General features: G+C 43.0%; 3 protein-coding genes across 8 annotated transcripts in view; 1 reads left to right on the forward strand and 2 right to left on the reverse strand.

The window, feature by feature from the left end:
• LOC101949408 (chymotrypsin-like elastase family member 1) overlaps positions 1 to 9,312 on the reverse strand; it is a gene marked incomplete at its 5' end in the record, with an annotated part of 10,709 nt that extends 1,397 nt beyond the window's left edge. Inside the window, 5 exons of the mRNA XM_065582403.1 lie at positions 1,036 to 1,185; positions 6,860 to 7,005; positions 7,634 to 7,770; positions 8,225 to 8,356; positions 9,188 to 9,312. Of these exons, the coding sequence (XP_065438475.1) occupies positions 1,036 to 1,185; positions 6,860 to 7,005; positions 7,634 to 7,770; positions 8,225 to 8,356; positions 9,188 to 9,312 (690 nt within the window). The remainder of the gene's footprint in view (positions 1 to 1,035; positions 1,186 to 6,859; positions 7,006 to 7,633; positions 7,771 to 8,224; positions 8,357 to 9,187) is intronic.
• Positions 9,313 to 30,935: 21,623 nt separating this feature from the next.
• TTC21A (tetratricopeptide repeat domain 21A) lies at positions 30,936 to 91,660 on the reverse strand. 3 transcript variants are annotated; one of them, XM_005297144.5, is made up of 29 exons: positions 91,519 to 91,660; positions 85,359 to 85,488; positions 83,122 to 83,235; positions 79,488 to 79,654; positions 74,922 to 75,044; positions 74,185 to 74,342; positions 73,298 to 73,382; positions 72,297 to 72,395; positions 71,405 to 71,600; positions 66,730 to 66,827; positions 65,578 to 65,778; positions 65,189 to 65,318; positions 62,616 to 62,773; positions 61,723 to 61,938; positions 59,303 to 59,541; positions 55,216 to 55,288; positions 54,902 to 55,012; positions 54,587 to 54,725; positions 54,167 to 54,270; positions 48,727 to 48,915; positions 46,921 to 47,031; positions 42,355 to 42,436; positions 41,713 to 41,863; positions 38,065 to 38,226; positions 37,345 to 37,540; positions 35,010 to 35,234; positions 34,246 to 34,366; positions 31,894 to 31,961; positions 30,936 to 31,809 (listed from the first exon to the last, which is right to left on the reverse strand). In XM_005297144.5, the coding sequence occupies exons 1-29, from the start codon at positions 91,543 to 91,545 to the stop codon at positions 31,732 to 31,734; spliced, it is 3,951 nt and encodes a 1,316-aa protein (XP_005297201.3). In that variant the 5' UTR covers positions 91,546 to 91,660; the 3' UTR covers positions 30,936 to 31,731. The 3 variants fall into 3 exon arrangements, with proteins under 3 accessions (XP_005297201.3, XP_042715467.2, XP_008161229.3); XM_008163007.4 differs by lacking the exon at positions 34,246 to 34,366 and having other exon boundaries at positions 31,673 to 31,809; XM_042859533.2 differs by lacking the exons at positions 79,488 to 79,654; positions 83,122 to 83,235; positions 85,359 to 85,488.
• Positions 91,661 to 91,742: 82 nt separating this feature from the next.
• GORASP1 (golgi reassembly stacking protein 1) lies at positions 91,743 to 121,256 on the forward strand. 4 transcript variants are annotated; one of them, XM_005297145.5, is made up of 9 exons: positions 91,743 to 91,924; positions 109,297 to 109,377; positions 111,935 to 112,138; positions 115,074 to 115,160; positions 115,328 to 115,458; positions 116,350 to 116,497; positions 117,196 to 117,346; positions 117,795 to 117,950; positions 119,031 to 121,256. In XM_005297145.5, exons 1-9 carry the CDS (start codon positions 91,862 to 91,864, stop codon positions 119,291 to 119,293), a joined length of 1,284 nt encoding a protein of 427 aa, XP_005297202.1. In that variant the 5' UTR covers positions 91,743 to 91,861; the 3' UTR covers positions 119,294 to 121,256. The 4 variants fall into 4 exon arrangements, with proteins under 4 accessions (XP_005297202.1, XP_005297203.1, XP_065442802.1 ...); XM_005297146.5 differs by having other exon boundaries at positions 91,765 to 91,924; positions 117,888 to 117,950; XM_065586730.1 differs by lacking the exon at positions 91,743 to 91,924 and adding an exon at positions 103,571 to 105,412 and having other exon boundaries at positions 117,888 to 117,950.
• The last annotated feature ends 640 nt before the right edge of the window (positions 121,257 to 121,896 follow it).

Genomic DNA, 121,896 nt, shown 5'->3' on the forward strand with positions numbered 1-121,896 from the left:
ACCAAGCAGGATTTGCCAGCCTTAAGTGTTGTACAGTAACTCCCCACTTAACGTTGTAGTTATGTTCATGAAAAATGCGACTTTAAGCGAAACGATGTTAAGCGAATCCAATTTCCCCATAAGAATTAATGTAAATGGGGTGGGGGGGTTAGGTTCCAGGGAATTTTTTTTCGCCAGACAAAAGACTATATATACACACACACATATACACAGTATAAGTTTTAAACAAACAATTTAATACTGTACACAGCAATGATGATTGTGAAGCTTGGTTGAGGTGGTGAAGTCAGAGGGTGGAAGAAGGTGGAATATTTCCCAGGGAATGCCTTACTGCTAAATGATGAACTAGCACTCGGCTGAGCCCTCAAGGTTAACACATTGTTGTTAATGTAGCCTCACACTCTACAAGGCAGCAGGAATGGAGGGAGGGGAGACAGCATGGCAGAGAGAGAGATACACACATAGTGTGCGTGAGAGAGAGAGAGGTGTGCATTGCCCCTTTAATATGCCAACCCCACTCTAAGTACATTGCCTTTTTAAATAGATCTGCAGTTGAGACAGCAACTGCTGCCAGCAAGCTCCCTCCATCCTGAGCCCTGTTGTGTCCCCACCCCATGCTGTGGAAATGGGGTACAGGAGCCGGAGGCAGGAGCGGGGGGAGAGGGGCATGCTGCCATTAGCACCCCTCTTCCCCGCCCCTTGCACAGCAAGCATTGCGCAACTTTAAACGAGCATGTTCTCTAATTGATCAGCAATGTAACAACATTATCTGTGATGACTATAAGTGAGGAGTTACTGTATTTCAATCCTAGTATTTCCGGACAGTGACTGCATTCATTCTCCTTCATTACATTTTTTTGAATGTGCCAAAAATAAGGCCAACGCATTTTGGATTTTAAACTTCAAAGTTTCTTAATTCTGTTCTTAATGTAATAAATGAATGTAGTGGGTCAAACTTCTCTCTGATATTACTCCATTAATTGCATGGGAGTACATCCAAGATGAATTTAAACCATTAACTTTGGAGGAACTTACATTGTAGATCCAGTCGATGTAAGCAGATACCCGTGTGAAGACTGTAGGCTTCTGATAGGTGTTGCAGTAGGGGACAATCCCATAACTAACAATCCCATGAATTTGCCAGCGACCATCCCTGTAACACTGCAACGGGCCCCCTGAATCACCCTGCAATCAGAGCGGGGAGAAGTGACACACAGTTAGTTGCACCCAAATTTTCCTAGCAGTTTAGAAAATGGGCTGGAAAAAGTGGTGACAGCTGATTAATTCATGAACATTTCAATCCATGGGCCCAATACTGTGACATGCTGAGGACCTTTTGAGACATGCTGAGTACTCCCAATGCCTATTGAAATCAATGGGAGAAAAGAGTGCTCAGCACCTCCCAGAAGGTACGTGATACATTGCAGAAACAGGCCCATAACTATTTGTTCTCTGAATTATTCCTGGGGGGATTCTGTACCAAAAAAATTAAAATTATGTGCCAAAAAATTAAAAATTCTGCACACAAAAAATTAAAACTGACTGAGAATGGGAACAGTTAACTAACAATAAGATCATTAACAATGGTACTATGCAGACAGGCTGCTACATTTCTGCCTCAGAGAATTAGATCAATTAACCATCAACAGCAACACTAAAAAAATGTATTTTTTTTACAAAAGCTATTTTCTTTAACTTAAAAACAAACAATTTTCAGTAACATGACACTAATATTTAATTACGTGTTTTTTACAATTCTCAAGAAGTTACCGACATTTTACTAGGCAGGCAGGCTGCTACATTTCTGCCTCGGGGACAGAGCCTTCCTCCTGCATAACAAAAAGACCTACCCTGCTCCACGCCCCTCGAGCCACAGTATCAAACGAGAGGGATAGAGTCTCTCTCGCTCGTTGGCCAGCCGCGCCCCCTGACGGTGATCAACGTCTCCCCCACAGGCACACATGCCCAGCCTCCCTCCTCCTGCAGTGATCTGCGTCTCTGAGGCTGTTCCAGGCATGCTGGAAACAACACGCTGCCTGGGCTGCTGGGGAAGAGATGTGTCCCCTGCAGATTTCTTTTTGTGTTTTTCTGTGCAGGGGGCACAGAAATATGCGGACTGTATGAATTCTGCGCCCATTCTGTCAGGAGTACTGAACACACACACACACACACACAGCAAAATAACTCTTTCTGCCCGCTCCCATTCAATATAATTGATGTTTAAGGCACTTATCTACTGCCTATTGAAGTCCATCAAAAGACTCCTACTGGGTTCAATTCAAAGATGAGGCTCTAAATGAATCAGAACACTCTTCAGATATTTGGACCCTGCAGGAAGCTTCAGCCTCTACTAGCTCCCATATTCAACCAGGAATGTTCCAATTCTTCCCAAGCAGAGACAAAGTCAAAGAATCGCTGAAAGCTACAGCCCAGGATTTAAAGAGATAGCAGCACAAGAGAGGCTATAACTAAAACAACAGAAGAGAAAGACAAACAGACTATTGGCTCCTGCTGGGTCTTAAAGCCCTGGGTTTTTTCAGGTTCCTTTATAATGAATTAATACTGGAAATATAGTCAAAACCAAATGTGTTGCCCCTTGTTTTTAGGGTTTTGCACCATTTCCTTGACTTGACTGCACAGCTGCAATGGAGGTCTGGGTCCCTGGTCTAGCACTAATGCCCAGGATCTGATCAATGGGGTGTGCTGGTGGGACGGCAAACCTTGCCCCCCCCCCCCCCCCGAGAACAGCTGGGGAGAAATATGTGCAATGATGTGCAGTAATTGAGGTTCTTCGAGATGTGTGTCCCTGTGGGTGCTCCACTTCAGGTGTTGGTGTCCTGGCACTGTTGATCTGAGATTTTTTGGTAGCAATGTCCGCGCAGGTCATGTGTGCACAACTGCCGCTTTGACCAGCATGCACAGAACCCGACCCCCTCAGTTCCTTCTCTACCATAGAGTCCTTACTGCAAACTGGAGTAGAGGGGAGGAGGGTGGGTAGTGGAGCACGCCCAGGGACATACATCTCAAAGAACTTCAGTTACTGCACAAAGTGAGTAACCTTCTCTTCCTTGAGTGCTATCTCTGTGGGTGCTTGCTCCACTTTAGATGATTGTAGAGCAGTGCCCTTGTGCGGATGGAAGGGACTTCGGAGTTGCGTTCATAGTGGAGGTTAGCACTGTTAGACCTAGCATTGTGTCTGAGCTCAAACCTTGAGTAATTGCATAATGATTTGTAAATATGTGTTCAGAGGTCCTGGTGGCTGGTCTGCATATGTCTATTATTGGTACATTATTTAAGAAGGCTATTGAGGTAGATACTGATGTTGTTGAATGGGCCCTGATCCCTGATGGGGATTCTGTTTTGAGTTGTTCATAACACATCTGGATACAGTTGGAGATCCATTTCGATAGTCTCTGTGTGGATATTACAGACCCCTTGGAATGCTCCGTCATTGAAATAAAACGCCTTGGGGATTTTCGGAAAGGTGTTGTTCTGTCCAGGTAGAATGCTACTTCACGTCGGACGTCTAACCTATGTAGGGCAGTCTCTTGTGTATTCACATGAGGTTTGGGGTAAAATGTAGGCAGGTGAATCAATTGATTCAGGTGGAAAGAGGATGACATTTTTGGTATAAATTTTGGATATAGTCTCAATGTGACTTAGTCCTGGAAGAATATGGTGTACGGGGGATGAGCCATGAAAGCACCTATTTCATTTACTCATCATGCGGATGTAATTGAGATCAGGAACGCCACCTACATTGAAGTAGGGAGCAGGTGGCTAGTGGCTCAAATGGGGCTCCAGTAAGGCTTTTGAGCACCAGGTTTAATTCCCATGGTGGGGTGGGTTTGTGTATTTCTGGGTACATATTTTGTATGCCCATGAGAAAAGGTTTTGTCATCGGGTGCGCAAATATCAATACGCCATTGACCTTATGGTGAAAGGCAGTAATGGCTGCTAAGTGTACTCTAGACGAGCTTGTGGAAAGTCCTGAGTTCTTTAGTTCTAATATGTATTCCAAGATCAATGGTGGTGGTGCCTTGAACACAGATACGTGCTTGTTCTGGCACCATAAGGAGAATCTTTTCCATTTTTGGAGGTAAGTGGTACATGTGATTGGTTTTCTGCTGCTTACTGACATCTGTTTTACTTGTTCCGAGCAGGTTAACTTGTCATGGTGGAGCCATGGAGGAGCCAGGCCTTCAGGTGAAGTGTGATGGAGCATCTGCTCTACACTGGCAAAAAAGGGGTTAAAAGCAGCCCTAGGGAGACTGCAGGAGGCAGCCAATCACAGAAGGGCTTATAGGAGCAGCCAATCAGGGCCGGGCTGGCCCACATAAGAAGTGCTGCAGAACAGAACAGTGGGAGTCACTCCCTGGAGCTTGAGAAGGGAGGAGGACTGGCTGCCTTGCTGGCGGAGGGCAGCAAGCACCCTGGACCGAGCAGTGTTGTAGGCAGAGACTCAGAGGCTAAAGGCAGCTCCTGTCAGGCTGCAGGGATCTGCAGACTGAGGCCCTGATGCAAGGGCAAAGAGGGTGCTGGAACCACTGAAGGAAGTGGACTGCAGTTTGTCACGGAAGGAAGTGGACTGCGGTTTGTCACTGAAGGAAGTGGCTAGACAGTGGACTGCAGATCCCCCCAGATGGCAGGGAACATAGAGTGTGGCACAGCCAGAGGGCAGTGTCACTGAAGAGGACGTTGTGGTCCTAGGAGTGATGTGGGACCAGGAACAGAGGTGACAGCAGGCGAGACACCACCAGTAGAGATCTTGAAATTGTTTTAAATCATCAGCTGTGGTGGGAGGTGGGGGCATAATTGTGTCAACTGGTGAGGATGATGAGAAATGAAAATCAGTTGGATCCTCTGGGTCCGAGAATTCCTCGTGTTCTTCAGCCCCGTGTTCAGAGGTGCCAGACGATGCCTGAGATGTTAATATAGGTGGTTGGTGTGTGCCAGTTATGGCAGACTGGTAGGTGCACCCTGTTGCTGCTGTTGGGGGTATGTAGTCCATGGATGCCAGAATGGCCATTTTGGTTGGAAGGGCACCGTGGGCATCCAAGGTTGCCTGTACCAGGGCTGGTTCAGAAGGTTTGCAGGGAAGCCCGTGCCTGGAAGGGCATGTGTGGTGGGAGTAGCCACAGGAGAGGAATGTTGTGGTGCGTGTCCAACATCCTCCTCTCCATCTTCCTCTTCACTAGACAACTGTGGTGCTGAGAGACATGGGGAGCTGGGTTGGCTGATTACCGCGGGTGCTGATGTACCATCGGTGCCGAGGAGAGAAGACTCCGGTACCTATGAATTGTTGTGATGTGCCCGGTATCGGTACCGTTAGGGTGGTAGGAAACAGTTCCATGTGCAGGAGAGTGCTCATTGGTGACAGTGTGTGACTGGAGTGCATAATGCCAGCACTAGGTGGCAGCATTAGTGGCAGAAGTGCCGGTATACTCGGTACCAATTGCTTGATCACAGTTGATGGTACCACGGCATGGGGTTTCACTTTCCCCTTGGTGCCTGTGGTGGAGCCTGACTGCTTAGAAGCTTTCAGTTTCTTGGTACTGATGGTGCCAGAGGGACCTGTTTTGTCAGCTGTTGACATTGCCGGTGCGGTCAGTACCAGAAGAGTTTGACCTGTATCGGAGCACCTTTTCTGGGTTGACTCCGGAGTTGGGGACGTGGTACCCCATTTTTTTGCTGCCTTCTTGGCAGGTTGGTCAGGAGTCCTTTCCATGGAAGAGGGGCCCTTGTCTGAGGCTGCAGTCGGTGATTACTGGCCGGGAGGGGTGCATACCTCAGGCTCAGATGTCGGGCAAAGAGATTTCTCCATGAGGAGAAGTTTTAGCTGGAGATCTCTTGCCTTTCTGGTGTGGGCTTTCAAGTTCTGACAGTGCAAGCACTTCTGAGGTATATGTGCCTCACCAAGACAGCGGACACACTGAGAGTGCCCGTCTGAAAGGGGTATTGACAGCTTGAAGATAGTGCAGCGTTTGAACCCTGGGGAGCCAGGCATGGTCCTTAGCGAGCGTACTCTCTCTGTAAGATGGAGAGAGGTACAGCTGTCGTGCTGCTGCGATAGAGCAGAACGGAAACTTACAGTCCTATGAGGAGAATTAAAATAATTTTTTTTAAAGGAACGGGGATAAGTAGGAAGGTTAAGTATTCTAATCTATTCTAACTAAAAACTATAAACTAAGACTAATGGAAGAAAGGGTATTCCTAAGCTGTGAGGCACTGCTGAGTGCTTTGACTCGAGCCAACGGCGGTAGAGAAGGAACTGAGGGGGGGTTGGTTGCACAGCGCCAGTTAACCAACTGAAGCAGCGCGAGACGGGGACCACGCATGTGCGACCCAACCTGGTACTGCTACCATAGATCTCCGGCTACAAGCGCAGGGGCGCATCGACACCTAAAGTGGAGCACCCACAGGGACAGCACTCGAAGAAGAACTGGGGGGTTCAGGTCATGCAAACGCTAGTCAAGGTGCCAACGGTGCTGTGAGACAACTACTGCGCACGCATGGCCCTGACAGACACTGCTACTGAAAATCTCCGATCGACGGCACCAGGACGCACTAACATCTGAAGTGGAGCACCCACAGGGACAGCACTTGAAGAAGAACTTCGGAACTTTCCTCTCCTTTACCCCCTTCCCATGGGTTCTCTTGTGGGAGGGGGTAAGTAGGAACAATAATAATTAAGAGGATGGTGCTCAAGAAGAAGTAGTTGGTTTGTCGGGAAGGCCTGAACTCCTGAGATGTTGCAAGCATTTGGGGAGCGTGTTGTAAGTAATTCACAATTCCTGTAGGAACAGGGTTGTATAGGAAAGAAAGAGTTAAGGGGGAAAAGAGAAAATATAGCACTTACACTGCACCCGGACCTCACACCATCTCCACCAGCACACACCATGCTCTCCTTTGCTTGAGACCCCCACCAGTTACTCTGAGAGCAGATGGCATGGTCAACCACAGGGAGCATTGCTTCTTGAAGTCTAGCAGGAGCGCTGCCACCGACTAAAAGAGAAAGGACAATATTCTGCTCAAAGAGACACTATAATTAAAAATAAAGGCCCACCTCTGCCCCCCTTATTCACATTGAGTAGTACCGTACTATTCATGACTAGTTACATCAGGGTCAGCAGTACTACTCACTGAGTAAAGTACAACTCAATGAAACCTGGGATTGGGCCCAGGACGAGGGTAATATGTCCCCTGCTGACTCATGGGATCTTCTCCCTGTGTCTAGTCAGTCATATCTGCTGAGTTTAGTGATTAAAATAAGTTTTTACCACTTAAACCATGATAGCTGGTCATGGTCAACCCTAGGTTGCATCCCAGGATGAACCACTATCACTGACATGTTAACACGACAGTGCTTGTCCACACTGAGTGCTAAATGGTGCCAAACATCATGCTATTTAACAAATGTTTATTCTGGGAAAATGCATCATGTGATGACAAGAGCTTATCACAGCATTCACCCCCCTGCTGAGAGCCATTAGAAGACCCAGGCACCACTTACATCCTACTTAAGAGGTCAAAGATATTGCATAGCAACAGGTTTTATTTACAAAAAGAGTTGTGCTGGGTCTCTGATCTGGGTCAGTCTTTCTGGAATGAGGAGCAACTTTTTTCCACTTACCACTAGCCAGTCCCCATCCAGTAATATAACATGGATAATTATTAGGCAAAATGTCTCCTTCAGATGGAAGCATTCCTAACTCAACAAAGCCATTACCATAGGCAGGTACAGAGAGATGTAGCAGGGCAATGTCATTTCTGAAATAGGACACAGATATTAGCCCTTCGGATGCCACACGGCAAAATTCTTGAGTTAGTCATGACCAGATCCCGAACACTCTTGCTCACTTTTTACTTATCTATTTAGGCATTTATATAGCCTCCACTGCCATAGTATCTGAGACCTCACAAACATTAATAATGTACCCTTAAAATGCCCCTATGAGGTAGGGAAGTGTTATTAACCCCATTTTACAGATGGGGAATTGAAGGCACAGAGGGATTAAATGATTTGCTCAAGTCATATGGGAGGTCTACAGACCAGAAACTGAACCCATATGTCCTGAGTCCCAGTCCAGTATTTTCTACAAGGCCATCCTTAACCTCAGTGGATGATGGATAGAATATGTACATAAACATTTGCAGGATTGGCCCCTAAGTAAGGACATCAGTATTCATTCCCATGCCAAAGTCATATTCAAAAACAAATTACCCATTCCCAATATCCCTGGGATTCCAGTCTTCATGAATAAATATTTTGTCCACACCAACAGAATATTCAGTGCCATCCAATTCAAAGAGATTGTGCTCGCCCAGAGCCACTTGGTAATTTGCTTGTATTGGCCTGAAAATGAATTGAAAAATAATTACCATAAAGCATCCCCTTTGCTCCACATTGGTGCCTTTGTATGATAGCTTCTGCAGCAGTAAGATCTTTCTCCTGTTATAGTCATTTCTACAGCACCTTTCATCTGAGGACCTTCAAAGTGCTTTAACAGATATACCTGTGAGCTAGGGAAGAACTATCCGCATTTTACTATTTGGGAAACTGCAGCTCTTGTTTCTGACCTCCTTGTTCAACTGCTCATAACGTTTTCAAACCAGAATCTGGAATTGTTCCTGTTCCATCTATACTTTTATATATAAAATTATGGAATATATATATGGAATGTTAAGGATGTGTTTATTATGGATACTTTATTTAAGGATACATTTGCTAAGGGCATCTGTAGCTAAAGATATATTTCTTCTTACTATTATAAAGTATTGTTTATATGGTGTCAAAGATGTGTGAGGAGCTTTGTGGATCATATAAGCAGACATGGCATGCAGAGGGGGTAGGCAGGGTTTCCTTCCTCACTCTGCCTTTGTGCAGGTTTATGCATATTTAAATTTATTGTCAATAGTTACATGTATGCAAATTTGTACGCATTTATGTAAATTTGCAATCAGCTGTTTTTTGCTTCCAGGAAGTTGGCAGAAATAGGTAAATATGGACCAGTCTTATAATATTTACCATAGGTCACAAACTAACTGTGGTTAGTCACACTTGCTTGTGTCAGAGAATGAACATGTTGAAGGCTGTGAGTATTTGAATGGCCCGGTAGCAGTCCAGAGTGAGAAGCAGAACTGGGATTTGTAGCAAGAGTTAGAAAACTCATATTATTTTACTTACATTTGGATGCAGTGGGCAGCAGTCATGACCCAGTGGGGACTAATAAGTGTGCCACCACAGATATGAGAAAAATATTCAGGATAATATGCATCAGCTATTTGGAGGGACACCTGTATCAAATGGCAAAATATTTAACCTCAGCATTCCATTCTGGATTCTGCAGCAGTTTACAAGTGCTATTTTGACATACCCTGCAATCCACCCATGCCCTCACTGTGTCTGCTTAATTGTCTACTGCCCTTAGTCCAGTGGTAGGAAGTAAGTCTTCTCCAAGGCCTTGTCTAAACTAGGAAGAAAAGGTACTTTTTTGAATTGAGTTAGATCAATCAAGATGGCTTAACTCAATTGTTTACTTACCACCAATGTAGACCAAGTTTAACACCTTTAGGAGCTAACTTGATTGAAAGAAACACTTTACCTAGTGGAAGCAAGGCCTGATTGAGGGTTCAGATTACCAGAGCAACACAACACTTAACTCTTTAGCATCTGAACACTTGACACTAGTATGCTACAGAAAGCCACTCCTTCAGGATTAGTGTGCAGGTGAAATGTCGGGATGTGGAACATCTTTATCATTAATGTATGCAGAATCCATATGCTTCAGTATAATTAACAGGTGTGAATAAACTTTATGGGATTGGAAAAAACATTATTTAGGATGAAAGTTCAAAGAAAAATGACATATGGGAGGACAGCTTCCATGTGGGGATTGGAATGGGAATCCCTCACATCGGTTGGCAGAGAACCATCCATGACTTTAACCTCTTTGTGTGGGTACGTCTACACTACCCGCCAGATTGGTGGGTGGTGCTCAATCTATCGGGGATCGATTTGTCTAGTGTAGACACGATAAACTGATCCCCAATCGCTCTGCTGTCGACTCCTGTACTCCACCTTGGCGAGAGATGGAAGCGGAGTCGACAGAGGAGCGGCGGCAGTCGACCCCACGCCGTGAGGACACAAGGTAAGTCGACCTAAGATACGTCGACTTCAGCTACGCTATTCTCGTAGCTGAAGTTGCATATCTTAGGTCGATTCCCCCCCCCCCCCGCCAGTGTAGACCAGTGTCTCATTTTGTCCAGCAATAAAATAAGGATATCACCTAGATATAGACACCCTTAATCTAAAGATGTTGTGTCTAAATAGGCTTAGCTCTACTTAATTAGCTCCTAGGTAGCAGTGTGTCTCTGAGCTTGCTCTGAAACCTGGCTGCAAGTTAGCCCATGAAACCCCAGATTGTTGGCTAGCTCATGCCACTGGGCAGGGTAGAGTTTTCAGAGCCACTACAGAGGCCTGCACACCCCATCACAATAACCTTTAAACCAAAGATGGTCAACTGGGCTATTCACAAAGATGGATTACCAACAATTGTGGTTTTCCAGGAGGGGTTTAAAATACAAAATTTAAACATCAACAGTAACCCTTTAAATAATTTCAGTCGGATTAGATTTTATATTAACTAATATCAAACTTGCAAGCTGTTTTTGTTATACTACAGGTCAAATAACTAAGGTCCAGAGTACAAAAATATTAAAAGATATTATGTAGAACGTGTACAAAATAGCCCAATAAAGTGAATCATCAATAACTTGAGAGTGCAGTTTCCATTTAAAATTCATCAGTTTATTTAATATTAATATTAGAATGGTGTCTTGAGTGAAATCGTAAGCTGTAACATCATTTAGTAAGTGCTTATATCTTGCTTGGTATTTTCCTTGTATTTTTAAGGGAAGCTATTTGCCCGAATTTACTCTAACAATGGGGATAATTTTTCTGTACATATATTTCTCAAATGTAGAATAATCCATGCTGTATAAATGCTTAAGTCAGAACACTCTTTAACCATTTAACATTCCCAGATTGTATTTTTATTTAAAAGGAGAATGAAAATCCATTGCTTGCTGACACTTTTTGTTCCTAATTGTGTTATTTTTACTGTGGAAGTGTGTGATAAAATGGGAATTTTTGGCCTCTACAATGCATTACAAAATTTCCTGTTGTGATTTTATGGTCTGATTAAATATTATCAATGACATATCAGTGGTAGCAACCTAATCACTTAAAGTACTAGACACATTTGTACACAATGCCTATTATTTTTAGTCTGAATATACATTGCTTATCTTCTTCAAGACTGAGCCTCACGACACCAGAAGTTCTGTTTCAGCTGTATTTCTGTGATGATATTCTAAAATGGCTAGTTATGTTAGTTACTGAATTAAGATAATAGACATAAGGTAGTTTTAAACAGATTTCAGTATGCCCACACAGGGGTTGGTACTAGTTTAACTACATTGATTTAAAAACAGATTGTAGTAATGCAACTGATGCATGTAGACAAAGGTTGGGAGTCACAGCCTTCTACTGAACATAAATGTTTGTTAAAGAGGAATTAAGTTTGTTAAAATGCAGCTACATTCTGAAAAAGTGACTCTGTAAAAATGGCATCAAAAGATTCCAGGCTTATTGTCTCTCAGTGGTTTTCATATTAAATAACTTAGTTTACACAGAACAAGATTTTCTTCTAAATGCTGGACCTGTGAATTCAAGTGGGATCTTAAAGTCATGTTGGTTTCCATTGATTAATAAATTCCAAGGCTAGAAGGGATCATTGTGATTATCTAGTCTGACCTCCTGTGTAATGCAGGTCAGAGAACTTCCCGGAAAACAGTTCCTGGAGCAGATCTTTTAGGAAAACATCCAATCTTGATTTAAAAACGGTCAGTGATGGAGAATCCACCACAACCCTTGTGAATTGTTCCAATGGTTAATTACCCTCCTTGTCAAAAATTTCCACCTTATTTCCACCCTGAATTTGTCCAGCTTCAACAGATGATTGGTCCCCCCCATACTGGTGCCTCCCCATGTAACCTCCCCATGTGACTCCTCCCTGCCCCGCCCCTAGCCTGTGTTCTCCCCGTCCCCTCCCCACCCCACGTTACCAAGCTCGATTTCTGGGGACAGGAGCCGACTCTGAGCATCCCGGAGGGGCGTGGGGGCTCCAGCTTCCTTGGCCACTGTCCCCAGAAGCTGAGCCTAGGCGGGGGGCAGCCTGCTGCTGCCACAGCCAGGCGCTCTCCCAGTCAGCCGCTGCGCTGCACCAGGCAGTGTCCCAGGCACTGTGGCTGGAGGAGGCTCTGGCCCCGCCTCTTCCCTTCTAGCTCTGGCCCCACCCCTTCCTCTCCTCACGCGGGCTGGCTGCTGGAGAGGCACTTGACCGTGCTGGAGAAGGGGCACTTGACCCTTCGTGCCCCTCCCACGAGTCACCTCGAGTCCATTATTAAATATTTATTCCACATGTAGATACTTATAGACTGTAATCAAGTCACCCCTTAACTGTCTCTTTGTTAAGCTAAATATATAGAGCTCTTTGAGTCTATCACGGGAACGACTGTTTTCTAATCCTTTAATCATTCTTGTAGCTCCTCTCTGAATCCTCGCCAAATTTAGCAACATCTTTCTTGAATCGCAGTTACGTCCGCACTAGGGAAAAAAGGTGCCTTTTAACATGTGTTAGAATCCTAGTATAGACAAGACAGTAATAGTTTAATATGTGTTAGTTGATTGAGGTAAATTAGTGGAGCCTAGGGTTTAGGCTCCACCAGCTAACACCGACTACAACTTGCCTTTTCTATTCTTGGATTTTAACACGTTAGCTAACATGAGTTAAAAATACACATTTTCCCAAGTGGAGACAAAGCCTGAGAGTAATAAAAGATATTGGAACTTAGCTAACAATTCTGATGGCACATAAATCCAGAATCTTTCTTAATCCACTTTACCATATCTTTATTAATTCTCTGGTGCTCACTGGAATAAAAAAACTTAGCAAAAAAGTATTTTTGTCAGTGAAGCAAGCAAACATTATTTTGGAGATATACAAGAAGCAGACATGTCAGTAGGGAGATGCCATTTTCATCTACTCACTCTTCTAATCAGAATGATATTTTTTTTTAAAACAACAACAACAGGAAAAAAATCCCCTTCTAGGAAAATGCACCCTAGTCAAAGCAAAGCTCCATTATTTTAGTTTTATATTATGGATTTTGGAGAGACTGTTTTTCTAAATTCTTGGTACCAAACTACCACAAGCAAAGAAGCTCCCTGCTGATGTGGTCAAGGGATAGTTTGTGAATCACAGCCAGGGATGGTTCCAAGCACCAGCCCAGCAAGGAGGTGCTTGGGGCGGCCAACGGAGAGGGGCGGCCCGTCCGGATCTTCGGCGGCAATTCGGCGGTGGGTCCCTCGGTCTCTCTCGGAGCGAAGGACCCGCCGCCGAATTGCCGCCGAAGACTGAAGCGGCGGCGGTAGAGCCGCGATCACGGCATTTATTTATTTATTTTTGCTGCTTGGGGCGGCAAAAACCCTGGAGCTGGCCCTGAGCACAGCTTCTGTTTCTTATTAATGTGCTGGTCTGACAGATTTAAAGAAAGTTGACTAGCACTAGAGAAAATTCATCCATATCTGATATCCCATATTTCTGCTTTGCGGTCATATTCTCAAACCTTTTTTTTTTTTTAACTAAGCAAAAGATTTAAAATAAAAATTTTACCTGCCACTTCCAGCTGTTTCGCGCGGCCTCGTGTCCTCCAATTACTCGCTCTATTAGCATATCATTGTGAACCGGATGGCTCAGAGGGCTTCCAGAAATTGCCCCTAACCACAAAGAAATGAATGCAGTTCATCATGTGGATCCTTAACCAGGCTCAGTTTGGTTTAATGTCAGCTACAAACCTGTGCTGCACACTGCAATCAAGTAAGCAAGACTGAAAGCTCAGGTAACTTTTTCAGTTATGAAAGAAACTGGTTAAAACACAGTGGACTGTGATAGCAGGCGGTTCTGTTCTTTGTTTCTCTTTCAGGTTCATATTGATTTTAAACTGGTGATTTTAAAAAAGGAAGCTATATTACTGCATGGTACAGCGCTTTCCAGACCAGCTCCTCAAAACACAGAAACACATGCAGGAATTAACACTAGTAAATGGTTTTATTTTTGTATCCTTTTAAAGGAAATGTCTGGGCTAGCTGGTGGTAGGTTCAAGGCCTATTCCATGAACTTGGGATTACCTTCATTAAAATGCTGGAGCCCTGTCTAGCGTCTCTCTTGAACTTTGCATGATGGAAAATTTTAGGAAAACAATCCTAGTTTAAACAGCTTTAGAGGCCCGACCGCCTCATGCAATGTTAAACAATCTCTTTTTTATCAATGGCTGCTGGATATCCCATTGCACTTTCTGGAATGAGCAGGGCATGTTTTTGGTGTCCTGAATAATCCTTCCTTCAAGAAAAACAGATCCTGAATATCTGCATGTAAGCTCTTGAGCTGTTCAGCTAGCTGCATAATCATTACAATGCTGAAGCTTCCCTCGGTATTTAAAAAAAACGTTCATGAAATAACTTGCACAGCGTAAAACCAAATTCTACGTTCTTCCACACGAACTCGCCTATTATCAATGAGCTATGCTGGAGTATGAATGTGAACAAATATCATGAGATTTCTCACACAGTGGAAGTGTCTTAGTGTGATACATCCCACTTGAATTCAATTCTATCATATAAACATCCTGTACAAGAGACCTGGTTCGATTCCCAGTCTCTCTCCCCCCCACACACCTCTGAAGCATAGTGCTGAAGTAGCAACACGCTCATCCCTTAGGATGCAAGACTCCCTTTGCTTAAAGACAGATTTTCTGGTAGGTAACCAGTCTGACAGATTCTGGGGGGATCCTTGTCTAGCCCAGCTCAGTTAAAATGTGGCACCGATAGGATAATTGTAAATTATGAAGAAAAAACAAAATGCTCGAAGGTTCCAGCAGTTGTTCAGCAAATCCAACCACCCTCCCTCTCCCAGCTCAAATCCTCTAATTATAACTTACCCAAGCAACTAAGGAGGATCAAATAGTGAATCATTTTTTAAAATGCAATGACAACACTTTCCCAATGAAATACATTTTATACTGAACCATTTGATAAGCAGTTCTGTTTGAACTAGTAATTAATATCATTTATCTGCACTGTCTCATGATAAGCCACTAGGCTGACCAGAAATGGTCTATGTATAGAGGGGGGGAATGATAACCATTTAATGACACAGCACAAGGTTACATAAACACTTCCACACCTGCAAAATTCCCATGGACTTGAAAAAACAATGATATATTTAGTGGATACTCAAGTTATGAGCCCAGGGAAAAATTATGCCAGCATGGCATAATATTAAATATTAATACCTTACCTGTACATATTGCATTTAATCCCAAAATTCTTTGGAAATTAGCAGTCAAATTCTTCTCCCACCTACACCTGTGCAACATCAATTAAACCAATGGGTTTGCATTCATGTAAATGAGAGAACTTGGCTCTTCCACTGTTAATGGCACTTCACCCACTATTGAGATGCAGTCGCCAATAGGATGAATCTTAACAATTGTATAACAGCATGCATAAATACAACAGTTTAGTACAGGAAGTGAAGAACATAGGAATTGCCATCCAGGATCACACCAGAGGTCCGTACAGTCTCATAACTTATCTCTGACAGTGGCCAGCAGAAGATGTTTCAAAGGATGGGGCAAGAAACCCCATAATAGAATAACCTGCTCACAGGAAAGTTTCTTTCTAATCCCAATCAGTTAGTGGTTGTTTGGGGCCTTGAAGCATGAGGGTTTATATCCCTTAGGAATGATTTTACCCCATGGAATGTAGCTGTGGATGTTATCATAGAAGAATACAATTTCCATTAGAAACTGCAGTGGGGAGTTAAAAAGGTGGAATGAAATCACCTGGCCTGTGTTGTAAATAAAGAGGGTTCAAAAGTAAAGTCTATCCAAACAGTCTTGAATGCCAAGGTCACTCAGATTTGAATTAATAGATCTATGAACCTATTTTTTCAGTTCCATTTTAAATGTAGCTGAAATCTCTTGTGAGCAGCCATTCTCACAGGATTTTAACTCAAGTTAGCTTCTCAGAGGATTTCCACCAACCAGGATGGTAGAAATTGTGCAAGACCATTTGGCCTTATAATAAGTCTGCCATTTTGGACCAGTTTGTTAGGTTTTGGTGGCAGCACATTTGCACCATAGGCATGCGCATGGGGTGTGCCATGTGTGCCCCGGCACACCCTAATGCCCTGAGCTCCGCCTGGGAAGGCTGCTCCCCCCCCCCCAGCTGTTTGCCAGGCAGGCTCAAATCAACTGCTTCCTGCCTCCCTGCTCCGGCAGGGGCTGAGTGAGTCTCACACACACACACACACAAAAAGCCTTAGGGTTAGGTGTGGGTGGGAGTGCGGGGCTATCAGCAGCAGCACAGCCCCTGCTTGCCTAGGGCTGCCCCGCACCTCTTGGGCTGGTGGCCATGGTGTCCACGTGTATGGCTGCTCCCTGCCAGCCAGGCTCCACTCCGGCCACAGCAGGCAGCAGGTGACCCAAGGGAGCCCAGCTAGGCTAGGGCTGGGTGCAGTGGGAGAAGCTCCAGATACCAGCAGGAGCCATGCGGAGGTGGTGGAAGAGAAGCCCCAGACGGGGCTGGAGCCACTCGGCTGGAGGGAGTGGGGGTGGAGGAGAAGCCCGGACCCCGGCAGGAGCTGCACTTGGGGGAGAAGCCCGGACCCCGGCAGAAGCTGCACTGGGCGGGGGGAGAAGCACTGACCCTGGCAGGAGCCGCACTGGGGTGGGGGCGGAGGAGCCACACTGGGGCAGGGAGGAGAAGCCCTGGACCCTGGCAGAAGATGTGAGGTTGAAGTCCCCGTCTCGGGAGCCCCAGCCACCCTAGCGGCAAAAGTTGCAGGGCTGAAGCCCTGACCCCACTCTGTGTGGAGCTGGCCTGAGCCCCTCTGTCTCCCATCCCACCTGTGGAGTTGGGGCTGCGTGCTTCTGAGGGGCAATGTTTGGCTCCGCGGGGAGGCTAGGACTCTCATCTCATGGTAAGAGGTCCAGGGCCAGGGAGGTTGGATAAGGGGTGGGGGCAGTCAGGGGACAGGGAGCAGGGTGGGTTGGATAGGGGGTGGAATCCCGGGGGGGGTGGTGGTTAGGGGCAGGGGGTCTCTGGACGAGGCAGTCAGGGAGCAGGGGGGGTTGGATGGGGCATGGGAGTCCCCCTGACAGACGGTGGATAGGGGTCAGGGCAGTCAGGGGACAGGGAGCAAGGAAGGTCCTAGGGGGACAATTGGGAGGGGGGTCTTTGATGGAAGTGGTCAGGGGACAAGATGCTGGGGGGGGTTGGATGCATCAGGAGTTCTGGGGGGGCTGTCAGGAGGCAGAGGTTGGAGAGGGGTTAGGGGAGGCAGGGAGCAGAGGGGGTTGTATGGGTCAGGAGTTCTGGGGGGGGCCTGTCAGGGGGTGGGGAGCGGTTGGATAGGCGTGGCAGTCCTGGGGGTCTGTCTAAGGGCAGGGATGTGGATACGGGTCAGGGCAGTCAGGGGACAGGTAGGGGGTAGGGTCCAAGGGGGGCAGTCAGGGGACAAGGCGCAGGGAGGCTTAGATGGGGGAGGGGTTCTGGGGGGCAGTTAAGGGCAGGGGTCCCAGGAGGTGGTAGTCAGGGGACAAGGAGCAGGGGGGGTTGGGAGTTCTGAAGGGGGCAGTCGGGGGGCGGGAAGTAGGAGGGAGTGGATGGGGGCAGGATGGGGGTGGGGCTAGGGCAGGGTGGGGCTCCCTGGGTGCACACCCTAATGAAATGGGCTGCGCACGCCTACGATTTGAACCCCGGTCCTGACACAGCCGTGCATTTGAAAGCCATTCTAAACATCTCCTTGATTACACCTTGCCATATATTCTTCTAACAGTAAAGATGAATCCATCTAATTTTCTGGCATTTATAAAGGATCCATCTTGACAGTATTTGAGAGTCTAGTCAGAGTAATATAGTATAAGACATTAGTTAAATGTGAACTAGGGCCTAGCCCTTGCAGAAGTGTGTAGTGGGGGACAGAGCAAGGAACCTGCCTCCCACATTGCATGCTCATGGAAGGGGAAATGGCAGTCCCTGTACTTGGGGTGGGGGAAATGCTGGGACTCATCCGATGATGTACCCTATAGGGTACACCTAGCCTCAAAGGGAACGAGGCAAGGGCAGCCTTTATCGTACTGCACTGGCCCACAGAGAGAGAGACTCAGGCTTTGTCTGCACTGGCAACTGAACGACAAAAGTTTTGTCGTTCAGAGTTGTTAAAAAAACACATCCCCAAAAGACAAAAGTTTTGTTGACAAAAAGTGCTAGTGTGAACAGAGCTTTGTCAGCTGGAGCACTCTCCTGCCGACAAAGCTACCACCGCTCATTGGGGGTGGTTGTTTTTTGTCGGTGGGAGAGCTCTCTCTTGCCGACAAACAGCAGCTACACTGTGCGCCATTTAGCGGCACGGCTGTAGCGACACAGCCATGTTGCTAAAAGGTGCATAGTGTAGACAAAGCCTCAGACACTGAGTAGCAGCCAACACATTCCCTAGGCACACAGAAGAGCTTGGAGTGTTACCTCTTGGGCGCTGCAACTCCACACCCCTCTCTATTGAGGTCTGTCCCTTAAGAGCCAGTTCCACGAAAGCTTATGCTCAAATAAATGTGTTAGTCTCTAAGGTGCCACAAGTACTCCTGTTCTTTTTGCGGATACAGACTAACACGGCTGCTACTCTGAAATCTGCAGTAAATAGGAGTCTTTCCATTGACTTCACTGATCTCTGGATCAGGCCCTAACGGCACAATCTAGCCCATAAGGAAGTGTTAATGAAACAAATGCTGGAACATACCTATTGCCGTATAAGTAGAATCCACTGATTCGTCTTGTCCATATCCTGTCACCAGCACTGGCATACACCAGCTGCTTTAGAAGAAGCCTTTGAAGATTTCACATTACACTTCAGCAGTGGGAGCTTCTTTAAATTGTTGAAAAATATGTTTGTTTTCTCCCCCTATAGCACAGTTCATTTTTAGCTTCTCTCTCTTTCTCAGTCAGAAAGGGACCTTCTGGCCAAAATAGTCTCTTCACAAACTTCCACTTAATTCATAGGCGCTGACTTTTTTTTTTTGCCGGTAGGTGCTTTTGAAGAGGTGTGTGTGTGTGTTTGGGGGGCCAGGGTGTCACTCTGCCAGTTTTGTGGGGAGGCTATTTTCAGCATATTTATACATGTCTTTCATATTCTAGTTATTGAATGTGTCTATCATTGGTGTCTTTCCTACTTCAATAATGATTCAATTGTTATGAAGTACATAATTACTAGGGCTGTCAATTAATCACAGTTAACTCACGTGATTAATTAAAAAATTAATCCTGATTAAAAAAATAATTGTGATTAATTGTGGTTTTAATCACACTGTTAAACAATAAAAAGAAGAACAGGAGTACTTGTGGCACCTTAGAGACTAACAAATTTATTAGAGCATAAGCTTTCGTGGACTACAGCCCACTTCTTCGGATGCATATAGAATAAATTTGTTAGTCTCTAAGGTGCCACAAGTACTCCTGTTCTTCTTTTTGCGGATACAGACTAACACGGCTGCTACTCTGAAACCTGTTAAACAAGAGAATGCCAATTGAAACTTATTAAATATTTTGGATGTTTTTCTACATTTTCATATATATTGTATTGTAACTGAAATCAAAGTGTATATTATTTTTTATTACAAATATTTGCACTATAAAATTATAAACAAAAGAAATAGTATTTTTCAATTCACCTCATTCAAGTACTGTAGTGCAATCTCTTTGTTGTGAAAGTGCAACTTACAAATGTACTTACAAATGTATATATTTTTTGTTACATAACTGCACTCAAAAACAAAATAACGTGCATTATTTTATTTTTGAATGCATGTTTTTTGTACATAATTCTACATTTGTAAATTCAACTTTCATGATAAAGAGATTGCACTACAGTATTTGTATTGGATGAATTGAAAAATAGTATTTATTTATTTATTTTTTACAGTGCAAATACTTGTAATCAAACATAAAGTGAGCACTGTACACTTTGTGTTCTGTGTTGTAGTTTTGTATCATCTGCAACCTTTGCCACTTCACTGTTTACCCGTTTTTGCAGATCATTTACGAATAGGTTGAACCAGACCAGTACAAGCCCCTCAGGGGACACCACTATTTACTTCTCTCCATTCTGAAAATGGACCATTTATTCTTTTAACTGGAGTGCCAGGGAATGCTTTCAGGATCATCTAACGATTCTCAATTTAGTTTAATGACAAGCCTTTTGTTATCTTAATCCCCCTGCCTCTGTTTATAAAGAAACTCCCTGCCCCAAGGGCAGAAGTTGTTAGCAGCACAGAACTCATCATATACCACACTCAAGCTCTGGCTCCTGGGTGTTGAGCACACACTATTCCTCCCCCCTCCCCCCCCCCCATGGGTGCTTGAGCCCTGGAGCACCCACAGAGTCAGCGCCTATGAATGAATTCATCATTTTTGTTAGGCCTGGCAAGCTCACTTAGTTTCTGTTGCTAATTTGCTATTCCAAAGGCTATTGCTTGTTCCCAGGGTTGAAAAATACTGTTGTTTGTATATTTTGCTTTGGAACAGCATGCCATTTAGCTTGTTTGTCCATAATCTGTACTTTACAGTAATGCACAGGGTATCATATTCATTCATTGCAGCTGGATTGCTTTGATGTAATGTCATGTTGTAATACTAAAGGAGAAATAAATTACACCGATGATGAACTACAGCTGTGTGCAGCATTCCTCTGCTTTAGCTGTTTTAGGGTAGAGCTCTTGAAGGACTGTCTGATTTCTGTTCTGTGCTATACTTGCTGGCCTTGTGAAAAAAATGAATCTTGAGGAAGTATCTGAATAAAGAGAGGAGGTGGAGCTAATGCACTAGGAAATTTGCTCTATGCACAGGCGGTTTGTGACACATGGCTAGAAAGGGTTAAACATCCTGCAAAATAAATAACCCTCCAAAGACATGTGGAGAGATAATGTTTGTGTTTCTGTGTATTTACATATGTATGAGTAGGATGGACAATGTAATCAACAGTCCCTGGCTATGCTGTATTCTGATAATTCAGAGGTCAAAAGAACATCCTAGCATGTAAATGAATTGTAAACATGGGATATCTCAGTATTCATCTCTCTTTGAAATGTACTGGGAATGGTGGAGGAACAAGCAAATGGCCATATGTTACTTTGTATTGCTAAGTACCGGTGATGGATCTCCTTCAAAGTCAACCTAATGACCTTTTGTTCCCTGAGGCATTCCAACTTGTCAAAAGACATGAAATTATATAAAAGATCCTTTGGTCCTGATTCTGTCATCTCAGGTCTGCTTAGACTTCATCAGGGGAAGTTTGAGTCGCAACACTGAAGTCCCAGTTAAGCTGGTATGCCCTGAATATGACATTTGGACATTGGACTATGACCTATGAACTGAATTCTAAAGGAACTCTTTGCAACTACAAAGCTCACTATCTCTGGTGTAAATCTGACCTCAATAAATTGAACTCATGTCTGTATGTATATTGATCTTTTAACCATACTCTCTCCCTTTTGTTTTTTAATACATTTTAGTTTAGTTAATAAGAATTGGCTGTAGCATGTATTTGGGTAAGATCTGAAACATTCATTAACCTGGGAGGTAATGTGTCCGATCCTTTGGGATTGGTAGAACCTTTTATTTTATATGATGAAATAAGATTTACAGAAATTTTCACTTGGCTGGTTCACTTTAAGGGAACTATGTTGTTTGGACTTCTGAGTAACCAGAGAGGTAATAAAGAAGCTGCTTTATGCTGGCTTGGTAAATCTAAGTGTTGGGTCTGAACTTTTGATGAGCTTAAACTTAACCCAGACTTGATGTCTCTGTCTGAACTTTTAATCAAAGCTCTGACCTGCGAACTACTCATGACACCCCCCCCTCCCCTTAAGTAGCCATCTCCCCTTATCTCTTTTTGAATTTACATTTTAACCTGTTTTATCCTGTAGAATCTTGTTTGATTATGCATGACCATTATGATCTGTTAATCACTTTGTTTACTTCTGTGTATAAATATTGATGCTCACCCCTAATAAACTTGCCACACTTACTCTGAAGCCTTTCAAGCTAAGGATAGTGTGAGCCCGTTGATCAACGAATTGGTGTCTGGTCTCTGACAGATTGTGAGCCCCATACCAACTCCGCACGAACTCGGGTGCTGGAGAGGTGAGTGAGGACTTGCTTTTTACCTAACAATTTGGGGGCTCGTCCGGGATTTCCTTCTGGTGCGGTGCCTCTGTCCAGTGGTCAGACCACTCATATACGAATTGGCAGGCGCCACGGGAGATTTCTCCCAGCCAATTCAATATTGAGGGGTCGTGTACTGGACAGCAGGATAAACGCCAGTTGGAGGGCTCCTGTCAGACACCATGGGTCAAGGGACTAGCGTGCCTCTTGAGAATCCATTGGGGATTGTAAATAAGTTATGGAACGAAGGGAAACTCCCAGTACAGACAGGAATGTCTAGGAGGAAGTTGTACACACTGTGTGTAAGGAATTGGACTGGGTATACCGCGGTATTGGCCGACCCGGAGATGAGGTGGCCTTCGTATGGCTCTTTTGAACAGGCTGCCTTAAGAGGAGTAAGGAGCCAGATCGAAAAAGACCATCCGGGACAGTTATGTTACTGGTTTTGTTGGGACACAGCAGCAGAGCTGTGGAAATCTTTAAAAATTATGGCAGTCAGGTATTCTCCCGAGAGTGAACCCCCTCCATGTTATTTCGATGAAGGGTATAAACCACGGCGTGTTTTGACTCGTCAGTTGGTCCCCACTGCACCTGCCCCTATTCCTCCGCAGGGGGACTCTCTCCAGGGCGCAGAGGGGAATCTGCAGGACTCCAGATTGGAATCTCTGCAGAGGGATAAGGGGGAAATGGAAGGGCACACCTCGGGAGGAGTAATTACTAGGCAAAAGATCAAGCAGATGCAGCAGGTTGCATACCCCTCCCCTGGGGACGCCCAGAGGGTCCGGTCGCATCCACAGATACTTACACCAGGGATGAATACACCCCTGCACCACCAGCTCAGCCCGTTCCCCAGGCCTGGATCAACTACGGGCAACAGCAGCAGCTGCAGCAAACTCAGCCTCCTCAATGACGGTACCCCGGGGGCGAAGGCAAACAATGTGATGGTCTTATTTCCTTAATGTCTTTAGCCAGCTCCTTCCTCACTTTCTCCCCTCCCAGCAAAGAGCCTCGTCTAACCCTTTCAGTCCAAGGACTGCCTGTCTCCTTCCTCATTGATACTGGAGCTACTTTCTCTCTTTTAAATCATGCCCCCTCTCCCTGGCTATCCTCTGAGGTTAAAACTGCAACTGGGGTGGAGGGCAACCCACAGTCTCTGGGACTCACTTTGCCTCTAAATGTTATTTATGCTGATAAATGTTTTTCTCACCATTTTCTTTTTTCCCCAGCTTGTCCGATCCCTTTGATGGGCCGGGATTTACTCTGTAAGCTTGAGGCTACTTTAACCTGCACTCCTGAAGGGGTAGGATTATTGATGACAGTGTTAGGAGATTCGGCCCCAACTCAGGGTAATTGGGAAACCGCCCCCTCTCTCTCCCTGACCTCACTGACTTGCCTTTAACCCTCTGGGGAATTTCTGACACTGATGTTGGCCTGCTCCTTTCGGCAGAGCCAGTAAGGATTCAAGTGAAGCCCTCCTTAACCCCCCCGTCAGTCCCTCAATACCCCCTGTCGCTGGAAGCCCGGGAGGGCATCCGCCCCATTATCGAGGGATTCATTGCACAAAAGCTAGTCCGCCCTCAGCGCACCCCCTGTAACACCCCTATACTGCCTGTCAAAAAGCCTCCTAAAAAGGACGGAGACCCTATTTGTTGGCGCTTTGTACAGGATCTACGGGTTGTTAATCAGTATGTGGTCCCTCTTCATGCAGTAGTTCCTGATCCAGCAACTATCATCAGCCAAATCCCCTGGGATGCTGAGTGGGTCACTGTTATTGACTTAAAATCAGCCTTTTTCAGCATTCCTGTGCACCCAGACTCTCAGTATCTCTTTGGTTTCACCTGGGAGGGACAAAGTTATGTCTGGCAACGACTTCCTCAAGGCTACAGAGACAGCCCCATGATTTTCAGCCAATGCCTCCGCCACGACTTGGAAGGCTTCACCAGTCCGCAGGGATCCACGTTAGTCCTATACGTAGATGACATCCTATTAGGTAACCGCGAAGAAGCTGCCCTCCGCATCGATGGTAAGGCACTTTTATTATACCTACACACCAGAGGCCACAAGGTAGACCCTAACAAGATTCAGTGGGTCTCACAGAAGGTCCGATATCTGGGCTTCCTGTTAACCCCAGAGGGGAGACAAATGGACCCAGTGCGCATAAAGACTATCCAAAACTGCCCTCTGCCAAACACCAAGAAACAACTTTGAGGTTTCTTAGGATTAATTGGCTTCTGTCGCCCCTCGTTGCCGTCCTGTGGGGAGTTAAGCAAACCCGCTCCAACGACTCACTGCTAACCTTGCTCCTGACCCTTTGCAGTGGTCCCCGGACACAATCCAAGCCTTTCAGTTACTCAAGGACAGTGTGGCCTCCTCCATGTCTCTCCGCCCCCCCAATTACAGCAAACCCTTTCACCTTTTTGTCCACGAGAGGGGCGGAATTGCTAGTGGCGTCCTTACCCAGCTGAGCGGGCCCCACCATTTCCCGCTTGCTTTTTACTCTCAGCAGATCGACCCTGTCGCTCAGGGAACCCCATCCTGCACCCGGTCTCTGGCAGCAGCTGCCCTGCTGATCACAAAGGCAAAGAGCCTGACCCTGGGTCATTTTACCACGGTTTGGACCTCTCATGCCTTGTCAGCCCTTCTGCGTAGGGGCACAACCCAAGTCTTTTTGGCCCATCGTCAGCAACAGCTAGAGGCCGAACTCTTGGAAGACACTAACCTAATTTTTGAAAGATGTGGGCCCCTTAATCCAGCTACCTTGCTTCCTGACCTGCCAGTCCTCCAGGATCAGCACGACTGTGTGGAAGTAGTTTATAGCATCTTACAGATAAGGGACAACCTGTTTGATGTGCCACTGGACAACCCTGATTGCATCCTCTTCTCGGACGGAAGCTCCTTCTATGTTGATGGCAAGCGTTTCACCGGTTATGCAGTCACCTCTGAATGGGACATTCAAGAGGCCGCCTCACTGCCAGGCAACTGGGGAGCCCAAGCCGCCGAACTCTATGCCCTGGCCCGAGCTTGCCAGTTGGCCGCTGGTAAGACCGTTACCATTTTTACTGATAGCAAGTATGCTTTTGGAGTTGTGCATTGTCACATCCACCTCTGGAAGTTTTGAGGTTTCCAGACAGCTGCCGGTAAACCCATTCAGCACCTCCCCCTCATCCACAAGCTTTTGGATGCCCTCCAAGAACCCTCGGTCCTGGCTGTAGTTCACTGCCGGGCCCATACTAAAGATGATAGCCCCGTCACCCATGGGAATGCCCTGGCTGACGCCTCCGCTAAGTCGGCTGCCGTCTTACCCTTAGCCATGCCCACGTTGGCTATTGCAGCCTCCTCCTTTACTCCACCGCACCCCGTACCAGTACCCGCTGCTGGACTACAGTCGTGGGAGAGCCTCGGAGCCAGTCTGGTCAAAGGGACCTGGCTTATGCCGGATGGCCGAGCCTGCCTCCCTGGCTCCACATACCCCGTGGCAGTTCGCTGGCACCATGATAAGGGGGGTCACTACGGCACGCACGCCCTTGTGGACACCATCGCTCGCTTTTGGTATGCTCCAGGCATTCAACCCTACTGCCTGTCAATAGTGAAAGCATGCAGCACATGTCAGCGTAATGGACCTGCTCCGCCTCTTAACAAAATTAAGGGTGGAAGACCTCCGCCTGCTGCTCCATTCAAATTGACTTTGCAGATATGCCAAAGGCTTTTGGGAAAAAGCACCTCCTTGTTTTGGTTTGCCCTCTGACTTCCTGGGTCGAAGCTTTTCCTACTGCTAATTGTACTGCTGCCACAGTGGCGAAGATTCTCCTTAGAGACATTGTACCCCGTTTTGGCATCCCTCTCGTGCTTGACTCAGATCGCGGACCTCACTTTACTGGTCATGTCCTTGGCCGTTTAGAACAAGGACTGGGCATTTCACACTCCTTTCATACACCCTACCACCCCCAGTCTAGCGGGAAAGTTGAGCGTATGAATAGGGAGCTTAAGTTTACATTGGCTAAATACTGTCAGGAAACAGGGTTAAAGTGGCCTCAGGTACTTCCCTTGGTCCTGTTTCACCTTCGTACTCGCCCAACCCGTGTATTGGGATTATCCCCCTTTGAACTGCTCTATGGACACCCCCCTTTTCAAAGGCGGGGCGCTACCACGTGCTGATGTTTCACTATTGGAGGGGATCATATGACCGCGTGCCAGTTTCTCTCCTACAGGCTCGCCTCCGTACCCTTTGGAAAGCCTTGCAGTTTTCCCAGACCGTGCCGCTGGAAGAACAGATCCACCCGTTCCAACCAGGGGACTTCGTCTGGGCCAAAAAGTTCGTTCGTGGCGACACCCTCCAGCCGAGGTTTACTGGACCCCACCAGGTTCTTTTAACAACCCAGACTGCAGTGTTCCTGGAAGGATGCAAATCCTGGATCCACCACTCCCACGTCAAGCCAGCCGTAGTGGACCACAGTGACTGACCAGCAGCTCTTGCCACCACTGAGGACACTGCCTCCGACCAGTGGACCAGTTTACCTCTTTCAGACATCAGACTTAAATTGACTCGGCAAAAATGAGAGGACCTTTTATTCTGACAACTGTATGTTTTTTATTATGCCTTTTTAGTTTATTTTCTGCTTATGAAGATAATGCTTTTATTAGATATTCCCACGAGGTTAAAACTCGTATTTTAGGAAATAGAAGTAATTGCTGGTATGTACTCAATTTCCAGTAAATGCAGAACAGGGACTCCCCTTCACACCCATTCCTCTGACCACTGCTAATATGACTTGGATGCCACCGGCTAGAGTAAAAGATCCAGTCCAACACAATCTTACATGGGACAAAACAGGAGTGCCAATTAACAGATATCTCAGGGTAAACAGATATCTCAGGGTAACCAATCAGACAGGATCACTGTGTTTTGTTAAAGAAAAGGGGTCAACTTTTGTGGGAACAAGTAAATGCAACATGTATTTTAATGGCACCGCCTTTAGTAAAAATCTTGGCTTCAAGCCTTGCGCATCCCACTTATCCCACATGTGGATCCCTCACCCCGATCCAACTTTTCCATGGGTGGGCAGGCCTTCAGAGTCAGCTTTTAAAAAGCCCTGCTCAGATCACGAGGGTGTCCAACTAATTGCTAAGGGACATACGATTGCCTTCTACAACTGCTCAAGCAGTACCACACTGCCCTTTGAAAACACCACTACCAAATTGTGCCTCTGCAGTTCGCACAACGACCTCTCTGCGTTACCAGGGGAACAGTGGTCCAACGGGTGGTGGGTTACCTCCTACTTTGAGAAATGGAATACCCGAAACGCATTGTATGGAACATACTGGGTGTGCGGGCCCAAAGCTTATTACTTTCTCTCCCCTGATTGGGCAGGGTCATGTTATTTGGCATGGCTAACACCTCCTTCTCGCATCTCCCTCACTCCCCCTCATTTTCCCCACGTTCGTAACATCCGTGAAACCTTCAGAGATATTAATATCCGTGATGGTTTGTCGTGGCAGCGGTGGGCTGGTCTCATTAGCTTGAGGGGTGGTGTCATCCGTCTACAGGACTACTAGAATCTTTAACCAATGAAACTGCGACCCTATTTGAGAATCAGGCCGGGGAAATGTCCCAGCTGCGCCAGTTAGCTTTGCAAAACCGAATGGCTTTAGACATAATGTTAGCAACCCAGGGAGGAACTTGTGCCCTCATAAATGAAGAATGCTGTGTTTTTGTAAATGACACCTACTCTGGTACGTTGAAAAGTGTCAAACATCTAAGGGAAATAGCTAAGAACTACTCCTCTGGCCAGCCACCTTATGATTGGTGGGGAGCCTTATGGAATTGGCTGCCTGGATTTGGGTGGGTTAAAAAAACTCTTGGTGGGTATTGTTGGGGCCATAGTAATCCTTATAATACTGTGTTGCTGTATTCAGTGTGTCCCCTCCCTCATAGACTCATGTAGGTCAGTTTATTCTTTTCCTACTTCAGCCAAGGGCCTTACTCTCTTCGAGTTGGCCCAGGCTGAAATTGCCAAGCGGCCCTTGGCTCCTTAAAATGGGGTGTAGCTTTTGGTAAATAGTTATCCCAAAGCTACAAATGGAGGAATGTTGGGTCTGAACTTTTGATGAGCTTAACTTAACCCAGACTTGATGTCTCTGTCTGAACTTTTAATCAAAGCTCTGACCTGCGAACTACTCATGACACCCCCCCCCCCTCCCCTTAAGTAGCCATCTCCCCTTATCTCTTTTTGAATTTACATTTTAACCTGTTTTATCCTGTAGAATCTTGTTTGATTATGCATGACCATTATGATCTGTTAATCACTTTGTTTACTTCTGTGTATAAATATTGATGCTCACCCCTAATAAACTTGCCACACTTACTCTGAAGCCTTTCAAGCTAAGGATAGTGTGAGCCCGTTGATCAACGAATTGGTGTCTGGTCTCTGACAGATTGTGAGCCCCATACCAACTCCGCACGAACTCGGGTGCTGGAGAGGTGAGTGAGGACTTGCTTTTTACCTAACATAAGTATTGGAATATCCACCAGCTTTTTGGGTTGGCTGCCCCATTCTTTGCAGTTCACCTTAATTGAGTCACCACAGCTGGCTCCCCACTAGGACCCCGGTCACAGGGTTGCATGGAAGAAGTTATAAAGTCAATAATGGGAGAAGGAAAAAAGCCTGTAGACTGGTGTCACTGGCAGAATGAAGGGGCTGAAGGGGAATGTGAAAGATTGTTTATTTGTATTGTATTGTAGTCAAGCCTACGGGCTCCAAACAGAGACCAGAGCCCCACAGGACTAATTGCTGTAAAACCCAATCCTGGCCCCCAAGAGTTCACAATCTAGATGCAGCAAGTGGGTGAAACTCAAACTAGGATGAATGTGGCTGGAAAAGAGAAGTAAAACAAAAACATTTTGCATAGGAAGCAGTACACTTAGCTCGCCACCTGCCTAGCCATTATGAGCTATAAGATGTAGGCTAAGGAAGAGGATTTTTCATTGACGAATTAAGTTGAAGAACTAGTAGCTTTTCTAGACATCTACAGAGAGCGAAGCAATCTCAGTCTTCTCTTCCATCACACACTAAGGCTCCAATAAAACCTGGAATTGATTTTCTGGGGAATGTCTCTACTTCACTACTGCCAAATTCATGGCCAGGAATATTGAGAAGATATTTCCAGGGCGTCACAAGTTCCATGCTGTCAAATTCTACTCATCAAAATATAGACCATGACTTATGCAATACTGTAAATACTAGTCTTGGGTGAACACAATAGAGTTTGAGATTTTGTAAGTCTTGAACAATTTGTTTACAAAGATTCAGAAAACCAAAGTTGAAGTTTAATATATCTACAGTATATAAGATGAATGATTTCATGATAACTACACTGTAGTTTTGATATTTGTATGTGCCACAAAGTCCTATTCATTTACTAAACTAAATTTACAGTACAGTTACAATGTGCATGAAAAATAACTTCATTGTAGTTACTGTGTATAATTCAACACATAATTCTTAGTTGAAGTTTACCAACCTTATGAACCATTTTTTGTCAATTACATGAATTTCTTAGTAGATATAGTGTATTGGTACTTAATCTATAATTAGAGAGAAGTTCAGACCAAAACCTTGAATCCAAAAATACTCCCAGATCTTGGGAAACCTCACATCCAACTCCAATAATCACAGAAAACCTCTCAATATAAAATGAACAGAACAAAAAGTCTGAATTTGAACTTTGCAGTTCAGACTCTTCTCTATGTTGCAGTAAAAGCTTTGTTTCCTCTCCTTTATGGCCCCAGCTCAGTAAAGCATCGCTATTCAAGATAGCACTTAAAACACATACTTACCTTTAACCATGTGCTAAAATTAAACATGTGCTTAAATGTTGTCCTGATAGGGATGAACTTAAACACATGCTTAAGTGCTTTCCTAAATCAGATCCAGAATTATGTATTAGTGAGAGAAGATCCCTGCCAAAAGCTAGACTTACGTAAGTAACCTACATTTGGCATTTCATTTTTCATTCGAGTTTCTTTCTCTGCACCCTCTTCTCACAGTCTCATCTAAGTGGAATGCAAACTCACAATCACTCCAGCTTGATTTGAACTTTCAAAGTCAATATTAAAGTTGGCTCAAAATTAGGCAAGATGAGTATGTCCACCTCTAACAGAACCCCATAACTACATAAGCAAAAAGAGTTTGTTGATACATAATAATGAAGACAAACAAAACTTTAATCAGTTTCATTTACTTTATATATTGGTCTCAATCATCAATAAACAAAGGAAAAGGGACAAATTACTTTTCCTTGCCCTGCCTTCTGCTTTTGTTATTGGAGAATGAATTATTTATTTCAATATAACTGCTCTGAATTGTTTGATTATTTGAAGAAGCTGTGAATAAAAATGACATTTCTCTCTCTGTCAGCCAATGCTCCTCCTGAATTAACATAAGTTGTGGAGAAAAATTCTGTTATATCTAAATATATATATATATATATTTCAAAATGAATTCTCAGCAAGTGACTAAAAGAAAGTAAAATCAAATAAATGAATGAAGAAGCTTTAAAAATAAAGTTCAAAATAAAAACCATATAATGCCTTGGGACAGTACTAGTTCATTTATTTTTTTAAAGCATAGATTAATAGATTTTTTTTCAAAAGGATGACTTAGTCTTATTAAATATAAATGTCTAAACCATATTTGTTGATAAGACACTAAAGTGGTGTCTGATCTGAATAACCAGTCATTGGTTAAACACTATAGAGTTAATACATACAGAAATACACACTGCTTTGAAAAGAACTTTGAATATTACATTCACTAGGCAAGTGAGTCCCACAGGCATGCCATAAAGGGAACCTTCCAAACTTTCCTAAACCCTGTACTTAAAATATTTTTACAGTACTTTGATATATTGTAAATTAAATATATTGAGCCTGAGTCCCATTTACAGTAAATCCTCCTTACACCACTCTGGTAGGGTAAAGGGGACTTAAAGTGCATGTAAACATAGTTTAACTCTCACTTTAAGATTCCTTCACTCTAACAGAACGATAGAAAGGGGCCTTATTAAAAATGAGAATCAGGCCCACTCCGTTTTCTTTTAAACTGAATCCTGTAAATAATGTAAATAAGATAAAGAGGATACACTCTTCTGCTGAATTTACAATTCCCCTTTGTCAGTCCATATACACAGTTTAATGGCCAGGCCTGAGTCTTAATAGTTATTTATTTCCCCATGTTTTCAGTAGCATACTCTCTGCAAAGAGGCAAGGCTGAGTTTAGAATTAAAACATCTAAAATGCCTAATAATCTTTACTTTAAATATGTTTTTATTTCTAGTGCTCATTGACATATTTCTGATCTCAAAGCATTTCATATTATCCAGACTTTTATTTTTTAGGGTTTGAGAGCTGCTTGAGCCTTTTCCAGAATCTCTTCTCTAATTTTTGGGTAACTTGGGCATATCTTCAAAACCTAGTGAAAAAGAAAAGATGGACAGTCAATAAATTAGGCACAAACTATTTCATGATCTAATTAAAAGTTTTCGGTAGAACTTACATCATGACAAACTTCTATTGCCTCCACATATTTCTTATCTTTCAGGTAATTGAAAGCAAGTTTGAAACCTGCAGAAGGGATGGAAAAGATGTGATTTCATTGGACTTGAACACAAAACTACATGTAGTCTTAAGACTTAACATTTATTAAATAGCACTTCAGGCAAATAACTCTGATGAACTCATGTTAAAATATGATAGAACTGCATCAAAAGAATTTACTTGTAACTTGTGGTGCAAATATTTTCTACAAGGGCATTTTAATTGGATTAATTTATGTGTGATGTTAGCAAAATGAAAAGTCAGAAGTCCTTAAAAGAAAAATCCCTGATAAGTAGACAGGGTTTATGCACCCTTTGAACCTAACTCAGCTTGCAGTAAAAGACAGTTACCTTTTCCGTAACTAGTGTTCTTTGAGATGTGTTCCTCATGTCCATTCCATGTTAGGTATGTGTGCTCACCACATGCACCGGTGCTGGAAGCTTTTTCCTCAGTGGTATCCATAGGGGACCAACTCTGGAGCCGTCTGGAGTGGCACTCACATGCTGCGGTATAAGGGCACCGCCGGCTCCCCACAACTCAGCTCCTTCTTGTCGGAACTCCAACAGCGGGGAAGGGGGGAAGGTTATGGAATGGACATGAGCAACACATCTCGAAGAACACCATTAGGGAAAAGGTAACAGGCTTTTCTTCTTCGAGTGCTTGCTCACGTCCATTCTATGTTAGGTGACTCCCAAGCAATACCAATGGAGGTGGGTAGGAGTTCATAGACGTGTAGCTTGTAACACAGCTCTGCTGAACCCAGCATCATCTCTGGCTTGCTGGGTGATGGCGTAGTGCGCCGTGAACGTGTGAACCAAAGACCACATTGCGGCTCTGCAAATGTCCCGGATGGGGACATGTGCCAGGAAGGCCGCCGAGGACGCTTGCGCTCTCTTCAAGTGGGACTTCACCAGAGGCGGCAGTTGGACCTGCGCCAACTCATAACAGATCCGGATGCAGGAGGTGATCCAGTTGGCGATCCTCTGAGAAGACATCGGAAGGCCCTTCATCCTGTCTCCTGTCACGATGAAGAGCTGCATCGACCTACGAAAGGGCTTAGTGCACTCCAGGTAAAATGCCAAGGCACGTCGGATGTCCAAGGCATGCAATCACCTCTCCTCTCTGATCTTGTGTAGCTTAGGACAGAACATCAGGAGGAAGAAGTCCTGGTTGACATGGAAGGAAGACACCACCTTCAGCAGGAAGGCCGGATGGGGTCTCAACTGTACAGAAGACTATACATGACGGTTCCGAGGTCAAGGCTTTAATCTCCGACACTCGTCTAGCCGATGTCACTGCCACAAGGAAGACAACTTTCCACGAAATGTGGGAAATGGAACAAGAGCTCAAGGGTTCAAAGGACGGACCCGTGAGTCTAGAGAGAACCAGACTGAGGTCCCATTGTGGGACAGGATCCCTAACGGGAGGGAAGAGCCTTTCAAGGCCCTTCAGGAACCTGACTGACATCTCGTGCGGGAACACTGATTTACCCAGGATTGGCAGCTGAAAAGCTGAGATGGCAGCTAGATGAACTTTGATAGAAGAGAGGGCCACGCCCTGATTCTTCAGAAGGAGCAGATATTCCAAAATGGACTGCAGAGAAGAGCGCGTTGGGGAGACACTATGCTCAGACGCAGAGTGGGAGAACCTTGTCCACTTCGCCAGGTAAGTCACTCTAGTGGAGGGTTTTCTACTTTCTACTGCCGCACCTCCCTGGAGCAAGCTTGTTCCTCTGGGTTCAACCATGCAGCATCCACGCCGTGAGGTGGAGGGAGGCGAGGTTGGGGTGCAGGAGGTGACCGTGATCTTGCGAGAGAAGGTCCGGGTGGTCGGGCAGAAGCCACGGGGGGGCTACTGCCAGATCCAAGAGCAGTCCAGGATCTGGCCCAAAGTGTATAACATTCATTAGTCATATGCAGTAGGTCTGGAAACCAAGACGGATTCTTCCTTTCAGTCTTTCAGCTTATAAGAAATCTTTTCCAAATACGCTAATACCTCCATCTCTACAGAGATCTCTTCTGCACTCCTCTACATGCAACTCTTTTGTACTTGGCCCTTCTGCAAATTTTCACTTTTCTTACGCTATTATGCAATATTAAAATTAGCTGTCAATAAACTCTTAGCAGCATTCTGGATCAAATACTGCCCTTAGTTACACCTCTGCAACACCACTATCTTTAGTTTGGTTGATAGGTGTAACTGGGGGCAGAAGCATCTATTACATCATCACAATTTGTTACACTTTCAGGAATAAACGTGCTGGATGATATTCAGGTGGAACTTGAGCTAGAACAGTACTTTCTCAACTCACCGACAGCAAGGTTTGCTTGATTACTGTATTTCCAAGCTAATTCATAATTAGTTGCAGCATCCTTATAGGCCTGTTCTTTCTCCATGATAAAACCCATATATTCATAAGCTTTTGAACAAGACTAAAAAAACAAAACCACAAAATGTTACATTATTGAGAATACTTAGCAAACCCAAATGTCATAACAGCATTGATCTTTCATATCTTAGTGAATTTAAATTGTGATCAAGACTGTAAATACAGGAGCTCAAATTCTATTTTCCAATTAAATATAAATGTAAAATTCACTGTTTCCTCTGTCTGGTTTTCTTATTAAATGTATAGCTTGATGTTTTTTTCTTAAGATAATAATAAGATGTGTACTAAGACACAGAATGCGCAACATGACCAAGTTAACATTACCGTTGTGAGCTTAACTTTTGCATTTCCTGGCTTTTTGTAATTTAAAATGTGCAACCTTAACGTTGCATTAATTGTGTGTGTGTGTGTGTGTGTAGGGTCACAATAGTAAAATCAATAATGAAACTCTCACCAATTTCAATGTGATGAAGATTTTGCCGTTAACTATCATTAACTGAATTATTATTATCCACTACCTAATTTTATTGTAAATCAGGTTCTAAATTATAGCTGCTCCTTATAGCTGTTACTTTTGGGGTTATTGTAAATGGCTATTAATGAAAAACTCTATTTGTGTTCCTAACTGGTCACAATGTTTTCTGACCTTTCAAGATCTCCTTGTAAACACCTCCTTTTCCTCTCACCTTATTGTATTGTAAGCAGCGTTTCAGTTGTTCAGTTGCAAGATCATACTTTCCGCTTTTGCAGTATATGTCAGACAATAACATCCAACTTTTTTCTAATTCTTCAGCATCAGATGAAGTCCAGTTAGCTTTGGCTAACCGTTTTAGCTGGGTTCTGGCCTTGGGAGTCTGTTTCAGAATCATATAGGCTTGGGCCATTGCCAAAATAGCTGGAACGCTTTCCCTCTAAGAAATAAAAGCATAAATACTATTGTTTAAACTTTAAGCTCTTTCCATGGTCTAGAAACATTATTGGTTTTATTCTCTTACTTTAAAAGTTAACAACTTTCATTATTGAACCAAATTTCACTTGGATTATTAAAAACAACATGGTTGTCAACAGATTGTTAAATAAACTTGAGTATTTTCCTCATGCTATCTAGTCTGTCATAAACAATTAGAGATGACAATCTAATGCCCCAATCTTGCAACTGAATCCATTCAGACAGACCATTATGATCACACCGTGTAGATGGATCTACAGATGAAAGCATTACATGAGAGTTATGTATTTTATTATTATGATGATGAAGAATGAGAAGCCAATGGGACTCCAAGCACACCCAAGATCCACGTGTGGATCCTATTGTAAAACTGAGGTCCTAGATGTATTGGTATTTGGGGTGACAAGGTAATTGTTAAGAACAAACAACCTCAAATTTAACTATGACATTCTAATATGTTTATAAAGAATGTCCTCTCTCTGTCCTCATGAAAGCACCTAGGATGGGTGTGTACAATCATAAAGCACTGTATAAAACAACCCCTCTCCCCCCACTAATATAATGAAAAACAAACAGAATGGTAAACACAAAAACAGAAAGCTAGGAAGGTAAAAGGAAAATGTTCTACATATAAAGGCCAACAGTGGTCACAATAAAAACAACCTTTGAAAAAGAAGAGTTTTCAGTTTTTTCTTAAAAGTGAGCATAGAAAATACCAAGGGGGAAAACATTCCATATCCCAGGAGGCCATGGTAGCAAACACACAACTGCAAGGATGCAGTCCCTTGGAGCTGGGTGTTGTCGGAGTGTGCTAGCACAGTTGTGCAATGCAGTACAGCACAACTGGGACTATCCAATCCTCGACTAGCCAAAGCACTCTGTTAACCAAACCAGGGTCTGGGGCTCAATTCTGTCTAGTGCTGAGCATTTTACCTCCTAGTTAGCAAATCATTTATGCCTGTGCTTATCTTTAAGCGTTCATGTAGTCCTCCTGAAGTCAGTAAGAGTACGCATTTGTTTACAATTAAGCATGTCATAAATACACCTCTACCCTGATATAACGCGAACCAATAGAACATGAATTCGGATATGACGCGGTAAAGCAGTGCTCTGGGGGAGGCGGGGCTGCGCACTCCGGCGGATCAAAGCAAGTTCGATATCATGTGGTTTCACCTATAACGCGGTAAGATTTTTTGGCTCCCGAGGACAGCATTATATCGGGGTGGAGGTGTACTTCACTTGATTAGGACCAAAGTGCTCAGCAACTTGTAGGATCAAACTCCTGTTCCCCAACATTTAGTTGACTACAATGAAAATTCCCTAAATTAACCAAAACCTCAATAATCCAAACTTAATCATGCACTTCATATAATTAAAGCATTCATCAATGAAAATGAAAAAATCTTACCTATTTTCTTTTCATAATATTAAGAATAACTTGATCTGACTGATCTCCAGACTATGTTGAAAGTACAATATATATCCTACTCCCACTTATTTCCATTCTGGCAGTAGCAGCTTTGCTACTGAGTACCAGTTGTTGAAAGCCTGTACAATTGTACATCTATTAAGAGGGACTAGCTATTTTCTCACAATTTGCAACTAAAACATCTCCTTTTGAAAATTTAGTCCATTCAGTTTTCAAAACTCTGGGTAAAATCCTGCCTCTATTGAAGTCAATGGGAAAAACTCTGTTACTTCAATGAGGCTAGGATTTCAACCACTGACTTTGTAGAAAAGGTTCATCCTGAGATCAAAGTACAGTGATGCTGGCAGAATGACAACAAAAAGAAAGCTAAACAGACGTTCTACAGCTTTATCTCTATCCTGCTGATGTTGCAGCGTGCAGTTTTCTCTCTTTTACTGATCATCTAACAAGGAAATAACAAAACACACATTGAAACAGTAACACCTTATAATGCCTATTAAATTAATTTCAAAGCTGTTATCTTAAAATTAAGGAGAAAATGTGTGGCCACGCCATTGAAAATACTCCTAGTAAAAACCAAAATGTTATCTATTAGCGTTTTACAACAGAAAGGAACCTAAGATGAATTGAAGAATTTTCTTACCTCATTTTGGGCCATTTCTACAAATACACTGAGGGCTTTCTCCACATTAATTTTGTCTTTTGTGGCCATCAGACAGCAGTTCTTTAACATCTTCATCTGATTTTGTCCCTCTTGTGAGTGAGGATAAAACTCTTTAAGTAGTTTCTCAGCTGTGTGTATCCCATGTTGCTCAGAGTCTCTCTTCTCTTTTAAGTTACTGTTAAAATTATCATTAAACATCATACATGATGATTCCTAGTGTGTCAAATCCTGATAAAGCAATATCTTTTAATTCTAATAGCACCATATTTAACAGAGGAGATTTGCATTTCTTCTTCTAATACATCATAACTCACACATATTAGATTACAGACCATTGTCCCTTCCAGACCAGAGCTGAAGCACCTTAAACTGCCATTCCCCATGTATCTATTCTGTGTCTAAATACAGGCCTTCAGCCTCCAGGTCTCTCAGTCCAGTACTTTCCACAAGCATTAAATTCGCCTCCTTTCTTTTAAACCCACAAATATGGCAAACGTCTCTATTTTCTGTTAGTGAATATAGTGTAGAGGGCACAGCTGAACTGAAATGCTGTGTTTAGCCTCTCTTTACACATGTAGCGGGGAAAGAAATGACCAGAGCTTTATGTTAGTCTGAGACTTATAATGGAAAATGAATTTGATATTCCATTATGTTTCTCTATTTCAAATTGTTTCCATAAGTGTTGGGTTTCTCTTTTACCTGTCCTCTTCATTGAGGCTTTCAAACACTTCTCCTCCTATTATCTCATGATCAGGATTTAGGCAGATCTGAATCATATTGTTGATGGCTCTCTGGCCCCAGTCACTATCTTTTCGAGCTTTGTTGAAATACTTCAGTGCCTGATTGGGCTTTCCCATGTGCCTGTTTGGAGAGAATATGTAATATGCAGTTGCAGGCGTGTAGGGTGATCATCAATCTTAACAATAACATTTCCATATTTATATACATAAAGCACTAATGAAAAAGGCCTTTGTCAGCGTGGAAAAATCTTGGAATATTTGTTGTAAGTATAGAACATTTGTACATATGGATTCTATGAAAAATAGGAATAAAAAAGTGCATAATCTGCACCAGATGCTTGTTTAGTTTACTTTATATTGTACTGATCTTCTTGTGTGTATGGATTCTTTTACTGTACTGTATACTAATTCTTATTACTTATTGTTCTATGGATGATGATCCTGTTTTCCTGTATCTGTTTGTCTTTTTTTGATATATTAATGTAAAATCAAATTAACTGTACAGAAAGCCACATAAATAGAAAATGTTATATCAGGGTCTCAAACTCCTGGCCTGCGGGCCATCTGTGGCCCACGAACATCCCCAATGTGGCCCGCGGGGCTCCAGCAGTTTTGGGGCCGGCTCTCTCCCTTGGCCCCACCTGCCGCCCCGGGCGCCCCCTCCCCCAAGGCGATTTACAATGGCGTCTGCCTGCTCGCTCCATGTGTTTGCTGGCCCCTCCCTGCGGCCCCAGGGCAGGGATGTGCCTCCGTGCGCTGTCCCTGCCCCGAGCGCCCCTGCAGCCAATGGGAAGCTGCGGGGGCGGTGCCTGGGGGCAGCAGCGCGCGGAGGCCTCCCCCGCCCACCCCGCCTTGGAGCCCCAGGTAAGCGCTGCACCCTCCAACCCCCTTCCAGAACCTTCTCCCCCTCCCCCTTGCCATGCACCCCCTCACATCCCCAAACTCCCTCCCAGAGCCTGCATCCCTCCTCTCTCCCAGAGCCTGAAACCTCACCCCCTCCTCCTGCACCCCCACCCCGTGCCACAGCCCAGAGCCTGCACCCAGCACCCAAACTCCCTCCCAGAACCCAACCTCTCACCCCTTCTGCACCCAAACTCCCTCCCAGAGCCTGCACCCCAATCCCCTACCCCAGACCTTTTCCCTCACCCAAACTCCCTCCCAGAGCCTTAGGCAGGTGGGGGGGCAGAGTTTTGGGCAGGGTGGAGTTTTGGGGGGCGGGTTCTGGGCGGCATGAGCAACATTATTGGTCCGCTGGGAGGATTTGAGGACTGGAACTGGCCCTAAGGTAAATTGAGTTTGAGACCCCTGCATTATATGAATACATTATTTAAATGTGGTTGTGGTTTTGTTCTTTGCTAATATTATCAGAGTCTAGCAAAGGCCTCAATTACATAGCAACCGTACCAGACCTAACATGAAGGAAAAGGAAAGTGAAGGAAAGTGAAGTTAAAAGATACTCAAGCCCCCGTTCAAGAAAGTACTTAAGAATGTGCTTAAATGCATTCATTTTCAGGAAACCACTTAAGTATATGCTTAACTTTAAGCATATATCTCATTGACTTCAGTGGGATTTAAGCATGTATTTAAATGCTTTCCTGAATAGAGGTGCATACTTGAATTGGGGCCTCAGTGAGCATTGCTGGAATCTTGGAAAGCAGCATAGACTATGTACTAAAAATGAACAAACAAAAATACCAGAAACAAAAACCTAACAAAAGAAAACACTCCACTGAGCACACAATTCTCCCCCTAGGGAGAGAATGAACCATACGTTATAGATGTTGGTCAATTGTTTCATGATTTTTTCACGGAGGTCACAGAAGTCACAAAATTTGTGACTTCCAGTGACCTCCGTGACCTCAGACCCCAGCGGATGGGAGCTGCAGGGTCCCCCTACTGTCCACAGTGGGAGGACCCCAGAGCTCCCAGCCGCCGCAGGGTTACCCTGGCTGCCACAGGCAGTGGGGGACTCTGGAGCTCCAAGCCCTCACAGGTGGTGGGGGCCTTGAAGATCCAAGCAGGCCTCTGCAGCTGCCTAGCCATTGTGGGGTGGTGTGGGGACCCCACAGCTGAGCTCCCCATTTTGTCATCGATATTTTTAGTAAAAGTCACAGACAGGTCACAGGCTTCCGTGAATTTTTCTTTATTGCCTGTGACCTGTCCATGACTTTTCTAAAAATACCTATGACAAAATTTTAGCCTTATTTATGCACTACTGGAAGGTGGTCAGATACTACCATGATGAGTGTGCAGTATGAATCTATACAGAATAAAGAACAGAACCTCCTTTGCTGACTGCTGACTGGAATAACTCGTGGGCAGCATTTATACTTGGGAGGGAGTAGTGCACAACAGTTAGTAGGGGCCCTGGCTCATGCCCTATCCTGTTACTGCTGTCCATGATGGTCAAAAAATCTTGAGAGGTAGGTAAGTTCCACCACAATCATGTTAAGAAGCCAAGACCCAGGAACTGAAAATCCTGCACAGACGATAGCTACAGAATAAATATTTTTATTCCTTTTTTCCTTTTAGCACCGCAAAGCCATCACAGCTAAGAGTAAGTGAGTTGTGCATTGTATTCCAACTTGTGCATCATCAACAAACTCATTTGTTAAGTTCCAATCAATTACACCTGTGGAACCCCCTTCTGATAATCAGGATGCACACATATTACTAAGGGTATAATTTGAATACAGTACATTTTCACAAATGAGAACAAGGAACATTTTGGCCTATGGAACCTTTATTATTCATGAGAAGGAAAGAACCCAGCTTGATCGGTCAGATCCCAGATTAAGTCTGCAGGGCTAACAGTTAGTAGAAAAACATCTTTTGACTTGTCCTAGTTTGATACTTGAATCACTGAAACATAGTATATATGGAACCCAGCAATGCCATTTTTAGAGTCACATTTTCAAGCAGAGACAGACTTCAAGGCTTCATTAAGGTAGGCTAACTGCAGCTTTGATTTATCAATCTGTGAAACAGGTAAAATATCTACCTGAGGTGCTTTGTGGGGCTCATATGTTTGGAAAGTGCTTTGAGATCCCCAAATAAAAAGGTGTTATATAAAGCAGAAACTATTCTTCATTATTTGACCCTCATAATATGAAGTTTAATATATTACATCCAAATATCTTGGATTAAATCCTGGCCTCACTGAAGTCTACAGGACTTCTGTCATTCACTTCAAAGGGGCCAGATTTCACTCCTTGATTTTAGAGCCATGTGAAATATTTACAATCAAACTTCAACTCTCTTGTATGGAGTTTGATATATTCAAGTCAACTGAGTTTGTTCTATTCTATTCAGGTTCTTACACACCACCCATTACTTTCCTATATTCACCTGAGTTTCTTTTTTCTATTAACAACATTGCCCTCTCCCACAAAAAGCCTTGAGCCCAGTAGAAAATTGAATTTGTATTAGAACTTTAACTTCCCAGCAAACCTGAGACGCTGGTTTATTTCCAGGTCTCGCAAACCAAATTGCAAGGCTCAGTTCCCAAAATGAACCTGAAACAGGACACGTAAGCTATACAGGGGTTGCATAGCCTTACTCATCAAGGTATCTATAACATTGCTAAAGACTACTCAGTATAAATTACCAGCAGTAAAGTCCTTTGCAGTAGTTATAACCAGGCTCCAAGAGTACTCGAGTTGACTTTTTCTTAGCCATTTCAAAGAAATATGTAGCTTTATCAAGCTTACCACTTCTTCTTAGCAAATCTATTAACCTTTCCATTACCGAGAAGTTATCTAAAATGACATAATAATGTAACAACGTAAGAAAGTAAACTTTATCTTTGTATTGAAAAAACTCAGCCTATCTGAATTCATGTTAAGCTTACATTTTAATTTAAAATGTGAAAAAAGGCCATGTTTTGCTGTAGGCAGTTATCAGTAGGGTATTGCAATGCTGCCTAGAGGATTCAAAGCTGGGAAGAGACTAAGGCTTTCAAAAGGGAAAATGGCAGAGCTCCAAAGACACAAGAGAACCCAGTCCCCACCAACTTTTCCAGTTCTTTTGAAGTGCCAAGGCAAAGTCTCCATCCCAAAGCTTCAGACCCATTCATCTTGTTCCTTTCAGTCTTGTGGGACTATAGAAGCTCCTTGTAATAAATAGAATATGCTACTTGGAAGTCTTGAAGATGAAATTAAGACAACAGAGTTGTCACATATTTTCATTAATTAGTCTTTTAAAAATAGGGTAAATCTGAAAAAACTCCAGCTTATTTAATAGAAGATACCTGGTGCTTTATCCAGAACATTTTGGTAAAGATTTATAGCTTGTTCATACTTCTGTTTTCTGAACATGAGGTCTGCCATCATCTAACAGAGCAGAAAAAAACTACATTAAAAGTGAGTTGAATTCCTTGAAAAGAACCAGAAATGTAAAAGTTATTTTACCCTTCTGAGAATATTCCTGACAACCAAAAAAGGAAATGTTTAAGAAATAGCTGAGCATGAACTAGCATTAAACAATGTTCCAAATGAAAATATGAAATATGCAATAAAATAACTACACACTATTCAGATGGACACTCGAATGTAAAGACCAGATGTTGCCTCTTGTTGGATTTGGGCCCAATTCTCTCATTTGTACTTCAAGGGCCCTGTGAATTCTGTGATTCTGCAGCTGTGCAATTTGCCATAGAATTCATCCCTTACTAAAGAATTATGCTCCAAAATCAAAGCTTTCCGTTAAAAAAATATTTCTAATAATTATGGTTGCTGAAATAATTTAGAAAACAAACCTAGTGGAAACTTATATAATGCTACCTTTCTGAGTTGCAGACAAGCATGAGACATTAGTTTTGAGAGATGTGAACAGCCCCCTTAATTTAAATAGGTTGTGTTAACTCTGAAATATAAATAAGATCATTTCATTGTCAAGGCTGTTAGCTATTTTGCTGCTGGTCATGTTAGCAGAAATATGTCCTGACATGCTTATCCAATATGAAATTTCAGATCTGCTAACTGTGGTGTGTAACCTACTGCTTAAATCAGCCTCTGTACAAGATGATTGAAAGAGAGATAATGTAATGCTGATTTTTAAAAAAAGGCTCGAGAGGCGATCCTGGCAATTACAGGTCGGTGAGCCTAACTTAAGTACCAGGCAAACTGGTTGAAACTACAATAAAGAACAAAATGATCAGACACATAGTTGAACACAATATATTGGAGAAGAGTCAACGCAGCTTTTGTAAATGCAAACCATGCATCACCAATCTATTACAAGCATGTGAACAAAGGTGATACAGTTGAGATAGTCTACTTGGACATTCAGAAAGCCTTTGACAAGGTCCCTCACCGATGAAAACTAAGCAGTCATAGTTAAGAGCAAAGACCCTCTCATGGATCAGCAGCTGGTTAAAAGAAAGGGTAGGAATAAATGGTCAGTTTTCACAGTGGAGAGAGGTAAATAATAGGCGTAAAGATATGTTTGTAGAAGATAATAATTTAGAAATGCTCCGGAATTTAGAGATGTGCCCTGAAGGCGGGGGTTGGGAATATCGCATGGATGTGTGCAGCAGTTCACCAGAGATGCTCTCCAGTTTGTTTTATTAAAGTTTAATTCCTTTTTCATTGACTGGTTTGTTATTTAATGAACCCAAAGATCATTAGAGCAGGGTCTCCCAAGGATCTGTACTGGGACCTGTACTGTTCAACATATTCATAAATTATCTGGAAAAGGGGGTGAACAGTGAGGTGGCAAAATTTGCAGATGATACAAAATTACTCAAGATAGTTAAGTCCAAAACTAAATGTGAAGAGCTACAGAGGGAGCTCATTAAACTGGGTGGCTGGGCAATAAATTGGCAGATGAAATTCAATGTTGATAAGTGCAAAGTAATGCACATGGGGAAAAAATCCCTACTAAACATACAAAATGATGGGGTCTAAATTAGCTGTTACCACTCAAGAAAGACATATTGGAGTCATCATGGACAGTTCTCTGAAAACATCTGTTCAATATGCAGTGGCAGTCAAAAAAAACCCAACAACAAATAACAGAATGTTAGGAACCATTAGGAAAGGAATAGATAACACAGAAAATATAATGCCACTATATAAATCCATGGCATGCCCAAACTTGTATTCTGAATGCAGTTCTGGTTGCCCCATCTCTAAAAAGATGTATTAGAATTGGAAAAGGTACAGAGAGGGGCAACAGAAATTATTAGGGGTATGGAACAACTTCCATATGAGGAGAGATTAAAACGACTGGAACTGTTCAGTTTAGAAAAGAGACAACTAAGGGGAGATACGACAGAGGTCTATAAAATCATGAATGGTGCAGAGAAAGTGAATGGAGAAGTGTTATTTACCACTTCATATAACACAAGAACCAGGGGTCACCCAATGAAATTAATAAGTAGCAGGTTTAAAATAAATAAAAGGAAGTACTTCTTCACACAACACACATTCATCCTGTTGAACTTGTGCAATGAGATGTTGTGAAGGCCAAAAATATAACTGGATACCAAAAATAATTAGATAAATTCATTGAGAATAGGTCCATCAATGGCTATTAGGGACATAACCCCATGCTCCGGGTGTCCCTAATGACTTCCACGAGCTGGGACTGGCTGACTGGGGATGGATCACTTGAAATTGCCCTGTCCTCTTTATTCTCTCTGAAGCTCCTAGCACTAGCCATTGTCAGAAGACAGGATACCGGGCTAGATGGACCATTGGTCTGACTCAGTATGGCTGTTCTTATGTTCTTATCCCACTGCCCCAAGCTGCCTCTCCAGGAGCCCAAATGCCCAGCTGTCCCCTCCCAAGCTGCCAAAATCTCCAGCTTCATCAGAGACAGCTTCCACCATGCAGTTTGGTATTACCACAATGAAAATCTTCAGCATACTAAATGAAGTGTAATAAATGTAATGGGAGCCAATACAAAACTCCTGAATTTAACATTGAAATAAATAACACAATGGCTACTTTACTACTGTATTATTCATTGTTATACTTAATTCAAAGAAAACTTCCATTAAGGTAACTCACATGTGTATGTGTTTAGGGGATCAGTGCCTGTGTTGGGACTGAATTCTTCAAGCGAGTTATTCCTGGTACAAGTTACTGCACTGATTGATCCATCACATGGCTAAAACATACACTTCAGTAATAAGGTATACCCTGTGTGACAGACCCAGACCAGTGGGTTACAGGAGTCTGGTAGAGGGCAAATATACTGGTCACTGGATGAGTAGTTTTCTGTTCCCTGAGTGACCAGAGCAGGGGCTGCACTAGAGTAATCAGGAACCTGCTAGAACCAGTTAAGGCAGGCAGGCTAATTAGGACACCTGGAGTCAATTAAGAAGAAGCTTCTAGAATCAAGTAAGGCAGGCTAATCAGGGCACCTGGGTTTTAAAAAGGAGCTCACATCAGTTTGTGGTGTGCGTGTGAGGAGCTGAGAGTGAGAGGGTGTGCTGCTGGAGGATTGAGGAGCACAAGCATTATCAGACACCAGGAGGAAGGCCCTGTGGTGAGAATAAGGAAGGTGTTTGGAGGCGGCCATGGGGAAGTAGCCCAGGGAGTTGTAGCTGTCATGCAGCTGTTACAGGAGGCACTATAGACAGCTGCAGTCCACAGGGCCCTGGGCTGGAACCCAGAGTAGAGGGTGGGCCCAGGTTCCCCCCCAAACCTCCCAATTGACCTGGACTGTGGGTTCTCCCAGAGGGGAAGGTCTCTGGGCTGTTCCCCAACCCACATGGTGAATCTCTGAGGCAAGAAAATCCACCAATAAGCGCAGGACCCACCAAGATAGAGGAGGAACTTTGTCACACCTGCTATTCTAGATTGAATCCCACATTCAAGTGTTTTGAGCTTCAGAGAAAACCTATAAAGTTGGCAGAGTTGAAGGCTGAAAATGAATGGGATAGGGAAAGGTACAAAGAAAAAGGGTAGAAGAAGGGTGAATATTTACCTGACTGTTTGCTGCTGGCTTTGTTTTTCTTGAACTGTTATTTTGAATAATATCAAAAGGTATCTTTCAACATTACAAATTAAAAGGCATAATGAAACAAGTAATAACCATACAGACTTATCATGTAGTAAACTGCACTGTTGGAGGGGATCCAAACTCATTTTCAGGTGTCCCATTTCATCTACTGACTCAGGGCTTGTCTACCTGGTGGGGCAATGTGCTCTACAGGGGTGTGGTATCTCGGCCACACTAAAGTGCTCACATGAATCGATTGGTGTAGACCCTGCTGGTGCATAGTAACATAGTGCTGTTTGAAACAGTACTACATTAAAGCACACTAGGGAACCTTTAGTGTGCACCAGCAGGGTATACACGGACCACTTAATGTGCAACACATTAGTGCCCTTTAGAAATCACAACTGCTATAGCACATTCATCCACAATGTAAACAAGCCATCTATCTCACTTATATGCAATAAACACTGATATTTCACTTGGTGCCATGTGAAACATGGACTGAACTGCAAATCAGAGAAACTTTGCCCTGGGCTAAATTGATAGAAGTATAAGATTACCCTCAAAAAAGCAAACACTTTTCCATTACTCATAAGTAAGTATATGCTTAATGTTTTTTCTGCGCTTATGGAGATTGGGAGGTATACATTTGCCTTTCACTTTCCCCTTACCTCCCTTTCCTCTGATTCTTCATGGAAAACGTTTCTTTAGTAGGTGCAACCTATTTTGCTATCGATTGCAGTGTAGCTTCTTGGACATAAGACATATTATGCCAATACACAGAGGAATGTCTTTAGAATAGCCTAAACATTGAAAATAATTCTTTAATCTGGTCTATAGATGATTAAATATTACCCATTTATACCATTGTTGCAATTTCATTGCAATTGTCATCTTGAAGAAGCAGAGCACAATGATGTTCGCATGACACGATATCTCCTTCTGTCAAATAAAGACGAGCCAACTGCAATAGTACCTGGGAGAATAAGGACAAGTAATTAAAGAAGGGAAATATTTCAGTGATCAGTGTAATTGATATTGAGTCATATTTTTTTTTCTTTCTTGATTCAGAATTCCTATCTCAGAGGTTAGAGATGGAAAAGATTTTCAGCAAAGTGATCTCAGGGATAAATTTGTCCCATAACAACATTTATGCCATCCTCCTGACAAAGCAGAATGCTCCAAAGACCAGTATGCTCTTCAGTGCTTTTGTCTTGTCTAGTTTTAATTGTCCCAAATGATGGGTATAGCATTTTTTCTCTTAGAAATAAACAGCTCCAGTTGATGTGGGGCAAAACAGTTACAGAAAAGTCACAGTACATGCCATGTAACCTTTGGAAATGGTTGTGATTTACTCCAGGAAAACATGCATGTTCTCATTTAAATGGAAGTTGCAGATGCTTGATCTTGTGACATGCTTGAGTGCCATCAGCTCCCAGTGAAGTCATTTGAAGGGGTGACAAAGAGAAGAAGGCTAAGAGGTGACTTGATTACAGTCTATAAGAACCTAACTGGGGAACAAATATTTGATAATTGTCTTTTCAATGTAGCAGAGAAAGGTCTAACATGATCCAACAGTTGGAAGCTGAAGCTAGGCAAATTCAGACTGGAAATAAGGTACACATTTTTAACAATGAGAATAGTTAATCATTGGAATAATTTACCAAGGGTCATGGTAGATTCTCTCACTGGCAATTTTAAAACAAGATTGGATGTTTTTCCTAAGAGATCTGCTATAGGAATTATTGAGGGGAAGTTCTATGGTCTGTATTATAGAGGAGGTCAGACTAGATGACAACAGTGGTCCTTTCTGGCCCCGAAATCTATGAAACTATGAAGTTGAGAGTGTACAGCATCCCAAAGTTGTGCTCATCACTGCACGCTTCTTGCAGAAAGGGAACATTAGCATCTAACTTGGCAAAATTCACATGGACTTCAATTGAGGTTCTGCATGCACAGGGGGGAGGGATAGTTCAGTGGTTTGAGCATTGGCCTGCTAAACCCAGGGTTGTGAGTTCAATCCTTGAGGAGGCCACTTAGGGATCTGGGGCAAAATCAGTACTTGGTCCTGCTAGTGAAGGCAAGGGGCTGGACTCAATGACATTTCAAGGTCCCTTCCAGTTCTAGAAGATAGGATATCTCCATCATATTCAAGGCCATGTTGTACTGCTTAGTGGACCTGAGAATCTAACGCCCAAAATTGTAATGGGAGTTTTGCATATGTAAATCTTATAGGGCTGGGCCCTTTCTTTGTTGCGAATAGAAACGTGCTTCAGAAGATTAAGAAAATGTATAATAGGAAAAGGCTTTTTTTCTGGAGGTAGCAGTTGTCATTTAATTTCTCTTAAACAACTGTTTTTTTGTTGTTGTACATATGCTCCATGTTTTTTGGTAACTGGATGAATTTTATAAAATAAATAAATGAAAAAGTACTAATAAAAGCCTGGACTAATATTTCCTTCTTGCATGTATTTATTTTTTTCTGGTTGCTGTTCTGCTGAAATGCAAGTTTAAGAATTCACTCACAGTACTTTTTATATTCTAAATATTTAAACATATTTTCATCATACCCCTTAAATAACAAAGTGGCTAACATAACTATTTTTCCAGCTTAATGTGCACTTAAAGTATTGTTGAACAGATACTGACTTGGATTTAAGACAATACTTACTTTACTATCTGTCTGAGTATAACATAGTGCATCTTTATACCATTTAACAGCTTGTAAATATTCTTTCTCAATTAGGTATTGCTCAGCAAACTGTACACAGATCAATGATGCCAACTGCTTCTGAGAAGGGATCAATTCAGGTTGTTCCAGAGGGATACGCTTCAGTATTCTCAACTGTATGTCACAGGCCTTATGGAATAAACAAATATACGAAGAGAAATTATAACTCAAACAGTAATGGAGTCACTATTTTAAAAGTTTTTCATAATTTTGTTGGGCAGCAGGAGGTCTAAAATTTATACTTGCTAAATTACTTAAGATGTTTCAAAAAGGTTTTTGTTATATTGTAAATCCAATTTCCATTTCATTCTCTGAAGCTACTTTCTCTTTTTTTAAGGTAATTAGGTCATCTTAATATTTTGCAATATTGGAGTTTATGTTAGTTGGTTAAATTACACCTGTTTCTTATAGACTTTTCATTTTCTGGTGCATACAATTAACTACTATAGGCAATGGCTTGGTGCATCTTCTCTTTTACCATGTAACAGGTGAATATTCTTAAGGGATGAAATTCATCCATGTTTAGAAAGGCAGCACAAAATCAGTGGGATCTAAGTGGGGGATAGGCCTGTGCTGTCCCTCAGCACAGGGGTGAATTTTACCAACGGCCTATACTTATAGTACCAAATGATTCTAGCTGTAGGTTTGATGGACACATTTTTCTTCAACATAATATATCATAAGAACATCATTTAATGATAATTGAGATAATGATTCTTTATGGTGGATTCACTGAATAAGTGGAGATTCCCCATTAATTTTAGACCCACTGATCATGCCAAGGTGCTCAGGGCACTGCCTAATAATTCACAATAACTTTTTAAAATATTATAAGTACACAACAATATAATAAAACCACCTAAAGAAAACAGACAAATAGAGGGAATCGTATATAGAAATAAGGTTATGGGAAAAGATTTTCAATATGGGGCTGATAATGGGGAAAAATATTGGGCCAAATTCTCTGTGTTATACCAGCAAAGAATTTTCCCTATTATCCTATGTTGTTTAAGAGACAGAGTAGGGAAGGGGCAATGTATTCCATCCCTTATAGCCTGTGATAATAAAATTACAATTGCCTGCCTACCTAAAATGTAATGGTAGAATCCTTAAGAACTGGGAGGTATTAGAACATAAATACTAGTTAGGACAAGGCTCAAAAAAGGAGCTAATGAATATATCCAAGGCCCATAGCAAAATTCCATATTTACTGAAGTGTATAGTGAATAATTTGAGCTACACAATGAGGGCCTGGTTTTCAGAAGAACTGAGCACTACAACTCTGGGTACAGTCAATGGAAGTTGCAAATGTTCAACATCTCGGGGGGGGGCGGCGAACCTTGGAAGAAATGGTTAGTTGCTGTAACTGTGGTTCTTTGAGATGTGATGCAGACATGTATTCCACTTAGGCGACTCACAAGCAGTACCTGAAGGAGATGGGGCCCAGAGTCTACTTAAACAAGGACTGCAGAACTGCTTTACCAAAGTTCACATCTGCTCTGGATGCTGCAGTAATGACATAATGCTTGGTAAACGTATGCACAGATGACTAAGTGGTGGCTCTTCAAATGTCCAATACTGACACATCACTTAAAAATACCATCAATGTAGCCTGTGTCCTTGTAGAGTGAGCTTGTACCCTTTGAGGGGCATTGCTCATGCTATTTCATATGCAGTCTTGATGCAGGAAGTTATCCACCTGGAGACCGTCTGTGAAGAGATTGTCTGTCCCTTCATCTGGTCTGCATACAACACAGACAGAAGAGGTGAAGTACGAAATGGTTTAGTCCTGTCCAGGTAAAAGGCGAGGCAGCGCCAGTGAATGAAGACGCTCCTCCTTCAGGGTTGAATGCGACTTAGGACAGAACTCGGCTAGATACACTGCCTGGGTTGAGGTGAAATTAAGACATCACTTTAGATAAAAACTTAGGGTGTGGCTACAAGGTCATTTTGTCTTTAGAGAATTGCATATAAGGAGGCTCTGCCATCAAAGCCTGCAATGGTATGTCAAAGCCAGCAGGAAGACAGTCTTTTTACATAGAAGAGGAAAAGAAAAAAATACCAAAGACTTGAATGGAGGTCCCATCAGAGCTGCTAAAATCATATTGAGATCCCACAAAGCAACCAGTTCTCTCACTGGTGTGTGGAGACAAAGACTCCTTTCAAGAACTTTGCTACCATGGCGTTCAAAAATACCAACCTCCCCTGGATGAGCAGATGAAATGCCAAAATCTTAGCCAGGTGGACCTTCAACAAACTGAGTGCAAGACCTGAAGGTGCAACAAGTACCCCAAGATGTCCTGAATGCCAGTTAACATTGAACATAAGAAAGGCTGTACCGGGTCAGACCAAAGGTCCATCTAGCCCAGTATCCTGTCTACCGACAGTAGCCAATGCCAGGTGCCCCAGAAGGAGTGAACCTAACAGGTAATGATCAAGTGATCTCTCTCCTGCCATCCATCTCTACCCTCTGACAGACAGAGGCTAGGGACACCATTCCTTACCCGTCCTGGCTAATAGCCATTAATGGACTTAACCACCATGAATTTATCCTGCATAATGACAGGTTTCAGAGTAGCAGCCGTGTTAGTCTGTATCCGCAAAAAGAACAGGAGTACTTGTGGCACCTTAGAGACTAACAAATTTATTAGAGCATAAGCTTTCGTGGACTACAGCCCACTTCTTGCATCCGAAGAAGTGGGCTGTAGTCCACGAAAGCTTATGCTCTAATAAATTTGTTAGTCTCTAAGGTGCCACAAGTACTCCTGTTCTTTTTATTAATTTATCCAGTTCTCTTTTAAACTCTGTTATAGTCCTAGCCTTCACAACCTCCTCAGGTAAGGAGTTCCAGAAGTTGACTGTGCGCTGCATGAAGAAGAACTTCCTTTTATTTGTTTTAAACCTGCTGCCTATTAATTTCATTTGATGACCCCTAGTTCTTGTATTATTGGAATAAGTAAATAACTTTTCCTTATCCACTTTCTCCACATCACTCATGATTTTATATACCTCTATCATATCCCCCCTTAGTCTCCTCTTTTCCAAGCTGAAGAGTCCTAGCCTCTTTAATCTCTCCTCAGAGGGGACCCGTTCCAAACCCTTAATCATTTTAGTTGCCCTTTTCTGAACCTTTTCTAGTGCCAGTATATCTTTTTTGAGATAAGGAGACCACATCTGTACGCAGTATTCGAGATGAGGGCGTACCATCGATTTATATAAGGGCAATAATATATCCTCAGTCTTATTCTTTATCCCCTTTTTAATTATTCCTAACATCCTGTTTGATTCCTAACATTGTCTGGCAGGTTGAACCCTGCCAGACAATGAGCACACTGAAAACATTCCCATTTCACCAAATGGGTCAATGTGGTAGTGGGTTTCCTATTGTAAAGTAAAACTCATCGAACAGCCTCCAAAATGTTGTTCCTCCACCGCATTTAACCGTGGAGCATCCACAGAGTGAGAGAACCGAAGGCAGAATGCAAGATCTGACCATGACGCTGAGTAGGGAGATCTGGATGAAGAGGAAGAGATGTGGGAGGCCAAATTGATAATACCAGAAGGTTGGAGAATCGACATTTTTTCAGCCACTCTGGATCAATGAGGATGACCTTGGCGTGGTTCAGCTTGAGGATTACGTGCAAGATGATTGGAATCAGAGGGAAAGCATACAGGAGTGCTGATTCCCAACTCGGGTGAAAGGAGTCAGTCAGGGAGCCCAGACTGAGGCCTCCTCATTTCTGCAACTGCAGAGCTGCCCAGCTGAAGGAGGCTGCATCTCGGCTCCACTGACTCTGCAGCTGAACGCTGCCTCCTGGGTCCTAGTGGGGACCAAACAAAGGGAATGCCCTGGCATTAATTGCATTGAACTGTCCACCACTGTAAGGAGTCCAGGATCGGCACAGGGAGCTGGACCAAACTGTCCAAGGGATGATGGGTGGATGATAAACTGTCCTCAGCCACATTTGGCGAGGGTGAAGATGTAACTTGGCAAATTGGACTACCTGCATGCAAGCAGCCATGTGACCCAAAAGCCTTAGGCACACTCAAGCTGTAGTTTACTCCTGGGGGGATTCTGTGTGACTGCGCACATGACAACCGCACCAGTTCCCTCCCCCCGTTCCCTCCCCCGCAGAATTCCTGTGCTTCCCTGCAGAAAATGGTAGGGAAGCAAAGGGAAGCCATTTGGGGGGAAAGCCAAACAGTGGGCACATTTTGGGGGGGGAATTGCCCACCCAAACAGAGGTGAGGCATGGGGGGTACACAGGGTTACATGCCACTGCCCCCCCGCATTTCTTCAACTGCAGAGCTGCCCAGCTGAAGGAGGCTGCATCTCGGCTCCGCTGACTCTGCAGCCGAACGCTGCCTCCTGGGTCTCAGAAGGGGAGCACTACTGGCACTATGTGCTGGGAGCCTGCCTTTTTTCTGTGCAACCGGGAGTGCCCGTGGTGGGGCTGGGTAAGGGGGGTGGGGAAATGAGGGAAGGGGGTGAGGGGAAGAGGCAGTGGGGAAGGAACGGGGGTGGAATAGGGCAGGGGGAGGGGAATGTGGGAGTTAGAGGGGGATGGAGAAGAAAAGGGGATAGAGGAATCATGGGGGGGGGGGTGGAGCGGGAGCCTGGCATGCAGCGTCCCCTCATCAGCAGCTGGGGCTCCCCGTTAAGCAGGCCCATCGAACCCTCACCCTGACAAGCCCTACCTGCCTACACCTGGACCCCTCTGATGAGACTTCCACACCCAGACCCCCACCCTACTGATCCCCAAGCAGCTGCACTGGACTCCTACCCCATCAAGCCCCACTCCCCCAGCACCCGGACCCCCCCATTGAGCCCCCCACACCCAGACCCCCCCATTGAGCCCCATCTCCCCACACCTGGACCCCCACCCCACTGAGCCCCAACCACTTTCACTTGGATCCCCTGAAGAGTCCCACGGCCCCCACACCTGGAACCCTGCAACGAACTCCTGTGGATCAAGATTTCCCACTGAGCTGCCCGCACCCAGATTGCCCCACCCAGAAACCTCTCACCCCACACATGGATCACCCCACACTAAGCCCCTCCACACTTGGATCCTGCTGGGCTGAGCCTGCCTACCCACGCCTGGTGCAGAGAGGCAGGGCCCCAGGGTGTTTCTGGGGCAGGCTCAGCCCTTGCACTGTGTCAGGGTCAGGTGCAGCCTCATTGCCGAGTCCCTGTACTGGGGGAAGTGGGGACTTCAGGGTGATCTCCCACCTCAATGCAGCCAGTGGCCTGGCTTCAGCACCCTAAGTGGGATACACAGCTGCATCTACTCAAAGAAGAACTTAAGCTATTTCTACTGATAAATGATTAGGGAAGATCTCTAGCATTGTATATGGCTTGTATAACCTCATGAATTACCTTGTTCAAAGTTCCCATCACTTCTTCTTTTTTATTGTTTTTGTAAACCTCTGCTAGTAAAAGCAAGCTCTTGACATCCTTCATCATGGAAGGCAAGTCATTAACTGAAAGATTAAAAATGGTAATATGTTACCTCTTGAGTCTGACATTTTTCTGGCTATCAGAAACAAGAATTGATATTTGGAGTACAAAATGAAGTATTTTTGTGCCACCCACAAATGTGTAAACCAAGGCCTGGGAGCGTGCCCTCACGCAAGGCAATTTAAATATTTATTGAAAGCTTGTGTAAGTGTACTCAGTCTAGAAATATAATTAACTAGAATACTTATTTATGAAGAAATTAATGTTATATATTGTAAATGATCCACAGGCTTCGATACTACACAGAGCAAACTTAATAGAAAGGATGAATAATGCTACCAGAGTCATGCTCCATAGCTTGATTCAGAACGCTTTCTGCCTTGTTAAACTTCTTGAGTTTGAGGAGGAGTTCAGCAAGATCATGGCACAAGAAGTCCTGCTCACTCATCTTTAGAGCTGCTTCATAATAATTAACAGCCTACAAGGAAATTTTAAAATGTCAATATAATATCCCAAATACAGAATTACAGTAGGTCAAAATGAAACATTCATTTATAACTTCTGTCGTCTATTCAATTTTATAATTTCTCTTTGTTTCTTTGTTCTTATGATTTAAATGTTCAACGAATAAAAGAAATCCTTTGTTTTCAAGACCTTGCTATATTGATGAGTTTTCACATATGCTTGTCCAATTTTTCTGGCCAGTGTTGCATCTAAAGGATTCTTTCTTTGAGCTGCTTCGTATACTTCCACAGCTTTCTCTGGCTAAAAGTAAGGGACAGAAGTGAGAGTTATTTTGATGTGTAATATTAGCAGTTAGGAATATTTTTGCCAATGATTCAGCAACATTTATTGTATGTTATATAAGTGCTAGTTATTAATTTATTATTATTATTTAAATCCAGCTTTTCAGTTAAATGTATTTTTGTTTGAATTACTACAGGTTTATTAAACAAATTTATACTAACCTCTTGAATATTCATGTAGGCATCTCCCAAGAGAAGGCTAGTCTGAGGACTTGGCAATTGTTCACACAGTTCGCTATAAAAAAAAGTAACAACAACATTTAGAATCAAGAAACCATAAGAGACAAATTTTGAAATCTAATGCATGAAATGTAAGAAAATATATGAACCTCAAGAAAATAAAGTCAGTTCTGTCATTAAAAAAACAGAGCTAGAACTTAAGTCAGAGGAGCTCCAATGACTTTAACAGCCACTGTTCCAAAATGCTTGCACAATCTGAATGAAGACAAGATGCAATACACTGGTGCAGCAAACAAATTGAGAGAATTGGAATGGAAAATTGAAGATAACAGTGATAGGAACTCATGGTGACATAGAATAGTTAGAAGATATTTGCATGTTTTGAATTAAAAAAATATAATTTTTAACAAGTTTCCACAACCACAGTCTGATTCTAGCCCCTCTTCACACACACACACACACACACACACACACACACACACACAAGTAGCTAGTAGAAAAAGGCAACCTCTCCCCAGCTATATCTACAATGAGGTTTTTGTCAAATTCTCTCATCATTGGACTACCACTGGGGCAGGTCCACAGGTGTTAGCAAGGATGGGAGCATAGTATGCACCAGATGTGGGTGTTTTTGTTACTAAGTCACCTAGTCCTAAACAGAACAAATCTAGACCACACGGTAGTAAAAAAACCCACCTGTGCTCAGACTACATTAGTGCTCCCACCATTCATAGCACTGGTACTATAGTGCAGTAATGGGAGAATTTGACAAAACTTCAGAGTGGGTAAATTCAAGCAGTTTATCCCCCCTGAGATGAATCTAAGGGCTTGCCTACACTTGGAAATATACTGAAATAGCTATTCCAGAATAATTATTCCTCAGGCTGAACCACGCTACTGTGGAGGACAGTCTCTTTATTATATCTAGTTGAGAAAATTATATAAACTCAGTGCAAAAGAGCAAAGCAAGGTAGGAAAAAAGTGAAGTGGGTAAATGGAGGGGAAATCTCTGTTTTTCACTTTGCCCTAGATAGGGATTTGCTGACTTGACAATCTCTGATAGACACAAAAGTCTTTTGGGGGAGCTGAAAATATTGGTGATATTCCAAGGAGGATATGAATAAAGCATACAATAGCTGTACATAATGGCTCTTTATCAGGTATGTTGACCTTCTGGCTAGGATCAAGTGTGTTATAGGAGTTTAATATTGGATATTGTCCTTTAGAGGCAGAACAATATCATGCACTTGAAGGGGGATGGACTTGATCTAACAGTTCTTTCTCCTCTAAGTTCTATGATCTTATATTCTTTTCCCTCACCAGAGCAGACATCTACATCAAATATTAGGAGACACTGTGACTTAGCAAGGGACTGGGAGTGGGGAGGTCTGGGTTCTCATTCTCACTGTATCATAAACTTGCAGTGTAACCTTGGGTGAAATCACTTAACTTCTCTGTGCCGCGGTATAAAATAGACATAAAATTTCTATGCTTTTAAGGACTTGATCCTGTTTGCATTCAAGTAAATGGGAAAACTTCCATTACCCCTAATGATGCAGGCCCAAGCCCTAGAGAAGTTTGAGCTCCTCAAAACAAAGGAGCTATTATTACCAAACAAAAGAATTCTCCCCACTCTTTTTCGTGTAGGAAATCTTACACACCAAAGTAATTTCAGTTCTGCTTGTCTGAACATTGTTGCACACTGAAAAATAGCCAATGGACCATAAACAAAGGAAAATGATAAAAAGCAATATATCAAATATGTAATGGTGGGGGAGGTGCCTAGGAAGGTACTGCACAGGAATTTTATTAGGTTCCATCCTATTTAATATCCTGATGGGGATCTGGAAGAGGGAAAAAATGTAAATGGCACCAAACTTGGAGGTATTGTAAATACCAGTGAGAAATTATCACTTAATAATATGCATATTGCTATAGTGCCTATTAGCCAAGCAGGTTGGGACCCCATTGGGTTAGGTACTGTACAAATATAGAAAATGATATTCCATGCTCCACAGAGCTTACGATTCAAAAGACAGACATGACAGGTGGATGACACAAACAAGTAGGTTAGATTGAGGGGAGTGGAGCGAGAAAATAAAAATAAAAGGAAGAGCACAAGTTTTAGCAAGTCAAAAGTAGTAATCCCAACTATCCTCTTGTCTTGCTGCATAAGGGCTTTTCTGTACAAACAGTTATGGTGCAGTAAGCTGGGGTGTAAAACTACTCCACACCACCCTGCTGTACACTAACGGTGTGGACCTCACTGCCACACACTAAAGATTCCCTAGTGTACACTGATCTATCCCACTTTGAAACAGGAGTATATCGAAGTGCACTACTGAACTGTTAGTCCACAGCAGCAGGGTCCACATGGACAGTTTAATGAGCAGCAATCTAGAGCGAAGCAGTTTTATATCCCAGCTTGACCCGCACCAACCGTTCATATAGACAAGCCCAAAAAAATACTACCAGAATTCCAGCATATTTGGAATATGAGCAAGAAATAACAAAAAGAGTTATAACTTGGAAAATGCAAGTGCATCTGGGCAAACATATTATGTGGCCTGTTTACATGGATTACTCACATTATCAGTGAGAAACCACATGCCAACATTCAGTTCTCAATATAGAAAAAAATAATATTCTGATCATTTAGTGCATTTCTCTAATACTTTTAATGTGTATGGAAATTCATAACAATGATTATGTAAAATCTCTTTCAGTTATAGAGGTGCTGGACTGAGGATTTTGCTGTTTGTGTGACAATAGAAAGCTGTTAAATGAATGATTTATCTATCACTCGGGATATATAATCATTTAATCATAGAATCATGATGTCTACTTTTATTTTTGTAGGTTCAGATTCTGCCCCCTTTTCTCATTTTGAGTAGTATCTTACTCTGAGCCAAACTGTGACCCAGGCAATGGGGTGGCATGAGGGATTGCACGATGCTCCCTCGTGCTCCTGTTGCCATTTACCTTAGTCATCGTTATTAGCATGGGAGGTGATGCAGGCTAACCATGCAGGTGAGCCAGAGGGAGCAGAGAGAGGTCAGAGCCTTAGCTCTGCTCTCCCAACATGCCAAACACCGTGGGTGTGCTTGATGCTTCAGGGAGCGTATGCTGCATCGGGTACAGCCTCCATACAGAATGCTCTCTCTGCGAATCACAGTTTCCTGCTCAAGCTGCTCCTGGGGCAACACAGCAAAGCACTGTCCGTAACATAGGGCTAATGGCAAAGACATAATTGAGCTCTCTGCGAGCAGTCCTATTGATTGAGCGGTCTAATTTTGGAGGAAGGCCATACTCCGTGTGAGAGTGACAGAATCTGGCATTTAGTCTTCCCCACTTCAGTTCTTTTCCCCATAAAACCGATGTTATCCAATAGTCAAAAATCAGTAAGTATTTTATGTTTCTGATGACAGAAAAACTTTTTTGTCTTCTTTAGCTGAAGATGAAAGCCTCTTTCAATAAAGAAAATGCTAGTTCTGAAATAGAAATATCTGACCCTTAATGCGAATGTTGGGGGAAATATTTACTGTTGGCTAGTGATTAAGTGGCAAATTCTGCCATCCGTACTCACACTGAGTACTAACTTACTTCAAAAAATTGATTTTTGTTTTCAGTAGTACACCTGCGGAGTGAGGCAGTACTCAGGATGAAAAAAGGTGGCACAATCTGACCCCAACTGTTTAGCATAATCTTTTATGTCATAACAATGTTTATTGTGGTATTTTAAAATATTAATGTATTTCCTTAAGAGTCTCAACTGTTTCTATTTTTTTCTCTTTCCTCCAAAATACTTAGAGGTCTTGTTATCTTAACAAAAATATGAATGATTATGACAAACAACACTGAAATAAAAAAGTGACTTGTGGAAATGGACCCTGTTTTCTGGATTCACAGCTCTGTACTTTAACTCCTAGACTATGCTTCCAAAAGGTTCTGAAATTGGTTTTGCTCTATATTGTCAGCATTTTTTCTGTATATAAAGCCATCATCTTTTTAAAATAAAATATTTGAAAATGTAAACATTTTTAACAGAATTAATCTTAAACAATATTACCAATAACATCCAATGTATAGTCTCTTATCCTTCCGTATCTGAAGGTATATCTGAGCCATCTTTTCTTTAACCTCAGTATAATATGGCTGGCTTGGGGTGATATTTCTCAGCATGCTTAGCGCTATTTCCACTTCCCCTTTACTGAGAGCCAAATCTACATTAGCAACAGTGATGCGGATTTCCTCTGGAGTTCCACTAAATTCATTAATGGCATCCTGCATAATTTTAGTGGCTTCATGCTGGAATATTAAAAAATAAGTAAAATTGTAACTAAATTACTCTATTACCATCACAGGGTTAGCTGGTGCAAAATGTATTTCATTTTAAAGCAGTTGGGCTTGCCAAACCCATTTTCATTTCATATTAAACTGGAGGTTCAATTGAATCCAAAACCCTAATATTGCAAACAATGTGACCACTGCTTTTCTTTTCATGCTAACCAGTCTTGTCTCACGGTTACCTTCACAGTTCCCTTTTGTTTCCCCTGTCTGTTTGTTGTATCCATATGTTCAGTCTTATACTTAGATTGTAAGCTCCTCAGGGCATGTACTGTCTTTTGGTTGTGTGTTTGTACAGTGCTCACTACAGTGGGATTCTGGTCTATGACTGGTGTCTCTAGGCACTACTGCAATACAAATAAAGAATAGTGCGATGCTCTAAGTCTGACAGCTTGCAATGTTATATCTGGCATTGAATAAAAGTGTTTCCTTAAGCAAACAAGAGAACTATTGAAAAAGTTTAGGCTTTATTCAGCTAATCTATAACTGAGTAACTTGAAGGTTTGTGATATAGTCTATTTTTTAAATTTACTATATATAAGCAATAGTTATCTCCTTTGTAAATTATGTAAATATTTCAGACAACATGTGCTATCTACCTTTGAATAGCAGGCACCGATTTGAAAGTAGGTTATTTAGGGAAAATATTCAACCTAATTCTCTTTTGTTTGGAGACGCTTTATTTCAATTAACCAATTTGTCCCAACTCTAATGGCAAACTTTCTCATGAGCAATATATATTTGAATTGGCAAGAGAGGGAATGTTCAGCACTTCAGAACTGCATAGACTAATTCTCCATGAGGAGACAAGAATGACACTGGAAGCTGTCGATGCTATTATTACCCAAGGAAAAAAGACACCAGCAAATCATGAGACTTTCTTCATTGTCTATTCTCCTAATTTTTTTAAGTGTGTCAGAATGCGCTTCATTTTGGATTTATTGCAGTTGCCACATATCTCAGTTAAATAACTGATGACAAATTTTACTACACATAATTTAATGAGCACTACAGAGGACACTATGGACTATGCCCAAAAGAGTGCACATTTTATTCACTTGATTCCAAGAAATTCTGAGTGCCTATAGCTCACACTAAAGTGAAAGGCACATCTCAGGATCAGGCTCTAGACTAAGCTGAGGACAATGTATACACACATAATACACAAGATGACAGATATACTACTGTTTCCAGTTAGTACAGGTATTTTAAATTTGAAAGTATGAATTAAAATGTACCATGCAATTTTTGTTTCTAGTTAGAACTACAAATGGCCTTTTTTGAATGACTACTTATTGTGGGAATATTTAAATAGCCTTTTGAGGGTGAGATGGAAAGTTGACATATTCTGTATAAACACATGCTTTCAGATTAATTGCCATTAAGTAGCTCACAGGTAGTATAGAGGACAATATTATTACATACAATAATAACATAATATATAGTGGATAACTGATAACATGAATATCAACTATCCCCTCAGTGACATTTGGAATCATCATCATTGTATTGCTAAGGAACAGGGCAATTTTCATAGCCTAATGAAGTTATGAGCCTAATGAGACACTTGGACTAACTCTACAGTTCCTAAAATTTACAAAGTATAGACACATCATATAAAATATATGAGGAGCTTGCTACAATAAATGGACTGTATACCAAAAGGACTTCTTCTTTGAAGAGTATTTACAACTGTGCTGTTGGGTTCAAAATCCCTATAGTTTGAAAAATTAAGACTCTTTTACTATGTAAGAAAAGTATAGTTCCGGTGTGACTGCCCCTCAAAACTGCTTAGGGAGGCCCAATAAGACTGATTCTGTACCTTCTTCTAGATGTCTCCTTTTCCTACAAGGTCAGATACAGACTGGAAACAGAAAGGCCTCCTATGGGTCAATTTACAATCATAAAATATCATATCTGCCTAATGAATTTCACAACATCTTTCAAGAGATATTTTAGCAACTAATCTAGATTACAAACATCATTCTTGTTGTGCTCTATTAATGTATGGCCAGTTTAGTTTTCCTTACCAAATTTCATTACTCTAGATTTGCCTAATCAGAACGGCTCCTGACTTTTTAATTAAAAATGTATTTATAACATTCTCCTTACTGAAAATGTAGTTTATATTCAATTTCTTACCAGTTCCCCATTGAGTCGAAGAGCTTCTGCAAGTTCCAGATATATGGACACCCATTCACTGGTTGTTATACTGGTACCAAGGATTTTTTTACTTTCACCTTTCTTCATATAAGGTAAACTGATAATCATTTTTAAAATTTTTATGGCTTCTGGATAATCTCCTACTTTATTCAGTGCTCTGGCCTTGATGAAGTGATACAGTGGATAATCACGAACCTGACAAAAGTAGTAAGTATATGCTGTATGATCATGATAAAAATTCAGTTACTTTGCAACCAGAGCCTGATCCTGCAACAATTACTTATGCAAGTACTCAAAGTCTATTCTCAATTGCTGGTTGTCATGAAACCATTACTGTGGAATTGTCAAGTACACTGAAACCACTTTGACTTGGAACACTAAATAGATGTCCTTCTGATATAGATAAATTGCTCTCAACTCAAGAATGTTCACTCGAAAATAAAACTAAGAAAATATCTCAAGATCATAAATGTTGTAACCCTTTTTGTTAGGAAGGCATCTGTTACTACAGATAGGGAGAAGAAAAGTGACCACTCTCAGGACATTAGACCACACCCTTTACTGTAGCTCCTCCCATACATTTGATATGGTGATAAAGAGACAGCCACGAAATATCACTAGATGGGGAGTACTGACTCTTCTGAAAGCACTAACATACAAAAGTGAACAAATGGGGTATGGAGTTGTATGCCACTGCTGAAGCTGGTATCAGTATATCTGCATTTCTCATTTCTGTGTAAGTTACTTAAGGGTATTTCCTAAGAGAAAAATGTTTAGTACAACATATAAGGGATTAACTCACACAGCGTATTGTATATTGTGAACAAATACTTCCAATAAAAAGATTTTTTGTAGTAAGTACTAGCTCTTACCTGAAAATTATGACTGACCCCCAACTCCAATGAATGAGAACACTCTCTGAAATTTCCTTGGGACAGATAGATCTGGGCCATGAGAAGATGGACATCTGCTGATGTAGGATCCAAATCTAGACAACGTTGCAGAGTACCCTGTGCATTTTCCAACTCACCTAAAAAACAACTGACCATTTTCTTTTGTTTTGACCTGCTTTTCTTACGAACTGTCTGAAATGAGCAACATGAATATTCTGCAAATGTAATGTCTGATATGCGTCATGATGCTGTCAGTATCTCATATGAGAAAAGAGCCAGAGCCTTTAACCTATGAAGCATATAATTCCCCCTTAAGGATGAGAGCATAAAATAAATAAAACATGATGTACAGAGCATGTCCAAAGTGCCAGTTTGTCAAATATATTCTATAGCTTCGTGGTATTCTTCATGGTCTTACATGTAGTTCTTACTGACTTTGCAGATCTGATGAAAATTCACTTGCTCTGCTTGGGTCTCTGGCAGTTAAAGGAGCATCAACCAGAGAAGCCCAGCTGTGTGATGCAGGGAAATAGCATTCTGACTCCCGGAGTAAGAATCACCAGAATATTACTGTACTTCTCTCCCAGCAACCAGAATGGGAGAGACGATAAAGGAGAGAAGAAACAACCTTCTGTTTTTTCCTCCAGATGAGAAGATTGGAAATACAATGTTTAAGGAGTAGGAGAGAACCACAAAATAGTTCTGGTATGATGTCTTGACATTGTTATGACGTTTGCCTTATGCTTTTACATTATTATTATTTTTACTTTAAAACATTCATCAGTGTAGTGTCTTGGCATCAATTAAATCAATTTAGAAATGATAATAAATCCCTTGACAGGGGAACTCTCTAACTATTGCTAACACAAATATAAGCCCCATTCTTTGGAGGAATATACAAGTATGTTGAGTCTCAGAGACAACATATAGGTGCAAAATCTCATTTCAGCTTTACAGTGTGATTATATGGTGGTGTCACAACTTTGATTTCAACAATGAAGCTCTACAGTTCCGTTCTCCAGTACTGCTTTGGAATAACTTTAAATAAAGGGGCATTTTACCAGATAATTTAATTAAAGGATGATGTAGTTCCAGCCAGGCTAGTAATGGCTCCCACAGAGACCACCTTATTCAATGCAGACACTCAATGCCACAAATGTCTTATATAGCCATTGGCAGTCATTTACATTTTCTGCTCTTTCATTACAACCTCTGGAGACTGGATCTGTGCCCATAAGGCCAAGAGAATATTTAGTTGGAAATGCAACAGGAGTAGTATTTTCATCAGATCCTAGCATTTTTTTTCCACTTTTGAGAAATAGTAATGGCTGGTTTAATCCCAGTAATGAACATATTCCTAATGATCATATTTTCTTCTCTCTCAGTTTCATTATCATAAACCAAATAATGACAATTTCCTAAACATTTTACTACTCCTACCCTTGAAAACTGCCACTTGCATGAGCCAGTGTCAAAATCCACCTATGTTTCAAATTTTGTGGTGTAATGTAATTTTATTGGACAAACTGAGGGACACAAAGCAACAGAATACGTCAAAAGGTACTAAGAGACAAGGTGGGTGAGGTAATATCTTTTATTGAACCAACTTCTGTTGGTGGGATTGTCCCAGACCTGAAGAAGACTGCTATGTAAGTTCAAAAGCTTGTCTCTCTCGCCAACAGAAGTTGGGCCAATAAAAGTTATAGCCTCACCCATCTTTTCTCTCTAATATCCTGGGACCAACATGGCTACAACAACACTGCATACATCAAAAGGTAACAAGGAGTCTGGCGGCACCTTAAAGACTAAGAGATTTATTTGGGCATAAGCTTTCGTGGATAAAAACCTCACTTCTTCAGATGCATAGATTGAAAGTTACAGATGCAGGCATTATATACACTGACACATGGAGAGCAGGGAGTTACTTTGCAAGTGGAGAACCAGTGTTGACAGGGCCAATTCAATCAGGGTGGATGTAGTCCACTCCCAGTAATAGATGAGGAGGTGTCAATTCCAGGAGAGGAAAAGCTGCTTCTGTAATGAGCCAGCCACTCCCAGTCCCTATTCAAGCCCAGATTAATGGTGTTAAATTTGCAAATGAATTTTAGTTCTGCTGTTTCTCTTTGAAGTCTGTTTCTGAAGTTTTTTTGTTCAATGATAGTGACTTTTAAATCTGTAATAGAATGACCAGGGAGATTGAAGTGTTCACTTACTGGCTTTTGTATGTTACCATTCCTGATGTCCGATTTGTGTCCATTTATTCTTTTGCGGAGGGACTATCCGGTTTGGCCAATGTACATGGCAGAGAGGCATGTACATGCATGAAAGCTTATGCCCAAATAAATCTGTTAGTCTTTAAGGTGCCACCAGACTCCTTGTTGTTTTTGTAGATACAGACTAACACGGCTACCCCCTGATATCAAAAGGTACTAACTCAGTTTAATCCAAATTTTCAGAATGTGTTCTGGCTGTCAATGAGTCTTAAGCCTAATCATTTCTTAGCATGTACATTTTTCTTTTTCTTTGGATTTAACAAAATGGTCTAGTCTTACCTGATAAATATTTGACTTGTGCCATTAGATAAAGAGGCTCCAGCATACCAGGAGCAGCTTTAACCACTGGATTCAAAATTATAGCTGCTTGTTTAAGAAAAGGAGATACAATTTGACCAGGTGACCTAGGCTAAGAAAAATTAAGAATTAGATTGTCCTTACTACATATTTTCCAGAAGTATAGTATACAGAGTACCATTTCAAAAGGAAAACATATTGGTGTCTAGTCTCTCCTCCATTTCTACATATATCATCTCTTAAGTTCAACGAAAGTTATGGACATGTATTCTGGAGAAATTAAACATCTAGATTTCTAAATTACAATATCAAAGTTAAATATCAACAGACAATAAATGAATACTACATATTTTATCTAAAATATTTCTCACCTGTTTGGGACAGAAGACTAAATATTCCTTCACGATTTCAATCAGGAACATGGGGTTTAGTTTTTCATAGTATTCCATGCTCAGAGGAAGGCCGTGCAAAGCAGAAAAATGAAGTTCTGCAGCTTCATTCAAAAGGGCAGTTGCAACTGGTTCATTCTTGTTTTTCTTTGAAGCAATAACTGCCTGAAGATAAACTAGAACCTGTAAAAAGGAAAATTCCACATTTTACTACATTAGGACAAATGCTGTCTTTGGATAAGTGCACATAGCTCCAGTGGATTTCAGTGCAAAGACAGAGTGATCATCTGAAGATAGTTTTAGGCTACTTACATCTGTTTACATCAAATTGTGTGTTTTATTTTGGGAACTATCCCATCCCTTGTCTAAATGTTGGACCTTTAGGGCTTTGTATAGTCATTTACATCCATGCAAATAAGTATCAAATTAGTTTAAAACACTACTAAATCATAAGATAAGTATGTGCTTTAAGTGCTTTGCTAGACTGGGGCTGGAGTGCTCAGCATCTTGCATGACTGAAGCACAGATGGTGTTGCACCTTAGAAGCATTCAGAAACTACAGCTAGAGCAGAATGTGGTCCACTTGTTAAGAAGCATCCCCCACTGGGTGCATGTTACACTTGTGTTCCAGGGTTTGCACTGGCTGCTAATCAATTTCCAGATGAAGATTGATATTGATTTTGACCTATAAACTCCTAAATGGCAGGGACTATCTGCTTAAAAGACTGTCTTTCCCCATGTGATACAAAAGCAATTGCAATAATTGTGCTAGAGCTAACAACCCTGATTAAATAAAAGGAGGCTGGCAGTAGTGTTTTCTGTGAGGGTTCCTTGATTCTGGAACATTTGGTAGTCTTCAGAACATCCTTCAAGACCTAGCGGTCCCTTCCTGCTTTTCTCGAGGATGAATTGTGTGGGGAAATGGAGTTGGGAAAGTTTTTAGGCAGTCTAGTTCTGAAGATTGATTTAATATATTTTGTTAATGTTTGTGGGACAGATTCTGTCAGTCAATGAAGTTACCCTGGATTTACACCAGCATAACTGCGCAGAATTTTGAAGGTATGCAATGTGCCCGGAACATGTGTAGAAATGAAGAACAAAAATACAGTAAACAATTGTATTTCTATATCTAACCGCAGATTTTCCAATGGACTGCTGAACTTCCTTTAAGAATTCCAGCTGATGCTCTGCTTCATCCAGCTTCCCTTCCAGCACCTGGCACCAAATAATACCTGTAATGCAACAACGTTAATACAATAACATGTCATGTGTTTAGAAATACAATAAAAAGGAATTTTAACCACAACAATAAAAAAGTTACTTGCCTTACAGTAATTTGGTTCTTTGAGATGTTCTGTCCATGTGGATCCCACTCTTGGTACACAAGCACCCTGTGTGCATGAGATTGGATTCTTTGGACTAGCAATGTTCGTTGGGCTGTTCATGCACCTTGCATATCCATGAGCCCTTCATTCAAGGGCACAAAGGGCAGGGCAGCCCCAACTTCCACTCAGTTCCTTCACCAATACAGAATCCCAAGTTTAAAGGACTCTGCATTAGCAAGAAGGAGGGCGGATTATGGGATCCAGGTGGACAAAACATCTGGAAGAACTACAATTACTCTAAGGTAAGTAACCGTTTTTTCTTCTTCAGGTATTTTTCATACAGATCTCACTCTGATTGGCACGCAGAGTCCTATCTAAACAAGGACTGTAAAACTCCCTTGCCAAATTGGGCATCAGATCTAAAGGCCAACATGAGAAAATAATATCTTGTAAAGATATGTACTGAACTTCAAGTAGACGCTATACAGACTTCAAGTATAGAGATCCCTACTGGCAAGGAGGCTGCCTGAGCTCTAGAAGAATGTGCTTTGATGTGAGATGGTGAAGTTAGGATTTCCTATTAACTGAAAAAGTTAATATAGTCTGACACCTATTTTGAGAGTCTGTGTGTTGGCTTCTGGATTTGTCACCAAAAGAAACAAAGTATCTCGATCATTTGTGGTTTGTTTTTTTCTTATTCAGACAGTAAGGAGAGAGTTCTTAAAACATACAGAATGTGAAGTTTAGTTTTTGCAGAAGACAAGTGATGTCTTGGAAAGAACACTGGTAGGTGAATAAACTGATTTAATGGAAATACAAGATGCTTCAGGTAGAAATTTGGGGTGTGGAGAAAGACTAGCTATCCTTATGGAAGGTGCTATACAGTGGTCCTGCGATCAGTGCTGGGATCTGCCTCGTCCTGAGAGCAGAGGTAATGATTACCAAGAATTCCATGTCAATAGACAAATGATACAAAGAACAAGACGACAGACTCAAATGGAGGCGTCAGCAAAGACAGTCAAACTACATCTAAGTCTCAGGGAAAAACCTTCAACAGGTAGGAACAGGTGTTAACCTTTTCAAAAATGTGGTTACCATAGAATGGAGAAAAACTCTGTGGCCCTTTATGGCTGCTAAGTGAACTTTAACAGAGAGACCTGAGTGTTTCAAAGATAAATTATCAAGATGATTGGTATAGAGATCTCTACGGGGAGAAGGTTATGGCAAGCAGCCAATACTGAAAACCTCTTCCACTTGGCCACAGTAATAAGCCTTGTTGAAGGCTTTCTGCTCTGAATGAGAAAGTCATAACTGCTGTAGAGCGGTATTCATCTTCTAATATTAGCCAGCTAATGTTCAAGCTGTCAGATACAAAGATGATGCTTTCAGGTGTAGAATCACATGTTGGTTCTGTGATATGTCAATTTACATGCCATACCTGCATAAGAGGTAGATATGCGTTGTGAGCTAGACAAATTGCCCTGAGTTCTAGTATGATTATATGTAGTTGAGATTCTGCCAGGGACCACAGTCCTTGTGTCTGTAGATGAGCCAGATGTGTCCCCCTGGCCCTATTTGGAGGTGTCCATCAGAGGAGCATTTTGGGAGTTGGAGACACAGGCATCACACCTAGTAGACATTTAGTGGATCCTTCCACCAGAGTAGTGATGACAGGATATTCTCAGTAATCACTACTTGCAGATTCACGCCATCTGTTTGGCTGATAGACTAACTTTAGTAATTGTTGGAGTGGACAGACACAACATGGCAGTATCATGTATGTGCAAGAGGTTACATGACCCAGAAGTCTGAGACAGACTTTTTTAGTGATGTCCTTGGCTGAATCTTAAGATCTGATATAAGATGACTCATGGTGTCAAACCACACTTGAGGGAGACAAACCCTTGCTGACTTTGAATCAAGACGCATATCTATAAACTGGCGATGGTGATTGGTGCCAGGACACAGTCATAGAGCAGTTCTCTTTCCTACCATGGCCAGGAGGAGCAATTGACTGACCCAAGGGGATCTGTGTGATGATGTCAGTAGACTCTGTTGAGGTGCCAGGTCTCTTCGAGTCCAAGGAGACTCAGGATCCAGGACCACTGGCTAAATAGTTTTGAAGCAACAGGAGGTTCTTTTTACAAAGGGGTCTCAGAACCAGGCACACCTTTTATTTAGCATTTTAACAAAAATAATTTCAATCAGGTGTCTCCAGCCTATTAGGTGACATTTGAAAAAAATCTACAGATCAAATATTTTTCAGGGACGCATCCCTCACCAAAGCCAGAAACACACTTAACATACGCTCATTTAAGGGGATGTCTGCCACACTGGCTAGAAAGATTTTAAAATTTGGAGACATAGCTTCCACCACAGGGATGATACCTACATATAGTACCAAGATAACTTGAGGAACTAAAATTTCCCCCACCTTTGTTAAAAGAGCCAATGGCCTAACTAGGTACTAATAACTATAAGAACTAACACTAATGGTCAGAAGAATAAGAAAGATACAGCTATGGGGTAGCACAGGACACTGAGGAAGTTCCATCTCGCTGCCACAGGTCATAAGAAGGAACTGAGTGGCAGATGGGCCCTCTCCATCCTTTATGCCCTTGGGTGAGGAGCTTGAGGACATGCAGGGCACAAGTGCAGACCTAGAGGCCACTGCTGAACAAATCTGATCTTGTGTGCATGGGGCACCTATAGCACGGTCCATGTGGGCAAATACCCAAAGAAGTTATTTCTAAATTGATAAAAAAAATGTTAAATTGATCTATACTCCACATTATTATCCAAACTGAACAATCTATCACTAATCATCAAAAACACTTTAGCATGTCCTTAACTTTAGGCATTTGCTTGAATCTTAGCTTCAGTGGAATTTTTAAATGTGTTTAAAGTTAAATAAATGTTTAAGTGCTTTGCTGAACTGAGGCCTATGAAGTGCCCAATCTTGCAAGGTACTAAGTGTTATGTGCCCTCAACTGACGTTGATTTCAGTGATAAAGGAGCTATTCGTACATTGCAATATTGGGCCGTAGGCATGCCTTTTTTTTTTTTTTGAGATTTGCAGCACTTACAAGACTGCAACTCTAACAAAGATTCATAGATTCATATGAATCTTTGTTAGAGTTGCAGTCTTGTAAGTAAAGAGCATTATAAGTGGGACTTCTAGCTCCGCCCATTATTAAGGCTGTCCGACACTTCCCAATTTAAGACTTGTTTTCAGTTGCTTATAACTTTGCCAAATTTAACTACTTGGGCTGAAATTTTCCACTCTGGGTGTTTGCCTCAAGTTGAATTTTTTTCAAAATTTAAATTTCAACAATTTCTAAGATGAAAACTAGGAAAAATATGTTGTTTTCTCAATGTTAAAAAATCCTAGCAATCTTTTCTTTGAGAAGCTCTTGCTTGTGCTCTGGAACAGGGACTTGAAATCTGGCAAGGGGCAGGCCTTTGTGTCAGGGATGTGCCTTTTGCTGTTCCTGTTAAAATCTGCCCAACAGGGACAGGAAAGTGCAAGGCAAGATTTTAGACTGGCATAGTCTTGAAGAGTTTGCTTGCAAGGCAGAGTCAGGAGGCTGACACACAGCTTAGCAGCAGCAAAGCTCTTACTTGCTGAGGCCCTGGGGAACACAGTGGCTCACAGGTCTGGGTGCCTTGAGGAAGATGCCACAAGGCCAAAACCAGAAAAGCTCTCAGGTCCAGGTAAAGCTATTCAGGAGTATGGAAGGTAGTGCCCAGATGCAAGAATGCATGAGCGACAATGGCACCAACAGTTGGAACTGAAAAGGTTGCGCTTAGAAATGCAGAAGTTGCAGATACTGTACAGCTACCAGGAGAAGGAGAAACACTGTGAGAAGCATAATAAACAGAGACTTTATGAGGAGATTCAGTGGATGTGAACACAAGCTGTGATTGAAGTGATGAGTAAAGGCCTTCATAGACTATAAGTTCATAAAACTCCTGCACATTTGAAAACTATATTGCAGTCAGTAGATAGGGATGACTTGTTTTCAGATTTTTATGGTGTGGATGACATTTGTATCTATGCAAACATACAAAAGACCTTATGGGCTTGTAATATCAAATTTTCCCCTTTGGTAGAAGAATCCCCCACCTACCCTTTTAGGGCAGTTATAAATCCCTTTTGTGCCACTGAAGCAGTGCAAAAGGGACTAAGCCCAGCCCAAGGATCTGGCCCACATACTCCATATATATGAGTGTATGTAAAAATACAAATGTTAATGCAAAAAAGGAAAACCAAAAACATAGATCAAACCCAGTTGCATTCAGATATTACATCTATTAATAAAAAAAGAAGCTGAACTAGCTGGTGTGTTGAAATATTATTGGTATTTGTTTCCAATAGTATCCACAATGTGCTAACACTTTCCAAACACAAAGGAAGGCAGATTCTCTGCCCCAAAGACCTTAAAATTATCACAGTTCTCTTAAAATAACCAACCCAACCCTACCTGTTAGAGCATCTACACTGCTTTCATCCAGCTCCATTGCTCTTCTATACCACACAGAAGCATCTTTCCACTTCCCCTGAAGAATTAGTTGATATCCCAGCTCGTTAGCAAAACATGCATCTGAAGACTTTAATTTTGTATAAGAGCGTTCAATAAATCCATATATTAGCTGCAAGATTTGTTGATTCTTCCCACACTGAAAGTAACAAAATTCACATGGACTACTGAACAATGTTCAGAATATAAAGAAACAGACATTTTACAAAAAATTCCAATTCAGTCAAGATAAAACGGGGGGAAATAAGTACTTAAATATAGCAAATCTACAAAATAGTTAAAAATAAAATAGACCCACTGTCTTGGAATACCAAGCAGTAAATAGAATATTTGGAGTGAAATCATGGCTCCACTGAAGTCAACGGGGCTGAGATTTCATTTCTGAGGAATATCCAATGGGTGGCCAAACATAATATGTATCATTCATAGAGCTTGTCTCCAATATCAAGGGTGAATCCACTTCACCTATAACAAAGCCAGAATAATTGAGTTCTAGGTATGGGTAGAAATTGTCAAGGAAAAATGCTGGTTTTTCTGTTATGTGTAACTATTTCCTGTGAAATTCTCTGAGTATGTGAATGACATAGTCTAGATAACAGCTATGCCAGATAACACTATGCTAACTAATGAATCTCGGTTTTCCGCTTGAGACATTTCTTCAAATTGATGCCTGCAAACTTCTTAGCATTGTAGATTTTATGAACTCTGCAGAAAAGTCAGACGGTACCCTTAAGTTTGTAAGTTTATAATGGAAAACTAGTCACACCTGCAACTATGTAGTTGCTTCCACAGATGCATAATTACTATCAGTTTTTAAACAAACAAACATGCTTACCAATCTACTGACCACAAGGATTTTTCGAAGATGTAAGTCTGCATTATGAGGTTCTTTAGTCTCCAAAGAATGAATAAAATCTCTAAGTTGAAATGATGCCTGCAGAAAAAAATATTTAATGAACTAATGAATTTATTTCAAAATTAGAGAGAATAATTCAGATAATACTACCATTCTTTACACAAGAGTCCTTTGAATGGTACACAGGGTAAAATTCATGACCCAAACAAAGTCTGAGTAGACTGTTGGGATGGAGTATAGAATCCTTTATCAAGACAGCAGGCAAAATACAGGGCTCAGTGGCTGCTACTCAAGCCCATGGGCTTCATAATCATGAACCCATTGACCTCTCCTCTGCCTCTTCATCGGCCTACTCCAACCCCTACTCCATAGCCTACACCAGCTACGTCACATGAAAATGATGTGAACTCTCCCTGTACTTCTGTTCTACAGGAGAATTACGAATGTTCTGTTACAGACTTCCATCACTATTGTGCTGCTGGATGAATTCTATTCTAACTGCAGAAATTACTTGGCTAAGTAAATTAGCATTGTGATTTACAGCGTACATTTATAACAGTTTAGGATACTAACCATAAACTGGCTCACGTGCCTTTCCACCAACTACATTTCCTCTTATTGCTCTTAGAATCACAGAACCACTTAAGCTAAAATGCACCTCTAGAAGGCCATCTAGTCCATCCCTTGCACTTCAGAAATCTGGAAGGAATCTAAAGATAGGATTGATGCAGGTGAGCTTTGAAGACTACATTCCAGCATCAAGTGTGAATGAAAGCATAATATTGATATTGGAGAGATAGGGCTATGCTCTGATGGTGACAGAGGATGGTTTGGGAGTCATGGAGTGTTGGGATGTCTTCTAGGATTAGAACCTCTTCATACCACTTCTCTTGAAAAAGTACCATGAGGTCTTTAAGGATCACAAAAAAATCAAGGCCTCAGCTTTATACTTCAAATACTAGTAAATATAGAATACTCACTGCATTCAAGTTTCCAGTTCTTGAAAGCTCATTTACAATACTAGCTTGAAGTCCATCTATATTGGTCTCATCTTTGCTCAGGATTCTTAAACAATAATTATTATATGTAAGTCGCATACAAGTTTTACAAAGCAAAACAGAATACAGTACATACAGTTATTTTTTAATAGATTCAGCGTGTTCTCTGATGTTGAAAGATAATCTAGTCATTGAGTGAAAGCTTCATAAATGATACATTTCTACATTTCTAATTGTGGTAAAAAGGGAAAGTAGGGGTAGGAAAAACTGTGGCTCTAAAGTATCCAAGGGTACATCTACACAGCAAAGTTTCAGACAGTGAGTTTCAGAGCCCAGATCAAATTGATTTGAGCTCACAGGGCTAAAAATATCTGAGTAGACATTCGGTCTCAGGCTGGAGCCCAGGCTCTGAGATCTGTCAAGAGAGGAAGAGCTTAGAGCCCACGGCTGCATCCTGAGCGTGAATGTCTACATGGCTATTTTCAGCCCCATATCACAGGCCCTACAAGCCTAAGACAGTTGACCTGAGCTCTGAGACACTGATAGGTAGGGTTTTTTGCTATGTAGACATAATCTGAGAATTTACACTCTGATATAAGTAACAAATACTGTCCCAGGGACACACATTTCAGTTACTATGAAACTGTGCTTAATATCAGGAAAAATTATTCTGGGACCTCATGGAAGACAATTGCTTAAAATATTTTAAGTAGTTAAATGTATTTTGAGGAAATGAATCTGAAGAAGAAATATACTCTTAACTTTACAAATATATGTGTAACAACTTTATAGAGGCATGTAGTAGAATTTAGAAACAAAATTACATATCTTAGTCTGTTCTGGATTTGTTTGGTTTTTATCATCCCTACCTTAGTGCAGTTTCTAAAGTTTGCTCCCAGTCTTGCTGAGTTAAAAATAGCCTCATCTTGAGGATAAATGCAGGTATGAAACCAGAAAAATTGACTATTATTTGGTTAACTACTTCCAGAGCACCTGAATAGTTCTGTTGCATCATGAAATATCTTGCCTATGGAGGGGAAAAAAAAGAAAGAAAAACAATCTCATTGATTCAGAAAAGTGGCAGATTGTACTAATATGCTAATGGAATATCATTAAATTGGTAGCTAATTATCATCTGCTTCATTATTTGAACCAGCAAAAGATCCAGATCACTTATTTTTGTGGCAACTGGAGCCAACAAGAAGGGGGATTAAATTCAGGGCCTCCCAGCCCTCCCTACATAGTCATCACAAGACTCACCAGTTTTAGAGAACTGGACCCCAGCATCTCCCAGTCCCTTCTTACTTTCATGGTCAGGACTAGCAAGGGAGGAGCTGGAAGTTAATGGGAGTTAGGCACCAAACCTGCTTAGGCACTTTTGAAAATCTTACAAGGCTCCTATTTGCATCTTTAGGTGCCTAAATCCCTTTGAAAACAGGCTATATATTTCTGGAAAGCAACCTAGGAGTCAACAATGGTATGAGTGGGCACAGGAAAAGGAAGTTGTCCTGTGTCCTCTCTGTCAAAAATGAAGTCCAATGACAATGAGTGAAGTAAGAAGAAAAGTATAAAATAGAGTTAAAAAACCCCCAAGAATTAACTATACCTTTCCCATCATCCCAAATATATCGGTGGTGTCTTGGATCCCTTCGTCTAAGTATTTGATAGATTTCTTAATAGCATGCTGTTTGTCAGATGTACAGTACACCCATCCTTTAAGCATAAGACCCTGTAAAGGTAAAAAAAAAAATCCATATATTTTAAGTTACACAATAGGCAAATCATAATATGCAGTGAAAAGTCTTAATTTCTTGTCTCAAGTACATTTATTTTTGTTTAAATATTTAAATGCATAAAAATAATAAAAAGATGCCTTTCACAATCGCTAAGCACCTTTGAAAATTATTTAAAGCCACAAAAGATATAATATCAGAAAGCAGCGTCACCTTTAGCCACACATAGCAATAACTGATGCAGCCTAATAACAATATACCTGTCTTTAAAATTACACCTTAAGCATAAAAGCATCCTCCTCACTACAATTCAATGAGCATTATGGCCAAGTGTCCAGCCAACCAAGAGGTGCCATTTAAGCACAATGAAGCACACCCTTCATGTCTTACCTTGATTATAAAATGGATTTTCGTTATTATTGACAGAAGAGAACTGACAGACCAAGATTCAAACATTTGAGGGGACTTCAACTATCCGGATATATGTTGGGAAAATAACACAGCGGGGCACAGACTATCCAACAAATTCTTGGACTGCATTGGAGACAACTTTTTATTTCAGAAGGTTGAAAAAGCTACTAGGGGGGAAGCTGTTCTAGACTTGATTTTAACAAATAGGGAGGAACTCGTTGAGAATGTGAAAGTAGAAGGCAGCCTGGGTGAAAGTGATCATGAAATCATAGAGTTTGCAATTCTAACGAAGGGTAGAAGGGAGAACAGCAAAATAGAGACAATGGATTTCAGGAAGGCAGATTTTGGTAAGCTCAGAGAGCTGATAGGTAAGGTCCCATGGGAATCAAGACTGAGGGGAAAAACAACTGAGGAGAGTTGGCAGTTTTTCAAAGGGACACTATTAAGGGCCCAAAAGCAAGTTATTCCGCTGGTTAGGAAAGATAGAAAATGTGGCAAAAGACCACCTTGGCTTAACCACGAGATCTTGCACGATCTAAAAAATAAAAAGGAGTCATATAAAAAATGGAAACTAGGACAGATTACAAAGGATGAATATAGGCAAACAACACAGGAATGCAGGGGCAAGATTAGAAAGGCAAAGGCACAAAATGAGCTCAAACTAGCTACGGGAATAAAAGGAAACAAGAAGACTTTTTATCAATACATTAGAAGCAAGAGGAAGACCAAAGACAGGGTAGGCCCACTGCTTAGTGAAGAGGGAGAAACAGTAACAGGAAACTTGGAAATGGCAGAGATGCTTAATGACTTCTTTGTTTCGGTCTTCACCGAGAAGTCTGAAGGAATGCCTAACATAGTGAATGCTAATGGGAAGGGGGTAGGTTTAGCGGATAAAATAAAAAAAGAACAAGTTAAAAATCACTTAGAAAAGTTAGATGCCTGCAAGTCACCCGGGCCTGATGAAATGCATCCTAGAATACTCAAGGAGCTAATAGAGGAGGTATCTGAGCCTCTAGCTATTATCTTTGGAAAGTCATGGGAGACGGGAGAGATTCCAGAAGACTGGAAAAGGGCAAATATAGTGCCCATCTATAAAAAGGGAAATAAAAACAACCCAGGTAACTACAGACCAGTTAGTTTAACTTCTGTGCCAGGGAAGATAATGGAGCAAGTAATTAAGGAAATCATCTGCAAACACTTGGAAGGTGGTAAGGTGATAGGGAACAGCCAGCATGGATTTGTGAAGAACAAATCGTGTCAAACCAATCTGATAGCTTTCTTTGATAGAATAACGAGCCTTGTGGATAAGGGTGAAGCGGTGGATGTGGTATACCTAGACTTTAGTAAGGCATTTGATACGGTCTCGCATGATATTCTTATCGATAAACTAGGCAAATACAAATTAGATGGGGCTACTATAAGGTGGGTGCATAACTGGCTGGATAACCGTACTCAGAGAGTTGTTATTAATGGTTCCCAATCCTGCTGGAAAGGCGTAACGAGTGGGGTTCCGCAGGGGTCTGTTTTGGGACCGGCTCTGTTCAATATCTTCATCAACGACTTAGATATTGGCATAGAAAGTATGCTTATTAAGTTTGCGGATGATACCAAACTGGGAGGGATTGCAACTACTTTGGAGGACAGGGTCATAATTCAAAATGATCTGGACAAATTGGAGAAATGGTCTGAGTTAAACAGGATGAAGTTTAACAAAGACAAATGCAAAGTGCTCCACTTAGGAAGGAAAAATCAATTTCACACATACAGAATGGGAAAAGACTGTCTAGGAAGGAGTACGGCAGAAAGGGATCTAGGGGTTATAGTGGACCACAAGCTAAATATGAGTCAACAGTGTGATGCTGTTGCAAAAAAAGCAAACATGATTCTGGGATGCATTAACAGGTGTGTTGTGAGCAAGACACGAGAAGTCATTCTTCCGCTCTACTCTGCTCTGGTTAGGCGTCAGCTGGAGTATTGTGTCCAGTTCTGGGCGCCGCATTTTAAAAAAGATGTGGAGAAATTGGAAAGGGTCCAAAGAAGAGCAACAAGAATGATTAAAGGTCTTGAGAACATGACCTATGAAGGAAGGCTGAAAGAACTGGGTTTGTTTAGTTTGGAGAAGAGAAGACTGAGAGGGGACATGATAGCAGTTTTCAGGTATCTAAAAGGGTGTCATAAGGAGGAGGGAGAGAACTTGTTCATCTTAGCCTCTAAGGATAGAACCAGAAACAATGGGTTTAAACTGCAGCAAGGGAGGTCTAGGTTGGACATTAGGAAAAAGTTCCTAACTGTCAGGGTGGTTAAACACTGGAACAAATTGCCTAGGGAGGTTGTGGAATCTCCGTCTCTGGAGATATTTAAGAGTAGGTTAGATAAATGTCTATCAGGGATGGTCTAGACAGTATTTGGTCCTGCCATGCGGGCAGGGGACTGGACTCGATGACCTCTCGAGGTCCCTTCCAGTCCTATAATCTATGAATTTTCAAAGTCAGTATTCTGGCAAATATTTGAATTAGCCATTGCACACAATCTTTGTTAAAAGAACAGGCGTACTTGCGGCACCTTAGAGACTAACAAATTTATTAGAGCATAAGCTTTCGTGGACTACAGCCCACTTCTTCGGATGCATATAGAGTGGAATAAATATTGAGGAGGGAATATTTATTCCACTCTATATGCATCCGAAGAAGTGGGCTGTAGTCCACGAAAGCTTATGCTCTAATAAATTTGTTAGTCGCTAAGGTGCCACATTTCAGAGTAACAGCCGTGTTAGTCTGTATCCGCAAAAAGAAGAACAAGTAGTCGCTAAGGTGCCACAAGTACTCCTGTTCTTTTTGCGGATACAGACTAACACGGCTACTATTCTGAAACCAATCTTTGTTAAAAGGATCATTCTCTGTTGGCAATGTATATGGATGAAACCAGAAAAAAAAAACCCAAATTCTTGTCTTATCCATTTAATTAGGAGTCAAAAGTATCAAATTCTCAGTGTGCAACACATCAACAGATGGATAAGAATTTTCAGAAAAAAAAAAAAACTCGAGTATATTTATTGAGAAATTTGGCTAGATTTGTCATCCACCTGTTGTGTATCAGTCAAAACTTCAATATATTAATATCCACACCTTGTGGCCTGGGTTGACATGTGACAGATGTGACCAGCCTGTCTAATTTTTTGCATTTTCAATATTGCTTCTGTGGCCAGACTGCTTTCTTCTGTAATGAAATCCATGGGAGAGAATTCAAGAGAAGGAAAAATCTTGAGTCCTCCCTGGCTGAATTCCTCCAAAAAATTTTTCATCAGAGTGTGGGGTTTGCCTCTCTATAGCACAGGCTGTTGGGCCTTCCCAGAAATTGCACAGATTCCAAGGTAATCTGCATAAAGGCTGTGTAATTATGGACTGGATCTGTGCCCAGTTACATCGAGTAACTCCACTGATGTCGGTAGAGTTACCTCACATTTACAGTAGAAGCTGGCCCATCATGACATACTTGTGTGATAGTTGTCCTACTTCACAGCATCGCGATGAAATAATTTGCTTCATTCATTTCAAGTCATTAACATCACACACACTAGTGTTTTGATCATCTGTGTACTGTGAAAATTGCTTCATCAGTTTTTACAAGTACTATATTTGTATACAGTAGTAATGTTTTTGTACACAAATGTATTTGCACACAATGATTAATGCCATTCCCATGTTTCATGGTAGAAACTCAGTATGTAGTTATTTTCCTTTGCAAAAAAATATTGATTTGGATTGAGGTGGAGACATTCACTTCAAACTGTTTTAAAAACAGCATCAAACAGCTCTCATCTCAGCTTGTGTATGAAACAAGATATTTACATCTAGGTAAATCTAAATTTTCTCAGCTCTCTGTGAGCTGAGGGGTGAAAACATTATCTACTATGTTTTGCCAGTTTATTTTTTACCATCTAATTAAAACTGTGATCACATTTAATTTTAAATATTGAGAACTTCAGCCAGACAGTTGTCTTATGGGTGAAAAACCTTTATATACATTACCTCTCTAGACCCATTAGATATTTTCAGCATTCTGTCAATGTATTCATTTGCTTTATCATTTTTACCCATCAGCCACAGAAACATTCCTGCATAATATAATGCATTAATTCCTGCAGTCTTCCGGGTTTCCTTTAATTTGTTTTCCAGTTCCAAAACAGCATCACGATCTGAAAGCAAATATCCCAACCAAAAATGTTTAAAACATATATAGAACTTATGTAATGCCAAAATATGGTATTTGGTAGCCAAATGAACCAAAGGCCCCAATCCTGCAAACACTTACACACGTGGATAACTTTTCATGTGGGTAGTTCCATTGAACTCAAAGCTACTCATGCAAGTAAGGGTTTGCAGATTCAGGGCATAAAATAGCAGGCGCTTTTCCTTTTAGAACTGGTATATTTTAACTGGAGTTATTTTTTGCATACAGACAAACTGAAAAAAGTAGGACATCATTCTCTATTACTGTAGGATCTATTCTCCCCATAACATGTGTGGGATTTGAGCCCAATTCTTAGAGGTACCTAGCATCCTACACTCCCATTCACTTTAACATGAATAGAAGGTGCTCAATATCTTTCTTCATATAACCCCAATTAGTTTTATTCTTAGCTCCCTGCCTTTTTCTCCCTGGTATTATGAAATAATCTTGCACGTTGCTTGGGAGATACCAAATACAATAAAACAGATTAATGTCTCCTGGAACTGTCCAAACAATTAGTGAAGGAACCAAGCTAGCTCTCCCACAAGACGTGCAATGGAACTCATAGTGGACTGTTTTGAGCACTATATCAAGAACTGGCCTAATCTAATGACAGTTTGTGAACAAAATTGTGAAAAAATAGATGGCACTGTCACAGACAAAATTCTCAACATTGGGCTTAAGAGAAATGTTGAACACATGCTGAGTACCCTGAAGCCTATTTCTGTAGCCTTGAACAAAATGCAGGGAAATAGCTGTTTTATTGCTGATGCTGTTGAAATTTGGAAGGAACTGAGTGAGATCTTAAAAAGAGAAATATGCAATGACAGAGTTAAATTACAAGCATTAAAAAAACGAATGGGACAAGCACTATCTCCAGCTCATTTTCTTGCAAATATTCTCAATAATCGGTACCAGGGTCAAACCTTAACTGCTGAAGAAGAGGAGTTGGCTATGACATAGACATCCTGCAATCATCCCTCCATAATGCCAACTATAATAAACTTCAGAGTTAAGGGTGAACCATTCAAGAAATATATGTTTGCTGATGATGTTTTAAAGTAAGTCACACCAGTGAACTGGTGGAAGTCATTTAAGCACTTGGATTCAGAGACTGTTGAAGTGATAATCTCACTTTTAACAGCAGTAGCTTATTCTGCCGGTGTAGAAAGAATATTTTCTTCCCCTTTGGACTAATTCATTCCAAATTGAGAAATCGTTTGGGACCTGAAAAAGCAGGAAAGCTTGTTTTTCTTTTCCAGATTATGAACAAACACGAAAATGAAGGTGAAGACAACTGAGTTAGCTGCAGAAGCCAATATTTTAAGTTTCCTCATGTTGACCTGGCTGACACAGTCGATTTAATTTTTATTTTGTGTTTTTAAATATTTCATTTAACTAAACCTGATTTTAAAAAACTTGAATGTTTAACTAAATAAAAAAAAAGTCACATGCTTGTTTTGTTAAAATATTCTATGTTTGCTGTTGAAGAAAATAATCCAGAATACATAATATTGTTGTTTTAGTTAAATAAAACAATTTAAATGTCTGTTTGGTGATGTTCTCCTCCTAATGCAGCATGGCAAGAAAATCCTCCAACTATTAATGATTAACCTATTGAATTGGAGATAGTTCACCTCCCAATGACTTCATAAATATCTGCTTCACTTACCTCTGAATCATTCATTTTCTGATATAGCTGTAAAACTAATCTGAAAAGTTTTCAAAATAAATCACTTTAAACATGGATAGTGTGTACCTTCTAAAAATGAAACCTACATCTGTCTCTGAATTGTGAATAATATGTATTAAGGTTATAACAACCAACAAGAATGCACTTTTATGTAGAAATCCATGATTAAATCAAGTCTTCCTGACTAGTGATTTAAATCACGATTTAAATCAAATCCACCCTGATTATTTTTGCATATTAATAAACTGAGAATTAGTGAGGTTCTACTATAAAACTGATATAGCACATTTTATCCCCAAGGATCCCAAAGTGCTTTATTAACTACATTCATGTGGCAATTATTAGCCTTTTTCTAAGGTCAGAGGACAACTACTAGTCAGAAAATGAGTGCACAATATGCTGCACAGAAGTAAGGATGTGTGTGTGGCGAGAAGGGAGGGATTATTCTGGCCAATGAAACCAAGGCAACTACCCACTCTTGCACAAGTACTATGGGACTGGTAATGTCCACAAGAGCAGACAGAATATAGGTTTTAAGATCTCATCTAAAAGATCCATACACCGCAAACTGCAAGTAACTCACTCACCTAATTTACAAGGGTGAAGGGTATAGTCAAACCAGGCAGGATTTAATGTAGGGAACTCCTAGGTGTTTCCTGGTTCTAGGAGAGTCTAATTATTTCCAACCTAATGCTTAAACAACCAGACCACCCTGAACTCAGACCAGTCCTGAAGGCTGTTGTTTTCAATAGTAAAAAAAGATGTGTTGTTCACAATAAGAAAGCTAATTCAAGGCAAGTAACTGTTTTACCTCAATGTAACTGGTCAAGGCATACCATAGGAGGTTTGTCCAGGGTATATGTCAGCTAGCTACATTATGGTAAAACTACTGTTTGCCTTGTCTTCATGAGGATTTTATAATGAGATAGTTATTTCATAAAAGACACACCTTGTTCCTTCGTGAAATCCCCAAGTTCTCCAATACCTAGCACGTATATAACGCTTTACAAGTTCAAAGTACTGTACAAACTAACTAATTAATTCTCAAAACAGCCTGGCAGGCAGATAAATGAGTGGTTGGGGGCAGGTTGCCCTTGTCAGCAGCGGCACCAACTTTCTCTAGCGCCGGTGGGTGCCTGCGCCCCCTCTGCCCCTTTTACCGCCCCGACTTCACCCCATTCCCGCCCCTGGCCCTGCCCCCATTCCAATCCCATCCCCAAAGTCCCTGCCCTAACTCCACCCCCTCCCTGTCCCTATTGCATCCCTTCCTCAAATCCCCACTCTGGCCCCGCCTCTTCCCCCAGCGCACAGCGTTCCCCCTCCTCCCCCGCGAATCAGCTGTGTCCCGGCGCAAGGGCTGGGAGGGAGGAGAAGCAGGACGCGGCAGTGCGCTCGCGGCGGAGGTGAGTTGGAGCAGGGCGGCGGGGCGGGGCCACGGGGTGCTCAGCACCCATCAATTTTTTTCCGTGGTGCTCCGGCGCCTATGCATCAGTCAGTTTAGCAATTAATGCAGCAATATTTCTTTTTGGTGCTATTCCTTTTAACAGTCAGTTAGAATCCTTTTAAAAGACATCAGTTAGGGCACATATATTTCCATAAAAATACTTTCAGGCTACTTTCCCCCTATGGTCTTCATTTGACCTAAATATGTGAATGCAGCACAAGGCTACTGATTTGGTCAACTTTCTGATTTTTGTAAGTTTGTGATGAATGACATTTAACAGATAAGAAAAACTCACCAACATTTTCACATATTTTGTGTGCATAAATGAGTGCTAAAAGGCAGCATAATGAAACATCAGAGTGGCATTTCCTGGCATTCTCTAGCTGTAAGATAGCATCTTGTATTTGGCCTGAAAAGACAATGCAGATAGCAGATTCACTAATTTTCACGTTTTAACGATCACTCAAAGAATTCGCTGTATACCCAGCTCGGAGACTCAGGCTAACTGAGCAGTACATTTTAATTACATGTCCTTGGCACTGGAGCTACCTTGTTCATATATGTATATTTAGTTTGCATCTAGCTTTGGGATCATTGGAACATTGAGGAATAATGTACTATGGGGGTATATTATGTGATCTAGGTTCAGGTCTCTCATTACTGGCCTGATTTGCTGTTTACTCCTGAGGGAATTCTGCGCCCCTGTGCAATGCAGAGTTTGCGGAAATTGACATTGTACACGCTGAATTTCCTTTACCTCACAGAAATGGGCTGCAGTGCTGCTAACCACCACTATGGGCCACTGGACTTGGCAGAGCCCGCCCAGTTTGCCTACATAGATGACACTGCTGGGGGGAGGGAGAGGGAGTTAGAGGGTTCCTGGCAGCTGCAGTTCCCAGCATGCCCTGAGGGAAGGCGAGAGCAGCGTGCAGGAAACTCTGTGAAAGCCTGGGACTCAGCATCAGGCTGTTTCTCTGGGCGGGAAGGGGGATGGGTGTCTGGACAAGGGGTGGGGGGCCCACAGTTGGGCTCTCCGGGGGTAGAGGTTTGGGTATTTAGGCTGGGGAGACTGCGTAGCTGGGTTCTGGGGGGGATGGGGTGTGGGTATCTGGCCTGTGGGGGCCCCACGGGTGGGCTCTGGGGAGGAGTGGGTTTGGGTGTTTTGACTGGGGGGGAGGGGTTGTGGGTGTCTGGACCCCCAGCTGGGCTCTGGGGTAGGGGGGAAGGGGGCAGAGAAATAGGAACTGGGTTGTCATAGGGGTTTCTTAACTCTCTACTCCTGGGGAAATTTTCGTGTGTGTCTGTGTTGTTACAGACATACTTGCTGACAGGTATGTTGAAATAAATTACCCAAATAATTGAAACTGGAGTGATTATGTACTGTTATTTTGACAAATAAAGTTTGCAGAATTTTAAAATATTGTGCACAGAATTTTTAATTTTTTGGTGCAGAATGCCCCCAGGAGTAGCTGTTATACAAGAGGCTCTGGAAAAAAAGAATTGCTCCAAGTTGAGCAGTTCCCTACTTCCTACTCACACACCTTCATTTTTTTTTCTTTGCAAGGGTGGAAATTAAGATACAATATAATTATCTGATTGATTCTTGGAGAAATGATGCAGTACATGTAGCAGGAAACTTGGTCTGAGTGCGGTATGCATATGATTGAATATTATCATAGTTTTGTCTTTTGCTGGCTCATAGAACTGTTTTGTTGTATTCTGGTGCCTTATATTACATTGAGCAATAACTTGGGTATATATGTGAAGACCTGCAAGCTTGTCCCAGAGATAATATTGGGAAGGGTATTATAAAAGGCGCCTGGGTCCTTTAATAACACCTGGAACTCTGAATGCAGTAAGGCTAGTTACAGAAATGACTTAAGAGTGTAAACAGCTAATAAACTGTTAAGAAACTTAGAGTCTGATACAGTAACATAAATGTTTAATATTGATTGGGGATAGTATCTCTCTTCTCTATCTGCTCTTTATTAGGTACCAGTATGAAGCAGTAGGAGCCATATGGACGAGCTGGTATTCAAACCACGCATATATGAAACCACAGAGCCTCGTTCAGCCGTGAGGCTGAAGTTGCAACTGCAGACTGACTGTCTTGGGAGAAGATGTTCTCTCTCCTGACCCCACTGACATGCCCAGCCCAGTTATACCAGCTTGGAACTGTGCTGGAAACAGAATTTGAGATTTAGGGATTGGCTACACAGGAAGGCAATATATTCCAGATAAGGCAATGTGTGTATTTAAGCCACTATAGTTATACCTATATAACTCCCTGCGTGGACATTCTTATTACAGTATAAACAGTACCTTTTTCTAGTTTAGTTTATCACTTTGGAAGTGGTTTAAATTAAACCTAGTGGGCCATCTATCTCTTCCTAAACATTTCTGTTATTGAAAAGTAAAATAATCCGTTTTAAACAAGAGAATAAAAAAAAAAAAACCACAGGTGGAAAGTGAAGTAAGTTCAATTGTTGCTTTTCCTTACCAATATAACAATCACCTCTTCTTTGTATTTACCTAAATGTAAGGTTCCATATGCCTTGAAAAACTGAAACACTGGATCATTGATGTATTTGTCCAGTTCTAAATTTGCAAATTGCCTTACATGGTTGAAATATTTTTCTTGCGCATAATATATAATATAAGCCTGGAGGGAGGAAGAGAGCAGGAAAATTATTTTTTATTTAAGTAATTGTATTCTTTTTAATTTGAAAAATATCTGAAATGAGGAAATTCTTTCACTAAAGAAAGGTTGTTGCTGCTGATTATTCATCATATTATGATCCTTAATTCATAAACTGTAAACCAGATATTGAGGTATCAGTATGACAGCAGAGAGACGGCTACAAAAGGCACAGAATATTTGTAAAAGTCATACTTTACATAATTTGTTAACACAAGAAAGGCTAAATGCTAACCCAAAAGACACTTATTGCTCTGTGCTGTTTCCCCCCCCCAGTTTGTATTATATCAGTTTGTGGGCTTAAAGCCTGATCCAGCGCTGCTGAAGCCAACATGAGTCCTTCCATCTACTTTAATGGATGCTAGATCAGGCTCTCAGATTGTAAACCCTCTCCAGGATGAGGATATATTTGAGTTTCAGGCCCATTTCATCCTTGATGTTTCTGGTCAGTCTAGCAAAAAAGGAGCCTAACAGTGTAAATGTGTTGGTTTTCATGACGCCTGTCAGTTGGAAGCCAGACAGAAATCACTAAATTTATTTCTACTGAAGTCATCAGTTTCCTCTGTTGGCTAGCTAATCAGCTCTCAGTGTGTAAATGGAATTACTCATTAATTTTTCCACTCTACTGCACACTGATAAATCCACAACTGGAGTAGTGTGTCCAGTTCTGGGCACCATGTTTCAGGAAAGATGTGGACAAATTGGAGAAAGTCCAGAGAAGAGGAACAAAATGATTGAAGGTCTAGAAAACATGACCTATGAGGAGAGATTGAAAAAACTGGGTTTGTTTAGTCTGGAGACAAGACGACTGACTGGAGACAAGAAGACTAAAAAGCCACTCCTAAGCGACCAGAGGAGCTAGCGAACAGGAGTGGCTAATAGGGGAGTTTGGCGAGGGAGTTCACAGGGAGAGTGTGAGCAGGGGCTAGATACACCTAACATTCTTTGCACTTAAAGGTCAAAACACCGCTTGATAAAAACAAAGCACCAACAAGGGAACAAGCTTCGGGAGGAAAAAGAGAATGCAGGCAGAAGTCCAGCAACAGAGTGGGAGCTACCCAGTTTATTGCCCCCAATGCAGCATGCATGATTACCTGCCCTATGGACTGGTGGCATACGTATGCATTCGGTGCAAGGAGCTCCTGGCCCTCAGAGACCGTGTATGGACTCTGGAGACCAGGGTGGCTGAGCTGGAGGAGCTAAGGGAGCAGAGAGGTACACAGTTGAGACTTTCCGGGACACAGTAGAACGGTCCCACCCCCAGTCTGACAGCCTCAGGGAAGGCTTGAGGAGGATGAAAGCCTCAGGGAAGGAGAACATCCAACTGGAGCAGAGGGAAACGATCCCATAGTTGGGACCCTCCTCCCAGATGATGATGTGGTATCCTCTCGCACTGAGGATACTTCTCCAGGGGAGGGAACTCCAGTTATTAGGAAGAGACAGGCATTAGTAATGGGCGATTCGATCATTAGAAAGATAGTTGGGTATGCAATGATCGTGAGAACCGCATGGTGACCTGCCTGCATGTTCCGAAGGTTGCGGATTTCTTGAGACATCTCAATGCTGGGGAGGAGTCGGTGGTGGGGGTACATGTAGGTCCAACAACATGGGGAAGGATAGGAGAGAGGTCCTGGAGGCCAAATTTAGGCTGCTAGGTAAGAAATTGAAGTCCAGGACCTCCATGGTAGCACTCTCTGAAATGCTTCCAGTTCCATGCACAGGGCCAGTTAGGCACGCAGAACTGCAAGGTCTCAATGCGTGGATGAGACGATGGTGTAGGGAGTAGGGGTTTAACTTTATTAGGAACTGGGGAAGATTTTGGGAGAGGGGGAGCCTATACAGGAAGGACGGGTTCCACCTAAACCAAAATGGAACAAGATTGCTGGCACTTAAAATTAAAAAGGTTGTAGAACAGTTTTTAAACTAAGGGCTGGGGGAAAGCCGACAGGTGCGGAGGAGCATGTGGTTCGGACATCCCTTAGGGGAGGATCTATAAATGGAGATTCCCTATGTCCTAATAAGGAGGAGAGGATGGAAAATGATAAAATACAGGGAGGATCTCATGAGAAACAGTCAAATTAAAAAAAGTTCCATTCAATTACATCATGCAATAGGAGACAGCCAAAAAATGACAAGTTTATATACCAATGCTAGAAGTCTAAATAATAAGATGGGTGAACTAGAGTGCCTAGTATTAAATGAGGATATTGATATAATAGGCATCACAGAAACCTGGTGGAATGAGGATAATCAATGGGACACAGTAATACCAGGGTACAAAATATATCAGAAGGACAGAACAGGTCATGCTGGTGTGGGAATGGCACTATATGTGAAAGCAAGCATAGAATCAAATGAAGTAAAAATCTTAAATGAACTAAATTGTGCTATAGAATCCCTATGGATCGTAATTCTATGCTTGAAAAATAAGAATATAGCAGTAGGGCTATATTACAGACCACCTGACCAGGATGGTGTTAGTGACTCTGAAATGTTCTGGGAGATTAGAGAGGCTATTAAAATAAAAAACTCAATAAATAATAATAATAATAATGGAGGATTTCAACTATCCCCATATTGACTGGGTACATATCACCTCAAGAAGGGATGCTGAGATAAAGTTTCTTGACACTGGACCGCTTGGTAATAGTGACCATGATATAATTAAATTTAACATCCCTGTGGTGGGGAAAACTCCACAGCGGCCCAACACTGTAGCATTTAATTTCAGAAAGGGGAACTACACAAAAATGAGGAGGTTAGTGAAACAGAAATTAAAAGGTACAGTACCAAAAGTAAAATCCCTGCAAGCTGCGTGGAAACTTTTTAAAAACACCATAATAGAGGTGCAACTTAAATGTATACCCCAAATTAAAAAACATAGTAAGAGAACCAAAAAAGAGCCACCGTGGTTAAACAACAAAGTTAAAGAAGCAGTGAGAGGCAAAAAGGCATACTTTAAAAAGTGGAAGATAAATCCTAATGAGGAAAATTGAGAAGAGCATAAACTCTGGCAAATGAAGTATAAAAATAAAATTAGAAAGACCAAAAAAAGAATTTGAAGAATAGCTAGCCAAAGACTCTAAAAGTAATAGCAATTTTTTTTTAAATACGTCAAAAGCAGAAAGCCTGCTAAACAACCAGTGGGGCCACTGGATGAGATGCTAAAGGAGCACTCAAAAATGATAAGGGAGAAACCAAATGAATTCTTTGCATCGATCTTCACTGTTGAGGATGTGAGGGAGATTCCCAAACCTGAGCCATTCTTTTTGGGGACAGTCCGAGGAACTGTCCCAAATTGAGGTGTCATTAGAGGAGGTTTTGGAACAAATTGATAAACTAAACAGTAATAAGTCTCCAGGACCTGTTGGTATTCACCCAAGAGTTCTGAAGGAACTCAATCAAATGTGAAACTGCAGGACTACTAACTGTCATCTGTAACCTATCATTTAAATCAGCTTCTGTACCAAATGACTGGAGGATAGCTAATATGACGCCAATTTTTTAAAAGGGCTCCAGAGGTGACCCTGGCAACTACAGGCTAGTAAGCCTCACTTCAGTACCGGACAAACTGGTTGACTCTATTGTAAAGAACAAAATTGTCAGACACATAGATGAACATAATTTGTTGGGAAATAGTCAACCTGGTTTTTGTAAAGGGAAATCATGCCTCACCAATCTACTAGAATTCTTTGAGGGGGCCAACAAGCACGCGGACAAAGGAGATCCAGTGGATATAGTGTATTTAGATTTTCAGAAAGCCTTGACAAGGTCCCTCACCAAAGGCTCTTAAGCAAAATAAGCAGTCATGGGATAAGAGGGAAGGTTCGCTCATGGATTGGTAACTGGTTAAAAGATAGGAAACAAAGGGTAGGAATAAATGGTCAGTTTTCAGAATGGAGAGAGGGAAATAATGGTGTCCCCCAGGGATTTGTATTGGGCCCAGTCCTATTTAACATATTCATAAACTATCTGGAAAAAGGAGTAAACAGTGAGGTGGCAAAATTTGCAGATGATACAAAACTACTCAAGATAGTTAAGTCTCAGGCAGACTGTGAAGAGCTACAAAAGGATCTCACAAAACTGGGTCACTGGGGAACAAAATGGCAGATGAAATTTAATGTCGATAAATGCAAAGTAATGCACATTGGAAAACATAATCCTAACTATACATATACAATGATGGGGTCTAAATTAGCTGTTACCACTCAAGAAAGAGATCTTGGAGTCATTGTGGATAGTTCTCTGAAATCATCCACTCAATGTGCAGCGGCAGTCAAAAAAGCGAACAGAATGTTGGGAATCATCAAGAAAGGGATAGATAATAAGACAGAAAATATCATATTGCCTCTATATAAATCCATGGTACGTCCACACCTTGAATACTGCGTGCAGATGTGGTTGCCCCATCTAAAAAAGATATATTGGAATTGGAAAAGGTTCAGAAAGGGGCAACAAAAATGATTAGGGGTATAAAACGGATTCCGTAAGAGGAGAGATTAATAAGACTGGGACTTTTCAGCTTGGAAAAGAGGTGACTAAGGAGGGATGTGATAGAGTCTATAAAATCATGAGTGGTATAGAGAAAGTAAATAAGAAAGTGTTATTTACTCCTTCTCATAATACAAGAAGAAGAGGCCACCAAATGAAATTAATAGGTAGCAGGTTTAAAACACACACAAGAAAGTATTTTTTCATGCAACGCACTGACAACCTCTGGAACTCCTTACCAGAGGGTGTTGTGAAGGCCAATACTATAACGGGGTTCAAAAGGGAGCTAGATAGATTCATGGAAGATAGGTCCATCAATGGCTATTAGCCAGGATGGGCAGGAATGCATGACCGGGTGGTCCCTACCCTCTGTTTGCCAGAAGCTGGGATTGGGTGACAGGGCATGGATCACTTGATGATTACCTGTTCTGTTAATTCCCTTTGGGGCACCTGCCATTGGCCACTGTCCGAGGACAGAATACTGGGCTTGATAGACCTTTGGTCTGACCCAATATGGCTGTTCTTACATACTTATATGACAACAGTTTTCAAGTATGTAAAAGGTTGTTACAAAGAGAAGGGTGCAAAATTGTTCTCAACCTCTGAGGATAGGACAAAAAGCAATGGGTTTGAATTGAAACAAGGGAAGTTTAGGTGGGAAATTAGGAAAAACTTCAAAACTGTCAGGGTAGTAAAGCCCTGGAACAAATTACCTAAGAAGGTTGTGGAATCTCCATCACTGGAAATTTTTCAAGAACTGGTTGGCCACCTGCCAGGGATGGTCTGTTATTACATAGTCCTGCCTTGATTGCAGGGGATTGGACTAGATGACCTCTTGAAGTCCCTTCCAGTCCTACAATTTTATGATTCTATGATTACATACAGCAGCTAAGAGGAGAAGAATCAGGCCTGAAATGCACACTAGGAAGGGATTTGGAAGAGAAGACAGCACCTGGCCGGCAGGAACAGGGCCACTCTCCCGGCCTTGGGGGCAGCAGGCAGGGTAGAAAGCCTGCAGCTGCGGGCGGGCCGGGGGAGGGAAGAGAAGAGCCCTGTGGAGTCAGGGTGGAGTAGAGGAGTGGGGCTGGGCAGGGGGGACGGAACGCAGCATTATGAAAGTTTATAGGTGGGGCTGAGGAACATGAATCTGCTGGGGAATTTGCCAGGGAGGCGATTCAAGGCCGGAGTGACACGGGTGCGGAGCACACACCGGCAGGGCCGGTCAGGTCAGGCGAGACTGGGGGAGGAAGAAGCTCGGATGGGGGCGGGAGGAAGAGCCCGGAGATTGATGCCTATGAGCCCCCTCCCGATCCCCCACGTACCACACCCGCCCTCGTCTCCCGCTTCCCTCTGCGGAGCGCCCGGTCACGGGGCTCGGCATCACCCGCGCCCCTGCCTGTCTCTCGTTCTCAGCCGCGCCCCGTTCGTGCCCCGGAGCAAGCGCTCCCCTCCCGCCAGCTGCCGGCCCCCGACATCGCTCGCGGCCCGGGGCGCGGCCTGTACCATGGGCTGAGGGTCGCGCTCGGTCATGGCGGCGGCTCGGGCGCCTCGCTGGGGCAGGCGAGCGGGGCGGGGGGCTCGTGAGCCAGCTGAAACTAAACGGCTCCAACCACCGCCGGCCGCGTCCTGAGTTACCAGTAACCCCGCCCCGTTACTAAGCGCGTCTCTTGTCACGTGACAAGGTCGTAGCCTATCTGCGACCAGAGGATAGCCCCACCCTCCACCCAGGCTTGAGCAGCCGCTCAGATCGGTCGGTTCGGCACTCGCTTGATCGGGTCTGTGGTGTTGGCAGTGCGGAGGTGGCGGCCCCGGAGCCTTGCGCGGCCCCCGCTCCCGGAGTGCGGCGATGGGGCTGGGCTCTAGCTCTGAGATCCCCGACGGGGGCGCTGAGGGCTTTCATGTGCACGGGGTAAGGAGCGGGGGATCTGCCCCGGAGTCCTGGGAGGGGACCGGATCTGGCCCCGGGTAGGGGCTCGGGGTGACCGGGATCTGGCGCCGGGGAGGGGCTGGGGGGGGACCGGGATCTGGTCCCGGAGAGGGGATGGGGGGGGGACTATTAGCCAGGACGGGTAAGGAATGGGGTCCCTAGCCTCTGTCTGTCAGAGGGTGGAGATGGATGGCAGGAGAGAGATCACTTGATCATTACCAGTTAGGTTCACTCCCTCTGGGGCACCTGGCATTGGCCACTGTTGGTAGACAGGATACTGGGCAAGATGGACCTTTGGTCTGACCCGGTACGGCCTTTCTTATGTTATACAGGACTGGGGGGGTGGGGTGGGAAATGGACAATGGAAATACCCCAGGCAAGTTCCACCCCAAAATGCTACTGAGCATTAAATGTTGTCAGACTTCGCAGACATGTTAAATATTTGCCATACTGGCTTGTGCTGGTGTCTCCCCCCTTCCGAGCCTCCACCTGTTCCCTTCTTTCTCTGGAAGAACAGCATGGCAATCATTTAACTCAATTTTAAGGCATCAGCTGGATGTTTGTACATCTTAAATTTACTGGAGTTAAAGGAGGGGTTTGGCCTGATCTTCCTATTTAACTCTCCAGGCAAAATTAGTACATCCTAATTGTTTTATGATGCACTATATATATATATATATATACACACACACACACACACCGAGGGGCAATAACGTCTCCCCATTATCCTTGCAATCAACTTTAATTATAAAAACCTAGTTTTGCTTTCCTATAACTATGGATTGGAAAACAGGCTTGACCTGAAATTTGTTGGATTTACACTGAAAGTGAAGAAGAATATTTACGTAAATTTTGATGAATTTTCTTCAAATGGTTCCTGAGTTACAGGTAATCTTAAAAATTACCTTGATATGAGCTTTGACTTCTTTCTAGTCATTTAATATCCTCTTCATTCCTCTTGTCCTGGTGTTCAGAATCAGTCATTAAGTGGCATTAATTCTTTTTAACATTACAAAGATGCACCATTCTAGACAGGAATTAATCTCTGCTTAGACCATAAGATAATACATTTGAGGAAATTGGTTTCTCCCGGCAGTCCTTAACAATTATTTTGTATGGCATGATGCCAGCAGATGTGTTGTTTTGAATGTGTGTCTTGGAGCATAAATGTCAGGCAAAGATGTTGTTGATAGGCTAATTTGCATAACACTGCACCTGCCTTTTAACTCTTGGTATATGGCAACCTCACAATATAAGAGTTCACATATTATTGTTACATGCTTCTCTACAGTTAATCAGCTGTTCACATGTTTCAGTAAAGAAGCTGTACACTATCCACAAGAATAGAGTACAGTTTTAGGCCAGTGCATCAACTATCTGTATGTAATCTGCTTTGCCTTTGTCCTCTGCTGTGTTTATGGAGTCTGGAGAGGCCTTGGCTCCTGAAGCACATTTCTGGATGGAATAAAAACAAATGTATATTTATTCAACTCCTCCTTATATCAGGAATAACATGATTTTTAGCCTCCTGATCTCAAACGTGATTATCATTTATTAATCATTAACAAAGTGCTCACCCCTGTAGAGGAGACAAAAGCAGTCCCTACCCCCAAGAAACAAATAGAGCAGAACTTTCAATGTTGTTTTACCATCTAGAGTAGGTAAAGAGGAGGGCTCCTTATTGTCAATAGTCTGTGTCAGTGGTGACTGGTGTATAGAGTGTGTTATGGTACTGCCCCCAACAAAGTAGGCAAGTGCACACTTTGTATTTTTTAATTTGGATATATACGGATGTGTGTGTGTACATGTGAATCACAGCGTATTTAGTGACATACACATACTCTATAGATAAAATGTGTACAATAATAAAATAATATGTAACCCTTCTGCCAGGCCAAGTTGATAGCAGCAAGGGCCGGGTTCAGTACATAGGGGTCCCTTCCCAACAGCGTGACACAGAACCAGCTCGAGCCCCCACCCAGTGACCTGGGAAAATCTTACACAAACCCCTAGGCGCCTCGAAGAGGCAATATTTCCCCTCTCGCAAGCACAGAGCCTCGGTGTAGCAGAAAATGTTTAATAACATGAGGTAAACGACATAGCATTAAATTGGGAAAACACCACAACTAGAGTTCATAGACCAAACCATGAGCGAAGACCCACCCCAGCAAATTGGGCCGTGTCCTCTCCCGTGGGTTCTTGAAACCAGCGACCCAAGAATCACCAAAGTCCCAAAAGTCCACCGATCCCAAAGTCTCTTGGGTCCAGCAACCCAAGAATCACAAAAGTCCCAAAAGTCCGACAACCCCCCAAAGTCTCTGTCCCTGATCAGTGCAGCCCCAGAGTTCAAAAAGGGGGGGGTGAGCAGGGTGTTAAGGGGCACCTTACGTGATCCGAGGCCAACCCGGCTGCTTCTCCGTGGGGTTCCACCGCAGCCTTAGCACGAACTGCTCCACTCCACCCGCAGTCCCACTCCTGCCGTCCCACGAACTGCTCTGGCAGCTGCTCCGCTCCGCTCCGCTCCGCTCCGCTCCGCTCACCGACCTGTGAGCCGCGCCGCGCCGCTCCGCTCCGCTCACCGACCTGTGAGCCAGGCCGCTCCGCTCCGCTCCGCTCACCGACCTGTGAGCCAGGCCGCTCCGCTCCGCTCACCGACCTGTGAGCCGCACTGCTCCGCTCCGCTCCGCTCCGCCCGTCCCTTGGGCCGCTCCCACAAGGCTCTGCTCTGCTCGCTGCTCCTCCAGCCGCTCCACTCGCCCCCGCTAAGCTAAGTTAGCTTAGCAAATATAGCTTCAGGCTCCCCCACTAGTTAACACAGCCTCAGTGATCTCAGCTCTTAAATAGCTTTAGCTCTTTTGTGATTTCAGCTCTCAGTGATTTCAGCTAGTAGTAGGGGAGCCCCAGTGCTGGTGCACTATCGGCCCAGAGTGAATTCAGCTCGGCAGTCCGTAACTAGACTCCTAAGGGAATCAAAGTTAGCTCTGACATTCAACAGTGGAGAGAGGAGGAGGTGCAATTGGTGTTTCAGGCCCACAAAAGGGACCCACACCACCAGGTACCAATACCTGCCCCCAACCTCTCTCAATTCACTGGGTTTTGTAACCCATGCCCCTTGACAAGCAAATGCTACTTAGGTAATGGTGAATGACTCACTCAGTCCTTCTGTCATACACCAGTTCCACTGGCCTTGATTCACAGAATCAGGGTAACAAAACTTTATTCTTCCTGCCCCAATAACAGAGAAACTGGGGATCCCACACCAGCCAAAGTAACCACTTTGAGTTGCTGTTGTTTCCTGCCAGGCGAGTGGGTGTGCCTATGCAAACAAGATCAGCCCCTGGAGTTCTTTTCCACACTCGCCATAATTCACCACCAGATGTCAGGGTAGAGCTCATCCTGACTCTGCTTACATCCTCCCCCCAGCCGAAAATTTGTCGTCCCGACAAATCGCACTCCCTATTATAACAACTCACTGGTTCCCTCCAAAGGGCCTCAGATAGCCCACTTTAGCTTCCACAAGCCTGTGTGCTAAACATATTGGTTCCTCACTAGTTACCCCAGGTGCATCATAAGTCAACCGTTTTACTGGTCTTATTACCCTGTCTCGTCTATTGAGAATCTCTGTTGCCGTGGTGCGCGGGACAGCCTCTTGAACGATGGATGGAGAGGTTTCCTTTGAGGGTCCCTCGGCTACTGGCATAGGTCCCTGCATTTCTAGTTCTAACAGTGGAGGGTCCAAGGTGCCCAGGACATCCTCCACCTGTATGTCTCCACTGTCCAATAACCTGGGTGTGTCATCACATGGGGGTCCCACCAGTCGCTCAGGGGTGTCAGGAATGGGCCTAAATACTTCTGCCATGGGGTTTAGGGCGGAAGAAGAAGAGCTCTCTTTTGATTCAGCCGATCGAGACTGAAATCTTGTCTCCATCCCAGGATACACCATGGTTGTGTCTTCCTCCTCAGACTCACTCTCGGATGTGCTGCATGGGGGTAGGTTAGCTGCAGGGGGCTGGCTGTCCACGTTGGAGGGCGGCTTTGGTCCAGCACCTTCATTCTGCCCAGTTGCCCTGTTGTGGCCCATCTCATACGGGGTGCCTACCAATTCCCCCACAGGGAGCAAAAGGTTTCTATGCACTGTCTTTGTCTGCCCTGGACCCTCTTCAGGTTTGATCTTGTAGACCGGCAGGTCTCCTAGCTTTTCCATCACCAAGTAAGGTATTGCCTTCCATCTGTCGGCTATCTTGTGTTTGCCAGCAATACCCAAATTTCGCAGCAGAACTCTGTCCCCCGGCTGGAGTTCTTGCAGACGTACCCTAGCATCATATCGATGTTTGTTGCGGTCTGCGTTCTTCCGAGCTGCAGATGTAGCTAAGTGATAAGCATCCCGCAGCTTTTCTCTCAGTCGGGATACATATTGCTGATGAGTTTCATAGCTATCTCCATCCTCTGATACACCAAAGCACAGGTCTATGGGTAATCTTGGTTCTCGTCCAAACATTAAGAGATATGGGGTGACTCCTGTAGCATCATTCTTTGTGGCATTGTAGGCGTGCACCAGATATGCAACATGTTGGCTCCAGGTTGCTTTCTGCTCTGGTCGCAAAGTCCCCAACATATCTAATAGGGTTCGGTTGAACCTCTCTGGCTGAGGATCACCTTGCGGGTGATAAGGCGTTGTTCTAGACTTCTTAATTCCCGCTATCCTCAGCACCTCCTTCAGAAGATGACTCTCAAAGTCCCGCCCCTGATCCGAGTGTATCCGGGCTGGAAATCCATAAACTGAGAAATATTTCTCCCACAGTACTCGAGCAACAGTGGTGGCCCTCTGATCACGCGTGGGATATGCCTGCGCATATCGTGTATAATGGTCAGTCACTACTAGAATGTTCCCAATATTCCTCTTGTCTACTTCTAAAGACAAGAAATCGATGCATACCAGTTCCAAAGGTTTGGTGCTGGTGATGTTCTTGAGATATGCAGCCCTCGTGGGCAGAGTTTTCCTTTGAACACATCGAGCGCAAGTCTCACATTTCCTACGAACATCTTCAGCCATCCGGGGCCAATAGAATCTACTACGAAGAAGTTCCAGGGTCCTCTCCATCCCTAAATGTCCAAAGTCATCATGCAGGGCCCTCATGGCCAGGGCTCTGTACTCTTTTGGCAGCACCAGTTGTGCTCGTTGCTTTTGTAAAGGGTCGATGGTCATTCGATGTAACACTCCCTGGATCAGTTTTAGTTTGGTCCATTCTCTCAATAGTAGTTTACCCTCCGGGTTAGGAGGGACAACCGCAGCTGGGCTTCGCCCCTCCCTTTTGGCAAGTAGTGTATCACGAATGTCAACATCTTGCAGCTGGGCTTCTTGCCAGTCAGCCGCATTGAGCACGGGCAAGGGAGATTGGTCCAATGCAATATAGTTCACAGAAGCAGAAGGCACGCAGTCAGGGGGCAGGCCCAAAGCTTCAGCAACACATCCATGAAGACTCTCATGGGCCTCTGGCTCTCGGCGACTCACACTGCAAATAGCCCTCACTCCATCCATGGGTATCATAGCCACTTCAGGTGCCTGCGGTCGCCGGGACAATGCATCTGCATCTACATTGCTTCTCCCTGATCGGTATTGAATGCTGAACTCATAGCTAGCCAAGGCGGCCACCCATCTCTGTCCTGTAGCATCCAACTTAGCACTCGTTAACACGTAAGTCAATGGGTTGTTGTCTGTCCACACCTGGAACTGAGCACCATACAAGTAGTCTCGAAATTTCTCAGTGATGGCCCATTTCAAGGCCAAGAACTCCAGCTTGTGGATGGGATAGCGAGTTTCACTGTCAGACAGTCCTCGGCTGGCAAAGGCTACGGGTTTATGTTTGCCTTCCACTTCTTGGTACAGTACTGCTCCCAGACCCTCCAAACTGGCATCAGTATGTAGGATAAACGGTTTGCTTGGGTCGGCAAAGACTAGGACGGGGGCATGAGTTAGGCGACTAATGATTTCCTGAAAAGCCCTCTCACATCTCTCATCCCACCTTGGCCCAAACGGTTCGAAGGGGCCATAATGTCTCTGCACAGGAGGCTTTGGAGGCCTCCTCTTATTCTTGGTCCTAGATTTGTTCTTGTTGGACTGGTATCCCCTGGTAAGATCATTCAGGGGTTTTACAATTGTGGCGTAGTTCTTCACAAATCTGCGGTAGTAACCACTAAATCCAAGAAAGGTCTTGAGTTCTCTGTAGTTACTTGGATGTGGCCAGGTAGTGAGTGCTTCTATTTTGTCAGGATCAGTACTCACACCCTCCTGGGACACAATGTGACCCACATACTTCACTGAGGTTCGGCAGAACTGGCATTTGTCAATTGAAAGCTTCAAACCATACGCCTCCAACCTATCGAGCACTTTAAGAAGTCTTTCTTCATGCTCCTCCAAGGTTCTTCCAAACACAATCAGGTCATCCAAGTAAACTAACACTTGTAGTAAGTTCATGTCTCCCACGACTTTCTCCATGAGACGTTGAAACGTGGCAGGTGCCCCAGAAATCCCTTGGGGCATGCGTTCGAACTGGTAGAACCCTAACGGGCAGATGAAGGCTGTCTTCTCCTTATCTTCTTCTCCCAGAGGGATCTGGTAGTATCCACTCCGAAGATCCAACACAGAGAACCACTGGCTACCCAGCAAACAGTCCAAGGCATCTTGTACTCGAGGCATGGTGTATTGGTCAACTGTAGTGCGCCTGTTTAGAGTGCGGTAGTCAATACACATCCGGATTTTCCCACTCTTCTTACGAACCACCACAATGGGAGAGGCGTAGGGGCTTCGGGACTCTGTAATGATACCATTCGCGATCAGCTCTTGAAGATGATGGCGTACGTCTTCCATCTCAGAGAGAGCAATCCTCCTAGATCTCTCCCTGAAGGGTCGGGGATCTTGTAGCCTGATGTGGTGTTCCACTCCTTTGGCACATCCCACGTCCCACTCATGCAGTGAGAATACCTTGGCTCTCTCGCAAAGCTTCTTCCGCAGGCGATCCTTCCACTCCTCAGACAGTGGGGAGTCCCCAAAGTCAAACTTTGCGGGATCCATCACTGGAACTTCAGCTTCACACTGGGGTCTCACGATGGTTTCAGGCTCAAAGATGTCTGCAATCTTCTGCCCTGGTTTTACAAACACGTCACGGCGTGTTTCATTAGCAATCAATATAGCCACCTCTTCCTGGGCTTCAGCAGGTAGGGTTATGACTCCACTGAGAACCAGCACTCCTTCTGGGAGCCCTCCCTCGGTCGGCTGCTCTACCATTGCTAATGTTTTCTTACTGTCTTTTAGGCAGGTACTCACGACAATCACTTCCTTTTCTGTCATTGCAGGAACCACTAAGGGGGCCGGGCCCGCATACCTCAATGCTCCCACTGGCAAATCAGGCAGCACTTTTCTTGTGTCCTCAATTTTTCTGTAGGCTGCGGCACAGTGTGTGTGTATCACCAAGGTGTTCAGATATTGGTCCCCTGCTCGCTGTCTGCAGTAATCTGCGAGTACCTTAAAGAGGCTGGAGTTGGTCCCTATTAGCACGGACACATCAGAGGCTCCTTTAGGGTCAGGGCATATTAAAGCAGCAGTGTCCACCTCCTGTCTTACCCCCGCAATCTCTTCTGGGAATTCCAGGTGTACTATGACATACCCCTGATAGGGGTATTCATCCATGCTGAGGCCACACAGGCCAAGTCCTGTCAGGGGCCGTATAGGCAGATGCCTAAGCATCTGCTGGTAGAAAGACTGGAATATGATAGTCACTTGGGATCCTGTGTCAAGCACTGCTCTACATTCTGTCCCTTCAACCTTTATAGTTACCTCCGCTCGGGGTCCGATCAATCCTGGTGGGATTCGGGCTGCAGGGTTCTTTCCAGGGGAGCCTCCACACCCTGTAGGCCTAGGCGGCTCCCTTCCCAGGCCCTGGGGCCGTTTCCCGACTTTCCCCAGGTGGTCCTCAGCTTTTGATATACTAGCGTGGGATTCTCTGCATTCTGACACCTTGCAGCAATGTGCCCACCCTGGCCACACCGGTAGCAGAAGAAGGATTGTCTTTTCCCTTGTTGTCTCGTTGGGGCAGAGGTTCTAAATGTAGTCCTCTGAACCGTGGTAGTGGAGGGTTCCATGTACCTTGAAGTATTTGCTGAATCGATGGTATTCTCTAATTCAGCCACTTTCTGTGTCAGGACCTGCACTCGTTGGGTAAGTTCCTCTTGAGGATTCACCATCAGTGCCTTGGGCGTTCGGGTGGATGTTGTGCCAGTCGCCGGGTGTGACTGCACCTCCCAAACCTCGCCAGCTGCCTGCCTCTCTTCTTCCTCTCGGACCTCTTTTATCAGCTGAGAGTAACTCGGTGGATTGTCTTGCCGTTCTCTTAATCGGAGGTGGAGAAGGATTGGGTTCTGATATTGAATTCCTCTCACAATCTGAGCCAATCTAGTCCGGTCCATTTGCCCAACTGCCACTGCTCCCCTCATGATGGCTCTCTGCAATAGTTTCTCCAACCTCTGGATATAGGCAGAAACCTTCTCTCCCTTTTGTTGCCTGGCATTGAGGAACTTGCAATAGACATCATCTGAGCCCTCGGTTCTCCCGAAGGCATGATCAAGGGCCTCTAGGCAGTCCTTCACCTTGACTCCAGGGTTACTGAGTTTCAGGGTGCGAATCACATCTAGGGCTGGCCCCCTGAGGCACTCTACTAGTCGCCTTCTCTTTTCAGCATCAGGCACCGCCCACTCCTGCAGCATTTCAGTGGTGTGTTCCAGCCAGGGTTCAAATGCTTCCTCCCCAGGTATTGGGGTGGGACCCCCAGAAAACAACCTCAGTTTACGATAGGGGCTTGACTCAGGGTGGGGTGCCATAACCTTCTCTAATGCTTGCCCCAAAGCCTTCACCCATTCATCAGGTGAAGGAGCACTCTCCCGGTGTGGGACTCCTGGGTCAAGGCCCAACAGACCTGGCATATCAGCCAAAGTCTTTCCCTCTTTCCCCAAAAAGGCTGACATTTTCTTTAAAAACTCTACATCAGGGGCAGGGACTGGTGAGGGCTGGCTCCCAGTGGTTATTACTGTCCACTCACCATCTTCCACTGCTATCGTGCCTGGAACCTGTAGGGGTTCCACAGCCGATGGCAGCTCGCACAGTACAGCAAAAGCCCCCTCCTCCCTCACAAACATGCGCCCACGCATTTTGCACTTACTCAGGTACTCAGTGGATACCCTTAAGATAGGTTCTATTGCACCCTCATCAAACGCCTCCGGCACCCCCGTTACCAAAAGACAGTTCCTAGGGTTAATATTCATCCCCTTGCACCAGTCCTCTAGCAAGTGTAGGGCCATTATACAAACTGTAAAATTTTTTACAAATATATCAGATCAAAACAACAACAAGAAGATTTTTAGGTTTTCCCAAGTTAATGAATCACCCAAGATGTGCTTGCGAGGGGTACTGACCCAGGGATCCCGGACGAGCCCCCAAAAATGTAACCCTTCTGCCAGGCCAAGTTGATAGCAGCAAGGGCCGGGTTCAGTACATAGGGGTCCCTTCCCAACAGCGTGACACAGAACCAGCTCGAGCCCCCACCCAGTGACCTGGGAAAATCTTACACAAACCCCTAGGCGCCTCGAAGAGGCAATATTTCCCCTCTCGCAAGCACAGAGCCTCGGTGTAGCAGAAAATGTTTAATAACATGAGGTAAACGACATAGCATTAAATTGGGAAAACACCACAACTAGAGTTCATAGACCAAACCATGAGCGAAGACCCACCCCAGCAAATTGGGCCGTGTCCTCTCCCGTGGGTTCTTGAAACCAGCGACCCAAGAATCACCAAAGTCCCAAAAGTCCACCGATCCCAAAGTCTCTTGGGTCCAGCAACCCAAGAATCACAAAAGTCCCAAAAGTCCGACAACCCCCCAAAGTCTCTGTCCCTGATCAGTGCAGCCCCAGAGTTCAAAAAGGGGGGGGTGAGCAGGGTGTTAAGGGGCACCTTACGTGATCCGAGGCCAACCCGGCTGCTTCTCCGTGGGGTTCCACCGCAGCCTTAGCACGAACTGCTCCACTCCACCCGCAGTCCCACTCCTGCCGTCCCACGAACTGCTCTGGCAGCTGCTCCGCTCCGCTCCGCTCCGCTCCGCTCACCGACCTGTGAGCCGCGCCGCGCCGCTCCGCTCCGCTCACCGACCTGTGAGCCAGGCCGCTCCGCTCCGCTCCGCTCACCGACCTGTGAGCCAGGCCGCTCCGCTCCGCTCACCGACCTGTGAGCCGCACTGCTCCGCTCCGCTCCGCTCCGCCCGTCCCTTGGGCCGCTCCCACAAGGCTCTGCTCTGCTCGCTGCTCCTCCAGCCGCTCCACTCGCCCCCGCTAAGCTAAGTTAGCTTAGCAAATATAGCTTCAGGCTCCCCCACTAGTTAACACAGCCTCAGTGATCTCAGCTCTTAAATAGCTTTAGCTCTTTTGTGATTTCAGCTCTCAGTGATTTCAGCTAGTAGTAGGGGAGCCCCAGTGCTGGTGCACTATCGGCCCAGAGTGAATTCAGCTCGGCAGTCCGTAACTAGACTCCTAAGGGAATCAAAGTTAGCTCTGACATTCAACAGTGGAGAGAGGAGGAGGTGCAATTGGTGTTTCAGGCCCACAAAAGGGACCCACACCACCAGGTACCAATACCTGCCCCCAACCTCTCTCAATTCACTGGGTTTTGTAACCCATGCCCCTTGACAAGCAAATGCTACTTAGGTAATGGTGAATGACTCACTCAGTCCTTCTGTCATACACCAGTTCCACTGGCCTTGATTCACAGAATCAGGGTAACAAAACTTTATTCTTCCTGCCCCAATAACAGAGAAACTGGGGATCCCACACCAGCCAAAGTAACCACTTTGAGTTGCTGTTGTTTCCTGCCAGGCGAGTGGGTGTGCCTATGCAAACAAGATCAGCCCCTGGAGTTCTTTTCCACACTCGCCATAATTCACCACCAGATGTCAGGGTAGAGCTCATCCTGACTCTGCTTACATCATATGGAGATATACCTATCTCATAGAGCTGGAAGGGACCCCAAAAGGTCATCGAGTCCAGCCCTCTGCCTTCACTAGCAAGACCAAGTACTGATTTTGCCCCAGATCTCTAAGTGGCCACCTCAAGGATTGAACTCACAACCCTGGGTTTAGCAGGCCAATGCTCAAACCACTGAGCGCGAGACTAAATATGCTGCGATTTATATTTAACAGCAGGATGTTCTTGTGGCACAGGCAGAATTCATCACCCCGAGCTGCAGGCTGTGGTGAATGTAGCACTTGGTAAAGTGTCCCCCACACAGGGCTGGGGATGTTTAGGCCAGTGGTTTCTATCCTGCACCGGACTCAGCTGCTAGTCCTGGCTGGGCTGGGGGTGGTGAAGGAGTGTACTTCCTCTGCATGGAGGGGCCGGGTTTGGGTCAGATCACTCCTCAGAAACCTCCCCTGGCTCCGCACCCCGCCTCCTTCTTGCCCCATCACTCCTCAGGCACAGGAGGGAGAGGTCACTGTATGGGAAGCTGCTCCCCTGTCTGCCCAACCCCTGTGCATCCCGACCCCCCATTCCTAAATATACCCTTTCCCCCCCCCGCCAAGCCCCACCTCACACCTCCAGGCCTCCCGTTTCGAGCCCTACCACCCTGCACCAGGCCCCCCTGTACCCAGACCACCCCTTGATGAGCTCCAACCAGCTGCACTCAGACCCCCCCCCCCACCAAGCCCCACTTTCCCAGCACCCAGATCCCCTGCAGAGCCCAATCCCCCACACTCAGACCCCCTCCTGCTGAGCTCCAGTCACCTTCACGTTGACACCCCCTCCCCTGCAGAGTCCCATTGCCCGTGCACCTGGACCCCCCACTGAGCTGCTCACATCCAGATTGCCCCACACAGAACCCTCTCACCCCACATGTAGGTCTCCCCACACTAAGCCCCTCTACACTTGGATCCTGCTGGGCTGAGCCTGCCAGCTCACACCTGGTGTTCCTGGCGCAGAGGGATAGGGCCCTGGGGAGTTTCTGAGGCAGGCCTGGCCCTTGCACTGTGTCAGGATTGGGTACAGCTTCACCGCCGATTCCACGTCCCGGGGGTGCAGGGTGATATCCCACCTTAGTGCAACCAGTGGCCTGTGCTACCTGCCATGCTAGAGCCTCCACATTTATTTATTGACAAATAAAATTTGCAGAATTTTAAAATATTGTGTGCAGAATTTTTATTTTTTTGGTGCAGAATCCCCTCAGGAGTAAATGTACACAGTCCAGTCACCAGCACAGACTTCATGGTACAGGTGGATCTAGTGGTACAACAAAGGGAGTGAGGCAGGCCCCCTCCTTGGCCATAGCAGGCATGGCGGTGGGGTGGAGGCCTCATCCAATCCTGGTCTTTCTGATGGGAAAGGACCCAGATGGGACTTCACCCTCCCCTCCTCTCCTCTTCCACTGGAGAGGCTCAGGCTGACTGAGAACTCCCCCCAGTCCCTCGTGCTGGGCCTGGGCAGGGGGCACTCAGCAGAGGGTCAGTGCAGAGGGAACCCGGACTAGGAAGGGGAATGTGGGGGTTGAAGCTGCTGGAAGCCTGGTGTGGAGCTGAAGCCAGGTAGTGGGGGCCCCCCACACGGAGGAGGAGATGGGAACAGGATGGGCTCTGTGGGGTGGCCCCTGCTCTTCTGGGCATCCCCCAGCTCCTCCACTGCCTAGATCTTCCTCCCAGCTCCTTCTATTATCCCCCCAGCTCCTCCCTGCTGATCTGATAAATCACCCCCCTGGCCCCAAAGTTCACCAGCCGCCACTGGTCTGTGTACTGATGTGACTGCTACTAGCTGGACATACAGAACTTTAGCAAAAAGACAGGCATGTATTTTACAATGGCACCTTTTTGACCCATAAATATTGTAGTTTTGTCATTAAGTGACAGGCTGAACAGTGCATCTTGAAATGTGTAAATTTCCATTTACTCACTTCTGTGTGCATCTTGGCGTTTACTGTACTGTTAAATAGCTAGCATATGACACCAGCTGAATGGGCCTTAATTGAAAGACTCCTTATACTGTATTTAGAACTTAAACCCCTCATGGTAAAGAGCCTTGCCCACTTCAGCAGTACACAAACCCTGACATTATTGTGAAGGCTGCTAGTTCCTTTGCTGTCATGGTGGCTAAAAGTGACATACCTTGGCTAATTATTGCATATTTGTACGGCCGGGAACTACACTTAAAAAATTTTACTGGCATAATTTTGTTGCTGCTTCTTCTGGTATATGGCTACTGACAGCACGAGCAATGAATTAGATGTCAGGTAAATGATGTAGCCACTCTACCATGGCAGCATCAGCCGGAAACATCAAGCGTATCCATCCACCATCAAGATGTTAAAGATGGCGATCCATTACCAGATGGCAGCTGTTTGTTCTTGAGCTCCTCAGAAGCAGGATTGGGAGCCCCAACAGTAAAAATGTAAGTTAAACTGCCTGTGACCACAACATATCCTGTTGTAACTGAAGGATCTTTTGGTTCATGTGGGTGTTCTCAGAGGCATGAGAGAGCTGATCCACAGAGGCTCGGGGACACAACCCTGAGTTGTCTATCTGCCAACAAACGTGCCATCAATTCAAAATGTATGTTTCTTATGGCTTGCTTTTTTTAGTGACATTTATGCCAGTAAAAGCCCCGGTGTAGACTCACTTATCCAAGTTACATAAGGTGCTTTTATATCAGTACAGATTATTTTGTTATACTGAACCGGAATAAGCTTTACCTGTATAAGCACTTCTGTAATGGTATCACTGCATCTAATATGCTAGCATAATTAAAGCTGCAAAACTTTTAAGTGTAGATTAGAGCAGTGGTTCTCAAACTTTTTTTTTGCGGACCACTTGAAAATTGCTGAGGGTCTTGGCGGGCCACTTAATGATCTTTCCAAATGTTGTTTGTACCGTTAGCTAACTATTGTAAAGCCCTTTGGATAAAATAGCTATATAAAAAAAACCTTAATAATAATAAACTTTTTTGTTCTACAAATAAAAGCACACAACTCATATTTTAATATCAGTTGTCTTACCTTTCTAATGCAATGGATGTGCCCTCTCTCCCCTGCCACAGCAGCCCCTGAGCTGGGGCTGGAAAGGAGGGAGGTCTTTCCCCCCGCCATGGCAGCCCCCGAGCTGGGGCTGGGAAGGAGGGGTGTCTCTCCCCCATCACAGCAGCCACAGAGCTGAGGCTGGGAAGGAGAACCGTGTCTCCGACGCAGCCCTGGAGCTGGGGAAAGTCGCCTCTTTCTCTGGCCGCCGCAGCCCTGCGCATCCCAAATTCCCCCCACCCCCTCTTCTCACCCCACTACCCCCTCCCACCTACCCCCTATTCCCCCCAAGGCCTCACCTTACATGTGCATCTTCTCCATGGTCCAGGCACCTAATTAGTGGAGCCATGCCTGCACGGCTCCACTAATTAGGTGGGTGGCCCTTCATTCTCCTGCGTGTGGCCGCCCAGGCGTGCACCTTACAGCGAACTATCTGTGGACCACCTGAATGGAGCTCGCGTAGGATGACCAGACAGCAAGTGTGAAAAATCGGGACGGGGGTAGGGAGCAATAGGCGCCTATATAAGAAAAAGACCCCCAAATTGGGACTGTCTCTATAAAATTGGGACATCTGGTCACCCTAAGCTCACGGACCACTGGTGGTCCACGGACCACAGTTTGAGAACCTCTGGACTTGAGCTAAGTTTTACTGTAAGCAGCCTGGTGCGTTTGTTTTAGGGAGGAAATAGAGCTATCATGGTTTCACAGGCCTTAGATGTAATGTAAAGTAAGGAGGGTGGCAGTTATTTTTGTTCCAGAGGAATTGTGACCTCACAATCAACGGGGCACATGTGACTTATCTGTCTGTTTACTTTTCTGTTCACTTATAAGCAATGTTGCCATGGCAACCTTGATATGACACTGCGTTTTTACCTTAAACTAATCATACATCTAAGTGGAAACATTTTTTCAGTCCGATGTACCTATATATTCTAGGTTTTGATGCTGTGTTTAATGTCAATTTGTGCTTTTGTATCATTGTCTGAACTGCATTTTAATAAATATTCTATAGAGCTTTTGTTTTATATTATAAATCTGTTTTGTTCTCTCGCATGTACAGATGTTGAAAATCAACACCCTGTGACTTCTTTCATGCTTTAATATAGCTTACAGCGATTCATTAACTTCTTTGGGTCAGAACTGATGAGCACTTATGTGTCCATGATCATCTCTTTATCCATGTTTCTAATCTAAACCTGAATGAACATGGCAATGACTTTTTTTTACTTTTTAATTCACACAAGCTATTAATTGCAAAAAAACCCTACTGAACATCAACCTATTCTGTGAAGTGTTCAGTGACTATGTACCACTCGTTCCCCTTTGCAACGCTTCTGTATACTGTACTGTTATCCCTTAAGGGCCTGCTCTTGGTACAGTAACTCTTCACTTAACATTGTAGTTATGTTCCTGAAAAATGCGACTTTAAGCAAAACAATGTTAAGTGAATCCAGTTTCCCCATAAGAATTAATGTAAATGAGGGGGTTAGCTTCCAGGGAATTTTTTTTTTACCTGACAAAAGACTATATTATATATACACACACACACACACTATAAGTTTTAAACAAACAATTTAATACTGGTACACAGTGATGATGATTGTGAAACTTGGTTGAGGTGGAGGAGTCAGAGGGTGGGATATTTCCCAGGGAATGCCTTACTGCTAAATGATGAACTAGCAATTGACTGAGCCCTCAAGGGTTAACACTCACGTTCTACAAGGCAGCAGGAATGGAGGGAGGGGAGACAGCATCCCAGACAGAGACACATACCGTGTGTGTGTGTGTGTGTGTGTGTGTGTGTGTGTGTGTGTGTGTGAGAGAGAGAGATGCGCATTTCCCCTTTAAGTACACTGCCTTGTTAATTAGATCCGCTTGCTGAGACATCAGCTGCTGCCAGCAAGCTCCCTCCGTCCTGAGCCCTGTCTTGTGTCCCCCCCTGCTCTATGGAAGATGGGGGTAAGTAGGGCACAGGAGCAGGGGGAGGGGGACACCCTGACATTAGCCCCCTTTTCCTCCCCTCTCCCCCCGCACAGCAAGCAGGAGTCTCGGGGAGCAGCTTCAAGGCAGAGGGCAGGAGCAGCACATGGCAGAGGGGGGAGGGACAGCTGCAATTGCTAGCCTGCTGGGCAGCTGCTGCACAGGGAATTTAGGGAAGCGGGGAGCTGATTGATAGGGGGGCTGCCTGTCCACCCTCATTCCAAGCCCCCACCAGCTAGCTGCAACGTGCTGCTCTTACTGCAAGCAGTAGACAAAACAGGCGGTTGCCAAACGACATTGGAAGGGAGCATTACACAACTTTAAACAAGCATGTTCCCTAATTGATCAGCAATGTAACAACGAAACAACGTTAACCGGGATGACTTTAAGTGAGGAGTTACTGTACCTTTAGTGGCTGGAGGAGTGGCCCTTAGGTGCTGATCCTGCAACCTGCTCCATGCAGATAAACCCCTGTTGAGAACTCCCTTGCCTTCAGTGGGTCCCTGCATGGATACAGGGATCCAGTTGCAGAATCAGGGCCTTAGTTTATAAGTTTCTTAGAGCAGGGTTTCTGTCCTTTGTATGGCATGTTACCCAATTGTAAAGCACCACACAGCTAACAGTACTTAAACATATTGATGTCGGTTCTGCAGTTCTTAACATGTCGTTGTCCTAAGCACTGAGTGAGTGGAGATATCAATACTACAAAAAGGTTATTTCATTCATAGATGTTAAGACCAAAAGGAATGTAGATCATCTTGTCTGACCTGCTCAACACAGGCCAAAGAACTGGATTCATTTAGTAGTGTGTACAGCACTGTATTCAGCACTTCGTTAACCGTTTCACTGCAAACAGCAGATAGTACCAGGTACTTTCAGGAAACATTATCCAGTGCTGGAAAGTACCTGGTGTATCTTCTCATTCCCTCGGTTTAAAGAGTGCACCGTAGAAGAATGCTGGCCAGAATACACCTGTGCTTTGTCAGCTACAGTTCCATTAAACTTGTAGAAAATACAATGTCTCAGTTTCACCTGCTGAGGTTTAATTGACACCTGCTGTCTAGTAGGACTGTTCCACAGGTGGCAGATATGGATTTCATGGCTCAGACAATTGAGGAAAGGGAATTCAAATTTCTGAGAACCCTTCCAAGGACTCTTAATTGGGACATTTGGTTCAATCCTGAATGTACTTTATTCTTGAATCCGGTATTTACAGCACTGTCACGTGGTGATATTTATTACAGATTTTTCTTACTGTAATTTAAAATGTGTAATTTTGCAGGTTCAAGAAAACTCTCCAGCTCAGCAGGCCGGGTTGGAACCATTCTTTGACTTTATCATCACAATAGGACACACCAGGCTAGTAAGTGGCTTAAGACAAGTCATTTTCAATGAAGTAATGAATTGTTTTATTTTAATTTTGTGCTCTTAAGAGGTGCTGGCCTACTTGACTCTGGAAGATTGATGCTGTCTTTAGTCAGAATGGCAGCCATGCAAGCTTCCCTACACTTTCTTGCCACTGTGTCGAAACCCTGACCCAGAGGGATCAGCTGTGGGTGAAGTTATTGTTTGGTCTGAAGGCTCATTCCATCCTTGGCCTTCATGCTGAGAGTGCCAACTGATGCAAATGTGTTTGCTTTTCACAATGTGGACACAAGTCCACGGGAAGCTAGATTGAGACCATCAACCCCATTTCTTCTGAATTCATTAGTCTCTTCTTGACTAGCAAATCTAATCCAATACTGTAGCGCTGGTGTGAACATCTCTTACAGCCTGAAATGCAGGGTAAAAATATTGTAAGAAATCTATGATCACCTTGGACTTCCCACTTCCCGCCAGGCTACATATTTTATAGCTGCTTGAAACCTGATGTCAGCAATAGGGATAGAACCTAGATACTCCTGTTTCGAAAGAACAGATCTCTGTTGCTTTTTCTGACAGAGTTGTTTCCAGGTGGAGTGTAGTGACAGGTGTGAAATCTTTCTTGCCCTGGGAAGTAAATGGATGTGCTGATGCTGGAGGAGTGATCACTGTTCCTCCACTGAGCAATCCTCACTTGAGCAGAAGAGAAACCAGTGAAAATGTTTGTGTATTTTTGCTAGATTTGTGAACAGGAGAGAAACTGGGTGGTTTTGCCTGAATTATTTTGTTACGCTGTTTTTTATAGAAACCTGTTTTTTCTAGTGACTGTCAGAAGAACAACATGAGGCAAACCCAGGCCTTAGTCAAGGCCTGATCGAACTCCTGAAATCAGGGAAGCCTTTCCTTTGACTTTAATGGAACTTGGATCAGGCTATCAGATATTTCTAAAACAATGAAGAAAAATAACTTCTCAGGAGAGCCTCCTACTCTTGTTTCCCTTCCCTGTTTTATAGGACTCAGACTCCATGGTGTGCTTATTTGGTCCTTCCACCCAGGGGTCTTTATGAGATGGAGTTGTAGTTCATTGTACTATAAGCTCCATAAGTCGCTACTACTATCTGCCTCTGTAGTAAACTGTTTAACAAAGTCACTGCATTGTAACCTGAGCCTACATAAAAGTTAAAATAACATTTAAAAATCTTCCCCATGCGACATTCTAGCTGTCCCCTTGGATCCTGTGTTGCCCATCTTCTATGCCTCTTGACTCCCTGAAGACTGGAAGAGTATCCTCTGGCATTTCCTCTGGCTGTTTTTCTGGCACCAGACGAAAGTCCCAGTTTTTAGGTTGTTAGAACTCGACACTTGTTTAAACAAATGTAAACACTTGGTTAAATATGAACATGAAAATGAATCATTAACAAGTGGGAAGCTGCCATGTGGCCAGTCTCATGCAGGGAATGCAGTTCCTGTTTGAATGCCTGAGGAAAGAGGAGACTTTCAAAGCTGTTGTGGGGAGAATTCTATTTTTAAAATGAGTTTTACCATTAAAATCAACAAATAAGTTTAAATAAATCCCTCGCAATTTTGAAGATCCTTTGCTTTCTTGTATTCAGACAGAAGCTGAGTTTTTTTAGGTCTGTCTTACCTACATCAGACTGGATCTTCTATTGGAAACAGTCAGTACAATGGCTCCTTCCAGTGAGGGGCCAAGCACTGCATTAACCATGTGGAAATAGTGAAATTCTGGTAGATATTTCTAAAAACTGTTCTTAAAAATCCCATCTGTTCTTCTATAGCAGGGGTCGGCAACCTTTCAGAAGTGGTGTGTCGAGTCTTCATTTATTCACTCTAATTTAAGGTTTTGCGTGCCAGTAATACATTTTAACATTTTTAGAAGGTCTCTTTCTATAAGTCTATAATATATAACTAAACTATTGTTGTATGTAAAGTAAATAAGGTTTTAAAAATGTTTACGAAGCTTCATTTAAAATTAAATTAAAATGCAGAGCCCCCGGACCAGTGGCCAGGACCCGGGCAGTGTGAGTGCCACTAAAAATCAGCTTGCGTGCCGCCTTCAGCACGCATGCCACAGGTTGCCTACCCCTGTTCTATAGTAAACATTTAGCTGTTATAACTAGTCACTACTAATTTATTTTAAGAATTCTACTTCAAGACTTCCAAAATTGTTGCATTAGTGAGGTAAGGAAAAAGATCAAGGTCACTATATAAAATATTGCTATTTATTGTAATGTAGACACAGTTCAGAACTAGTATAATTGACCAAAATTGTTATAACAGCATTACAAAAGAAGGGGGTTGCGGGAGTAACACTGATGGATGCGAGTAGTGAATAACCTTACCCAGGATTAAAATCAGTTACACTAGTTCATGCATCCAAAGGAAGTAGTGCTGGTGGGGTTGTTATGGAGGGTAGAAGTTAGGTCCCCACCGTAGTTTGTTCTAGATATTGAAATTCTGCCTCTTCATTAATGTTTTTTGCATTCCAGATCCAGCTAGACACTGTCAGAAACAAATCTTTCCTTTCCTGTGTTTCACAGAATAAAGAAAACACCATGTTGAAAGATCTGCTGAAGGCAAATGCTGAGAAGGCAGTGAAGCTGGAGGTGTACAACATCAAATCGATGAAAGTGCGCGAGGTGGAGGTGATCCCTAGCAACATGTGGGGCGGGCAAGGGCTTCTCGGAGCCAGTGTGAGGTTCTGCACTTTCCAAGGAGCCCATGAACACGTGTGGCATGTTCTGGTGAGCAAGAGAAACATCTGTGTACTCAGGCTGTGTGCTTTAGCTTAGTAAAAATGGCTACTGGCCTGTTCTGTCACTTGTTCTTCGAGATGTGTTGTGCATGTCCTTTCCACTCCAGGTGTGCGCACACCCAGTGCACCAGTGTAGGCCAGCCCAGGTTCACTGGGCACACACATGCTTGAAGTGGAATGGATATGTGCACTCATTTGAAGAACAACTTACTTTATGAAAACAATTCAGCATATAAACTTGGTGCCTTAATGCAGCAGTTCCCAAATGTTCTTAATGTTTAAAGTACCTCATGCATATTTCTCCTTTTTGTGCATATTTATTTTAGGCTTTAATAGGCTTAACTTAAATATTTATGGACTCAGAGTAAAATAATTTTTGAATTTGGCTGGTGGAGTTCTGCTTATGGGAGTAAGAAGAGAAGGGAGTCTGGTTGGGAAAATCTAGGTGGGAAGGTTAGAGGACATGATGTTTAAAGCAGGGTGGGAATTTTTCAACTGAAACTGGAACATGCCAGCTTTAAGAGACATGGATTCAAGTCCTTGCTGTGCCTGCTTCAGAACGAAAACACACATACACACACACACACACACACACACACACACACACACACACACACACACACACACACACACACACACACACACATGCTTCTTTTCCCCAGGTGGAAAAATTTATGTCTCCATTTTGTCCTGATGCAGAAGTTTCATGAGACAGAAAAAACATTTCCTGCATGGGTCGGTGGGGAGGGAGGTTGTGTAACTTGGGCACCAGGCAGCTTCAATTCATAGAGTCATAGAAAATTAGGATTGGAAGAGACCTCAGGAGGTCATCTAGTCCAACCCTCTGCTCAAAGCAGGACCAACTCACCCTTGTTGCCAGTGTCCTTCCTGTTTCCTCTGAGCCAGGGAGTTCTGCCACTCCCACTGCATCCCCTGGCCTCTGGAGAGTCTTTCCCACAGGACTCCTCCTGCCTCAGCCCCTGGACTCACAACTCTTTTCTCTTGATTAAGGGATTCCTCAGACCTTTCATGGGTCTGTGCTGTGATTCAAGCAGGTTTCGCCAGCCCAGGCCACCAGAATCCAAGTTCTTGCTCCATTCTCTTTCACACAATGCACAATTAACCTGTGGAACTCGTTGCCATGAGATGTTGTGATGGACAAAAGTATAGCTGGGTTCAAAAAGTACTAGATAATTTTACGGAGGACAGGTCCATTAATAGCTATTAGGATGGTCAGGGATGCAACCCCAGATGACCCTAAATCTGTCTGCTAGAAGACAGGAGGGGAAGACAGGGTGGATCACTCTAACTGCCCTGTTCTGTACACTCTCCCTGAAACTCTGGTACTGGCTACTGTCAGAATGCAGGATACTGGGCTAGGTGGACCATTGGTCTGACCCAGTATAGCAATTCTTATGTTCTGATTCCATGGAGCCTCCCTTGATCCTTGGACTCACACACTTCTTCTCCTTGGTTCCAGGGCTCCTCAGCCCTCCTTCCTGGGGCTGGGCTGTAATTCAGGCTGGCTTCCCCAGCCCACCAGTCTCTGTTCTGGTTTGCACCCCAGGGAACATCTCTCCTGACTTGATACTCCCCTGTAATTCCCTCTCCAGTCTGTCTTTTTTCCTGGGAGTCACCTATCAGCTGGGTTTTATTCTTTTAAGGAGGTAGCTACCTGATTAACACCAGGTAACCTACTGCTTCATTGAATTCCTGTTTCCTTAAAGGGGCCATTCTATAGAACACAGATTGGTCAGCTCTAGGTCCCACAACCCCTTAAAGGAGACACACTGTAAGAAGGCAGTCTATCAGTTCCTACATGTACCACAGTTTAAAGAACCTTTGCCTTAAAGCTTTCTGCAGGACACTGACATAGTCAGTTTCCCTTCTCACAGAGTTATCATCGATGGAGTAAATTTCCTGAAGGCAAATCCCTGACATTGCTTTAAAGCAGTGATATCATTTCTCATTTAATTTCAGATAAAATGTGCCACTTTGATTTCTAGGGGCCTAGTGAATGCTTGTTCTGATAAATGCTAGGAGCTTCTTCACGAGCATTCTCTGGATGGGAATGTGAGTGTCGTTGTCAACCTGAAAGATGCGGTAAAATATGCTCACAACCATAGGACTATCGTTAAGAGAGTGAAGCCTCAAAACTCTGGAGAATCCACTTAGTAGCTTAGTGCTCCCGATACATGGAACATTTAATTTTCCATTCATTTTTGCATGCCAAAGCACTAACACCATTGAAGTCAGCTAAGAGAAGAACAGGAACTGTCCTAAGTATTTGCCTAAGCAAATATAATTTTTCAGCAATTTTTCAGTGAGAGAGACTTCTTTTGAGCTAGGGAACACGAATGTAGGCAGTTATTAATGTCTTAGCCCAAGATCCTCTTTCTGGAGCTGAATTTTTTTTTTTCTTGTTTGTCACTTTATTGGCAGGTAAAGAATTCCTGGCTAAGTAAATGCATTCCAATTGGATTGGTCTCTTTAGCTTGACTGAGCTTCATCAAAATAATATGGAGATAGAAGAGGACAGAAAAGCTTTATTTTTAAAGTAAATGTCAATATTGGTTTAGGGAGTAGGCCAAAAGAGTCTGGGAAGAGTCTCCAACAAAAGTTAGTTTCATCTTGTAATCTTTGACTTCTCTTGTTGAGATGTCTGTTGAGGGTTAGCGAGAGATTGCACTTGGATTAAAACAAGGATTGGGTGGTGAACTGATGAAAGTTAAGTTTGGTCTTTATGAATCTTGAGTACTCAAGAGTACAAAGAATTGTACTTAAATGCAGCATTCTCAGATATTTTTCTAATCTAAACACAAATCATTTTACCTTGCATTTTTTCCTGAGTTACATTTTTCACTCTAATTGTTGGACAGTTTATCTAGCTGTGAATGCAGGTGACCTGTATCATTCTTTTACAGGACGTAGAACCCACTTCCCCTGCAGCTCTAGCTGGTCTGCAGCCCCACACAGACTACATTGTTGGATCAGATCAGATACTTCAGGAGGTAGAGCATAGTTTTCCTTTTTTTTGATCTAACTATTGCAGTTCTTTGTGCATATGCTGTGAAGTGTGATCTTTCTCTTCATTGATAACTGCTTATATCTGCAAAGTGGGGAGCTGGGGATAAAATAACCTGTTTTAAGAGCTAACACGCTATCTTTTTGTGATCAGTCAGAGGATTTCTTCTCACTGATTGAATCCCATGAGGGGAAGCCATTGAAGCTGATGGTGTATAACACGGAAACCGATTCCTGCCGAGAGCTATTCGTAACTCCCAATGGAGCCTGGGGTGGAGAAGGAAGGTATTGATTTGTGATTAGTCTTTGCCTGATTATAGGGTTTGTTTTGTAAATAAATTCCTCTGTAAAATAACATCACCAGTTGTTATAGCTTTCCACTTTTCAGTTGTCTTATTTTCCTCAACATTCTCACATAAAATTTCTCTGCTCTGAGGTTGTAAATAATGGAGAGCAGCTGTGGAATGTGAATTTGGCATAACGTGGGTCTAATCCTGCTCCTGTTGAAGCCAATGATAAAATTTCCATTGATTTCAGTAGTTGCAGGAGTGGACCCTTTATGCCCTGCAATAGTGTCTCATTTGGAATTAATTTGGGGTTTTTCCTGCTCTCAGCTCCTGTATTTTGTAAGGATGGTGGAAATGAAGCTCTTGAGGTTTTTGAGTCACACAAGGCTAAAGCTGAACTGCAAAGTACTTCGTGGCCTCAGTATTGCAACAGTTAGGTTTGGTCTACACGACATACTTATTGGGGTATAACAGTTGTGTGAAAAATCCACATCCTGAGGGATGTAGTTATACCAACCTTAACACCCCTCTCACCCCCCGTGTAGACAGTGCTATGTCGGCGGGAGAGCATCTCCTGCTGACATAGCTACTGCCTCTCGCGGAGGTGGAGTTATTAAGCCGACAGGAGAGCTCTCTCCCGTCTGCTTAGAGTGTCTTCACCAGATGTGCTACAGCAGTGGAGCTGCATCGATGTAAATTTGTAATGTGGATCTGGCCTTAGTCATGACTACAATTCCTGCAATGCCATATTTCTTCCCATAGGTTAAGAAAATTAAATCTCTACCAGGCTTCTGCTTAGAGATTCCTAACTTAAAACACTTACAAAGTCAGCTGTAGAAAAGCACACTGTAGTCTATCAGGTTTCTTTTACTTTGCTTTTCTCATGCAGTTTAGGATGTGGTATTGGATATGGCTATTTGCACAGAATTCCAGCACAGCCTGTTATGCCAAAGAAGAAGCAAGAAGAAATCAAACCACCTTCACCTTTGCCATCGGAAGACAGATCCCCTGTGCCATCTACAAATGGCTACATAGAGGTACATAAGAAATTTGTTCATATCTGCAGGGTACCTTCTGAGGTTATTTTGGGGGTTTTATGAATGTCTAACAGGTGAGGTTCCATGAGCTAAAGGCTTGAGTAAAAGTAGGCTTGGTGAAGGCAGAGCCAAATGAGAGGTGATACTACTAGAATGGGGGATATGACAACAGAGGAGATTCCATCGAGCTGTGCCTTTTATCACTCAAGATTGCAAGCTGAGATCCTCTTAGATTCACCGTACTATGAATACTTCATGTTTCATCTGCAGTTGGTGAAGAGATTGCGAGCTTTCTTTATGTGTATAAACATAACCAGTTATCGATCTGACTGAGGCTAATGTGCTTCACATGGGTCTACCCCTGAAGACCATTCTGTCAGAAGTTTCAGCCCACTTAGCAATGCATCTTGTGTGCTACATATTATACCAGTTCTCCAGAGAATACACTGGCTTCCAGTTGGTTTCTAAACCCAATCCAAGGTGCTGATCATGATTATTTAATGCCCTTTATGGTTTTGGGGCATGTTGGAACCCATCGCTCTCCTCTTTTATCACTCAGCAGTTAGAGCTGCTGGGATGCTCAAGCTGACACCCCCTGAATTTGTTTTTGGGAACAGTGGGGCAGAGCATTCACAGTGACAGGCCTTTGTCAGATTGACCAGAGATGGTACAAACCGGAACCTTCTCTGTTATTTTAGGCTCCATTGTTGGCACCTAATTCCCAAAGGGACAGCTCTGAAGAAGTTATGAACTTGGATGAATCCACGGGTCAAGAAATGAATATGTATTCAATGGAAAACGCACTTCTCCCTCCTCCTCCTCCTCCTGTCCAGAGAGTTATGGATCCAGGTAAGCACTTCAGTTATTCCTCTTCAGTACATACAGTTACATTTGTAATTGCAGTTTAATTCTCACTTCCCCTAGCCTCCAGTCCACCATTTTTTATTTAAATCTAGAATAAGCGTGGCCTTTGATGTTCTTACTAGAAATCTGGCAGAACTTTTAACACTCAGGTGTTGATTATGGGCCTGATCCAAAATCCACTGAAATCAATGGGAGTTTCTACATTGACTTCAGGGGACTTTGGAGCAAGCCCTATATCAGAATGGTACCTTCTGTGAATTCTTTCTTGGTGCTTTAATAGCTCTATTGCTTGCAATTATTCAGGGGGGAGGAGGGAGAAGGCTGTGTACAGGAGGGGGAAAATCCACTGATTCCAGGAATCTGGGTGTCATTTTTCTTGATGGTCTAGAGTTTCATACTGTGTTTAAAGGAACATTGTTGATTCCTCCTTCAGGTTTTCTAGATGAGTCTGGTGTTTCATTTCCTGAAATTGTTGACTTAACGAAAATGCCTAACTTACCTTCCTCTGCCCCCTTCAACATGTCAGCTGCAGAATCTTTGGCAGGGACTGAAAGTTTAATACCTAACGATGGAACAACTACTTATTTTGGTGAGTTTGTTTAAAATTGTCAGCCTGTTGGCTTGATATTGGTGACCACTCAGGAGACTGTGGAGTTCATGACTGAACTACAGAGTCAAGCTTTTGGGGATGTCTTATATATTATTCTTAGGAAAACCTCCTTCTAGCTGAAAAATCATACAGAAAGCAGAGCTAAAATGAGAGGGAGATAGAATTAGGATATAAAAGACAAGGAAAATGGTAGCCAAGCATGAATGGGTTAGCTAAAGCCAGTGGATTCCAAATTTGGTAAGGCCAATGTCATAGTTTTTGTTTTTTTTTAATATCAGGAATATGGTTTGCTCTTTGAGACATTTATTTTCAGAGTGTGGTAAATGTGAGGATTCCCATTCAAGCGCTTAGGTCCTCCCAGTGCGAGAATTAACATACAGATCTTGTAAATCTGTGCTGCAAGGAGATTTTCATACGAAACAGCCCAATTTTCACAGAGCTGGAAAACTGTTGTTTTAGCAAGGCTGCTGTCTATTTATAATGAATGAAAATGTAACTAAAAATATTCAAGAGTATTTCACTTTCTATTTTAAAGGAAAAATTCTTTGTAGGAAGACACTGTTCCCTTTTTTAAAGGGGGGGGGACAGTCCAAGAATAAAGACAAGATTTTAGCTTATAAAAACAAAATTGGTCCCTTTGTAATGAGGCTGAAATGTCAAAAAAGTAAACTAAAATGTTTAATGTAGCATGTCTTCTAATCTTAAAATACTGAGATGTACCTTCTGGGGATCTGAATTTTAGAAGTACTGAGCATTCACAGCTCACTTGTCTTTAATGGGAGTTGTGGGTGCTCAGCATCTGAACACAAAAGGCTGTTCATTTCTGAAGGATGAGGATAAAGCTTTAGAAGAATCATTAAGTAATCCTTGTGTATTACCTTAGTGCCAAGGAGTTCTAGTCATAGATCAGGAACCCACTGTATTGCTGTGTATTAGAGTAGTCCGTCAGCTGCATTGCATCCAAGCTTATGCTATAGAAATACAGCCACAAAATTAGTCTCTGGTAGGTGTCTGGCAAGTTTTGGTTTGTTTGTTTAACTTACTCTTTTATTTTCTCAGAGCATGCCATGGCTTCAGTCCCTGCAGATCTAACCGCATACGCTGAGGGCTCAGTTACACAGTCACAGTTGGACCATTTAATGCCTTCACTGTCCCCTTTACCATCCTTTGCTCTTCCTAATGATATTTCTTCAAAGGCAACACTAAGAACAGATTCTGATGCTCAAGAAACTGAACTACTTGAGGGCTCACCATCCACTAACCCACTGAAACTTGACAGCGATGAAAAGACACAGGAACTGAAAGAAGCTATACAAGACTAGCACTAAAAAGGACACTTCCTTATGTCGTCAAGCTGCAGTCTGCCATATGCTGTCATGCTACATCTCGAATGTTGACTTTTTGATCTCTAGAGATAACTACAACTATTCTATTTTGTTAGCATAGGCAACGCTGTAAGAGTATACAGGTCCCATACGCAGCACTTGTTCTCTTATTATCTCTTCTTGGCATTGTTTGCTAGATGGAACTTTTATTTAAATGTTATGCAAACTCGGATTAGTCTATTGATCATGCATCTATTTGTCCTTTCAAAAATATCAGTTTTTAAAGATTGAATAATCTGCTGGAGATTAGAAAAACTCACTAATTTTTCCTCTGTTAACAAACATTATTACAATTGTTTTTAATTTGTTGATCCAAAGGCATAATTGCCTTTATGTAAAGAATAAGCTACATTTTAATGACTATATTTCCCTGGTATCTTTTACAGCATTTAAGAAAAATGCTAGTCATAATTTTGACTTTCCGGAAAACAATTTTTACATCTTGACCCAATTTTCCTGAACACACACATCACACTTTTAGATCATATAGTTTCAAAAGAAACTTTGTTTTACACAGACTTCTTAATTAACATGAAAGTAATGCAAACTTTATTTAACTTGTTTTGGAACTGACTAAGTGTTCCACTGCCTTTCATTTAGGGAGTCAATGGGAGTGAATTTACTGGTTGCCATAAAGTTATTTTTGCAGGAAATAGTATACGTTAGAAAGTGCAACATATACTGGGTGACACAGAACTGCAAGTGGCTGTGATTGGCATTCAATAGATTGTTCATTGGTCTAGATGGTGGTCTTTTACAAAGAACTTTTTTAAATGAAGAAGTTGTAAGGGAAATGTTTTTGTGGAGTTAAAAATTAACTAAGTTGATTTCTGTTTAATCAGACTATGGTTTTAAGATGAAGCACATGGTTTGCTTCTGGGATGACTAAAATTTTATTTTAAATGGACATGAATATTCTGTTAGAGGTAATGGGTTGACAGTGAATAGTCTTGGTACTGATTTTTATTAATCTATTGTGTATTTTCCCATTTCTTAATTATTTTTGATATAAATCTATGTGTAAAACACTGGAATAGAACATGTTGTGTAATAATGTGTACTGCTTTTATAGATTTTGTTTTGTTTTCAAACACTTCCTATACTTTTAAACACTTACTTTACTTCATGAATATTTGCTATTACTGTTCAGCCAATTGTCAAGCTACCACCAGGGGATCCTTCTCGTTACTTAGGTGGCAACTTCTTTGACATTTTTAAGCACAATGGAGTGGTCCTAATCCTCTTCTCAACAGATGTTGATCGGGAATAACTTCACTGTGGTCATTTATGCTGATGTAAATCCAATATAAATGAAGAGAATGAGGTCCAGTGAGGTCTAAAATGCATCCTAGTTGGAAAACAGTTTGTAGCAATGGAAAATGTTAACTGGCATTTTTCCACCATCCTACATAAGATATTCTGTATTTCATAGACTTCAGTATATGTAGGATAATGTCTTTGAGCCAGGCTGTCTTGGTCAGATGGCTTTGTCTGTTGTCCTCACATGTAGTAATCAGGAATTAGACGAGGGTTGTAGATGAAGCCACAACACAAGGAGGCAGATCCTGAGCTGGTGTAGGTTGTCATAGCCACAGTGGAGCTATGACAGCTTGCATCAGCTGAGGGTCCTCTGCAAGGTTCCTTAGATCACTGTGCAATTTCTTATTAAACTCTAGTTTGACAGGACATCTGGTATCTGTATCAACAGGACAGCCAACATATTTTTGCCCTTTATAGAGAAGAACATATCAAGCATTAAGTACAAGGGATTTGCAATTAAAATATTTGCAGTTATAGTTTGATATGCATTGCGTAATTTGCTTCACTCCATTATATTAGCAGAATACTGTATTTGCAAAATGAAAGCCCACGTTTATAAAGTAAAAATCATACAACTTAAGCTACTGGTCAATTTATTTTTCTTGTCCAGTCCTTCTGTTTTCAGAGTGTGGGGAAAGAACTAGCCACCCTTACGTAAAGGAGGATCTAGGAAGACAAGCATCATGTTCTCATTAACAGGTGTGGAGTGGAGTTATGGTTGTGTTTTTTTTTTTTTTTTTTAAGCTAATGGCAGTTCAGCTAAAGGAGTGGTGGGGATTTTAGGTCCTTCAAAAACCTAGAGCTACTGCTTGGCACCCTAGATACAGCAAGAGGTCCCTTTTTAGGAATTCCAAAACAGAACAGGAAATATCAACCCTAATCTTAAATTTCAAATGTAAGAGTAATAAATAGCTTAGCTACTTATATGTGGTTTTGGGTGTTCACAGCATTTAACATTAGCTAACCTAGGACTGGTTGAAAAACAGAACTTTTTTGTGATAATTACAAAGATCTCATTCTTGATGAAAAATTATCTAAAATGTGAATTTTGAAAATGTCCAACCTACTCCAAACTTTTATTTGACTGTAGATGTCTGTAGCCCCTAGCATTCTGAACAACTGATTATCTTAGCCTCTGCCTCAGGCGCTTCATCTGTAAAAGATTGTGGGTTGAAGCTAAATTCACCATTTGTAAAGCACTTATGCTGAAAGATCTCTAA

Source organism: Chrysemys picta, chromosome 2 (assembly GCF_011386835.1).
Source record: "Chrysemys picta bellii isolate R12L10 chromosome 2, ASM1138683v2, whole genome shotgun sequence".
NCBI classification, from domain to species: domain Eukaryota; kingdom Metazoa; phylum Chordata; order Testudines; family Emydidae; genus Chrysemys; species Chrysemys picta.

What these genes read in the sequence shown, in the direction of transcription:
- TTC21A (XM_005297144.5), bottom strand. Translation starts at nt 91,545, where the DNA reads ATGACCGAGCGCGACCCTCAGCCCATG. An exon ending in CTATACATTGGATGTTATTG is followed by an intron (nt 55,289 to 59,302) that starts GTAATATTGTTT and finishes TTTTTTTTATAG; the next exon opens with CGAACTGTGTGAACAATTGC. An exon ending in TGATGGGAACTTTGAACAAG is followed by an intron (nt 48,916 to 54,166) that starts GTAATTCATGAG and finishes TTATTCCATAAG; the next exon opens with GCCTGTGACATACAGTTGAG.
- GORASP1 (XM_005297145.5), top strand. Translation starts at nt 91,862, where the DNA reads ATGGGGCTGGGCTCTAGCTCTGAGATCCCCGACGGGGGCGCTGAGGGC. An exon ending in AGGGCTTTCATGTGCACGGG is followed by an intron (nt 91,925 to 109,296) that starts GTAAGGAGCGGG and finishes GTAATTTTGCAG; the next exon opens with GTTCAAGAAAACTCTCCAGC. An exon ending in CCAGAGAGTTATGGATCCAG is followed by an intron (nt 117,347 to 117,794) that starts GTAAGCACTTCA and finishes TTCCTCCTTCAG; the next exon opens with GTTTTCTAGATGAGTCTGGT.